Source organism: Eublepharis macularius, chromosome 15 (genome assembly GCF_028583425.1).
Source record: "Eublepharis macularius isolate TG4126 chromosome 15, MPM_Emac_v1.0, whole genome shotgun sequence".
Taxonomy (NCBI): Eukaryota; Metazoa; Chordata; class Lepidosauria; order Squamata; family Eublepharidae; genus Eublepharis; species Eublepharis macularius.
Window position 1 is genome coordinate 23,086,490 of NC_072804.1, and position 121,896 is coordinate 23,208,385.

General features: G+C 43.5%; 1 protein-coding gene across 2 annotated transcripts; it reads right to left on the reverse strand.

Moving 5' to 3' along the window:
* Positions 1-19,320: 19,320 nt before the first annotated feature.
* Positions 19,321-108,041, reverse strand: JAKMIP1 (janus kinase and microtubule interacting protein 1). 2 transcript variants are annotated; one of them, XM_054999276.1, is made up of 20 exons: positions 107,913-108,041; positions 92,480-92,974; positions 89,674-89,883; positions 86,482-86,601; positions 83,923-84,069; positions 81,050-81,190; positions 79,060-79,119; positions 64,489-64,617; positions 60,928-61,056; positions 60,000-60,083; positions 50,533-50,595; positions 47,034-47,132; positions 43,450-43,551; positions 42,434-42,487; positions 41,072-41,137; positions 38,293-38,361; positions 34,036-34,113; positions 30,471-30,674; positions 21,979-22,044; positions 19,321-19,371 (listed from the first exon to the last, which is right to left on the reverse strand). In XM_054999276.1, the coding sequence occupies exons 1-20, from the start codon at positions 108,039-108,041 to the stop codon at positions 19,321-19,323; spliced, it is 2,496 nt and encodes an 831-aa protein (XP_054855251.1). The 2 variants fall into 2 exon arrangements, with proteins under 2 accessions (XP_054855251.1, XP_054855252.1); XM_054999277.1 differs by lacking the exons at positions 19,321-19,371; positions 21,979-22,044; positions 30,471-30,674; ... (4 more) ...; positions 43,450-43,551; positions 92,480-92,974 and having other exon boundaries at positions 46,959-47,132.
* Positions 108,042-121,896: the final 13,855 nt, after the last annotated feature.

Consider the following 121,896-nt stretch of genomic DNA (forward strand, 5'->3'; position numbering starts at 1 on the left):
GACCTTACCCACATTGTTCAAATGGTGGAAGCGACATAAACCTCGCATCCATTTTTACCTTCTCTGTGTCAGCTGGACTCAGTTCGTCAGAGACTGTTACCAGAGTGCTAGAGCTACATTTCAGATATTTTATGAGAAAATCATCTGGTAATTCTTCCTTTCTGAAAGGCCGTCCTGAAGCTTCTGCTGTCAGAATAAACCCATAATGGGTTACTGAGACAATTACATGAAGTGAAGGAACTAGACGAAAGATATTCAAAATACAGGGGATATGGCAAGGGCTCAGGGAAAACATCACCAAGAACTTCAGAGCAACTATGCTGTCACTGAGGTGCACAGGAATCCCACAACAGATGAAGACCTTGTTTTTTTAAAAAAAACACAACCAACCAGGGCTTTTTTTCAGGGGGAACGCGAGGGAACGGAGTTCCGGCACCTCTTGAAAATGGTCACATGGCCGGTGGCCTCGCCTCCTGATCTCCAGACAGAGGGGTTTTGACTGCCCTCTGTGCCACTCCAGCAGCATGGAGGGCAATCTAAACTCCCCTCTGTCTGGAGATCAGGGGGCGGGGCCACCGGCCATGTGACCATTTTCGCCGAGGGCAATTTAAACTTTAAAAAACTCCCCCCTTGTTCCAGCTGACCCAAAGTGACGTCATTGTGCGGTCCTGAGTTCCACCACTGAGTTCCGCCACCTCTTTCCCCAGAAAAAAAGCCCTGCTACCAACCACACTTGTAACAATGGAGAGGGATATCTGTATATGGAAATCATATAGCTGACGTGGGCACATTTGGAACTCTGACACAATGTGGTGAGTGCAGCAAAAAAATGGCTCCCCCTCCCAGTACAGGAAGCCCTATTTTAATAAGCGAAACCCTGCAGGGCATAAAGGATTAAAATCTCCTCTTCCTATCCCACATGGCCACAATCCAACTTTTAAACTGTATGAGCTCTGTCTTGTCCACGTTGGTCACTCTCTGCTACTGCAGGCAACACTGCTTCATGCCAATCCTGGAATAGATCCTGTTGGGTTTCTCTGTCCTGTTGTCACATTTGGATATTTCATTTAAAGGCAGAGATTCCTTTCTACGCTGACTACCTATCCTGTAGACAGGTGCCAAGAAGTGACTAAGCCTGAATTAAGTCATAATCACCAGCGGGGCTTTTTTTCAGCTGGAACGCGGTGGAACGGAGTTCCGGCACCTCTTGAAAATGGTCACATGGCCGGTGGCCCCGCCCCCTGATCTCCAGGCAGAGGGGAGTTTAGATTGCCCTCCACACCATGCGGCGTGGAAGGCAATCTCAACTCCCCTCTGTCTGGAGATCAGGGGGCGGGGCCACCGGCCATGTGGCCATTTTTGCTGAGGGAGATTTAAACTTTAAAAATCTCCCCCCTTGTTCCAGCTGACCCAAAGTGACGTTATTGTGCGGTCCTGAGTTTCACCACCTCTTTTCCCAGGAAAAAAGCCCTGATCACCAGCAAACCTCTTCTCGTTTTGGATTACTACCCAAGACCAGCCCAAGAGCTTCATAACTTTTTAAAACAGATGGTCTTTAATGGGCTCCCCGCCCACCACCCACCCCAAAAAGAGCAAGGACAATAGCATCAAAACTCTGAAATATGTTTTAAAACCTTACTTGCCAAAACATGTGACCCGTTGGCATGTTGCAGCTGGGATGGAGTCTGGCTGGCTGTGCTTCTTGCCAACTCTCTTGCTTCTTTCCATTTTTCTTTGAGTGATGCATTCTAGAAGTAGTAAGAGAAAACAGAAAAAAGAGGGTGAAAACGGGCTAAACACCAGGCATTCCTCCACTGCTGCTGACTGAAGATACAGCAAGCTCTACATACACATCGTCTTCTCATGCCCTGTTTTGTTTGAGCACATTGTAAACCACACGCTCTGCCCATGGAGTCGCACAGCAAACATCACTAAGCAAAAAAAAAAATAGTATAAATAAATATTAAATAACTATTTTGACTCGAGCCTTTTTCTGAGAAGCTCATTAGGTTCCCAGGCAATTTACAGAGGCAAACTGGCTTCATTTCATCATCTAAAGAGCAATATGTGCCTTTGGACCATTTTCTGGGTCTCAAGTAGTAACACCGTCAGCAAGACATAATTAAAAAATCCTAAATTTAGGGCATCTGAGGAATCCAGATACCATATGAATATGGCCCAATATCTAAAAAACTTAGAATTCCTGCCCTCTAGGAGGGCTTTTACTCTAGTGAGATGTGATGCCGCGCCATCCCAGGTAATGGAAGGGAGATAAAAGATGATACCTTATGATCAAAGGATCTGCGGGTGTCCTTTTGGAGAGGTGGAAACACTGGAGCATATGTTTTTTCGCTGTCCCCCCCATAAAAGGATTAGGGATTCGACAATTCTTCCCGTTATCGGGATCGAAGGATAACGCATCCTTGGCAAAGTTACTGGTTGACAAAAATCCAGATGTCACCAGGATGGCAGCTAAGTTTCGCACCCAAGTGATTGCGCAACAAAATAGACCATCAAGCACCAGAAGGGTTATGAGGGATGTCTCTCACCCTGATCAAGTTTTAAAGACCTCTGCCTAACATCGCTTTTATATTAGGGGGATATAATGTCAATAAAATTAATTCAGGACTGTATTAAGCTTACCTTTTATATTAGTATAATGGGACAGGTGCTTGTATATCTTACTTGGGAGTATATGAATTTTAAACAATGTATTTTATCTTGTTTTATGTCCTGATTTTATCTTATCACTGGTCTAATGACCATTACAATAAAATTCATTCAAGTAGTAACACCAAATATCCCCATTTGGAAGAGATTTAGCTCGTTTCACAAGTTGCAATGAGCACACATACAATCTGTGTACAGTGTAAACTTGATTTTTTTCCTTTTTATACGTGCATTGAATAGTTCTCATGTTACATTCAGTGCATATACAGCTGAATATGTGACTTAACCCCCACATTTATCGAGGTACTGATCTTTTGGGCTTTTATAAAGTGAACGCACAATACAGTTGTGTGTGCATACATGCAGGATGTATGTGAGTTCACTGTAATGTGAACAGGACTAATATATTTGGGATAAGTATCTATATTGTAGCGTTATGGTGTTATATTATTATTTTTATGTCTTTATTTTTAAATCTCGGCTTTAAACTGTTTTGATTATGTTTCTGTCAGTTTTAATGGTTTTATAATGTGATTTTAGTATGTATGTTTTAATTTGTTAGCTGCCTTGGTGGCCCATATGAGAGCAGAAAGGCAGAATATAAATATTTCCACCCTGCACCAATCAGCTTCCAGGCCCAATTCCGGGAACTGATTCTTTAAAACCCTAAATGGCCTACCTTCAGGGGTGCTTTTTCCACAAAAACCTCCCCTCCTGAAAAACCAGCCAGCAATGAGAGGATCCAACACCCTACCCACACGTACCTGGGTTATCTCCCCCCCCACTTCAGATATGTTTGAAAAAAAGTGCCTGCTGCCATTTTACATTCACACACCCCCCTTCAGACAATTAAATACACCTTTACTTAAATACTGTGACCATACTGAATAAATCACTGACAGCTTCCAGCCATTTGAGCAATACCGGACTGGTCCCTTGAACAGCAGCATAGACACTTAGGCAGGCCCCGTTCAATCCAGGTTGCTTCCTCTATTCTAGCCCACTCTTCACAAATGCCATGTTGCACCCACTTACCAGGCCATTGTGGGCCTCTGATTCTGCATTTTGTGTCCCAGTTGTTATCAGCTGCCTCTTGGTCACTTTTAGAGCTAAAACACATGAGACAAATGACACAATGTTAGCCAAGAAGCCAAGTTCTAAAGGACAGAGCCAGCAAAAATGGCTCCTCAGAGGGTTGGTTTATTTCAGGCTTTGTGCCCCGTGGCGCAGAGTGGTAAGCGGCAGTACTGCAGCCCGAGCTCTGCTCACGACCTGAGTTCGATCCTGGCAGAAATCAGGTTCAAGTAGCAGGCTCCAGGCTGACTCAGCCTTCCATCCTTCCGAGGTTGGTAAAATGAGTATCCAGTTTCCTGAGGGTAAAGTGTAGATGACTGGGGAAGGCAATGGCAAACCACTGCCAAGAAAACGTAGTGATGCGACGTCCCCCATGGGTCAGTAATGACTCGGTGCTTGCACCGGGGACTACCTTTACCTTTACCCACCAGTTTCACTTCCTCTTCTGGGAGGCAAAAATGAAATAAACCCTCTGAGCAGCAATCTTGGTGGCTCTGTAGAGAGGGGAAATGGACAAAGCCTTCTGATCTGTCTTTTAATACTCAGCTTCCCGGCTAACATTGTCTCCTTTCACTTGAGCGTCCTGGTGCAATTCATCTCATGTGTTTTAACTCTTAAGCAATTCATGTTTGGATGGATTGTCTCCCCCTTCTGGCTTCTTTACCTGTGCTTTATAGTTTATCTCCAGGGTCTTCAGCTCGCAAGGCAGACGGCAAGACTTCTTGTTTGTGGGGGAGCCTTCACCTTGACCACCTTCATGTTCATTTGCTTGGGTCCCCATTTCTGAATCCCCTCCTCCTCCTAATAAAGACTTTAGGTGATGCTTCAGCTTCTCCAAGTATCTTCCAATGCGCCGTTGAGTTTTTCCAACCAGGAGTTTCAGTTCAGCGACATCTATTCTGGATTGCAAAGAACCCTCCACTCGGGAGAAGGCGGCTTCCATTTCACCCTGGAGATACTGAAAGCTTTCTTCCTCCAGCTCCCTGGCCAGGAGAGAGATGGCAGTCTTCAGGTCTCCGACTTCTTTTTCCAGCCTCCCCGTGTGGCTTTGCAGGCAAGATTCCCTGTCCCTCAGCATGGCTATCTGCTGCTTCTGGTTCTGTTTGCAGTGCTCAAAATATTCGGACTGACTCTTCACTTCATCCTCTTTGATCCTCAGACAGTTCTGAAGTCGCTGCAATTTCTCCTTGTGCTTCGCTTCAGCTCTTTCTTGTTCTCGAACCTGCAAGCCAGATCAATTAGCTATTTAAGTCAGATCGTCATAAAAAAAAAACCCTTTGCTGGCCAGTCCTAGAACAAAATGCCACTGCTCAGAGCCTATCTACTAATACTAATTACCTGTTACTAGATGCCCTTCAAGGCCATATGACTCTTTCTCATAAACCATTCCAAGTCCACTCAACCAGCCAGTCATTCAAAAGCCCACTGCATAGCATGAAACAGTTCTACACATACATTTCTCATAGATCTGGAAATGTGTGTTCTCAAGCCTGTGAAGTCCCTTTTAAACTCTGAGGTGTCTTTCCTCAAGTATGTCACATAAGAGCAATCAATGCAGGTCCCAATTGTAAGATCTTTGGAGATCAGCTAAGAGCATTGCCATTCTCACTTGCAAGACATCAAGCCCCCCCTCTGCAGTTCTAGAGGGGCGATACAAAAAGGTTCAGAGGGAAGATAGGTTTTGTCCTTGCTGTGTAGGGGAAATTGAGACCAAAGAACATGTTTTATTACATTGTCTCTATTATCAAGAAATTCGCATTAAATTTGTTTCCCTTATAATCAATAGGCACCCTGGCCACTCAGAATTTGAGTATAGCGGAATGCTGTTAATAGATGAAAACCCAAAGGTTACAGCATGTAGCACAAACTTTTTTGTGGTAGCTTAAAAAATCCACCAGTTAAGCAAGGTATAAAAATATGTGATGAAATGCTTTTACTGTATTTTAATTTTGTGTAACATTTTTAGTAATGTGGGAGTTAATAATTTTTACTTTTGATTTCTTGAGAATAAGAATGCTGTTATATTTTATGCTGGTCTAGGAATGGGGCAAGCAGAGACTCTAAGGAATGTATTGTAAGAATAAAGAGGGCAGAAAGCAAGACAGAGATTTTAAAGGAAGGGGGGAGATCCTGTTGTATCAACAGGCCACTACTAGTTTACTATCCATTAGAACATCCAAATTGTCATTGTGAATTCACAAATGAGTCTGTTTCATGTTTCTGACAACAAGTACACACTGTAGATTTGTCAAAAAGAGTCCAGTAGCACCTTTAAGACTAACCAATTTTATTGGTTAGTCTTAAAGGTGCTACTCGACTCTTTTTGATTTTGCTACTACAGACTAACACGGCTAACTCCTCTGGAACTGTAGATTTGGTCAGTATTAGAGGTCAGACAAAAGGGATGGTGATAGAGTAGAAACATAAATGTGCTGGATTGGATTTAGGGAAGGCACCAACGACTTAATTCACTTTTTTTGGTCTTTATTAAAATATTTATACCCCACCTTTCCCTTCTGGCTCCAAATTAAATCAAAACCATCCATAAAACAATAAAACTCCATTAACCCTACTCCTGCCTGAAGCATTTTAAAGCACAGCACATAAAACCCATTAAAAGTCTTAGCCAAAACATAAAAGAAAACACAGATCTATGGTGCCTCCTAAAAACATCTAAGGATGGTGGTCTTCTTCACCTCCTGAGGAAGTCCATTCCCCAAGATGGGAGACGTTGTTGAAAAGGAGCAAGCTCTGGTAGATGCCTGGCAGGCAATGTTTAGCAGAGAGAGAAAAACAGGTGACAACTAGAGGACATGGGGACATATGGGGAGAGATGAGCCTTCAGGTACATGGGTCCTAGGCATTTAAGGGCTTTTACAAGCCATCGCTGGCACCTTAAATTGAATTTTGAAACAACCTGGTGTCATGTCTGCCACCCATCCATGCCATTATTTTCAGCTGATGTGTTGCTATGAACCATTGTTCTGTGCTGAACCATTGTTCTGTGCTGTGTCTTGATATCATATTGCTGATGCCATAACTTGCCTTGTATTTACAGGCCTGCTGTATCCAGAGTGTCTTATCTTTTGTGCTTTGAAGCTCAGTGTCTCTGACCTTGCAAACCTGCTAGTTCTCAGGGGGAAGAAGAATACCATGTTTCATTTTTAATCTCTTGCCTCTCTCCTGTCTAGACGAAGCATGTAAACTCTTTATGGAGTTCTCAGGACTGATTTGCGCCAAAAGTTATGTTTTCCTATTGGGAGGGGGGATGAGTACTTTGGACCTAGATGAGCCATAGTTTTACAGATTTTGTTATTCCTGTCAACCTTCTGATCAACCTGTGGACATATCTATTAACATGATTTGATTCCTTGAATAAAGCCTTTTCAACCAAGACCATGGAGTGCTTGCTGTGAGGGTACAGGGATCTATCTGCCATAGCCTGTCATCCATAGACTTGACACCTGGTGTCAGACGATGGAATCCCAGTTATCTAGAGTTCGACTCCCCCCTCTTGCAAGAAGCACAAGGTTTCTTGATTCCAAAAGGTTTATTGAAAGACTATGCTCAGGATACAGGTGTCCATAATCCAAAGGCTTTTGAGGCCCTTGGCTGAACGGAAGCTTTGTTGAGAATGGCATGCAAAGCGAAAGTTACAATACTTCAAACACCCATTCCCAGCCTCCCCCCCAGTCCCGTCTGTGAAGGCATGAGAAGACGAGGACATCAAAGTCGTTGGCTGGTCTGGATAGATAAGGACTCTTCGATCCCATGGGTATGAGCGGCCTGGATGACACCTGGGCCTCGAGGGAGGAAAACTATACAACTACTGATTATAACACAAGTTAATATGGCATAACTCTGGCTAGAGAACTGACATCCTGACACCAGGGCCGTCGTCACACGGGCATCTCTTCCGTTAAATTTACAGCATATAGCGTCCTACCTGTTATCGGCACAGTAACGTTTCTTTGGGTCACCTAACAGCTCTTCGCGCCACCAGCTGTCCACACCGAAACACTGTTCTGTTCTCTCTAACCGCGCAGAAGCAGCTCCTCCCCCCCTTTTTTTTATTATTCTGGCGTTTAATTCCGCTATAACGGAATAACAGCATATAAACATTCCATTCGAGCAAAACATTACAACCCTTTTGTTTTTCCAACTTTGAAATTATATAAATAGCCCTTTGCCCGCAGAAAACTCCCTGTCTGACGTGATCCCCATCGCTGAAGACTCTGCCATGGCGATTGAGTCATTTTTACTTCAGCAGAAAGTTTGCATTGTGTTATGTCGTTATGGCGTTATAAGGACATAATAAAATAAAAAAAGGGGAGTTGCAGGAAGAAATGGATTCTGGGATTGAAGGGAGGGCATAGGACATTGCGAGGCGAAATACATCGATGTGAGGCATTCACACTGAGGCACAAAATAGCGCGACTATCAAGCACAAAGCAGAAGAGAGAAAATCGCTTCAGTGTTGGAATAAGGTGGGTGTTTGCCGGGAAATAGCGCCATTTTAGTGCTAAATAAAAGCCCGTGTGACGACGGCCCTGGTGTATCGTGTATATTTTAAATAAAGAAAATTCAAACAGGAAAAAAAAGACCTGACACCTGGCAGCCAATGTAGCTGCTTTAAGGCAAGATTTGTTCCTGTTGGATTGGAACTGTACTGTTAAATAGCATGGGCCTTTACCACACAGCAGCGTTTATAACTTTTTAGGATTTAGACAGGGCTTTTCTTCAGCAAGAACGCAGTGGAATTCAGTTCTAGCACCTCCTTGGACCCTCCCATCTGGACTGGGGAGGTTGTGTCAATTAAACTTTTAGCAACAGGATTTAGAACCCTTTTCACTTACCAAGGTGAATAAAGAAGAGAAAACTGGATATTTACAAATTACACGACAAGGACAAAAGCTAAGCAATCTTATACAAAACAAGATTCAACTCACCAAATCTGTGAATTGTGTCTGGAGGTTTTGAACCCTGCCTTTCACACGTTGGATTGTGTTTTCCACAGAGCATAGACGTATCCTCAGCTGTTTAATTTCTTCAAGGAGATTTTTTTCTGATAACTGTAGCTCTTTTATTCTATTATAATGAAAACGACAAGAGTGCTTTATCTGCATCAACCCAAATACACTTCGGGTGGTAGACTTGATGCGACAGGCTTCATGTTGTTTAATAATTGTAGCCCATTTTCTGTTGTCAAAAATCTCATCCCATCCCACTCTACACTAAATAATTTAAGATGAACAAGGACATTATGTGATTTTTCAAATCTGTAGCTACCATACCCTATTGTATGTTTTCATTAAATGCCCCAACTGTTGATCATGTTGTATTTTTGCTGTGAATGTCATAGCTTTTGATTATATTGTATCCACTTGCAGTATGTAATCCGCCTTGGATCTCAGTAAGAAAGACAGGCAGACTATAAATAAGCAATAATAATAACAACAACAACAATATTTTTTGCCAATTCAGAGTGGCTTGGGTGAGGACTTTTGAGACGGACACACAAAATTTTCCCAGAAGCCTAAGGGAGAGATACGTTTTTCAAAATGTTTGCTCAGGATTTAAGAAGCTGCTGATCTATGCAAACAAAAATTAAGACAAGAGACCATGAAAGCATCAACTGAAAATTACAAGTTACTTTTGAAAGTTGAATGGGTTGTACTTGTTGGATCACATAGACTCTCTGAGGGCATAAACAGGGTTCCACGAGGATTAGAAATTTGGGTTATTAGTTGCGGAGCCAAGCTACAAGTGACGAATGATACTTGCCTGGCAAGTGAACAGACTCACGTGTATTCCTCCCTGTTTACTTCCCATTCACTTGCTCTCCACTTGTGAATGGCAAGTGAATGGCAAGTGAACAGGGAGGAATACACGTGAGTCTGTTCACTTGCCAGGCAAGTGTCATTCGTCACTTGTAGCTTGGCTCCTAGTTTTATAACTGGGAGGCTTTTCTGCCTAAACAGTGTTTCCTGTATTTTGTTTATATCATGAAGCCTCCTAAGTTCCCAAGAGACAGCATGAAGGACAAAAAAAACTTTTTAAGCACAAGTGCTGAACTTACCTATATTTAAGTGCAGACTCTGACTTGAGGTGGGTGTTTACGTTTTCCCGCCACTGTTGCTCAGAATTTTCCAATTCTTTTATTCTCTCTCTCAGGACCTCGCTGTCTGTACTGTTTGCTTTGTCCGAGTCTTCTGAATTTCCCTTTTTCATGTCTTCTAAATCCTGAAAAATCCAAGTATCAATTTTGACATTAAGATTCAGAAAATCAAATCCTTCTTTAATAGGTACTCTGCCATAAAATTCCTGTTTTTTTTCCAAAGGCAGCTCCATGATTTTAAAAACGTTTTTTGCAAAGTTAAAACCAAATAAACATTTTATTTTGCTGAAAATGGGTCTAAATGGGTCTTTGCTTCCCGAGGGCTTGGGTGGATTTCTTCTGCTGCTTCTGAACCCAAGTTTATTTATTTATGGGACTTGCATTCATTATGCATGACAGAGTTTCTGCTTACAATGTTAGCTGTCTCTATTAATAAGCCCTCAGCCAAGCTGATAGGGAAGTTGTGCCGTACACGTAAAGCTTGAAATGGGTGGCGTCTTGTAGATAATGCTAGGAAATTCAGAGACTGGAGGAAAGCTACAGATGGATCAATGCAACAAACCAGATGAGGCTCTTCACCTACCAGGGATGGTTCAAAGTATTTTGTTCCTCCGCCCCAGCAAGTTATGCCCAGCTTTTCCTGGACCTGGCTGGCACAGATCTCGGAGAGGATGTCAGTCCCATGGCACTGATAGCTGGGAACCAGTCACATGCCTGCACTGCCTCATCTTCATATTGTGCCATCCCAGTCACTTGGGTGATGGGCCAGAGAACCAGCCTCATAAGCTAACCTCCAAAAAAATATATTCACAGAGCCACCCATCCACTCTGGTCATCTTCAGAGGCCTTGCCTTCGGGGCCCCGATAGCTGGGGCTAGATAGTTAGCAAACCTGAGAACGGGCCTTCTTGGTTGTGAGGCAGAAACTTTGGAACTCTCTCCTCAGACAGATTTGTCTCTTTCCTTCTCTTGTTGTCTTCTACCAGCAAGGATTTTTTTTGGTTTGGTTTCCCCCCAATAACTGTTATTTGCCCTCTTCCCTGGCTGTGTTGTGTGTTCTATTAAATTTTTAAAATATTTTATATACAGGGCTTTTTTTCTGGGAAAAGAGGTGGTGGAACTCAGTGATGGAACTCAAGACCGCACAATGACGTCACTTCGAGTCAGCTGGAACAAGGGGAGAGTTTTTAAAAGTTTAAATTGCCCTCGGCAAAAATGGTCACACGGCCAGTGGCCCCGCTCAGCGGTGCAGAGGGCAATCTAAACTCCCCTCTGTCTGGAGATCAGGGGGCGGGGCCACCGGCCATGTGACCATTTTCAAGAGGCGCCGGAACTCCGTTCCTCCACGTTCCCGCTGAACAAAAGCCCTGTTTATATACATTTACATTTTAAATGCTGTTTCAAAGTCTTGATGTTTAGTGTTGAAATGCTTTAATGTTTGAATGTTCACTGATTTGAGGACCCTATTTAGATCGAAAAGTGGCACAGAAATGTTTTAAATAATATATAATTCCCCAACAGTCTGCCAGGGCAGAGTATTGGGAAAACCGTCCATGTAACAAACGCAAGCCTCTCAAGCCCCAAAGTGTCTACTCACAGAGGAAGCAGTCTTCAGAGGGTTCATTTACACATCACAAGTCCTTGTGTTTGTTGAGGAACAATACAAAATACAAAACTGTCAGAGGTGCTATGAGAGTTTGCCGCCTTCCACATACCCACCGGCACTTTTCTGCATGGGACCAAAGCAAGCAGAAAGACGGCAGCTTTAGCCTCCCCCCCCCATTGCACTTTTTGCATTTGCAAACTGCCCAAATGGACCTGCTAGTAGCTCCATAGACACAGATTTTAACAACTGAGATAATAGTGAAATCAAAAAGAGTCCAGTAGCACCTTTAAGACTAACCAATTTTATTGTAGCATAAGCTTTCGAGAATCACAGTTCTCTTCGTCAGATGCATGGAGGGCCAACAGAAACTGGTCAAATATAGAGGAGGAGGGGGGGGAGGAGAGGGGACCACAGTTCTCTTTGTCAGATGCATCTGGCGAGGAGGGCTGTGGTTGTCGAAGGCTTGTGCTGCAGTGGAATTGGTTGGTCTTGGAGGTGCTGCTGGACTCTTTTTGATTTTGCTACTCCAGACTAACAGGGCAAACTCCTTTGAACCTTTACAGAAGCAAACTGATCCCCACATCAAAAGGAGCTGTTTGCATCTCCTCTCCCCTCTCCTCCCCCCTCCTCTATATTTGACCAGTTTCTGTTGGCCCTCCGTGCATCTGACAAAGAGAACTGTGATTCTCGAAAGCTTATGCTACAATAAAATTGGTTAGTCTTAAAGGTGCTACTGGACTCTTTGATTTCGCTACTACAGACTAACACGGCTAACTCCTCTGGATCTATGAGGTAATAGTGGCTCCACTGGAGAATCTACAAATGCAAAACCAACAGGGAGAGCCCAAAGCTGCCTTCTTCCTGCCTGCTTTGGTTGCAAGCCCGAAAAGAGCGGGAGGCCCGAGAGGCAGAAAACTTCCATTGCACATCTGATACAAATGTGCAACGAACACAAGGACTTTGTAATGGCCCTGCTCTGTAGGCAAGCCCTGAATCCATTCTATGTCCTTAAATCAGCCCCTACTAGAAGCTCAGAATTCTGCTGTGTCTGTGGCTGAATCAGTCAGTCACTCCCATTACAAGTTGTGAAATGCATGGGGGACATTACTTGAGTATTGGACTGGGATGAAATGCCGAGAGCACCAGAACGCCAGCTAAAGTAACATCTGCTCAAAACACTTAATAGAATTCAGACTGAGATTTTGGGAGGGTGGGATTTCCAAATCCAACCCCCAGGCCATGCCTTGTAGGCTCCCAGTCTGATACTATTGCCCTTTTCAGTCATTATATATGACCACATATGCAGGGAGAACACATTACAGCGTGGAACAGGATTCTGGTGTACATGTACAGAGGTTGAAAATATGTGCATTTGGCAACTGCGCATATCAACACAGTCGAACATGATGCTTGGAAAGGGTTTATATCTTTAAGGGGCTCCCAACAGGATTCTGGTGTACATGTACAGAGGTTGAAAATATGTGCATTTGGCAACTGCGCATATCAACACAGTCGAACATAATGCTTGGAAAGGGTTTATACCTTTAAGGGGCTCCCAACAGGATTCTGGTGTACATGTACAGAGGTTGAAAATATGTGCATTTGGCAACTGCGCATATCAACACAGTCGAACATAATGCTTGGAAAGGGTTTATACCTTTAAGGGGCTCCCAACAGGATTCTGGTGTACATGTACAGAGGTTGAAAATATGTGCATTTGGCAACTGCGCATATAAACACAATCAAACATAATGCTTGAAAAGAGCTTGTATCTAATAGTTAAGTGGCTCCCATTGTGATAACAAAGAGGGAGCTTCCACATCACATGGGGATGTCCTAGGTCTGCTGAAAAATATTAACTTAAAGAAGCTCCCACCCAAAATATCTGATTAGTATTAAAAATTCTTCAAAGGGGAAGAATGTTGACAGCATCCAATTGTCGCTTAAAAGAAAGGAGGGCAAGAAAACCAGCCTCTATAAGCCCCCAAGAGCTTAATGAATTCTGGAAGGGAAAGTTTTGGGGTACTTCGATTGCCCAGTTGTTTCTTCCCTCCTGTGACTCTTTGTAGGCTCCCAGATTATCCACGTTTAATCTAAAAGTCACTTGGTTCCCATGTCAAATACAAATAGGTTGAAAAGTAAAGAAACCAACCTGCTCCACTGTGTTCCTGCTTTCCAGACATAACAAGACCTTTTCCTGCCGAGCACTGTTTTTTGGATTTTTATGCAAAAAGCCACACTATCCTTGTGCTTTGGGGTACAAAATGCAAATTTGAGGCTTATCCAGTGCTTCATTTGTTGCTAAAGAAGTCTTCCGAGCATTTTATACAGATATACTTATAGACACACACACACAATCATTTCAAGTGTGCACGTTTTTTAAGATTTCTTCTCACAGGTCTTTGGTGGCTAAAACATATTCCTTCATACATCACACTATATACACATTGCCTGTAAAATTATATTTTCTTTTTTAAAAATACAGTTGGCCAATCCTTCATGTGCTATGTCAGTCATGATGAGTACCTGAGTTTCCAAGACTTTGATCCACCAGTTGCACACTGATTCCGCACCAATGTCAGTGTTGTCTCAATTCCTTCCAAATTTCCCCGGCCTGATAGATATTGACATGAAGTTACCAATTTTGGGGTCCCCAAATTAGAGTGACTGTTGAGTATTTATTTGGTAGTCTTGTATTACAAGAACAATATTGTACATGGGCTTTTTTTCTGTTTTTCCGGGATTTCCTGGCAACAGCAATTATGCTTCTTCCATGCATGTTGCCACAATTAAACAGATACTTAGATTTTTAATTCAACCAGCGAATACAATGTCCTGCTATCTCATACTGGCTCCTCTCTGCCCCAACTGATGTTGTCTTTTGTTGAGTAAAAATTCCCAGTAAAAGACACCCATTTTTTTTTTGATATAGCTAAAGCTGCAGAAATTTGGCTTGCAAGTCAGAGCTGTAAAAAAATGTGTGCTTTTCATTTTCTTCTATGTCAAACATTATCCCTCTTCATATTTTAATTTCTATCCTCAGTTTGTAATGATTGGCACCTTTTCCCACAACACTCTAAACAGCCAATATAGACACTTGTGAGTCTATAAATGTAGAGCTAAGACCCTAGAATTTCTCCCCTGTTGTAGCATCAATTTTCTTAATGTTAGAACCACAACATGTTTTGTAGAATGTTTCCTTCAATCATTGTCTGAATTCTCATCTTTTCTATACCTAAACTACTCTATGTGCTAAAACTTTTTTTAACCAATTCCTTTTCAATGTGGCACTTCGTAGTTTCAATAATCAACACTGTCAAATAAATGTCTTCCTAGATACAGTTTTATTTCCGAGATCAAGAGTTTCATGCCTCATGTTTCATTTTCCCCATGGCTGCCAGTTCTCTTCTTTACGTGCAAGAGGTCAAGCATGAAGTCAGAGTTGTTACATCATCCACCGATAATTCTCTCCTTACACTTACATCATTCTTCCCTTTCTGCACAGATCCTCAGAGGTTGGTGAGCTTTTCATCAAGCAGGGTTTAAATTCTTTCTTTGATTCCAATGTTGACTTGACTGTCCCTCTACAACAGCATTCCTCATCTGCATTGAAAGTTCCACATCCAAGGATTTTTTTTACATTAAATTGGGCATTAAAAGGCCATTGATTTTATAGTCACACACGCAAAGGTAGACAGAATTCAAACTGTTGTCAATAATTGTCCCTAGGGTTTCCCCCCTTAATTTTAGTGTCTTTAAAAGTCATCTTTTGTTTTGTTTTTAGTATTTACGGATTGCTGGTTTGCACCAGATTATCAAATGATTCCGGTTTATAGTTGTAGCTTTATAAAATTGCTATGGTGTTCCCAACATCTCAGGGTCTGATGTATGAATGCAAACTGCATCCATTGGGTGACAAAGGCTGACTTAAAGCTGCTCAAAGAGTTTTGGAATTTTCAAACGAATCCATCAAGTCACTCCAAAGGTTCTTTTTGCATCCTACAAAACAAAGAGAATATTAAAAGTAGTAAAAGTGCACATCTATGCATTCAGTCGTTTGCGTTTAAGTGCTTTCTTTCTAAGGAGTAGTTCCTACTGAAGTAAGAGTGATTCACGGAGTAAACATAAATACAACTTCTGTTGCCCTCCTAATTTAAACGAAAGATAAAAATAGAATGTATCATTATCTAATAATGATGCTATCTAAACTTTGATAGTTAACTATATCTAACATGCTGTGGGACTGAAGGAAGGCATAAAACTGGGTCATTCACAGACAAGGTACAGATCTTAATACACTGGACTTCCTAAGTAAATAGAAGAATATTGCTTTGTAAATTAACCAAAAGAAAAAAAAATTAACTTCAAAATAGCTTGGTAAGGATTAAATAGGCTCCAGAAGGGGAGGAATGTTGAGTGCAGTTGAGTGTCAGATCAAGGAAGAAATGGCAGGGGTAGATTTCAGCCCACTAAAGCAAGCAGGGATCAAATTGGCCTCCCACCATTGCTACAATTCCCTGCGGCACTCAACTTGTTTGTCTATTACTGTAACCATTTTTCAAAGAATTGAGAATACTGTTTCTCCTAAAGTAGAAACTAGATTTTTGAAAGTGTTTTAAAATGGCTACTTGAGAGCATGATCCAATTCGTCACCACACCACAGCTGAACCAAGATTCCACCTTTCACCATTGCTTTCTCTCTCCAAAGGGTACCAGTGGAAGATACTGTATTGTAATGCCCTCTGTGCCCCCATCAAAGTAAGCAAGTTGCAAAATTAAGCTTTCAGTCACGGAAGGATGCTGAACACCCCCAGGATTCTTCAAGAGCAGTGCAAATTTGTTTCCATTCAAATCCAATGCAAGTCCTCAAAATGTATTGCTGATTAATTGTTACATAATAATTATGTTGTGTGTGCCTGCTAGGGTTGCCAACTTCAGTTTGGGAAGCTCTTGGAGATTTGGAGGGTAATGCCTCGGGATGGCAAAGTTTGGGATGAGCAGGGCGCTCGGCAGGGATGTAACGCCATAGAGTCTGCTCTTCAAAGCTGCCATTTCCTCCAAGGGAACCAATCTTTGTTGTCGGGAGATCAGCTGGCATTCCAGGAGGACTCCAGGCTCCACCTGATGATGGGGGAACTGGCATGAACACATGGGTAAGCAAAGCCAATGCAAATATAATCCCTCTTACTTGCCACTTGGCAAGTAATCTCGTCCCTGTGAAAACTCAGAGAGCCCAACCACATTTCTAAAATGTAAGTCCAAACAGCTGCCCAAGCTGAGCTCCCTCCATCAGACAACATTTGGCCAGCCACAAGCACAGCAAGTGAAAATGGCCTCAAAGGCAAAGCACAGCAGGAATGAGGAAGGAGTGGGTGCAGACACAGCAACTGGGACTCAACAACTGGCACTTGATTGCTCCCTGGTAAAATCTGCTGAACATTTAAGGGAAGATGGAACAGATGGGCAGAAGTCAGAAAAATGCCACAGTCAGGTGCTGAAGGCATGGCTTACCATGCCTGCGGGATATTATTCCTACTTTTTTCAGTGTTAGCCCCAACTCCTCCCTATGCCATATTATCCAAAGGTTCCCTTTGGAAATACCCCTCCTCTTTCCAGAGTAGCTTGCTGCGTGGTATGGGAGGGGGTTGCAGTTAGAGGCATACAAGCCCAGATTCCACCCCCCCCCCGCCGCCCTTTGGGTCCATAGCACAGCTCTCTGGATCCAGACTCTGTCCTTTAATTTTCAATCTGGTTTCAGGCAGGGCTATAGGACAGAGACAGCTGTATGGGCTTTAGTGGATGACCTTCATCTGAATGTAGACAAAGGCCATGCTTCATTGTTGCTCCTTCTGGATCAACTTGCAGCCTTTGACACAGTAGATTGTGCCATCTTGTTGAGGCTTTTAGAGGCAGAAGGAAGTATCAGAGGATGTGTCTTGGACTGGTTTAAATTATTCCTTGTGGAATGGACTCAAAGGGTTGCTGTTGCAGACCAGCTATCCTCAGTGTGCGATTTGTCCTGTGGGGTTCCAGAGGGCATAGTCCTATCCTCCATGTCCTCCTGCATTGGACAGGGGGTTGGACTAGATGATCTGTCAGGCCCCTTCCAACTCTATGATTCTATGATTCTATGTTATTCAATCACTATATAAAACCTTTAGGAGGAATCATTTGTAGCTATGGAATTGGATGTCATCAATAAGCAGATGACACCTAGCTCTCGCTCTCTCTATCCAAATCCCCTGATGATGTAGCAAAGATTTTAAGTCACTGCTTGACAGCTGTGGCCAAATGGCTGAAAGCAAACAAAACGAAACTGAACCCAGACAAGTCGGAAATGATGCTGTTTGGGAGGGACATTGCGCTTTCCACTTTCGATTGGATTCTGTTGACCCTTGCAGACTTGGTTAAGAGCCTGGATCAGCACTGCTGCTAGAGAAACAAGTTAATGCAGCTGCAAAAAATGCCTTCTACAAACTCAGTCTAGCCCTGAAAATGGCCTCTACCTTAACATGGTCCACCTGGCCACCTGGATCCATGGTATAGTTACATTAAGACTTGGCTACTGTAATGCAGTCTACATAGGTCTCCCCTCAAAGTCAACTCAGAGACTCCACTTGGTTCAGAACACTGCAGCTGGGCTGTAAGGAAATGGTTCAAAGAAATGCTTTGATAAAGGGATAGAGACTGTAGACTATACAACTGTGCACGGTCCGTTACTGTAAATATGTTTCTGCTGGGTTGTTTCTACATCATTTAATATGTCACGTCAAATTGCTTATGTTTGTTTCGACTCTGCATCAAATTTCGGCTTGTTTTCAAATTTCTGAAATCTATATCCTGTTTTATTGTTTACTGAATATCCTCGCTGTTGATTGTATTGAATTACAATCTCTAATCTTCCTTGGACTCAGTAAGAAAGGTGGACTATAAATAATGTAAATAAATTGAAAATTAAATAAATGGCAGAACAGAGGGAAGGCCTAAGGAGTGGGGAGTTAAGCAAGTTGGTGAAACTTTTAAGAGAAGCAGGAATACAGCGAGGAGAGATCTTTGGGCATAAAGGGGGCCATTCCTATCTTTCCTGGTCCAGCAGAGAATCTTGAGCAAACGAACCACCTAAGATGTCTCTAGGGCTCCCCAATCTACACCTCTTCACTCCTACACATTTTCCCAGCCAACTACTTCACCGTGTGTCCATCTTCCAGTCTGCAGGCTTGCAAAATCCACAGTGACCCAGCTTGGTGTAGTGGTTAAGAGCAGTGAGACTCCAATCTCTGAAGAACTGGGTTTGATTGCCCACTTGGGTCAGTCACAGCTCTTTCAGAGCCCTCTCAGCCCCACCCACCTCACAGGGTGATCATCGTGGGGATAATAATAATGCACTTTGTAAACCACTCTGAGTGGGCATTAAGTTGTCCTGAAGCGTGGTATATAAATCAAATATTATTATTATAAATACACAGCACCGCCATCAAACCCTTCAGTTAAAATACTGACAGTCAACAAAACTGTGTTAGTTATAATTTGTTTTTTCTACTCCAGAGACTGCCCAAAGCCGCTCACCTTATAATGATAAACACTAAAATATTGGTACGAGGAACTAAAAGGGTTCAAACTAAACGTGCAGGTCACTGTAAACCATCCACATATTCATTTCAGTAGGAGTTTATAAGCTCCTGATTAGAAGGTTATAAGTAAGGATAGAAATCCAGAACTGAACCACTTTGATTTTTCATTATTATTCAGAAAAATTTGCAATGAAGATCCCCGCCAAATGCACAAAACCTAAGAATAAATTCTCATAAAATGAAAAAGGAATACCAACCACAGTTCTTTGCGCATGAGTTTCATCAAGGCCACAGGATGAATGCTAGTGAGAAAAACAGAAAAAGGAACAAAAACTATAAAATAAGATCAAAAAATAAGAAAGAAAAGAAAAGAAAAAAGGTGTAAGATCTGTAACGTGGAATTCAACGGCATCAGTTAGACCTCAAGTTGCTAGAACTCTTGTTATTAACACTGGTATCAAAGAGTTACTGGATGAATGTAACAACCCATCATTCATTACCTCCCATAATATTATCCAAGCTGTGTTAAAAGATCTACAGAAACAATCAAATCTTTAAAAATTCCCATTAACACCCTCATGCCTGAATGTTCGTGCCAGATTACCAGCTGCAGGGCCATCACAACATTAATCCTAGCAAACTTTGAATGGGTGCAGCAGCTGCCTGCTGGAGTTTATTTATTACCGTGGTAGTTTTAGGATGAGGCTGTCAGCTTCCTCTTGCTAATACTTGGAAAAACCATCACCCACAAGCCTGTTAGCCCAGATGAGTGTCTGGTTACTACAGCCGTTTACTGACACAGTTCTTGACTTCTTGAAAACTCAACAGACTGTATTGGCTAACCGAATACAGCTATTTGCTCTCCTTCTCCAAGTGCAGTGTGGTATAGCAGTTAGAGTGTCAGGGAAGGCTCAGGTCCAAGTCTGCCCTCAGCCACGGAGGTCAGAAGCTGATCTTGGATCAGTTAACTATCTCTTAGACTAACCTACCTCACAGGGTTGTTAATAAAATGGAGAAGGGCAGAACCATGAATGCCACCCTCCGCTTCTTGGAAGAAGGGTGGGATAAAAATGAACTAGATAATGAAAAAAAATTGAATTGCATTTAGTTTAACCCTGAAAATGTGACACACAGGCTGTTTTCACGCTGCTTACCAGCCACAGAACATCGTGCCAAGCTCCCGGAACAACAGCGTCTTCCTGGCTCAATTTCGCACGAGAACGGCAGTTCTTGCACGAAATCGTGCCAGGAAGACGCTGTCATTCTGGGAGCTTGGCGTGATGTTCCGTGGCCGATAAGCAGTGTGAAAATGGCCACAAGCTGCATTAAACCAACTGTTCTGTCACACAGTGACAGCAAAATATCAAGGGACAATGAAAAACGCCAAGAACACCATTACAAAATGGAAGGACTGCTGCTCTCTCAGGCTTTAATATAGTGCTGGGACAGAAAGCAGCTGAAGAAGTGGAAGCTTCTTATTTCTTCATTTATATTAATTTAACACATTCACATCCTACCTCTTTACCAATTTGTAACTGAGACCACGTACTATATATTAAAACAATAAACCAAACAAAATCTGCACTAATCTCTAAGAGCAAGCACAACATAACAACACAGATTACAATAAAAAACAAGAACCACCAAGAATTAACACACAGCAAACTAAAAAGAGGAAAACGGGGGGGGGGGGGCTAAAAAAAGCCTAAAATATTTAATTTAATTTATACTTAATCATAAGACCAAAGGAGGGTCAAGATTATGTTCAAGGGCACAACCACTGCTTTTACTGAACTGGGCGTCTGTGATTATATGAATCCAAACAATTTTTAAACTGTCGAAGGCTTTTACGGCCGGAGAACGATGGTTGTTGTGGGTTTTCCGGGCTGTATTGCCGTGGTCTTGGCATTGTAGTTCCTGACGTTTCGCCAGCAGCTGTGGCTGGCATCTTCAGAGGTGTAGCACCACCTCGCCACAGCTGCTGGCGAAACGTCAGGAACTACAATGCCAAGACCACGGCAATACAGCCCGGAAAACCCACAACAACCAATTTTTAAACTGATCAATTAAAGAAGGACAGATGAAACGATCTACTCCAACCAAAAAAACAAGCAAATAAAAAAATCATGCATCTTATTGAAAACGTTTTGCTTTTCCTTCAGAATTCCCCAGACCTCTGCCTCCGGAAGGGTCTCTGAATTCTCTCTGAATTTTTGTTTTATGCAAAAGCAGCAGCTGTACTAAACATAAGAAGCTTGTATCCAGCCACATGTGCACAGATCATATGTGGAGAGCTTTCCTGTGTTCTGCCCCATTCTGGCATCACCTTCCAGCCCCTCGAAAGATTGTTCCAGGGGTCATGGGATCCATGCAGATCAATAGCCATGAGTGGGGTGTGTGTGTGTGTGCAGTGAGCAAGGAAAGGGGGTGAAAGCAGCTTCATTTCCCTTTTCTATCAATGGAGCTTTGCTTGTGGAAGACACAAAGGGACCAATTTCACCCTTTCCCTCTCCCTCCTCACTGTGCCTTGACCTCAGGAGCGATTCCTTTGCTAGGGTCCCACAACCCCAGAAATGATCTTTCCAGGGGTTGGAGGGGTCTGCAGGAATGAGAAGAGACACAGGCGACATCTCTGTTCTGTGCACACACCAGGATACAGGCCAGTGGGCTTCAAATTTTAAAATTATGCCGAATTATTAACAACACAGTCACCCTAACTGATCAAGATGGGTAGTCGTAGTCTGTCTGTAGCAGTAGAAAAGAACAGGAGTCCACTAGCACCTATAAGTACCCTACCACAAATTTTGTTAGTCTTATAGGTGCTAGTGGATCCTAATTGATGATAGCATGTACTTCTCCGAAGCCGATCTTGAAAATACCGAGGAAACGAGAACAACATTTCAAAGCCTGGAATTGGTCCGGTACACGAGAATATGTTACCTTTTCTTCTATTTCTTTGAGCTGTCGCTTCTGAAGTTCAATTTTATCTTCTAACTCCCGAATTCTCTGGAACAGACAAGAACGCAAGAAGAAAGGAAGCATGAAGTTCTGTGTGGTGTTAAACAATACTTCCTTCCCCCTTTCTTTTTTAAAAAAAGAAAGATTGGCAGCCATAATACATGTTACCTGAGTTAGGTCCTGGGTGCCCGATCCAACTCCCAGTAAGATGTTCAAGGCGGAGGACAGGGACTAACATTTAAAAACCACTCGCTTGCTCTGAACTGCTTAAAACACTGCAAGGGCATACAAGAGTCTTCAGGCTTTCCTCCCATGCTGATTTTGCCCCTTTGTCAGCCAGTGCGTGTGTGTGGGTGGGGGGGTGCTGTTTGCCCCATCCTCAGGCTCCTCAGTTAGTCCCCACATGAATGTGTGACTAGGAATTGGGTTGAACACCCATGACCCCACACAAGTCACAGGTAACATGTATTTTGGCTCTGTGTTAGATACCGTTCACCTGCTCATGGACATGAAGCAATTCAGACCCCAAGATGTTTGACATCAGTGCATTCTACACCTTTAAGCACAATCTCTGGCCATTTTCACACTACTTACTTTGCCTCGGAATGACCCGAAACATTGCACAAAAAACGTGGAAGATCGTGTTTTCTCGCGTGAGATTTGCGTGACATGGCACAAAAAACCACGAACTTCCGTATTTTTTGCGCGATGTTTCCGGTAGTTCCGAGGCAAGGTTAAGTAGTGTGAAAACGGCCTCTGTGTCGTTCCCTGATGGCAATCCATATTCTCCACTGATCACATCTTGAATTTACTTTCTTATTTCCTTTCTTTACAACCGGGGCTCATGTTCACGGTGATTTGGAAATGGGGGTGGGGGACTCGTCTCAAGATTCTGCCTTCCCCATCCCAGAACATGGTCACATGATGTGAGGAGGCCAATGAAAACGCCATTTTGTTCGGGCAGCAGCATTTTCATATTTTGCTCTGGCAGTTGAGCTGTTTTGTGCCAAGCAGACAATTCAAATCAGAGTAATCTGTTAACAGCTAGTGGAACAAGCACGGAAAGTAATTTGTAGGTTTCCCCCCAGAACTCCACTGCCAATTGCCTCTCCAGATTTTTTTTTAAACGGTACTGCCCAATCAGCAAATACAGAGACAGGGAAAAGGACGGGGATGGTGGACACACTGGGTTTCAACACTGCAATGTTATGATGCATGTGCTAAAAAATTTAGTTTAAGTGGTGGCTCCAGCCACCACAAAAGGCAGCTTCAAACAGACACATTAGGTATAAATATTTTAACGGTAAGTTTACTTTTAAAATACAGTGCCTAAGCAATGTCTGTGATGTGATATACTACAAAACCTTTCATGAGCACACCACAAATTTAAGTTTGCTCTTGTCATTTCAAAAGCATCTTTGCTGAAGACATTATTACAACTTTATAACAACAACAACATTTGATTCATATACCGCCCTTCAGGACCCACTCAGAGTGGTTTGCAAAGTATGTTATTATCCCCACAACAAAATACCCTGTGAGGTGGGTGGGGCTGAGAGAGCTCTGAGAGAGTTGTGACTAGCCCAAGGTCACCCAGCTGGCTTCAAGCAGGAGTGGGGAATCAAACCGGGCTCTCCAGATTAGAGTCCTGCACTCTTAACCACTACACCAAACTGGCTCTTATAAAATCAACCCTCCATAAAGGAGAGTAGATTTTTTCACCAGTCTTGTACAATTATTTTCACATATTTTTATCGTATCAAAATTATGTTAAAACAACAACAAATTGCCCAGGATGTGCACATACCTCTTACAAGTAAAGACAGATTCACACACTTTAAAGACTACATGACCAAAATGAATCCCTATGATATGAAAAAGTTACCTGAGCAATGCGCTTGTGAAAACATAATACTAATTTAGGGGTCCAGAAAGCATCTTAATAGCTCCTGTAACTCAGTATTATCGGATTTACATTCATCAGCAAGTCAACGAAAACAATTTGGTAATTTTAGCACAAAGCAGGTAGAGGAGGATTTGCTAAGCTGCTTATAGACTCAGCTTGAAAATGTTTGGAAGGTTTGCTTTGATTTTCAAGATATGCCTTACAGAAGAACTCTTTCAAACGGCAACATCAGCCAGCAACGGAATACCTGATCTAGAATACCAACAAATGAAACAGCTGCCAGAATCCGAAGTTATCTTGCAACTCTCTACGGTAAGGAGCAGCACTCTTAATACCTTGATGCCATTTGTCAGCTTGAATTAATATGATTAGCTGCCTAGGCAAAGATTCTTTTTTGGTAAGGTTGCATATTACAGAAAGAGATTGCATGTGGCATATAAAGAAACTGTGGATTAAGTCTGAGGCTGCTAGAGAATAAACTGCCTGAAACTAAAACTGTGGTTTGTATAAAATAAGAGTTCCGACAGTACATTTAGCTGTTAAAGAGTGCCCCTTTGTATATAAACATCAAGATTGGTTTTCTTGGAAAAGCAGTCCCTCCCTTAGTTCACACTGGAACGTCCAGGAGGTATAGGGTTCAACAAGATGGCTCTGCCTCCTATCTCTGGCTTGTTCATGACTGAAGCAGGGTGAAGGATCAGTTGTTAGGAGGAGGAGGAAGTAATGGAGTACCCGATGTGAGAGGGAGGGGAAATTCTCCTCACCACGAACCACTTTTGTTGAGAAAATTAGACCCCCCCCTACACTTTAGATACAGATGGAAGAAGACCCACAACAAAAGAACAGAAGTTGTTCCTCAGTCATGTCATGTTTCTTCTGGTAGCCCTTGGCATGTACAGCCCAGGGGACTGCTCATAATCGGGGGTGAGCAGAAATGTTTAAATCTCAGAGTTGCTACCGATACATTGGTTGACATTCAATTTTTATTTTAAAAGGACACATCTAACCCCACCACAATATAATATTGTTTCAGGAGTGTCGGCAGGCAGGCAAATATGCTTAGGAAGGGCGACAGGCAGCAGGTCTCAGAGCAAAGATCGAAGCCACCTCTGACTTGCTTGTTAAGGGAAGCAAATAAAACTCAAGAAGCAAATCCCAAGCGAAGACCTTTAACAATGAAGATGGTCTATCCAGTCATATAATAAAGAAGTCAGTTTTGACTGATTTAAGTGAAATCCTAATCAATCTTGCTACAGCAGTCAATTAATACTTTTTAAGAAATGGTCTATTAAAAGTCAATTTATCAATGTAATTAAAAACAACCCATTAAGGTCAAAAATGCATCTCAGACCCAGATAGTTTATGAAATTATTATCTCTGTTGCCAGTTATCAAAACCTTTCAAAATGCAAGCCATAAGAAAGTGGTTGTGCATTGCTGGGCGGGGACTCACATTGGTGTCAGTCAGTCATAGATCCAGAGGAGTTAGCTTTGTTAGTCTGTAGCAGCAAAATAGTAAAGCGTCCAGTAGCACCTTTAAGACTAACCAACTTTATTGTAGCACAAGCTTTTGAGAACCACAGTCAAGCTTTTGAGAACCACAGTTCTCTTTGTCAGATGCATCTGATGAAGAGAACTGTGGCTCTCGAAAGCTTATGCTACAATAAAGTTAGTACTAAAGGTGCTAATGGACTCTCTACTATTTTGCTTCATCAGTGATATTTAATCACTGGGAGCAATCTGGGAGCAGTATTTGATGGGTAGGATTATGCACAATCCGTTTTTTGGGAACTTGCATATGGCAGTCCCTTTATTTGAATATGATGAAATATGGAAACCAATTTTAGATGTTTTAAATGCCAAAGAAGTAATTCCCCCAATGCAACAAAGTTTAAATGCTGGTTTATTGTAATTCTTGGGTTTTTAACAATTTGCCAAGAGTGGTTTTGATAATGTCTTTTATGGTTTAGTTTTAATCCCTTTCTTGTTTGTATGCTACAGTTTTATCATTTCTTGTATTAAATTTGGGAAAAAAATCTTCCCCCAGTGGGTGAAGACATTTTTGTATCATTTGGCATTTCATCAGTGATCTCTCCTTCCTGCCAAAAGTTTTAATTATTGTTTTTATGTATTTGTATGTATTTTAGTTATGGTTTTAATTGTTTTAATGATGTGTTGTTCCTTTTAATTGATTTTAGTAGTTTTAAAATGTGATTTTATTTTCTATATTTTAATTTTTTAGCTACCTTAATGGCCCTTGTGAGGACAGAAACACAAGATACAAGTTTTGTAAAATAAACTAAAATTAAAATCTTTTAAAATGTGTATAGTGTCAGCATCAGATCAGAACACAATTCTCTGCCTTCCATTAGAATATATGGATTGACTACAAAGAGCCAAACTCCATCTATCAACCCTCAAGGTTTTCTTTGATACTTGAAAACAGCTGTGGTGTGAGGGTGTCTAGATTGCATTGGGTTCACAGTGCTGAGATAAGAGATTTTCCCTGAGTGAAATGCCACTTCAAAAATTCCTACTAGCTCCGTTGGGAAAAAACACAACACCGGCCTGTGCTTAACCTCTGCTATACTAATTGCTTTGTGTGGCATGGGAGAGAGACTTTCTGTCTTGGAAATAATATGTGGGGGAAACTGGCAAACTACCCGTTTTCAACTGCTGCAGCCCCACTCGTTTGTTCCCTTCCTCCAGATGAATTTTAGCCTTATAAAATGAAAAGGGGTCCAATCATAGGCTCCCACATAATGTGTATTTTGGTCCTAAGTTTTGAGTAATAAGTACAGTTAGAAACTCAACTACACTTGTTTTAGACATATTAATACAAGTAAGAATCTTTATTGATGGAATTCTGATAACTGATGTTATTAGAAAAAATCGCCAGGCTATTTGCAGAATTTCTCTTCATTTTGATAGTCACAGTTTAGTCACAGTCTCATATGCTTAAAACAGTTGTACAGAAAATGTGTTTAAATGGAACACAGTGGGAATGAAATAAAGTGTATGAATGTAATAAAGCTGTATTCATTTACAATGTGTCATCAACTGAAGTAGAATTAAAAGTAATTTTTTAAAAAAATCAGTGATATTTAAATCTGGTATACTGATGATATACTGGCTTTTAGAATGGTCACTGGAGGACATCCTGTGAAAGACAGCAGCACTTCCGGCTCATGGCATGTTGAGGAAGCCATCTTTAGCATCGTAGTAAATATGTTTTTACTTCTCCTGTTATTTCTTCACATACATCCCACATCACAGTGCAATCTTTTTACATTTTTAATTAAAAGTTTTATATAATAAAAAACAAAGATACAATTACACAAAAAAAACTAACAGACAAACCAAAATAACACATACAAACAAAAAAAAAACCCATAAAGGATAAAGAAAAATTGTATAAACTAAAAGGAAGCTTCCAATTTTCTCTGTGACAAGTATTAGTATTTTCCAATTTTCTCTTACTCTGTGTTAAAAATAAAGGCTCTCTTTTTTCTAATGTCCAAATTCCTTAGTCCATAAATCCACAAATCATTATTGTGCATTTCATGTAAAAAGTCTATAAGGGGTTTCCATTCAACAATAAATGAGCTTATTGTCTTCTCTCTAATCAATGAAGTTTTGCCATCATTGCAAGTTCCAACACCTTTATCGACCGTTCCTCTATTCCAGGTAGTGTTGGACTCGTCGTCGCAGTGCAATCTTAAGCAGAGTTTCACTCTTCCAAACCCTCTGACCTCAGTGGGTTTAGAAAGGTGAGACTGCTTAAGACCGAACTGTCGCACACCCAAGTGCCAGAGCAAACACACAATGCAGAGCAATTTTCACGTAAAGTCTGGGCTTTGTATCACTCACTCTTTTCAAGCATACACCTTTATGAAGGCAAAGAACTCCACAACGGAACACCCATTCTAATGCTATTTTGTTTTGCTTAAAAACCCAAGCCATGGCACAGCTAAAATCTGAATGACATCACAGAAGTCACCCCTACATACTCTTCTGTAGCTGAATTAACTGCTCTTCCTTTACCCATTTACCGGGACAAGCCTTTCATCTGCTATTAAAATAAGAGCATTAGTCTAATCCGCAGGATAAATGGGAAGCACTGTCTTCTCCTCTTGCACAGGAGGAGGCAATAAACTGTTCAGCCAGAAGTCTAAGCCCCAGAGTCTCCCCTAGACAGAGGAGGGCCAGGATGGAGGCAGGGTCTCAGCAAAGGGACAGATGACGGGCAGCTGTTCCAGCTGTTCTTAGGAGAAAGGTGTTGTAAATCTTGGCAGGAGACAGGATCTTAACCAGGCTACCAGGAAGGGCAGGGATCCCAGCCTCCGATATAAACCTCCAGATGGATAGGCAAACTAGCTTTCACTAGTCCCTTGTGCTCTAGAAAATGGCCTCCTGAGAGCGGAGCCTTCCTGCTGGAGGGCCACAGTGGACCTTCGCGGGCCTCCGGAGGGCTGCACCAGGGCTTCCCACCACTGCAATGGTCTCCTTGGGGCCTCTGGAGGGCCACACCACTGTGCCACCACTTGGGGCTTCCCACACCACTTGGGGCTTCCAGAGGCCCCAAGGAGGCTGCTGAGCTGGCAGGAAGGCACGTTGTGTTGCCGAGGAAGGCAAACTGTGTTGCAGCAGCAGCGGGGACGGCTGCACGGGAGGGCTGGGAGGCTGCCCACACCGCCTTGGCTGTCTGCGCACCGATGAGGCAGCCAGCTTGCTGGGCACCGAGCTGGCCCTCCTGCTGTAGCTCCTGGCTGGGAGAGCACGGAGCTGGTGGCGGCGGTGTGGGCGGATGCGCAGGAGGGCTGGGAGGCTGCCCACACCACCCTGGTTGCCTGGCGCACTGACGAGGTGGCTGGCTTGCTGGGTGCCGAACTGGCCCTCCTGCAGTGGCTCCTGGCCAGGAGCGGTGGAGCTGGCAGTGGCAGCACAGGTGGCTGCATGGGAGGGCTGGGAGGTGGCCCACGCCGCCCTGGCCACCTGCCACGCTGACAGGGTGGCCGGCTCGCTGGGCGCTGAGCTGGCCCTCCTGCAGTGGCTGTTGGCCAGGAGTGAGCAGCCCAAATCGTGGGAGCACTCCCGGGCGGCGGCCCGCCCTGCACAATGACACCACAAGTGACTTCATCGTGTGGTCCTGGGAGTGCATGCACGCACGCACGCACATTTTGCGCTCATGCATGTGTGGTGACAGGGCACCACCTGCCAGGAGATGCCCTGGATGCTGGCAACCCTGGCTATGCCACTGGGTTTAACTCCAAGATGGAATCTTGGCCTTCCTTTGCCTCTACCTGCAAAAGTTTGCTAAGGGACACTAAATTAACGTTCACAAATCCCAGTTTCAAATCTTATATTTAGAGCAAGCCATGCGTGGTCTTAGCCATTGTGTTAGCAGGTGCTGACATCACTAAATTCTAATAGTGTGGGGAAATTTGAGAGAAAAATGAGAGAGGAAGGCATATCTCATGATCAGGTTTTCGCAAGATATCCTCCCACCACACTCCTCATTGTAGGAAAGGCATAGAGTCCTCACATTACAATCTTCCAGTTTCAAATTTAGCAATAGAAACCACAAAGAAAACACAATTTGACATTTAATAGAATTACCATTGAAAGAGACGTTCCCCCAATGACCAGGTCCTGCAAGTATGCTACAGGATGAACACACCTACCACAGATCCAGAGGACTTAGCTGTGTTAGTCTGTAGTAGCAAAATCGAAAAGAGTCCAGTAGCACCTTTAAGACTAACCAACTTTACTGTAGCATAAGCTTTCGAGAACCACAGTTTTCAGAGCCAAGCTACAAGTGACGCCTGACACAGGTTGGACACTTGTCAGCTTCCCTCAAGTTTTGATGGGAAATGTAGGCATCCTGGTTTTACAGCTTGGCCCTCCATTACAGCTGCAAGACCAGGATGCCTACATTTCCCATCAAAACTTGAGGGAAGCTGACAAGTGTCCAACCTGTGTCAGGCGTCACTTGTAGCTTGGCTCTCAGATGCAGCTGACGAAGGGAACTGTGATTCTCGAAAGCTTATGCTACAGTAAAGTTGGTTAGTCTTAAAGGTGCTACTGGACTCTTTTCGAATTTGACACCTACCACAGCTTCTGGTTTCTTCTTGTTTTTACCAGCAGTCATTTTTTTAATTAAACATCCTAGCTACTGGTTTCCACTAATTTTGTTTTGGAAATTATGGTAAATTATGCCCATTCCCCCATATATTAAAACATGCTTTGGACTGAGCACGCTTTAACCAATCAGCAAGCGCTTCTCGTTTGCCCTCCTGTTTCATCAGCAGATTGAGTATCCCCTGCTCCTATTCCAGATTTGTTGCAGGTTATGAAAGCGAAACTTTGCACTTACGTAACAGTTAGATTTATGGGACAGGCACATATTAAACTGGAACATGAGACCCATTGTTTGACTCAGACGCAGTTTAAAGGACTTCAAGACTTGCCAGAGGGAAGTGAAAGTTGTGGAGCTGCCCCCAAATGGAGGAAATCAAAGTGAAGGCAGCAACAAAGCCAGTGCCTCGACATGCAACGGGCAGAGTTACCTGCTGGGCTTGCTGCAGTAGCTCCATGCGCTCGTGCAGGATCTGGCTATCAAATTCCCGGCTTTGCCGCAGGATCTGCCTCCGCACCTTCTCCACAGCAGCTCGCAAGTCTTCCCTCTGTGCCTCGTTCAAAGATTCGCTGGCTCTCTTCGCTGGCTCCTGCTGCAGAGCATTATAAAGTGTGGCTTCCAGCTCCTGGATTTTCTAATGCAACCCAAATCACATACAAAACAGTCTCCCATTTGAATACAGAAAGCCAACACAACACAACTAGAGCAACAGTAATGCAAGTGAAAGGAAGCCTGGAAGGCAGGAGGAGAACACAATTCAACAGCAGGGAAGCAGCCATCAGATGTCAACAACAAGCGAAGAGCATTTCATGTGAAGAGCACACAGAACTCCGTACAGTACAGGCACTGCAATGTGGGTCATGGAGTGATCTGTCCAGTTAACCAGACCTCACACCATGTTGTGCAAGAGAAGGCAATGGAAAACGGCCATAGCTCAGTGGCAGAACACATGCGTGGCATGCAGGAAGTGCTCGGTTTGATCCCTGGAGCATCCACTTCAAATAGGCAGCAGGACTGGGAAAAAGCTATACCGCAGACCTTAAGACCAGGGCTTTTTTTCAGCAGGAACACCGTGGAACGGAATTCCGGAACCTCTTGAAAATGGTCACATGGCTGGTGGCCCCGCCCCCTGATCTCCAGACAGAGGGGAGTTTAGATTGCCCTTCGCGCCACTCGGCGCCGCTCATTGGCACGGAGGGCAATCTAAACTCCCCTCTGTCTGGAGATCAGGGGGTGGGGCCACCGGCCATGTGACCATTTCCTCCGAGGGTAACCCACTGAGTTCCACCACCTCTTTTCCCAGAAAAAAAGCCCTGCTTGAGACTGTCACTGCCACTGGGAGTATATGGCGCTGGTCTTGATGACCCATGATTGGACAATATGAGGCAACTGCCTGTGTCCACAGCAAATTGAATTGGCAAGAAAGTCCCATTAAAATGAAGGGCTACTGACAACCAAGGGCCTATCGGATGGATTGTTAAGACATTGCTAAAACAATAGACTATTGCAAGCAACAGGAATCTGCTCAAAGCTGCAAACTCCCCCGGCCCCCCGGCCCCAACGTAGGCTTCAGCACTTTAGTTACTGCTCCCAGGAGGATAACCGTGGCTACATACCATCACTAAAGTAATGATGGATGATGGATTAGCCACCCAATGATGGATTAGCCACCTCACAGTGAAATGCACCCGATGCTATTGCCTTTCATTCCAAAGAACAGTTGACCTGAGAGATTTGTGACATGTAATTAGAGTTGTCTGTTCCCTGTTGGGGGTTGTGGATCCCCCACTCCCACTCTCTGCCTCCCTCCCCCACTTACCTGGCTGGTGGGAGATAAGGGGAGGGAATGTGCCTCCCGGGGTGTGCTCCTGGGCGGTGCAGCACACTCCCGCACTCTGCAGTGGGCTGATTTGGGCCCCAAATGGGGTGAACCAGGCCTCTTCGGGGCCTAAGATGGCCCACTGTGAAGCACAGGAGCTCAGCAGGGCCCTCCCAGCAGTGCTCCTCCGCAACAGGCCAAATCGGCCCATTTGGGCCTGAAATTGGCCCGCTGTGAAGTACAGGAGCACTCCAGGGCCCATTGTGTGACCCCAGCAGTGCTCCCTTGCTCCATAGCAGGCCAATTTCAGCCCCAAACAGGCTGAAATAGACCTACTATGGAGCACGGGAGCGCTCTCATGGGCGGCACAAGGCCTGTGCGATGATGTCACTTCTGGGAAGTGACATTATCACACAGCCCGGGAGCATGTGCATGAAAACATCTAAAAAGGTGAGTGCCATGTCCCTCACCTCCCACCTGGAGGGTAAGGGGACCTGGCAACCGTACGTGTAATGGATAGAAAATTGTTCTTGGAAATTCTGTTGTATCATTAGAACAGAGCAGCATGTTTGAGATCAGGTCTCCCGACAGCTCCCCTTCCTGTTTTTCACCAGGGAAACAGCACCAGCCTTAACCAGTACAGGTGGAAGGGAAAGTAGTTCTTGACCCAACCACACTAATAACCATCTAAAAAAATTGGATCTTGCTTGTTATATATACACTGCATTTTATTTATTAAAATATTTATACCTCCACCCATACCCATGGCTCCAGGTGGCTACAAACTAAAATTTAAAACATACAAAATACAATAACCCCCCAATTAACCACCCCTCACCACGAAAATCCTGCGTTAACCCCATTAACAGTCCTACTGAAGGAAACAGCCTTGCAGTGCCTCCTAAAATTTTCTGCGGCCCTCTCACCTCTCTAGTAAGATGGAAGCAACAATGGAAAAAATGGGGTCTAGTAATTTTTGAAATAGACTGTTAGCCAGTGCAGCTGTTCTGGTAATAGTTAAGATGTGTTCCTGGCAGCTAGTACCTGACCAGAAACAGGGCTGTATCCATATGATCCAACTACAGCACTACAACTTTCATTGTCTTACTCAACAGTCGTGGGGACATAGGCAAGATTCATCAGTTGATATCCTGAGGTAAAAATGACAGAATATGTGATCAAAGTCCCCCAGGGTATGCAGGGTGTCACCTGAAGACCCTTTGGGAGTGAAGGGTGACACACATCCTTGTTAATCATCTTTTCTCAATTACTTTGGTCACACATTTCTTTGTGGTGGTGGTAGAAAGTGCCATCAAGTTGTAGCTGGCTTAGGGTGATCCCTTGCTGGAGTTTTCAAAGCAAGAGGCTAACAGAAGTGGTTTGCCATTGCCTTCCTCTGTACAGCAACCGTCATCTTCTTTGGAGGTTTCCCCATCCCATTACTGACCACGGCCAACCTTGCTTAGTTTCTGAGATCTGATGAGATCAGTCTTGGACCACAAACTAGTAATCTGCTTGAAGTGGCTGCCTGAAGCAAAAACTGAAGGTAAAAAATGCTGGCAGAAATCAGGGCGATATGGGATCAGAACCAACAGGGGGAAAAATGTGGAAAACCCCACAGTTTCCTCGATGGAGCATCTAGTCACATGAGTTCCATCTCAAACTCTGGTATTCACAAGTTCAGTACTTTCATGAGAACTAGCACAAAGCTGCCTTTCCCTCTATTTCCAGAGAAAGCCAGACTGGTCCTTCATCTCTAGACTTTACAAATAATTACAAAAAAAGGATTTCTTAGTAATGTGAAAATTAAAAAGATACAATACCATTGTTATATCATTCGTTGAGCCCAAGTCTTGCAACTGTATCTTTAAAATACCAAAAGTTCATAGTTCTGAAGGCTCTCTTTCAAAGCCGAGGACAAGGCAGTGTGTCTGCATAAGCTCTCAGGGGCAGGGTGGGGTGGGGCCCTGCAGACTATGGCAACCTCAGGCACACAGTTTAGTAAACCCATTTTAAAAACTGAAATAAAATTCTCCCTTTTTTATGTTTGGCTATTATACGGCCTTTAGTAGGCAGTTTCTAGTTTCTTTATTTGGCAGAACAGATAGTCATGTATGCTTTTATTTCCAAAAAAATTTAAGTAGCTGTATTTCAGTCCAACACACACATTTCCTACCATATAAGCCTGGTCCAGAGCTTGCTTCCTGTAGTCGAGTTCTTCCTCCAAATAACCCTTCTGCTTACTGAACAGGTCCTGAGTGATAATGAAGACAAAGGCAGGGTTTGTCTTTAGCCCGACTCAAACAGAATCGCAAGGAGTTACACACTTTGGCAAATCAGGTGTTCCTCATGAGTTTATGAAAACCAAAAAATGAACAAAGACGTACAATTGAGGCTAAAAAAGTAGTACTCCCCTCAGTGATAAAATATTTTCTGTTATACACCTTCTCATAAACGTGTGTGAAGGCAGCAACTTCTGGTTGTCAAGAACTCAAAGGGTTCACAGAGTCGGGGGGCGGGGATTAGCAAAAGACCTCCTGCCCCTAACTTTGGTAGCTGCCACAGTTCCCCTACTAAGTCCAGCCAGAAGCTGTGGACTAAAAGCCTCTCTAAATGAGATGAAGTACACGCAGAGGCTCGAGTGAAGGAAAGCGCAAGGTTACCTGGGAAGACGAGTTCTAAAAAGACAGATCAGAAGGCTTTGTCAATTTCTGTCTCTATAGAGCCTGTGAATATCATTCTTGGTGGGTTTGTTTATTTCCTCTTCGGTTCCCAGAAGCAGAGGTGAAAGTGACAGAGCCTTCGGGGAGGCGGAGAGGAAATAAACCCCCTGAACAGCGATATTTGCAGACTCTTGTAGAGACGGAAATTGACAAAGCCTTCCGATCTGTCTTTTCAGAACTCGTCTTCCCAGGTAACATTGCGCTTCTCTTCACTTGAGCCTCCACGTGTATTTTGTCTTGTTTAGCGAGGCTCTAAAACTCCAAACCTTACTGGACTGTACCTGGGGTCAGCTGTGCTGAGTCCGGGCAAAAAGATACAAAAGGCAGCAAAATTGGTCTCAGCCCTATTTTCAGGCTGAAGCCACATGCCAATGAAACACCACACAGGTGTAAAATACATTATATTTATTAAGAAGGTGAATAAAATACTAATTTTAGAGAGTGTGCAGAAAGAAACGGTAAAATAACGAAGAACTGATTAACCTAAAACCTAAACATTCCTGACATGATCTTATGCCAGTCTAACACAGAGTTCAGCATCAAAGTTTGCAGGTCTCAAAGCACAGTTATAAATCCAGAAGGCTGAGGGATCCAGGCCAGTATGGGGATTCTCCTTAGCCTGCCTCATCCTCACCGCTGCTACATTTCAGAACAGTTATCGAATGAAGACAAAACCCCCCACTGGTACAGAAATATTCCAGATCTTATGTGGGACTCTTCTTTTTTTAAAAAACAGGACAAAGAGCTCAAAATGAAGAGTTCCGTCCAGTTAAAAAGATTTAATGTTCTCCCACCTCAAATAAATATTATTTATTTTAACACTTAAATTCTACCTTTCCCAATGCTTTGAGGTGGCTCAATTTAAAAACATCCAAGTAACAATAAAATCCCATTTCAGCCCCAACCTGAAACTCGCACTCCATCAGAAGCTCTAGTGCCAAAAACAGCCTTATAGCTCCTCCTAAAGGTTTCCAAGGACAGCATCCCTCGGGGAGCTTGCTCCGTCAAGTGGGAGCAGCCCTAGAGAAAGCACGGGCCCTCGGCAATGCCAGGTGGGCCACCTTTAATGAGGGATCACCAGGAGGCAGCATGCTGAAGACTAGCTGGCGCACAGGCACAATCTACCTTTTTGTCTTCCATTCCCTGGCCTCTCACAGCAGCCAGAAAGGTACCTACATATCAGCCGCTAACTGCTGCCTTTGATGCAAATTCCAGGAAAATCCCCCGCATTCAGTTTTGCACTGTGCTATGCCCTTCTCATTGACTGTTGTTATGCCTACGGATAACTAAAGCACCAGCCCTCCTACACTCTTTGCTTGACCATTAATGAAATCATCCTTGTTCAATTCTGATACGGCTTCAATCCTCCTCCAAAGTGTAGTTTTTCTGGAATCTGGGTGTGTGGTACAATCTAAGTTTTAGTAGAAATCAACGTGAAAAAAGTAAAATGGTACTGCCCGGGTAGGCCTTCGGCTGTAATCTATTTCAGGTCTCACCTGGGAAATCTACAACCTAATTTGGATTTGCTCTATTCTTGCTGTTCCCCCAACTGCACTCCAAATGCAGGAAAGAAAGCCAGAAGAAGAGCACAGTAATATATGCAATGAACACAGTTCCATATTATACATATGGGTATCTGAACCTGTTTCTTTTTGGTTTATTTTGTTACTCCATAAAAGTAATTCAATATGCAACACTTGAATCTATTGCTTTTATGGTATTTCTATTTATTTCCTTTATTATTTTTTCTCCAAGGGTGACCTAAAGCGGCTCACATTGTTCTCTCCCCCATTTTATCCTGACGACAGCCCTGTGAAGTAGGTTAGGCTGGGAGTGTGTGACTGTCTCCAGGTTACCCAGCGAGCTTCTACAGCAGAATGGGGAATCAAACCGGGGTTTCCAAATCTGTCACAACTTGTCTAGCTGTTGTTGAAAAATACAGACTGGGCCATTTTTTCTGAAATGCAACTGGAAGACTCAAAGATGGAATAGGAATTTTTAAACTTTAATTTTTTTGTTAACAGCTTTATGGGGTTTCCAGAGGCGCTGAGCAGGACGGAAGAAATGGCAGCCACAGTCAGGAGTGATGCTGATGGTGGACGAGTCAGACATAGGAGTGTCTATGAGCTGCTTTCATTGCTCTAATAATATCGGTGATGCTAATAAGGAAACCAGCTACTAACTGGTTGGAAACCAGCAGAAGTAGGTATGAAACTGTTCCGTTTTGGAATTTCACAAACAGCTCAGGCATGACACGAATCCGTGGTTTATTTTAACTGGCTCATTTGCAAAATCTGAATTTGGCTGGCAGACTCTGACCTTGACAAAGGTTTGTTTAAGCACCTTTGCGTCTTCCCCAGCTGCCCCCTCTCCCAAGCTTGCATTCCAGTGGGGGTGGGAACTGGTGAACACACCGCACGGTCAATCCAGCACAACCACATCTCTACATCACACACAGCCACAGGTAAGACTGTGTTTCATCAGCCAACTTCAACCCTGATTTCAGACCATGGTATGGTGTACCCTAGCTAGCCAAAGGTAGGGGAATGGCCTGTATTCATATAAGCGCATTAACCATAGCTAGTTTAAAGAAATCTTGGTTTCATGGGATATCTGATGGGAGCCACAGGTATAGTAATGGCATCTTTACTATGCTGCAAGGGGGTAGAGGGAAGCCTCAGCATTAGGCAGGAGTGTGTATTGGCGTGCACATGTCCTGGAGGCTTTGCAATCTTAATTGGCAGTGACTGGGGAAAACTGCAGAATCACAGGGAGCTAACGGAAAGGGGAAGGCATTCCTTACACCCTACAGAGATCAAAAGCAATCACTGGAGAGCTTTACAGCAATCTTCTCACACAGGCAATTGTAGCTCCAGTTGATATTGTGCATAGTTACGAATCAGGGAAGATCCTGAGACTTGACTGCCTCTTAATAGAGAACAGATACGGAATGAGGCAGCGAAGGTCATTGGACTGAAAGGACCTCTCAGCTTTTGGGGGTAGGTGGGAGAGACAGCGACACATCAGCCAAGAACAAATGAACTAAACCCTCGACCTGGGATTCTGCTGTGACTGGCCCAAAAGTGCTGCGCAAAGAGGATACGGGCAGGAGTCTTGGGCAAAATAAGACCCTCTTTGACTTGTTCCTGGAGTCACAGCTAACATCATTCTTTTCAGTACTACAAAGCCAGGTTTAAAGGGAAAGAACCACATTCACTGAGGTCTGCAGGAGGCCATTCCTATTAAAGTGGGGGGAAACACCATGCATCCCAATTAGAGATGGGCACGAACTGGAAAAAACCCGAACTATGCAGTTTGTGGTTTGTCAAATTTCACGAACCATGAACTTTCACGAACCTGCCCCTGGTTCGCGAACCGGCTTGTTTGGGTCGTGAAAACATCACATCCGGGTCAGAAAATCATCACTTCCAGGTCAGCAGAAGGTCACTTCTGGGTCAACAGAAGGTCTGCAGGAAGTCCATCCCTGGTTGCCTAGGAAACTGATTGATTGGCACCAGGCTGTCTGCAGTCACGAACCAAACGAACCAGCCTGAGTTCATGGCGATTCGTCAGAAATGGGATCTGATGAACCGCGGTTCGCAAACCACAAACTGACCTGGTTCGTGCTTAATTTTGGTTTGTGCCCATCGCTAATCCCAATCTCATCTACTTGTGAAAAACGAAAGGCTGGTCATTTCTTTCCTTCTTACCTTTTCATTTTCCAGGTCCACCATCTTCTGAGTGAGCGCGGCTTCTGTCTCCTCTATTTGTTTTAGCCACTGTAGGAAAGTAAATTGAAACTGCAAAAAAACTGAAACTGCAGTCTTCAACAGAGACTCAAGCCAAATTTGGGGTAAGTAAATATTCACTGGATCCTCTAGAGAACAAATGCAACAATTGGACTGGGACATCTGGAAACAAAAGGTTGGAGCCAGACTAACATTTCAGCTAGAAGGTGGCCTTTGCCTCCATGGACAGGAACTTTTCTACCTCCCACATCCCAACGCTGCCCACTGATCTCCCCCATGCTGCCCCTGAGGGGCATTTGGGGGCTTAGTGAGTTGCTGTGGAGGTGGGGAGGCAAAAGTATTGTTTCCGTTGATGAAAGTGACTTCCATTAATAAAAAACAAACTTGGGATACAATCCAAAGAGGGGAGGGATGTCGCTTTTTATATTGAAATGGACCGATCGTATCTCCCTTGATCAGAAACTTCGTGTAACGCATTTTGAGCGGGTGCCCATAATATATTTTCTACATAAATCAGGATCGTTTGTTTTCTCACATAGGTGCATGTCATAAATGGTATTAGAATGTTACGTGTGGGGACCCATGAGACTTGCAGAGAGGGGAATCCTATTGTTTTTATCTCCCGCCGCATGGGCCCTCCACTTGCTGACCCTCCCGACCATCCGCAGAGCTGCTGCCAGTGTCTACCTGGCTCACATTGCAGGGGAGGATACTTCAGACTCCCTCTCCTCCACTCTCCTACAGCCCACTGCCTCTGCCTCCCTGGCTTATGCAAAGGAAGCTTTGGCTTTCCCCTCTTACCTCCCACCTATCTAGCACTTGCAGCAACAGCTATGGTGTTCTCTCTCTCTTGCCTGTCTGGCCTAGGTGGTGGTTCCTGCTCCTCCACCCATCCTATGGCCAATCCAAAGGGGATGCTCCATACACAGACTGTGCAAAGATAGACAAAGTTCCTGCCTTGGGGAGGGGGTATGTGGATTAACTGCCCCCCTTGTTTCTGGGGTTTTCACTTTTTTCTAAAAAAACCCAAAGTCTGCAGAAAAATCCCTGGCTCCATTTTCTGGGTCTATTGAACTGCATGGGAGTCCAATTCAGCATTCGATACAGGACACCTTTACCATGTACCGAAAAACTAACCTGAGAGGCACTTTTCAGATGAGAGCGCAGCATTAGACTGAGTTAGGAAACACCCAGGAGAGACCAAAGTCCTAGCAACAGCCATCTCTAAGCCATAATTACACAATAATCTCCCCCCACATGAGTTCAGAAGATAGCTCAGGGGGAAACAGCGTTTCCAAGAGTTCTTAGAACTGTGTGATCAAAACAGAGAGTCTCCTAGAGATCCCCAGAGCCCTAATCATGACTTAATGTGTGGGCGGAACATAAATCAATGAGTGGCAAATTGCAGGTTTGCATCCGTACAGTTCTGAGCATGGCAGGATGCGTGCTCTTCCTCCCTTCATAATTAATGCGTTATTTTGTTTACCCCAAAGCGGGGAAGAGCCTTTCATTTTAGGGTAAGCCACTAAACGGCACCACATTTGTAGGCAGCCACGTGTGGACTCCTTTCCTGGCTATTCACTATGCAACAGTTGCCACGCTAAAGCGACTTTTAATGGCTTGCCACAGGAGGCTGCTCCCCTCGAGGCACAGAGTCGATTTGCAGAAATTCAACGTGGAAATTTGTTTCATTTATCACATTTATATTCCACCTTCCTTCCGTTATGGAACTCAGAGCAGCTCAGATGACCTAGGTTTCCAAGACCTAGACTTAGCTTCAGATACATTGCTGGATCATTTCCCTTCCAACAACACCCTGGACCCTTTGTAAAGACAGAGGGCAGGCTCATCTAAGTCCTAAGTAGTTAATTTGAAAATGGGGCTCTCTCGGTTTTCTAGGAGTGGGAGCAAGTTCTCTCCTCTTCAGGAGAAGGGGACAGAACCTGTCCCCCCCCCTTTTAGAGAGGGAGGGAGCTTATAGAACATTGCCAGTAGCCAGAAAAGGCACTGATTGGATGCCAGGATCCAATAGCTCCACCCCTAGAACTTTAATTGGCTGAGGGCATAACTAGACGGTACATTTTCCAGATGCACATCAGCAGGTACACACAGGTGTCATGCAACTCTGGTTAGAACTAGGCCTGCTTCTGTCATTGGAGTTGAACACCATCAGTTAACAATCAGGATGACAAAACATCACCTTTGCCACTTTCATGAAGTAAATCCTCCTCTTCTGCTGCCACTGCCATCTTCTCCCACAACTTTCACCCGCCCCCCCCCCCAACTGTGCTATGAAATGGAGGAGCACATGTGCCATCCATCCTTCCCTCCCCACCCCATCCCCTCTCCTTCCCCTCCACCTCACCCAGTGATTTAGGCTACTTTGTGAAGGAAGAGGGGAAGCCAGCAACAGCATTTCTGCTCTCAGCTGTTAACAGATGGTGTTCAACTTCAACAGAGGCAATGGGTCTGAAATCAAATTGGTTGCTAAAGTCTGGGAATGGTGCTATTTAATTCCTATAAACAAGCAATTTTTTTTATGAAGAGCTTTTAAACGGAGGTTATGCTTAAAGCCTTTCACCAACGGATTCCCAATAAAATCAGGATTTAAAGTGATTTAAACAAAACTGGGCAGAGAGGTTTTAAAAACAAACAAACATGGCACATAAAGAAGAGGAATACAGCTTTAGTGGGATGGAAAGTTCATGCCTTTGATAAGCAAGTATCTGCTGAATTATACCTTTTCACAGAGGGAAAGTACAGTTCCAGCTTGGATTATTGCAACCTGTTCTTCATTCCTCAGATTCTAAAACAGAAAGTGACACTTTAGTTTACAACTCCTTACAGGCTCTATGGGGCACGTTTTTAGAAGTCACAAGGAAATCACCATCTGTTTGTGATGTGCACATACTGATTTATCCTACCGCCTCCATTTGCACAGCAGTTGAAGACAGAAGACTTCAAACAAGCCATGTGTGTTGTGATAACTAAATGGATGGACTAACTGTGGCTAGTTTCCTTCCCACTTACAGGGATTCTTAACCATGGTTAAATCCTGGTTAAGAAAGAATCCCAATCACCAGGAATGAAACCATCTCCAGTTAATCCAGGCATTTGCATGCAGAAATTACAATTAACTGCTGTTAGTCTTCTGACTTCAGTTGCCATGTGCTGTGCAAAGAAGAGGATGGAAGAAGCACACAAACACAATGACTAGCTAGGTCTGTACGTACATGAACAAAAAGGTTTATTCATAATGCCTGAATGCAGCCCAACCGTGATTTCATTTAGATGAAGCTTTGCAAAGACAAACAATTGCCTGGAGCTATAGTTATAATAACTCTCTCTGGTTTAGGGGTATATCCTGGAGGCTCACACTCTGATACTCTAGGGGCAGAGCTTGGGAACTAAGGGGAAGTGCCTGACCCATCAGAGATGGAACGTGCAGTCTGAATTGAGCAATGCCTGGTGGGAGTGAATGATGGCATTTGACTTCAGGTCAAATCCTAAAAAGTGGCACCTGTACAAGAAGAATTTCTGTTGAAGGCTCCAGATCACTAGAGAATTATGATGGTGCAATATTGCAGTTGCAGTTCCCCTAACCTGGATAGCCCAGGAGAGCCTGATCTCAGATCTCAGAAGCAGGGTTGGCCTTGGTTAGTACTTGAATGGGAGACCTCCAATGAAGACCAGGGTTGCAGAAGCAGGAAATGGTGAACCACCTCTGATAGTCTTTTGCCATGAACACCCCACCAGGGGTCACCATAAGTCAGCTCTGACTTGAGGGCACTCTCCACCACCAATATTGCAGTTGATGGGCTCTGTACAATTAGTTCACATATCAAGCATTAAATCAATTTAAACCATTAAAGCTGACCACAAATCAGAGGAGAATTTGAGCATTTTATAGTTTTGATTATTTTGCATGTTTTACGGTTTTAATTATTTTGTGTTTGGCCATATCACTGGGCATTCACCTTTAGCTGACATACAATGTCCTCTCTTGCCACTACAGAATTCATGCTGACATGCCATAACAACAACAACAAAATCCCGTTTAAAAATACATAATTGGAACTATATAAATAAATAGATTAACTACCCCATTATCACCAAGGATATCTAGCTTCTTCATAAGTTCAGAAATATTCACATCCTGGAAGAGAAAATGTCAATATTTATTTTTCACTTGGCAATCAAATCACACACATTTGTATAAACTTTGACTGTTACAAACTTTTTTTTTACACCATTTAAGCTAGAAATAACTGCTACAAAGGAAATTCTCACGTCCATAGTAACAATTCCCATCATATGCCTGAAAAGGTGAATCTCTGATTTTAGCCTAATTCGTAACAGGAAAGTCAGGTAAGAACAGTTCTAAAAAGTTATCTATGACGAATGCAATTTCATCCTAGTTACTAATTGTATCATATATTTATATCAATTTTTGTTCAGTAACTTAAATCACCATTAAAATCACATCCAACTTTAAAAAAAAAGTTTCCCCAAGCTGCCAGCATGACCCTGGAACGGCATTAAAGTATTTGCTACCAAATCACGCTGCATGAAGTCAGCAAAGGCAACCTGACACTCATTGCGCAAAGGAAAATAATTTCACATTATGTTTAAACATGAAATATTGTAGGTATAACCAAATACTCAGTGAACACTATTAGGAACCTGCATGCAATGTGTGGGAAAGTACTTTGGAGGGCCACGTGGACTTCACAGCGCCCTGAACCCTGCAACAAACAGCTGAAAAGGTGGAAGTTGAATCACTTCACAAGGCAGCTGGAGTCTGAAGCTGAAGGTGGGGTCTGATGTTTAATATCAAAACGGGACCCTGCAATGAGGGGAGCTAAACGCTCCCCAGCCTTACCTCCCAGCTATTCCCCAAATTCTTTTCTCGCTCAGCCTGGTTCTAATTCCAGATGTGAGCCAGTGCAGAGCACAGGGAGAGGCCGTTTCCCTCACTCACACCACTCAAGTTTGGATGTTACAGTCAGATCCACCGCTCACACATAAAGAGAACAAAAGCCGGCTGCCGCCATCACATCTGGCGCAACCCGCAAACTGTTCCAGCTATTCCACAAGAATGGACAAATCCACATCTACCTTTATTCCCTCTTGCTGACAGAACAGCTGAAGGGCGCTGCTGTTGTTCTCAGGGAAGGCAGATATTTGAAGGTTAAAAGCTGGTGACCTTCGTTCTCTCTCCTGAAGAAAGATTTTGTTCAAAACAAGAACATACAGAGTTATCAGAAGAACCCCACCCTCTCCAAGTGATTCAAGCCAAGCAAAAACGACGTATGTGGATGTGTGAAGGACTGATATGGGACACCTTGTCAAACCAGGCCACACCAACAGGTCCAAAATAGGATAATTTCATTTCAGAAAGGTTTCCAAGATGGCAGATAGAAGAGCCAGAAGGACAGTTAACAATAAAATGCATCGTGAGGTGAATGTCTGACGCATGACATGCAACCCTGATTGGATCACAGCAGCCAGCATGTTTTGGGGAGCGCTCCAACAGGAACTTCTGCATGCAATGGGGAGTTCATGGAGACTCAAGCTCAAGATCCAGCCTGGAGGGAAGAGGAGATCAGAAAAGCAGGTTCATAGAAACAGAGTTGGAAGGGACCCCACAAGTCATATAATCCAACCCCCTGCACAATGCAGGAAATTCACAGCTACCCCCCTACACTCCCCCAGTGACCTCTGCTCAACGCTCAGAGGAAGACAAAAAGGACCCCCCAGCCAATCTAGCCGGGAGAAAAAATCCTACCTGATCCCAAAGTGGTGATTGGCATTATACTGGGGACATACCCTGGCTCATCCCTTCCTGCCCTCCCTCTTGCTATCTGCCCAAATTCAGACTTCCCTCTAGAGTAGCAGACAGCCGGAGCAGCCTGGCATGCTGAGACTGGACACAGCCTTAGGTAGTCCATGCCTATCCCTAGCTTGCCCTAGTCACTCTCAACAGAGGCCCTTCGATTTTATATTGACACAGGAAACTACTAGGAGGGTATCTACTAGGAGGTTGAATCGGAGGCCTTCCTCAGGCACAGAAATAATTGGTTGCAGTACTGAGGGGTACCCAAGTTTCTTTAAAGGTAAAAGAGCTCAAACTTTCTTCAATGTTATTTAAATCATGTACACATAACCAGAAAATCCTTCACAGGGCAGGATTCACAGAATGCACAGAATTCATTCAAGGACTGGTCAGTCCACTCTGGTGTTTCAAAAGCATGGGAATCTCATCTTACGTTTCAGGAATGAGAGAATATGAATTGTGAAAAGGCTGCCAAAACACGCCAGCTGAGGCAAACTATTGCACAAGTACGTGAAGCATCTCTTAGCAGGGGTTATTTTGTAGAAAAAGAGCTCCAGGAACTTATTAGCATAACTCATCAGCACAACTCATTAGCATATGCCACACCCCTTGACATTGCTGGAAGTGTGCCATTAGCATAACTGATTTGCATATGCTGTACCCCCTGATATCACCTATCCTGGCTGTTTTGGACCCACTCCTGGCCATTCAGGGCCGAAACTGGGCCCAAAATAGCAAAAAGGAGCTGAAAATGGCCGAAAAGGGGCCCAAAATGATCAGGACTGAGCCGCTGCTGAGCGGGAGAGTGATCCACCACCCGTCAGAGGCCTGATCCTGGCCGTTTTGGGACCAATCCTGGCTGTTTTAGGCCTGATCCTGGATATTTTGGGCCAAATCCAGGCCAAAATGGGCCCAAAATGGCCATAAATCAGGTGGGCGGGACCACCTGACATATGAACTCTTTGGAGAATTACCGGAACTGCATTCCTGCGCGTTCCCCCTCAAAATGAGCCCTGTCTCTTAGAAACAACATCAAATATCACTCCGATTATTCTCAATAGCTTTCACATCCCATTTTTTTTCCAACCATGAGTCACAAAAGCTATTGACAACAGAGCTTTTTCCGAGTCCTCCCACCCATGGAGTGCCCTCCCCCTTAAGGCTCACCTGGCTCTTCCTCTTCTCTCTCTTTTTAGGCATCGGGCCAAAACATTGCTTCTTACTCAGGCTTTCCATTAAGAGGTCAATCTTTTAAAAAATGTGTTTACAGTCTGCTTCCAGCATGAGAACTTGCTTTTGAGATGCTTTTAAAATTACTGTTTTTGAGCTGTGTTTTTAATAATACGTTAACTATTTCATGCCGTTTTATGTTTTTATCATGTCTTATTTTGTAAGCCTCTGTGGCTGGAGGCAACAAACACATTCCCTAAATAAATAAATAATGATAAAGCACTGGCACCTATCAAATGATTTATTGCACAGAGCTTATTTTGCACAGCTGCCAAAGCCCACCTTTGATGGAGATCACATAAGATGCCTGAAAAGGGATGTGTAAGGTTTTGTCCTGTTAAGTAACATAAGCCAGTACAGTGTAAAATACACATCAGTGCTTTCCCACAATATTATACTAACAGTCCAGCATTAAATTTAAACTTTGAAGGGTCGTAAAATAAATTTAAGCCACATGAAACAGCAACTGGGGTGGAGCAGGGCTTTTTTTCAGCGGGAACGCGGTGGAACGGAGTTCCGGAACCTCTTGAAAATAGTCACATGGCTGGTGGCCCCGCCCCCTGATCTCCAGGCAGAGGGGAGTTTAGATTGCTCTCCGTGCTGCTGAGCAGCGCGGAGGGCAATCTAAACCCCCCTCTGTCTGGAGATCAGGGGGCGGGGCCACCCGCCATGTGACCATTTTCGCCAAAGGCAACCATCTGAATTCCACCACCCCTTTTCCCAGAAAAAAAGCCCTGGGGTGGAGGGAGTGTTTCAATAAGACAAAGTGCCAGGGAAGATCCACACTGAGGCACACATGAAGGTGGATGATATAAAGGAGGTGAAAACAAAACATGAGGAAGATGCTCCCTCATCTTTCGGCAGCAGCTTTTCACCCCCTTTCCTTTGACGGGGGGAATGTAAGAACAAGCCTGATACAAATCCTGCGTGAATCCTGCGTGATACAAATCCTGTGTGAAAGGAATAAATCACACCATGGAGCCATGCTGAATAGACAAAGGTCTGCTGAAAAGAAGAGGCACACTTTCCCGGGAAACAAACTTCCTCCTATTTAAACATTATTCCGTTTTTAAACCGTATTGTTGTTTCACCAAGAAGAAGAGATTCACGTCATTTAAAAAAATATTAAATAAAAGTATTTGCCCTTACATAAAATGACTGAAAGTAAACTTTTTTTTAAAAAAAAGAAAAAAGGATTGACATGATGGATGTATCAAGCTTTTCATGCCGAAGTGTGTTAATTGAGAATGTCGGGGAGGGGGGGATGCATTATCAGAAACGTTGCATGCGGGGAGGGAACAGTCATGGAAGTGGAAGAAACAAAAGTCACAAACACTGATAAAGAAAATATTTTATTGGATGCAAAACAATGATATGCGATATATATACACACACACACACATATATAAATTAGCTATGTTAAAACATCATAAAATTAGTGAGCATTCCCTCCCAAAGTGCATTAATGCAGTGGCATTATATTCATCGCTCATATATCACAACAGATTTTCAGAAAATCTGGTTAGTTTCCCTTTACACATGCACTCGGTGCTAGTAAACGTCACAGGAATTTCAACTTGGGTTCAAAGACCAACTCAGCTCCGTTTGAGAGTTTACAACCGAGAGAGTCTCTTACTTCCAGTTCTAGGACACGGAATTCCAGGAGCTCATTCTGATCTCTGGCATCTTGCATCTCACTCTTCAGCTGCCTTTCTTCCTGCTCCATTTTATAAACCTGAGAGAGAGCAAAGTATCACATAACTGTGGACCGAGAGAAAAGCCAACATAGTTACGTGGCAAAGCATCAGCTGCAGAAATAAAAGCAAGAGGAACTTCTATCACAGACAGAGATTTGTGCCGCTCTTGGATTGCCCAGGTAGCCACCCAGCTTGAGCTGCAGACAGAGACAGGTTTTTAAAAGAGTTAAAGTAGTACACACACACACAATTGTGAAACATTGCAAAAAACGGGAACACAACTTATTCTCCCATCTCTAGCACTTCACTGGTACTGCTGAAGCCAATCCACTGGCTTCTCAGTGATTTCGCACACGTTGGATAATGCACTTCCAATCCTCTTTATAGATAATTTGGAACGGATTTTTTCGTGTGCGGAACAAAAAACCCACCTCAAACGATTGATAAAGTGCATTGAAAGTGCATTATCCAACGTGTGCGGAATCAGCCAAAAAGAACAAGTGACAAACAATGTATGCTCTAAGTTTTGTATAGCCTGACAATTTAAAAGAACCCTTTTTGAAAAGTTTAAAAAAACAATTTATTTCTAAGTTTTGTGCTTCTAGGACATAGAACTTATGGCGGACGCGAATGCATGGTGGCCATTAGAATGCATTCGCTTCGTTTAAGTCAGGAATATCTTTATTACAGGCAAAAAGGTTTTTTTCAGCCGTAAGGTATCTCTCAAGCACAACCTCTGTCAATGCTCTCATCATCAGAGAACAGGTGCCTAAAACAGCCACTTCAATGCAGCTCTTAGCCACCATTTCTTTCCATCTTTCCAATACGCCTCTGAACTTTGAAAAGAGCGGCTGCCAAGTGCAGGGCAAACCTCACTCGGAAAAGTCAGGGATGGAACTGCAGTGACCAGTCAACCCGACGTCCCCTAGAGTTCCATCACTGATCATAGAATCATAGAATCACAGAGTTGGAAGGGGCCCTACAGACCATCTAGTCCAACCCCCTGCCCAGTGCAGGATCAGCCTAAAGCATCTCTGACAAGTAATCATCCAGCCTCTTCTTGAAAACTGCCAGTGAAGGGGAGCTCACCACCTCCCTAGGCAGCTGATTCCACCGCTGAACTACTCTGACCGTGAAAAAGTTTTTCCTAATATCCAGCCGGTACATTTGTGCATGTAATTTAAGCCCATTGCTTCAGGTCCTTCCCTCTGCTGCCAACTGGAACAGCTCTTTGCCCTCCTCCAAATGACAGCCTTTCGAATATTTATAGAGAGCAATCATGTCCCCCCTCAATCTCCTCTTCTCCAAACTAAACATTCCCAAGGCCCTCAGCCTTTCCTCGTAGGGCTCAGTCTCCAGACCCCTGATCATCCTCGTTGCTCTCTTCTGCACCCTCTCAAGTCTGTCCACATCCTTTTTGAAGTGAGGCCTCCAGAACTGCACACAATACTCCAGGTGCAACCTGACCAAGGCAGTATAGAGAGGGGCTATGACCTCCTGCGATTTCGACGCTATGACCCCTTTGATACAACCCAGGATTGAACTGGCCTTTTTTTGCCACCGCATCACACTGACTGCTCGTATTTAGTTTACAGTCCACTCTTACCCCAAGATCCCTTTCACATATACTACTGCCCAAAAGTGTATCCCCCATCCAGTATTTGTGCTTCCCATTTTTGTGGCCCAGATGTAATACTGTGCACTTGTCTTTGTTGAATTGCATCCTATTCACAGCTGCCCACTTCTCCACAGTATTCAGGTCTTGTTGAATTTTCTATCTTCTTGGGTGTTTGCTACTCCTCCCAATTTGGTATCATCAGCAAATTGAATGAGCAGTCCTTCTACTCCTTCATCCAGATAGTTGATAAAAATATTGAAAAGTACCGGGCCCAAAAACGAGCCCTGCGGCACCCGACTGGACACCTCACTCCAATCTGACGAAACGCCGTTGACCACCACTCTTTGGGTGCGGTCCTCTAACCAGTTCCCTATCCACCGAACTGTCCTATAGTCCAGTCCACAGTCTTCCAGTTTGCCCATCAGAATGTCATGGGGGACCTTATCAAAAGTTCATCATTGCTGCTATCTCTGATCCAAGCGTGATAGCCCCAGGACCTTCAAGGCCAGCCCCCCTTGCTTATAGTCATCCTAGAAACCAATCTTGCCTCTATACTGAAACATCCTTAGCATGCCTGTAGAACGATTGGTCTCAAGAGCTCCTGCATAGAGTAGGACAAGGAAGAGCCAACGAGAGCCCTGCATGTGCTGCCATCAACTGTCCCAACTGGCCTGTTGAAACCACTGAACCAGCGTGCTGCATATTGGGTGCATGTGGTTTGTATCTAATTATGAATTGTTTTAGGATGGTAAAATATGTGGACTCTACCCCCTGAATCTCCTAAGTTCAATAGAAGCTTGCTGGTTATGCGATGGCTAAGAGCACAGGTCCATGGAAAACTGCTCCAGGGAGTTCCATTCTGGATACAAGATTTTCCTGTATTTTTAAAAAAACACTAAAACAGAGTGGCTGTTGAGAGACAGTGTTGAGCAGAGGTTAGAGTCTCAGATGAGGTTCTGGCTGACCCAGATTCGGATCCCTACTCTGTCACAGAAGCTCATTGAGAGATCTTGGGCTAGTCACACACTCAGCCTAAGCTACCTCACAGGACTGTTGTGAGGATACAATGGGGGGCAATGATGTACACTGCTTTGGGTTCCTATTGGGAAGAAAGGTAGGTATACATGAAACAAACAGAAACAGGGACTAAAACAACAGGGATGGATCATTGTTAAAAAGAATTCAGCTATCCTCTACCACTGTTTACCCTACAGCAGGGGTCATTTCGTAGAAAAAGAGCTGGAGGAACTCATTAGCATAACCCATAAGCATAACTCATAGCATATGCCACGCTCCCCTGACATTGCCAGAAGTGTGCCATTAGCGTAACCGATTTGCATATGCCACACCCCTTGACATCCTATTCTGGCTGTTTTGGACCCAATCCTGGCCATTCAGGGCTGAAATTAGGCCCAAAACGGCAAAAAGGGGCTGAAAATGGCTGAAAAGGGGCCCAAAATGGTCAGGATCGGGCTGCTGCTGAGCAGGAGAGTGATCCACCACCCTTCAGAGGCCCGATCTGGGCCGTTTTGGCCCCAATCCAGGCCGAAACGGGCCAAAATGGCTGAGAGTCAGGTGGGCAGGGCTACCTGTCATGTGACCTCTTTGGGGAACTGCCGGAACTGCGTTCCTGCGCGTTCCCCCTCAAAATGAGCCCTGCCCTACAGTATGTACTAATTTTTCTGAAAGCTCCTCTTTATCATGCTTTTTACTGGCCTTATCAAGCCCTCCTCTCTACTCCCCTCCCATCAAGACATAGTGCATTTGTTTTCATGACAATTAGGGCAGATAACACTGAAGTTGTCATTCTCTTCACATACCTTTTCTAACAATTCCTGGTTAGTCCTGATCAGTACTTGCTTTTCTTCTATCCATTTGGAATCCTACAAGACAGAACATGCAGAAATAGGGTAAGACTGTCTATCCCAAGAAGAACCAGTGAAACAGTGGAAGACATCAACTTGCAGACGAGCATAACACAGTGCAACAGAGAAGTTTCTTCCTATAACCATTTGCTTTCAGGCTAAGTAGAGTTGGCCAATATTCTTACAGCCTGCAGAATAGAAATGCAGTGAATGGCCTGTTCTTGTCTGTTATCCTCCTTTAAAGTTTTACTTTAAGACACATGGAAACGAGGAGGAAAATACATCATGCATGGTGCAAATGAGTTCCAGAATCCTTATCCAGTAGATAAAAGGACAAAATGGAAATGATGGGACATCAAATAGAAAATGGCTCCTTTGACGCAATGGGGAACGTATCTTAAAACTCAAGAGCTTTGTATTTCACAAGACTTCTTGGGGCTTAAGAGCCACAACTTCCACCTAGTTGTCATCACTATAAGAAGCTGCAGTTGGAGGCTCACAAGGTTCATTTCAATGCCCCCGGCATATTGCAGCCATGTTTCTCTTAGAATCACTGCAAGCACCACAACAGTCACTCTACACAATCACATCACCACTCCAAGACTGAAACAGTTTTGTTACTGCTGCAGTAGCCACCAGCCCCAGGAAAACTCCTCTGAATAACTTCACTAGCTAAATTTCATCTCTTGTATAAGGCTGCAGGGCAAAACTGACATTCCCATCTCTCTCTCTCTCTCTCTCTCTCTCACACACACACACACACACACACACACACACACTAAACTCTACAAAAAAAAGAATTCATAGGAATTCATTCACTTTGAACAATGATTATCGCTAAGAATATAGTAAAATGTGCCACTGAGTCGCAGCCGACACATGGCAACCCCAGGAAGCTCCACCTTGTGTGGTTTTCAAGCCATTGCCTTCCTCTGTGTAACAACCCTTGTTTTACTTGACAGCCTCCCATCCAAGTACTAGTTGGTGTGTACCCTACTTAGATTCCAAGCTCTCATGAGGGTGGGCTAGCCTGGGCTATCAGGGATGCTATTACTAAGATTGGTGGTGGAGAGTGCCCTGAAGTCATAGCTGACTTATGGCGACCCCTGGTGGGGCTTTCATGGCAAGAGACTATCAGAGGTGGTTTGCCATTGCCTGCTTCTGCAACCCTGGTCTTCCTTGGAGGTCTACCTTCCATTTACTAACCAAGGCAGACCTTGTTTAGCTTCTAAGATCTGATGAGATCAGGCTCTCCTGGCCTATCTATTACTTATACAGTGTTGAACTAAACTGCAAAAGCAATTATTTGGATATGGTGATACTCCACATTCAGGAGCAGCAGAATTACCCAAACTGCTTACATGTTCGGAACTTCTGAAGGAACACACTTTCCTAATCAAATCTCATCAGCTCAGCCATGGCATTGGATAGCCTTAGGCAAGGCACTGCCTTACTGTAGGAATAAAACACTGTGGTCTAATTTGAATGTACAGAGTGTTTGCAGAGTAAAAGGCTTGATATTTTGTATAGTTTATCTGTAGCTGCTGAAGTAGCCCCTCCCTGCTGTGAGTGAAGATCCTGTTCTGTTCTGCGTCAGTTGTAAAATGTCTGTTAGTGAAACTACCTCTCTCCCCTGTACAAGACATGAATGTTTCTCTCAGTTTGTTGTTTATCTTACTGTAAATAGTTTTTAAATGAAGTTCTTCTTTAACTAAACAAACTTATCTTAAATTATATTTCTTCTCACTGGACTTCACTGTGTACTCTGCTTCACACATCTATATGTGTGGAAAGGAGGTATATCCTGCACCAGGTGAGTGATGGGATATGCCCCATGCTGAGGATTCACAGAGATATTCATATATATATCTCCCCCCTCACACTTACAGTCTCTGTTCCCCATTTGGAACATGGAAGTGATCACATCAGCCTGCTTTAAAGAGATGCTGTGCAAATTATTGATATAAAAGATGAACAGTATATTTTCCTACACTCAGGAAAAGCACAAAGTGCAGTTATGGTGATGATAACCGTTCCAAATCATAAGAACTTAAAAAAAAAAACTTAATATCTGAACCCTGGATCAATTAAGGTAAATGAGTAGATCCAGCTGTATGGCCCAAAACAATCTTTAAAAAAGTAAGATGACCACATCATGCACAGGAAGCTTTTCATTTGCAAAATCAAATTTATTTTGAAGAACAATAATGACCATTCTTATCTCAGCACTCTATAGTTACACAGTCAGAACGGCCTAAGAAGCCAATATGGCTTTTCCTAAGGCAGAGTCATTCATGACCCCAGCAGCGATTCTGCAGCTAGATACAGTAGCAGAAGGAGGTGAAAATGAGTTCAGAACAGATCCCAGAGCCCGGGGCTAAGCTCAGCACCTCCCAGCTTGGAAACTGAAGCATACAGATACACTACAGGGTCACAGGCTGGCTCAGCTGTCTCTCTTGCATCTCCCGCAATGCTTCAAGCATTTAGTTTTTAAAGTGCTACATCTCTTTTATCTTGTCAAGTACTACATCTGTTTATCCATTCATTCTTCCCTTTTTTGAAAATGTTCCTTTCTAAAATAAAAGTGCTAGAGAGCCAGCAGGTGTAGTGGTTAGAGTGTGCCAGTCTAGGATCTGGAAGGCCAGGTACGAATCCCCACTCTGCCATGGATGTACACTGGGTGACCTTGGGCCAGCCACACACACTCAGCCTAACCTTCCTCACAGGGTTGTTGTAAGGATAAAATGGAGGCGAGAGGAATGAGGTGAGCCACTTTGGATCCCCACTGGAGAGAAATCAGGGTATAAAGAAAGTAAATAAAAATAAATAACTAAAATAAAGTACAAGTCTGCTGAAAGTATCTTGGTGATACCCCAAACACCTTTTAATCAGTGCTGGCTGGATTGGTTATAAACTTGGGAGACCCCTCAACCCTACCCCCAGCCCTGGAAAGAAATGGCATGCTTGGACAATGAGGGTGCTTCCAAAGCGGCCAAACTGCTCAAAAAACAAAAGTTATGTCAGTTTTCAAGTAAACAGCAGATCTCAAATAGGGGTGTGCACTTTAAAAAAAATCTATATTATTTAGATCCAGGTATCTGGAATACCATATATATTCAGTATTCTGGATATTAGGGACCCAAAATGATGATTTAGTATTCAAATCTAGGTTTTATTCAGCAATCCAGATACATTTGGCTCCATTATTCCCTATGAGGGAAACTATCATGGTGTCGGTGGGGGGGGGGGGCGTGTTTTGTGCAAATTCCACCAAAATGGCAGGGAACCTAGTCCTTCTTGTCCTCTGAACAAGCTGCCCCCACCACTCTCCATTGTTCCCTATGCGTGCATGCATATGTGCCATCAAATCGCAACCGACTTATGGTGACCCTAGCAAGCTTTCAAGGTAAGTGAGAAGCAGAAGTGGCTTGCCATTGCCTTCCTCTGCAGAGTCTTCCTTGGTGGTCACCCATCTACGTACTGACCCTGCTTAGCTTCTAAGATCTGACGAGGTCGGGCTATACCCTGCTGCCTTCCCTCTCTGCTCCCAACCAGTTGTGGGGTGGGGAGAGGAGGGAATCCAAGTTGGCTTTACAGCAAAACAAAATCTTGCAATGCCGCTGCCCACATGTTTGCGCCCCTATCAGTCACCATGTATCCAGTATCCATGTCCTTGCCTACGCACTCCGCTGATTGCCTCTCACGGGTGGCAGAGCTGTTTTCCATCATGTGCACTTCATCAAGAACCTTGGTGTGGCCAGCCAAGTAACCCCCCTCATCGCACCCTGCCTGACACTGATTGTCTGACTCTCGCCCAGCAGAAGGTTGTCAGGTTGCCACCAGAGCGCAGTCAGCAAGAGGTATTCATAGTGTGACTGAGAGCAGGTCCAGATTTTTGATGTGAAGTGCACACTTCTCTCCCTAGCATGGGATAACAGCCCCTGGCAGCCCTGCGAAGGGAAGACACCATGGTCCAGCTCAGCACGGTGTGAGCAGGGAGTGTGGACCAAAGACAGACTTCTTGGAGCAGCCTGTGGAAGCCCAAATCCTCAACAATGGAAAAGGAATACCAGTCTACAGCGACCATCTTGCCAATGAGGTGACTAACCCTCTTCCCTGCCCTCTGGACCACTCCCCTTGGGACAATAGTGCCACCCCCACCAAACATCATCAGAGATGCTCGGTGTCCCTTCCCTACAGGAGACCTGGGGTGGGGAGCACCAGAAGTGGTCGCGGGACAACCCCCATGGCTTGCTGGCAGCCATGCAGCAACAGCCTTTTCTCCCCCTGCAGAAGCGCCACCTGGTGGTGCTTCTTCAACCGGCTCCTCAGTCCAGCAGTCAAGAGATGAGCCAGGTCTTCCTCTCGACTGAACCGGGCCCTACACAGCTGGCACTGCTGGCACTTCTGCTACCTCCATTCTCTCTTCCTGCCTCTTCCTGAAAGGCCTACTACTGACCTCAAAAAACCAGGGAAGGGTTGCCACTGTCGATCTTCTCTTCCAGTTCCTCTAGCATCCTCTGGGACCTTGGGGTGAGCTCGAGGACCAAAAAAACCCTCACATCCCTGAAGTCCACCCCAAAGGACACTGCATGCTGCTCCTCTTCCCACTGCACAACAGCTGGAGGAGGTGTGTCTCAGCACCAAGCCCCTGCCCAGTGCCAGCTCCTGCCTCATGCATGTGTGAAGGTAGTGCTCCTGCATCCGCCTCAGCAAGGAGACCCTTGTGAGGCCTCTTGCTGTCACTAACCAAGCCAGAGGCCAGGGTGGTGGAAGGTGGCTGCTGGGCAGGCCTCTGCACAGGGGGTGGGAAAGCCACAGCCTTCCCCCTCCCCTCCACCCTGCTACTCTTCTGCTTTGCCTTTCCGCCAGGGCCCTGCTGGACTCCCCTCCTATCACTCATTCTGTCCCTACTAGTACTTTCAGAGTAATCCTAGCTGAACTGTGCTACACTCACTAACACAGCACTAACCCACAACCCCCCCCCAAGTTTTTTTGAATTTTAGACACCTAGACAAATATCAGAAGTTTAAAACAAAATACTGACTACCAACTCTAAAAGCTGGCTAATTGTTGTGGGTCTAACCTGGAGATGGAAATATGTTCTCTTCTTTTAAAAGCCTTATTTAGGTTATGTTATTCCAATTACACTAGCAAGAAGCTTAATTCCTCTTCGAGAATCAAGCAACTCCCTTCTTGAAATCCAGGGACTAGTACAGATTAACCTATGGCTACAAACACTACTTTTCTAAACCACCTGGCCTGACTCCACTGAAGCCAAGAGACCAAGAGCAAAGTGAACAACCTAGTTCACTTTTTTTTTACTAGTTTTCTATTTGACAAAACATCTGAACCCTTTTTAATGTCTACAGAAGCCTCTTTGTTGTCCCTAAATTGAAAATTAATTTGTGTTTTTTAACAAGGGTTATATCTAACCTACGTTAAAACCTTATTAAAACCTAGCAAGCAGGGCTTTTTTTCTGGGAAAAGAGGTGGTGGAACTCAGTGTGTTGCCCTCGGAAAAAATGGTCACATGGCCGGTGGCCCTCCCCCCCTGGTCTCCAGACAGAGGGGAGTTTAGATTGCCCTCCGCGCTGCTCAGCGGCGCAGAGGGTAATCTCAACTCCCCTCTGTCTGGAGATCAGGGGGCGGGGGCACTGGCCATGTGACCATTTTCAAGCGGTTCGGGAACTCCGTTCCCCCGCGGTCCAGCTGAAAAAAAGCCCTGCTAGCAAGTATGCCAACAACTCTCATCAAAGAATCCCTGAGATTGGCCAGAAAGTAGAGCTCCTCCACCCATTCATCACACTCTCACGCCCCCTTTTTCTGCATCACTCCCCCATCCCATCAGCTGCCTGGAGAAAAAAGACCAGAAAGGACAGAAGGGAGGAGGCAGCGAGTTTTAAAATGGCTGATGCCATGATTTCTGGTGTGATGAAATCCTGGTATATTTGGGAATCCAGTATACACGAATAAATCTGGATTTATCCAGGTATGCTAAATATACCTAAATAATACCAATAAGGTATTATTTGGATATATATTCAGAGCAGGAACACCAAATCACACCCCCATACTCTCCACATTCCTTCTGGTGCCTATTTAGTTAGGAAGCCTGCCAAGTAGGTCAAGAGCCCTGTCTATTCTTCATCCACGCATGGGCTAGCACATTATTACATACAGTGACATCACATATTCCATTTGGCTGCAAATAAGATCGCTCTGTATTTATCAGCGAAGAGAATGGCAAGGGGGCCACAACCAAAGCCAGCTTTCAACTGGAGAATGTTTTGCCACACCAAATACACCGGATACCTATTTGTTCTTGAGGATGGATGTCAGAAGACGGCTGTCTTGGATGCAGGCATGTGCATACTGGCTGGGTATCAAGCAATACTAGCCCCATAAAGGCGACCTATGCTCAGCAGTGTCCAAGGCCTCCATAGGCCCACTGCTATTCTCAGTACGTACAGGATCCTCTCCACCACCCCTGCTTTTGGTAAGTAATACAGCACATGGGTCACCTAACTGGGAGGAATTCCAGGTTTTGTTAGATTTTTTTTTTGGCTCAGTTTTGGAGCCCACAGCCTAGTCACTGTCTCTAAAATGGGGCCAATTAAAATGTGCCTCACAAATCCAGTGAGCGGGTCCAAGTGCAGTCTGGATCTGCCCCTTCACTAAATAAAAGATCGCTCATTCTACATTTCGGGTTTTATATGGTTACCAAAAGGAATATTCCGGTGACACCAAGCTTTCCAAGTCATCTGTTGCTGTAAGTAACCATTCCTTATGACTACGCAATTCTGTCTTAAATCTGAAGAGCCTTCACATGTGATCCAGGACTCTTCTCTTGCAGTGCCTTCCTATTTCCTTTGATGATGGAAAACAGTGTGCCATCAAAAGTACCTGCACTGCACACGTGGGACATTTGCCTGCTCGAAATAAGGAACACGAAAACCTCCAATCACATGGAGCTTCATACAAGAGGTGGAACTATTGGATCATGAAAAGCAGCTTGCTGAAAACATCATCAATGCCCTTGTTCCCTCACCCCAGAGCAGGGAGACAAGAGGAGAAATAGATGACTTCTGCACGAGTTATCTGCCCTGAGTTCAATGCTTTTGAGAAGCAGGGTTTTTTCCCCTACTTCACCCACAGCCTCGTGGTACGTTCATGCATCTCCAAGGGGTTCCCTGTCTTTTCTCTTATCTTCCTCAAGTATGGATGGTTGGGGTGTAGGTGGGAAAATTTGGATGTTTGTGGTGTGGGTGGGAAAATTTGGATTTTTCTGGTATACATGTTCCCCTCTGTAAAGAAATTCGAGTTAAGACAATTCTTTCCCTATGGACAGAGGGAATATAGAGACGGATAGAGTATGCCTAGATAAACAGATGAAATCTCAACTATTACCAAGGTAACAGCTAAATTCTGAGCTCAGGCGATTAAACTGCGCAATAAATTTCAGTCCTGTTCACTTGATTCCTGATTCAGATCACATTAGGAGGTTATGATATTGTTGTTTTTAGGTCTCTAGATCCTAATTTTAAAATGTTTATCTAGGATATATTTTTAATACTCTATTTTAATTCTATGATGTAATTAATCTAGGTATTGTGATATTTGTATATTTTTAACCAAAGTTTCTTTGTATGCCAGATAATGTTTTGTTTTATAAACTTGAATCTGGTCGTGGACTGTAATAAAATTTACTGTTACTGGTATACATGGCAGCCATTTTCCCTAGCTCTATCCCCATGGCACCATTTCCCCACAGGGGTGCTTTTAAAAAAAAATCATTCTAGAATAATTACATTGATATACCATTGTGACAACAGGCGTAGCAGGTTCTCTGAATTCTCAGCATTTGTTTTTTAAAAAGAGTAAGTCTCTAACCCCTTCCCTTACAGAGACATAAAGGGCATATCTTTGGGCCGTTGGCCATTGCTGCGAGACTGGGGCAGGGAAACTGCAGGGAGGCCTCATTGCTGCTGTGCTTTATCTGCAGCCACACCAGCAACGGGGAAACCACACAATCTCTTCCCCACTGAAAGACACCATAGTTTCACCATTCAAGAAGCTGTTCAGTGGTGTTAAGGTAGAGTTCGATAGGGGTTCAGAGGTTGTATGCGGTACTGATTTTCAAAGTTTGAATCTCAAAGAATTTACCTCAGCTAAGGACAGATTAACATGTGTCACTAGAGGAAGATTCAGCCTCCATTCCTGACTGACATCTTCATAGTGAAACAATTCTCTGCTATCTGCTATCATGGACAGAACTTACAGAGAAACTGAATACGCTGCTTAGATATAAAGTACGGGATGGACTACTATAGCAAAGCTTACGTGCTATTTTTAATGTCTCTTCCAGCTTATTTTTTACATGTATTATATTCATCCTGGCTGGTATAGACTTTTCTCTAAAAACAATAAACTTGACAACAAGATACTTCTCTGATCCTGATTTCTTAATTAGTTTCTGGAGAAGTTACACGGATAGTCTCTGCTGCACTAAGATTTGCATAAGTATATGGTATATGTAAGTAATGGTATCACTTCAGAAAAAGACATCACGAGTACCAATCTGAACTGGCTCTCGGGGCCAAGCTCCAAGTGACAAATGACATTTGAACGACAAGTGAACAGACTCATCTGTATTCCTCCCTGTTCACTTGCGCTCCACTTGCACTCCACTTGATCATGTAGTGGAGCGCAAGTGAACAGGGAGGAATACAGATGAGTCTGTTCACTTGTCGTTCAAATGTCATTTGTCACTTGGAGCTTGGCCCCGAGAGCCAGTTCAGATTGGTACTCGTGATGTCTTTTTCTGAAGTGATACCATGTGTCACTGTGTCTCTGTGTTTTGGATTTACTTGCACTCCACTTGATCATGTAGTGGAGCGCAAGTGAACAGGGAGGAATACACGTGAGTCTGTTCACTTGCCGTTAAAGTGTCATTCGTCACTTGTAGCTTGGGTCTCAGTCCCTCATAATACTAGATCCCTTGGAATAACCATAAAAGAAATCTTGCCGCACAACCACGCTTCTCTCCTCATGGGACTTTGAGCACAATGTGGTCCGGCAGACAAAGAAAGAAACAAAGATGCTGGGGCCAAGCAACAAGCCAGGAATGGGGCTTCACACCTGAAGCAAGACATAACCTGACCCTGTTTGTGGTCGCTCTTTGACCCAACTTTGGTCACTGAATTGAACAGGGTTTGCTCCCAAGTGAGAACATGACCACAGTTTACACCATTCAACATTCATGGCACGTAGCAGATTTTCTCGCTGAGTCCTTGTTAAGTTTTTTTCATTGGTAGGCTCGCAGACACACAAATTCACCAGGAAGCAAAGAAGATGACAAGAGCTGCACTGCAGGCAAGAGACAGAAAGAACCGGCAGGCAGTGGCAAAGGAGCCTTGTACCTGTCCTCTCTCCATCAGCGCTCTCTCCAGGTCTTCTATTTTTGCTTGGCACCTGAGAAGATCCGCTTGCAGTTGCTCACGAGTCTGAAAAGTCAGTTTGGAGAACACTTAAAATTATCACAGAGATCATCTGGATACAAGGAGCATTTCCTGTATTCTGCTTTGGGGCACAATCCATGGCTTCGTAACTCAGCACTGACCCATCCTCTACCCACCATGCCAAACTATCTATACAAATCAGTAACGCTGCAAGCAGCATCAGGACTCTACTATTCTTCATTCAAAGTGCCGGCACCCCAAGAGGAGTTACACTTTAATAAGCCTACTGAAGTCAAGAGGCTTAGAAGGGAGTAACTCTGGTTAAGAGGGAATCGTGAATTGTCAACTGGCCACAGAGAAAAATGCTCCAGCGGGTTTCACATTAAGAAAATAACAAGGATAGGAAGAGACAAAGGGTTATGAGGAATAATACAGGATCACATGAACGTAAATTGGTCCAGTCTACTTTAATGGGAAGGAAGCAGGACATAAACTTCAGGAAGGTCTTTTGTTTGAGCAGGGCATGTTTTCAAGGAGCTAACTGAGAGGTAAATACAGTTGCATTTCAGAGTCTAGAATGGCCCAGACCATAATCCCAAATTAAGGCTGACGTTGCAACAGACTTTAGACATGGAAATCTAGATCCACCCAAAAGTTATCCCAAAACTCCAAGTGTTTATGCCCTCTTCGCAGAGTCTATTTATAAGAAGTACTGAAGGAGAATTCTTTCATAGCAGAATTCAACCATGGACACAACAGAAGATTTAAGCAGGTCAGTTCTTTAAATATGTCAATCAGTGCAACTCTCCTAATTCAATACATGTCAAGACATCTAGAGAGTTGTACATCTGTAAAAGCGAAAACGTAATGTCTTAAAAAATACACTTACCCTAGCTTCTCTTTCTGCATCCAGGGTCCCTCCGACCTGCTCCTGCAGCAACGCGTATGCCCTCTGCAATGCTTGATATTCTCTTGTTAGCTGACAGAACCGCAAATCGGCTTCTTCTCTCGGTGTGTTCTTTAAATAAATTTTTTAAAAAATGTTTTCTGCTAGTGTTGCAAATATATTTCATATTTTAATATGACCATCTATTTAAGAAAAAGGATAATTAAGAAGCAAATAATTTTATAAATAAATTTTGTAAAATAAAATTCGAGTGATATTCTTTGCAATGTGCATTTCAGTACTTAACTAAAAGGCTTCCCTACCAAATTTTGGAGTTGATAATACTACGATATTTGTATCAATGACCACAAAATTAGATTTGTTAAAGTTTCAGGAATTTATAGTAGCTGCTGAATCAGTGTCAACACCATACAGAATTAGCTAAACAATTAAAGCTCTGTAGCTTGAAATCTTTTTTTAGGAATCTGATTTAGAAAGGTGCCAAGATCTCCCCACCAGCGGGAGAAAGTTTCCACTTGCAATGCGCTCCTGCGCACAGCTACTCCAGCCTAAACCCACTGACCTCAATGGAATTAGACTGGAGCAATTCTGCACAGGAATCACATTTATTTAATTCCAGTGGGTGGCCCCCACCATGCAGATGAAAAAACCTAAACAATGGGGCCACCAAGGTCTATAATAACCTAAAAGCTAAAAATAAGTAAAAATTGGAGTAAAAGGAAACACTGAAAAGTACAGAGTGACGCTTTCACATGCAGGGAAGGGCAAAGAAGAGGGATGGGATGAATGAGCCAACATGTATGGAAACAGATAAAGAAACAGCAGGAAGGGGGGAAAACAGCCGAAAGGCAACAGGAGAAGAGAAAATGGATCCAGTGGGGAGGACAAAAGAGAGCCAAGCAGTAGGAGGAAGATAGGAAGGGACTCGAAAATGGAAATAATGGGAAGATTATGGCCACCAGGAAGGGAAAATGAGATTTGCCATCTCCTGCTTGTCCTTCCCAACACTATGTTAATAAAATGCAACTTCCTTCTACGGGCCACGCTACAAGTGACGAATGACACTTGAACAGCAAGTGAACAGACTCACCTGAATTCCTCCCTGTTCACTTGCACTCCACTCGATCATGTAGTGATCACGTGAGTCTTTTCACTTGCCATTCAAGTGTCATCCGTCACTTGTAGCTTGGCTCTACAGCAGCTATTCTCAAACTTTTTCAACCTCAGAGACCCCCATTTTGATTGTATTTTTTTTTTGCAGGCCTCCAAGCTCTGTCGTTCTCCCTCACTAGCACCCACCACGCACCAAACAGCAAGTTATGTTTTCCATATGTGGCCTTCTGTCCTCAAAACAAAACAGGGACTACATCAGCTACACTTTAAAAGCAAGTTTAAATAAAACATTTGGTTGTCTGGTCTGGCACGTGGCTTACAAGCTCAGGTCTCAGGGCAGATGTCTCTATGGGGCCACAACTCCAAAGGCCACAACTCAAGAATCTCAGGCCCGACATTTGTATTATGATTTGTAACATGTAGGCCAGTGTTTCCTATCCATTTTTTCCATGGAGGAGCCCCTACATTAATTATTTAAATCCTAACAAACCCCTACATATGAAAACACAGGCCAGAAAAGTTGATGTTGGGAGGCGCAATTCAATTACTGCTAAATTAGTATCAAGAAAATTTATTTGTAAGGAGATAATACATATATATGTGCTAACTCTTATGTCATAAGAAAAAAGTGAACTATTAATAACTATATTTCGAGGGATTTTTGAGGTATTTTTAAAAATATATTTATTCTACGATTTCTTGTGGAACTCCTGATAATGACCTATAGAAACACTGATACGGGGTCTGGGTTCCCCCGACCTGACTGATTCTGACAGTCAAATGTGAGGAGCCAGAAAATTTGTTTTCCAAGCACACAGGACTCCAATTCAGATCAGGGCCTCAGTGCAAGAGGGAAGGGGTCTTTAGTCTCCCCTTCACATATACACCATTTTCCCACACTGAAATAGCCTGGGGGGTATTGTTTGCCCTGTTAGGGTTGAGGCTACATGTACACACACAGGGCCAGCAAATAATAATAATATCATTTTGATTTATATAGCACCCTTCAGGACAACTTAACACCCACTCACAGCAGTTTACGAAGTATGTTATTATTATCCCCACAACAATCACCCTGTGAGGTGGGTGGGACTGAGAGAGCTCCTAGAAGCTGTGACTGACCCAAGGTCACTCAGCTGGCTTCAAGTGGAGGAGTGGGGAATCAAATCTGGCTCTCCAGATTAGAGTCCTGCCGCTCTTAACCACTACTCCAAACTGGCTCTCTTCCCTCATTATTCCTCTCTTCCCTTGCCTTTTAACTATCTCCTCCCTGCCTCTTTCATCCGTTCCTGGGTTGGCCTTTTGTCCTCAGCAGGCTTGTGGTCCCAAGAAGGCCCTTCCTGCCCTCTGGTGACGATCATGGGCCTGCTTTAACCCACCCGTATCTCTGCAATCAAGATGCTCCCCCTCCTAGGGCTATTTCTTTGGTCCTCTTTCTCTTCATTGGACTTGGGGCATGGTAGTATGTGACCCTGCTATTTGCCAAGTGTGGAGGCAATGTGGTGAATCCAGTGGGGCATTTCCATAGCTGCAAAGACTTCTGTCCACAAACATGATTTCTGTGGCACCTCCCTCCCACAGAAGCCCACCCCTGAAATCCTGCTCTTAGGAGCAATATTTTGGGGGACATTCTGGGCTGCTGTGGAAGGGGGAAGCTGCAAAAGCTGTGCTCTGTTGAAGGAAGTCCTTGCGTCTGTGGAACTGTGTCACTGAATCCACGCCAAAAACTGGCTGCCAGCAAGTCTGGTTACAGCACTGATTGCCAACCTACAAGCTTGGAAAGCAAAGGACCCCTCGAAATCCAAACATGATGGGCAGAAATAATAAATTTAGTTTCTAAGGAATGGCTCTCTTAGAAAAGAGAAGCTTTACAAACATTTTTTTAAAATCTGGAGCCCATTTTGAGAATGCTTTGATGGACACACCTGTTTGTCCTCTGGGACTCACTACGGTACTGGCTGGGTCCCCTTTTTCCTTGGCCAGGAAGGTTTCTCACCCCTTTTCCTTTGAAATATACAAGAAGTGATACAAAAGGTGCTAACCAGCACTGTGGTCAGGACATCAGACTAGGGTCTGGTTGACCCCCATCAGTCAGGAAGCTTATTGGGTGATCTTTTTGGGTGACACTCTCTCCCCTTCCCCATGATCTACCTTGTAAGACTGTTGGAAGGAGGAAACGGAGGGACAGGAAACCATGTATACCACCTGAGCTCCTTGGAAGATGACTAGATAGACTGACACACATACAGAGGGAGAGAGAGAGGGAGAGGGAGAGAGAGGTGCTATACACAGTTTTTATTTGCTGGAAGGTGCGGGGGAGTAATTTCTCTAATGAGGGACATTATTATTGCTCATTTAAATGTTTTATATAAATCTAATAAAATAAATATTAGGAAAAAAAAACCTTTGTATATAAGCAAATCTACTTACATCTTCCAAGTCCTCTTCTGGTGTAGCTGGAGTCCTGTCTGTCTTATCTGTGTTATATGAGGTGATCGATGAGGTTTCTGAATCAATTGATTCTTCATCAAATCCAAAAAATGTCTCCACAACATGCCTCTGAAAAAGGTCAATGTTCTGAGTTTCCAATAAGCACATTGGTAGGGCAACATATTAAAATGCCAACGTTCTTTGTTACCAATAAGCACATTAGTAAGGCAATATATTAAAATACCTTACCCACATTGCTCTGCAGTAGAACAGCAGGGTTTGAGTCCCTTAACACCTTAAAAACCAGCAGAATTTTCAGGATATAAGCTTTTGGGACTTTTGAAAACTTACACTCTGAAAATGTTTTTCTTTAAGATGTCACTGGACTCAAATCCCTTTTGGTTTCTGCCTTTAAGAAATAAATGACTGGAGGCCCGGTGGCAAATTCAGTCCCCAAAGCTTTTCATAGCATTTGCCCACAAAGATCCCCCCGATACACAAACACACACACACCAAAAGCTTTCTCTCAAGCTGAGATAAAGGACTGTTAAGCTTCCTCTTCACAAATGTACATAATAAAAGATATCCTTATTCTCTTAGGCATCACAATGGCTCACTCCTGTGTGTCAGTGAAGACTGAGGCAAATGTGAGCGAGCAGGTGAGGTCTGTGAACAGCAAGCCACGGCACAGGCAATCTTTTCCTGCTCCTTCAGTGTTTTCCTGAAAGGAACTCCAATACAGTATTCAAGGAGTCAAGTTTAACAGCAATTTATTTTTACATTTTGCAGACAAAAAGATGGCTGCTGTCAGGGCTTTTTTTCTAGGAAAAGGGGTGGTGGAACTCAGTGGGTTGCCCTCGGAGAAAATGGTCACATGGCTGGTGGCCCCGCCCCCTGATCTCCAGACAGAGGGGAGTTGAGATTGCCCTCCACGCCACTCGGCAATGCAGAGGGCAATCTAAACTCCCCTCTGTCTGGAGATCAGGGGGCGGGGCCACCAGCCATGTGACCATTTTCAAGACGTTCCGGAACTCCATTCCACCACGTTCCTGCTGAAAAAAAGCCCTGGCTGCTGTTATACTTTTCCACAACTCCCAACTGCAGGTATTACTCTGGGTACAAAGGCCCACCATTTGCATTCAGAAGGACTTAAAGGACTTTTAATGTCAGAACCATTTCTCAAAGGAACTCTGTTGCTTTCCATATTATTTATTTCAATATTAAACATAATCTTCCCACCCTGAACCTATCCATTTCTTCCTAGGGTCATTCCAAGCGTCATTAATTTCAACATGTAACTAAACTATTATGAAAATTTCAACGGATCAAGATCCCAAGATCAATGCTTTCCCTAACCTGCAGAGCAAGAGGGTTGGGGCTGAAGATCAAGGCAAAGGGTGGGAGCAAGAGCCTAAAACATATGGAAGAACCATGTGTGAAACTGTAATCCATCTTTACAGCTTACACAGCACACAAGCCTTAACTTACAATTTCTTTTTAAAGCACGGGTATACATTAACTTCTCTTAAAGCAAAGGTTTTTTTAAATCTTAATTTTTTCCCCAAAAATTATTTCAAAGAAACTTTGCAAAAAAGGTTTTTTTCACATGGTTTTAAAGCATTTAAATTGAGGACATATTAGAAGTATGTTTTGCATGGACAAAAGTGGGTGATAAACTTCCTATAACTTCAAGCTCAACGTAATTTTTAAAAACTTCCCTAACTCAGTATTTATACAATGGTTTTTTTCTTTCTTTCTGAAACTGGGTCAAAGTAATCTGCTCACCTGGTAATCCTTTATGCCAAATTTCAAACTGATCAGATCAACTGTTTGAGTTTTATGAGGAATAAGTGAGGACCCACAAGACTTGTGGAGAGGGGGAGAATCCTATCCTTCCACTCTCCCTGCTGGGCTTACCACTTCTCAGGGCCAAGCTACAAGTGACACTTGGAGCGCAAGTGGAGTGCAAGTGAACAGGGAGGAATACATGTGAGTCTGTTCACTTGCCGTTCAAGTGTCATTCGTCACTTGCAGCTTGGCCCTCAGACAGCTCACCACTTTCCCTTCCCTTCCCCTCCCCTCACCCACCAAGAGAATCACAGGGGAATTTTGCTTGGCTTCCCCCCCTCCCCGTCCAAAAGTGGAGGACAGATGGTGAGGAAAGTGGCAGAAGCTCCTCCTCCTCCTTGCCCACCCACCACCTTCAGGGTTGCCACCTTACTGGCAGTTTTAGCAGCAACAGGGGTCATCGGCGGCTCCCCCTCCTCACCTGGCCACTTGCTGACCTCCAGCAAGGCCACCTCAGTTGCAAGCGGAGGAGGTGGATCCCATGAAACTACAAAGGTCTGGGGAGTCTGGAGGGGGAGGGAGAGACAGATTTTTTAAGGTTTCAGATTTTTCTGAAAGAGATCCCACAGGTTTGGGAAAAAACTGGAGAAAGTCTGATGAAAAATCTCACTTCTGTCAATGTGGCCTTGATTGATAGATTTAAGTATCCGCAGATGGGGCCCTGTTGACAATCAAGATAGCCTGACAGAACTTCCAGACATTACATGGAAAGAAATGAGCTTTACTCCTGGTGCTCCAGAATACACACCATTTCTCCCTATAACGGATCCTATGATCGCTTGAGCTCTCGTGGTACAAAGTAGTAAAAAAGTCAATTCAAAGACAGCATACAATATGACATACTGTAAGAACAGAACTCATGTTTAATTAATAACATAATGCACATAATAGCCTTGTGCATGAGTTACACAACATTTGCAACTCATCTTCAGTGCCCAAGATCCGACCATTCTGTGTGGGCAAGGAATAATTTCCCCAAGTTCTTCTTCTTTGCTGCAGGTCTTTGTCTCCCTTGGAAACGCCAGTCTCAGGATTGTGGGACTCACACGGAGGAACTGCACAAATGGGGGGGATTGAGGAAGGCTAAGTAGCTGAAAGGCACTCCCCTTCCTCATCCACAAGTGCAGATCCACTGAGAAGTGGGTTCAATTTCATCCTCTTGCCCCTCCTCACTCTATCCCAATGACTCCAAGAATGTTCTGTTAAAGGCTTTTTTCGAGACTTCTTTTCAAAAATCCAGTTATGAGCATTCTTTCAAGCTAAAAGCACACAGACATGTAAGGTAACCTTGCTCTGATGGCAAATTCTTTCTCCCTCACTTCTGAGATTAACTGTGGGTCAGCCTGATCTCAGGGTAGGTGAGAAAGGTCCCTGAGCAAAATGTAAACATCCTCTGGTTTTCATTTTTATGACTAGGAGTTTACCCCTAGACAAGCTTTTTCCCAGAAGTGTTTCACACTTATAACAAAAATATGGCTCTGGCTTTTGAAATGTTTGTATGAGTCACCTGTCACTCAAGCTTGTCGGGTGTCATGCATTCTGGGTAAATGTAATTTTGAAAGGATGTTTGTATTAACTTTTTTGATCTTTTATTCTGTAAATAGTTAGTGCTAAGGTATATAAAGTTCTCTGATGTAACTGTTCTTTATGCATATGACCCAGAAAGGGGCAGTATGCATCTGAGTTTTATTTGAAACAATAAAACTCATTTTTCTTTATAGATCACTGTTCGGTGTCTTATTTGAGGTTAATGGCTGAAATGGGATTTAAATTGGCACGCAAAGTACTCTGAAATAAATCCCCCTTCATGTTCCTCTGCAGGGATCCTGTGACCCCAGGAACGATCTTTGCGGAGGTCAGAAAGAACTGCAGCAACGCAGAGGAATAGGGAAATCTCTGTCTCTCTTCTGCACATGGATGGGACAATACTGCACAACAGAAACACAAGTTTCCACACAATACTGCTCCTAGAAACACAAGTTGCACCAAAAGATCATAAAGAAACAAACAAAAAGGACGATCTTCAGAGTGTACCGCCTGAACCATACAATTTTTCACAGAACAGCCACGACAATGCCTGCCTGGGTCTGAAAGGGAGGGGGTGGTTGCCCCAGACTTGGAACAGGCTGTGGTGTGCCCACTTCTAAAGATGCCTACGCTGGAAACAAGAAATCTTAATAACTGTCAACCAATCTCAAATGTCCCATTGTTGAGCAAGGGGATGGAAAGGGAGGTGGCTGGACAACTTCAAGCTTTCCTGGATGAGGCAAATTGTTTAGAGCCAAAACACACGAGAAGAAATACCTAGATTCAGCACGTGTTCTCTTACCTCAAGGTTTGCCGGGATCTGTAGGCGTCCTGGAAGCTTAAAGTTTAGCATTTACAGAGCAGCAGGAAGGGAAATACAGGCGCCTGAATTTCCCTTCCCCTTCCTGCTGCTCTGTAAATGCTAAACTTGTTCTCTTACCTCAAGGTTTGTTGTGAAGTGTAGGTGTCTTGGCAGCTTAAAGTTTAGCATTTACAGAGCAGCAGGAAGGGGAAGGGAAATACAGGCGCCTGTATTTCCCTTCCTGCTGCTCTGTAAATGCTAAACTTTAAGCTTCCAGGACGCCTACAGATCCCGGCAAACCTTGAGGTAAGAGAACACGTGCTGAACCTGGGTATTTCTTCTCGTGTGTTTTGGCTCTTAGACTCTTTCCAATCTGGTATTAGGCCTGGGTATGGGACTGAAACAGCATTGGTCACTCTGGTGGATGACCTGAGCTGGGAGATGGACAGAGGGAGTGTGAGTCTGTTGATTCTCCTAGACCTCTCAGCAGCTTTTGATGCCATCGATCATGGTGTCCTTCTGGACCAGCTTTCTGGGCTGGGATTGGGAGGCACCATTCTGTGATGGTTCCAGTCCCACCTAGAGGGTAGGTTTCAGAAGGTGATGCTGGGGGACTCCTGCTCAGCCCCTTGGCCTGTGGGCTTCTGCAAGGTTCAATCTTGTCTCCTATGCTTTTTAACAGCTACATGAAATCGCTGGGAGAGGTCATCCAGAAATTTGAGCTGGGTTGTCACCAATATGCAGATGACACTCAGCTCTATTTTGCACTTCCAGCTGATCAGAGGAGGCTGCAGAAACCCTGAACCAGCGCCTGGAAGCAGTTTTGGAATGGATGCGGGCTAATAAACTGAAGCTTAATCCCAACAAGACAGAAGTGTGACTAGTGAGCGGAAGGTATGGCTCAAGATTTAAGGTGTCACCTGTTCTGGATGATGTTGAAGGAACAGGTCCATAGTTCAAAGGTGCTCTTGGACACAGGGCTACTGCTGGATAAGCAAGGTAGCACATTGACCAGGGGTGCCTTTCACCAGCTTCCACGGGTTAGCCAGAAGCGGGCTTTCTTGGGTAGAAAAGATCTGACCACTATAGCACATGCCCTGGTTACATCTAGATTAGATTGCTGCAATGCGCTTTATGGGGGCTACCCTTGAAAAGTGTTTGGAAACATCAACTGGTGCAGAATGCTGCAGCCAAGATGTTGAACTGGAATGGATCACAAGGAAAACATCATTTCAGTCTGGGCTCATCTACACGGGCTCCCAATCTATTTCTGGGAACAATTCAAGGTGCTAGTACTGACTTTTAAAGCACAATATGATCTAGGACCAACATACCTGAAAGACAGCCTGTTCCCTTATGAACCAACCTGACCACTGAGTTCATCTGTGGAGGCCCTGCTTCATGTGTCTCCACCTACTGAGATGAGGTGGGTGGCAATCTGGGATAGGGCCTTCTTAGTAATGGCACCAAACTCGGGAGCTGTCTCCTCAGGGAGATTTGACTGTCCCCTTCTGTTGCCCTCTTCTGCCAGTTTGTGAAGACTTCTTTGGCATTCCCTCAGTGATCCCTCTTCCTTCCCCAATATTTTAACTGTTGTTTTTATCCTTCCTATATATTTAAGTTTGGGTTTTACATTGTTTTATTGATGTTTTTATGTGTTGATTTTACTGGCTTTTAAGATGAAATTCTAATTAGTATGTTTTAATTCGTTAGGCACCTTGGTGGCCCTGTAAGGGCAGAAAGGTGAGGGAAAAGTCTGGTAAATAAGTAAAATAAATAAATAGAATGAGCCATACGTAAATCCATCTATACATAGTCAAGGGTATCTGTGTTTACTCCCTTTTTAGTTTCTTCTCCGAGTTGCCCTAGTGGACTATCATCTTCCTAACTTTTCTTTCTGGTCATGACAGTTTGGTGTAGTGGTTAAGAGCACGGGACTCTAATCTGGAGAGCCGGGTTTGATTCCCCACTCCTCCACAAAGCCAGCTGGGTGACCTTGGGCGAGTCACAGTTCTCTTGAGCTCTCTTAGCCCCACCCACCTCACAGGGTGATTGTTGTGGGGTAATAATAACACTTTGTAAACCGCTCTGAGTGGGCATTAAGTTGTCCTGAAGGGCGGTATATAAATCGAATGTTATTATTATTATTATATATATCTGCAGCTCTGAGACTCTGTAATACTTACTTAAATAAAGGTTGATCACCAACCTGGATTTAATCTAAGGTAATTTTCTTTGATTACTCTCTTTTTAACTCATTCCAGTTTCTTTTAATCATTTGATTTTGCCATTGATTCTATTAGTTTTAAATTGTTTAGACTGATTCTATTGCACTTTATTTTAAAACTTTGTACAAAATTTTGTCTTGCCTAAAAGCTTATGAGCTGTACAGACAAACCTGTTAACAAATGTAATGGTCACAGAGCCTTAACCTCAAGAAGTGAGACGGGACCTGATTCCTTAGCAGACACTGCTTTCCAGAGAGGTGGTGTTGAAAACAGCACTGGCAGTTGAGAGAAATGCGAGGGGAAAGAAGAAAGGGCAAAGAAAAGAAAAGTAGAGAACCCCCTCCGTCTCTCTCTCTCTCTCTCACACACACAGAGGCATGCTCTGTATTTTCTGGACCTCACTACATCACTAATTACTTGCCCGTGATTCTTGTGGTTTTTAATGAATTTCCTCAAAGCATGGAAAATAACATGTCTCATAACAGTTGTTCTGGTACAAGCATCCACTCAATAAGAGAAATCCTTAAAGGAAAATTAGCAATTATTACAAGGAAGGGGTACCATGGGATTTACACAACACCTGCTATGTACTTCCAACGCATCTGCTCAGTATTTATCATAAGCAGAAAAGCAGCAAAGGATGCACATTTTTTGAATTCTGGTACTTTAGGGCATTTGTGCATGCACATACACCTATTTTTGCTTATGTGGATAGCCGCTCATTATCAGTAATGATTCAGTGGTATTCATCTTACTCTAAATCTACATTTTCACTACAGATTGGAAAAAATATGTGCAATATATATGCACTTCTAAATGCCACCATTTCAACTATTTAAAGTGACTGATTGCCTTTTCTGCTTTAACAATGGATCCTTGGAACCCCCCACTAGCACCAGAACCTGGCATGGGCTACAAACCACTTTGTTGGAATCAAGACATGGGCACCTGATCGCATCAGGATTATACCTCATCCATGAAGACATAAGCAAGAACTGAAGAGAGGAATCTTACCGAATGGTTTTTATTTTTTTTTTTAAGCTTGTTTCTTTTAGGCTATTCTTTTGTTTCTTGAGTCAGAAGTGATCATCTATATTTATTTATTTGATTTGATTTATACCCCACTCTCCCCATGAATGGGCTCAGGGCGGCTGACAACATCCATAAAATACAATAAATAAATCATAAAAACTATAAAATCAGTAAGTCATTAGAATAGTCCAGGCGCCTTATACACTACTTAAATAAACAGTCGGGAGTCCGTATATAGGCATACATATGGGCACAGCACATGGCTGAGGGCAGTCCCTGAAAAAGTGGTGGTCTTAGGTGGAAGAGGGGGGATACCCACTGGTCCTCAGCCAAAAGCTCAGCAGAACATCTCCATTTTACAGGCCCCAATATTTTGATATCAGCAACTGACGTTTTATTTTATTGGTTATTTTATAACCAAACAATGATAGACTTACAAATTTCAGCCTACGATGAATATATTCCAGCAAAGGGCCACGTCCTTTCTAGGGCTTCACAAACAATTTAGAACAGGATGCCATTTTCACCATAACTTGAAAACAAGGAACTGAAGTGGATAGAAAACCATCTCTTCTTTACATTCCATTAACCAGCACAAGGAAAGAAAGACAGACCAATCCACAAAGCAGAACTGAACATCACAAGAACATGTACCAATAGCTAGAGCTCTTACCTTCATGCTTATAAGTCATTTCTTGACAGCCAGAAAAATATAGGCATACCAGAGCACATAGACAGATGAAAAAAGAGAAATATACGACAAGAATGAAATATTCCATGCTAATAATGCCAAGGCTGACCACTTTCTATTCTCATCAGAAACACTGTAAAAGCTCTTCCGATCACTGAGCAGAAAGGAGTCCCCAAAGCTCACCAAGTTCCAAAGAAACCTTAGCGAGAGTTCTCAGCCACGTCATCTGCCAGAATTCACAAGGCTGCTAAGTATTATTTTGTCTCAAAAACATCTAGGAACACAGGAAGCAAAATGGTCCTCAAAAGAAAGACACGACTTTTAACCATCTGCCCACAACTGCATGCCTTCCATAGCTACACTGTATATTGAGTCCCTCCATCCTCAGCACTGCTCCTGGAAATGAGAGTTAATTGGAAGCAGCACACGACTCTCCTCAAAACCCCATGGCAATTAATGGTGCTCCTAAGGAAAGTCAGGGTAGCAACAGTTACCTGGCACCATGGAAACCCATCTAGTTCCCCCACTGACCCCGCACCGTAACAATCCAGAGTATGCTATGTACTAAGCAGAGAACAGTGGCGCCACAAAAGGGACCCAGAGCATGTATGTGCAGGATAACTCAACTGAAAAAGCCAAGTCACACACAAGGCAAAACAAACACCACACACCTCAGGATTTCTGGCTAACACGACCTGTGGTGAAAATTCCTTCTTGCTTCGAAAAGAGTAATGTTTTCAAAACTTTTCTTCCAAACCAGAATTTTTATTGAGCGCGACTCCCTGCTGCCAAATACCCTGTCCTTAGCAGTGGCAAATTCCAAAGCAAGCTTTCTGTTGACATGATCTGATGCCGTGTTTCTACACTGCGCTAAGACTCTTTCAAATCAGTTCTATCATCTCAGGAGGAAGCACTGCTGTACTGAAGTCAGGCTAGGCATCCTGGCTGTAGTTCTTCTTTCCAACTGCAGTGTGGCCGGGGCCTGCTCACCAACACCACAGAGAAAAGATGCATTGCAGAGAAAATGCTTTACTGACCGAGGAACAGGCAGCAGAGTTCATCTTCCCCTCCAGACTCTTGCTGTGGGCATTCGAGCATGCACCCTAACTTGAGCATTGAGGCTCTTGCTTGATGCTTCCCCCCTGCACTGTGATCCTCCTTCTACTTCTGAAGCTGATCCTAAACCATCATTCAGCACTGTCCCCCACTGGCAAACCAGGACCTTCCAGCCTGCTCTTCAACTGGTGAGCCAGTGGAGCAACCACACACCCATGGGGAACCTCATTTCTAAGAGTTTCTAAGCTGCTTATGGCCAAACCCAGAAGGTCCCCTGGTGACACTGAGGGCCAAACTATAAGTGATGCCTGACACAAGTTGGACACTTGTCAGCTTCCCTCAAGTTTTGATGGGAAATGTAGGCAGCTTGGCGGAATGTTGGACAAGTGACAGTTGAAAAGTCCATTGGACAGCAGTCAGAGGGCCAAGCTGCAAGACCAGGACGCCTACATTTCCCATCAAAACTTGAGGGAAGCTGACAAGTGTCCAAACTGTGCCTTTTGTCACTTGTAGTTCCGCTCATAGCCTCTGGCCAAACCCACAGTTCTGTCTGTGCTTGCTACAAGGTGGATTGTGAGTGCTCTGGAGTCACTGGTTGGTGAGCCAGTGTTGATAACTTTGGGAACGTTTTCATAGTTGTGTTCTGTTGTATTTAAATAAATTGGATTTGTATTTTGAATATGTGAACATTGCTCTGGGGGTTGAAACCCGGCCCTCGGGACTCTGAGGGTTACGCTTAGCTATCACAAGAGTCATTTTCTAAAGAAAACAGCCACAACATTGATGAAAGAGAGTGGAATCAAAGAATGAAGATGTTTAGAAAGTCAAGGGGACTGAACAGGTGAGGTGACCACAAAAAAGCTGTAAGAGACAAAATTAATCCTGGATCCCAAGCAGTGTGTGCTTCATGAAGCTGGGCCCAACTCCTTCAGTGTCCAAGCTGCCCCCAAACCCTGAGGCTAGCCTACTCCGAAAAGAAAGGCTGTGGGCTATTACTCTCTGGGGATATGGAGCAAATCAATGTGCAAGCAGGCTGCAGTCTGATTCAATGTGCATCTCTTCGGAAGCAGGTCCTACCATGTTCAGAAGAATTTTGTCTCAAGTAAGCGGGCAGAGGAGGGAAGCGTTAAGTTTCCTCCAACTTCATACATCCAGAGGAGTTAGCCGTGTTAGTCTGTAGTTGCAAAATAGTAGAGTTCAGTAGCACCTTTAAGATTAACCAACTTTATTGTAGCATAAGCTTTCGAGAACCACAGCTCTCTTCATCAGATGCTACTGGACTCTTTACTATTCTCCAACTTCATGTGTCCCTACAACAATGGGCAAAATCCACACCATCTCACTGGATTATAGTTTTTTGAGGTTTCTTGAAATTTTTTTTTTAAACTTGCTTTTTTATTAAGAGTGCTCTTCAGGTTTCTAGGACCACCAGCACTCCCAGTAGTTACCCTCCCCCCTTCCCAAGGCAGTTAGAGGTACTACCGGACTCAAATGTTGCTGTTCTACCCTTCCCAAATCTCATTCTTGGAAAGAGGTGGGGGCTGGCTTATCTTTAAGGTGTTGATGGATATTTCATGCAAGGATCCAGGAAACTAGGTAATTCGACTAATGTGCAAGAGTTGCAAGCCTGCTCCCTATTACTTGGAGATGGAGAGCATTCATTTACCTATGCTGACTTCTGTCTTGGGTTCCTTTCTTCCTAGTCAACTGCCATCAGCTGGAATGGTATTAATATACTGGGGTCTTACAAACCTTACAGCTCGTACAAACCTTATGTGTGTGTGGTGCCCTCAAGTCATAGTTGACTTATGGCGACCCCTGGTGGGGTTTTCATGGCAAGCGACTAACAGAGGTGGTTTGCTATTGCCTGCCTCAGCAACCCTGGTCTTCACTGGATATCTCCCATCCAAGTACTAACCAAGCCCGACCCTGCTTAGCTTCTGAGATCTTCAGGCTCACTTGAGCTATCCAGGTCTGAGCTTACAAACCTTTTAAGTACTTGAAAAGTTGCAGCTATCTGTATCCCAGGCCAACATGTTTGCTTCTCTTTCCTTCTCACTTCTGCTCTGGGTAGTATTTGATTTGGGCAATCAATGTTTCACATACAGAATGTACCTTAAATGAATATGGTCATTCTGTGATAGTAAAATAAATAGATGTTTTAAAATCTGATATTACTCACTCGAACCCCTCTATCAGTCACAGACAATCACATCCAAACCTTTACCTCCCCAGCATCATTCACATTCTTCACGGCACAAGAAACATTTTCATGCATCCTTTTAAGGGAGAGAACTGCATTCGACAGATGAAAAGCTCCTGAGATCGTCACCTCCATCAGGCAAGATTTCTTGCATCAGCTTCTCTGCTCCTTGTTTAGTTGGATACATATTGCTGCCTTTCAACCCCCACAATTCTCACCCTTCCTTTTTTTCCCTCTTTAAATCTCTACTCTCAGCTACCTGTGTGGGCGGCTCTTTCTTTTTCCTTCACTTTTCCTTTCTCTTACTTTCTTGTGTGCACTTCTAGTCACCAGATCTCAAACAGGATGCTGTAGAGCTGGGAAAAGGCATGGAAAAGGCAAGCAAGATAAGAGGTTGGAGCACAGTTCCCGTGAGGAACAGCTTGAAGAGCCTGGGACTTTTCAGTTTTGAAAAGAGACAACTAAGGGGGGACGTGGCAGAGGTTTATAAAATTATGCACAGCGTAGTGAGAGTAGACAGAGAACTTTTTGTCTCTCTCCCAAAATACTAGAGGGCATCCAATGAAGCTGATGAGTAATACATTCAGGACAGACAAAAGGAAATACCTCTTTATACAATGAGTGATTGAGATGTGGGATTCACTGCCAGAGGATGTAGTGATGGCCACAGGCAGAGACAGCTTTAAAAGGGGGTTAGACAGATTCACAGAGGAAAGGTCTATCAGCAGCCACTAGCTGTGACTAAAGGGAACCTCCAAACCCAGTGGCAGTAAACCTCTGAACACCAGTGCCAAGGGGCAACTTCAAGGGAAGGCCTCGGCCTCAAAGCTCTGTTGCTGGCTCTCTAGGGCAACTCGCTGGCTACTGAAAGAGAGAGAGCCAAGCTACAAGTAATGAATGACACTTGAACGGCAAGTGTATTTCTCCCTGTTCACTTGCCCTCCACTTGCGCTCCACTTGCCATTCAAGTGTCATTCGCCACTTGTAGCTTGTCCCTAAGTTATATTCCTCCCTGTTCACTTGTGCTCCACTTGTGAACAGGGAGGAATACACGTGAGTCTGTTCACTTGCTGTTCAAGTGTCATTTGTCACTTATAGCTTGGCTCTCTGTCTAGTCTGTCACTCTGGGCCAAGCTACAAGTGACGAATCACACTTGCCTGGCAAGTGAACAGACTCACGTGTATTTCTCCCTGTTCACTTTCCATGCACTTGAGCTCCACTTGTGCATGTGAATGGCAAGTGAACAGGGAGGAATACACGTGAGTCTGTTCAAGTGGAGAGCAAGTGAAGAGGGAGGAATACACGTGAGTCTGTTCACTTGCCAGGCAAGTGTCATTCGTCACTTGTAGCTTGGCTCAGAGTGCTGGTCTGAAGCAGCAGGGTTCTTCTAACGTTCTTGTTTTCTTCTCTTGCTGATGGGCTGTGATGGTGGGAGGACGGACGGTAGGGTTACATGGGGTTTGTTTGTTGTTACATTTATTATCCTAAGCAGGAAACAATAAAATTCTTATTGGGAAAAATAAAAAGTACATGCATTCCTGGCTCTAAAGTTCTTCTTTAGCCAATTTAATCAAACAAAACAGAATGTGATAGAAAAGCGCCACCGTGACGGCATCCAGTGTGATAATGCAAACAAATGGCCCAAACGTCCGCACATCTGAAGCCGCCACAAAAAAATCAGTCCAACAGCTAAACTTTTAAACTATAATGCCTACATTTACTTTACAAGATTGTATCTTAATAAGGAAAAGCCGATACTGTCATGACCCCCTCCAATCAACTCATTCACTCTGACGATGTCCTTAGGGGAGAAGCTTGTAAAGAAGTGGTCAGCCCAAAGCTGAGGTCTTGGTCAAAATGGCTGAACTCAGGTTGAGTTTTAAGTGCTGCTGGGATTCTGGACTAGGGCAGATATGTGCTGGATGGGCTGATTACTAACACCTGCAGAGCAGTCTCTGCATTCCCCAGTGTTTGACCTCGGGAGGCTGTTCTCAGAGAAGCTCCACGTTCACTAGATTTTCACACACTTAAATGCTAATCAACAGCTTGGCCCTGATTGGCTCTTGAGTTGCCAGGTGATGGACTGAGTCCTAGAAAAGATGGCTTCTCAGCTCACCCAGCTCCCTTCTCTATTCTGTTCTCCTCAGCATGTCCCTATGCCAGACCAACCAGGCATGGGAGGAGGCACACATTTTAACAGATGGGTAAGATGAGTAACGGATGGATGTCAAGCAGAGATATTTAGGTAGCAAGCTCTTTAAGTTCTAGATAGGCATATTTTATGTAGCAACAGTAAGGCTTCTTTGTTTTATGTCTGTTGTCTGCATGAGAGTGCTTTATGCTTCTGCAAACACTCATTAAGCTAATAAATATAATTTTAATTAAGCTGAGTCTGGAATTCATGTCTTGGGCATGGATACACCACAGAACGAATCCAGAGACTGGAAATTCAAGGCCTTAGGACAAGGTAAAGCTTTCAGCCTCATAAACAAAAAGGTTGTTGGTGTGATTGTGATCAGCACTCAGAATTAAGGGGACCAGGGTGGCTATCCCTTCACAGCTCCAGGAGACCCAGGGTAGTGGCTGAGGAGGTCCAGAGGGACTAGGGAGAACCCAGCACTGCAGAGGCACCCACTGGCACTGTGCCACGTATGCCAGTGGCTGCAAATGAAACATTGCCCACAGTTCCTGAGCCTCCAAGCCTCTGCCAGGCAGGATTCAAACCTGAACCTGTAGTCCGCCCCCCCGACCATTTCCCACTCTGCAGGAATGGCGTCAGCAAAAGACCCAGGCCAAGGTAGCACAGAGGAGGTGATGTGCCAGATTTGCTGTATGTAACCCCACTACAGAGCTACAGCAGAGCACTGAGGACGGTACTTCCTTGCAGGATCCTGGCCAGATCACAGTGCAACCTCAGGAGCTCCAGCACCTGCTGGCAGTGCAGCTGGGCCGAATTACCTCCCAGTCAATTCAGGCTGATGCTGGAAGGACAGCCTTGTGGACTGACTGGTCCACCCGGTGCAAGCCCTGTGTCCCAGGTGCCAGCTCCGTGCCCCTGCTCTAGTCTATGTCCCAAGATGTACCAGCCCAGGACCAAGGGCACTACTTTGGAAGAAACCTGACAGAGCCTGATTGAAGAGCACAGGACAAACATTATTCAAGATGGAGAGAAACTTTACTCACTTTGGGAAGCTTCAGACTTTTCCTTTTTGGTTTCTTAGACCGTAACAACTGCTCCCGTTCCTAGACAAAGAGATTTCATATTAAAATCTGCTCACAATTTTCAGAATGACATGCACAGGTGAAGGATCTTAAGCTAGGGAAACTAAGGGCCAAGCTACAAGTGAGGAATGACACTTGCCTGGCAAGTGAACAGACTCAGGGCCAAGCTACAAGTGACGAATGACACTTGAACGGCAAGTGGATTGAGTGGAGGGCAAGTGAACAGGGAGAAATACACTTGCCGTTCAAGTGTCATTCATCACTTGTAGCTTGGCCCTCACATGTATTTCTCCCTGTTCACTTGCTCTCCACTCGATCACTGGAATGCAAGTGGAGTGCAAGTGAACAGGGAGGAATACATGTGAGTCTGTTCACTTGCCAGGCAAGTGTCATTCCTCACTTGTAGCTTGGCTCAAAGAAACCTTTTCTTCCTTAATTTTTGAAAGGTAAGCTTTTCGGCTTTGTCCCTGAACCCACTACAACCTCCCTGTTGTTCTTTCTACAAACCAGCCTGCATCTCAATTTGTAGCTCACTCCCTCCTTTAGCATCTCCTTTTGTTCAGTTTCTGGTCCTTTACTCTCTATTCCTTAATGAGTTTGGTGGTATAAAGCAGACAAGACTGATGTGTACCAGTGCTGGGGGTGTGAACGTGTCCCTACACTGCACACACACATGCATAAAGGGCAGACTGTGCCGCAAGGCTGGCTGCAACAGCTTGGAAAAAGTGAGGCCAACCCACCATACATCTTTCTATCCTAGGAGGCAAGGAGCAGAGCAAAAAAAGGGCTACAGGCAGCTTCATACTCAAGCACATTTCTAATGGGATTGAGCAGGCCTTCAATGGTCTCACAAACATGCCAGAATATGAGGGAGACACTATTTGTTTCAGAAATCCAACCCAAAGGGTGGTGGTTTTTAAAAAGTAAAATTTAGTGTGGAGTAGCAGTTAAGGCATTGGACTAGGATCTAGGACCATGGAAGCTTGCTGGATGATCTCAGGCCAGTTACAAACTCTCAGCCTGAACTCCCTCACAGGGTTGTTGTGAGGATAAAATGGAAGAGAGAAGAATGTGGTAAGCCAATCGGTGTCCCCTTTGGGGCAAAAAGTAGGGTAGAAATGAAGTCCATTAATACATAAACAAATAAAGAGGTTGGAAAGGCTGTCGGTGTTTGGAATTTCCCCTGGGGAAGGGTCACATCTGGCCGCGTGAGCTATATGCTTTGCAGGTTCATCCCAGATTTTAAAGGTTGTACCTAGTAACTGCTCAGCTGTGTTACCTTGCAATTAAACAGGATGCAGACACAAGTCCTCAAAGCAATCCTTCCATTATGGGGAAACTTTCTTTTCTCAGCACTAAGAATCAACATGTTGTCCCTTGTCCTTCCATTCATCCGGCCTCGCCCTACACAGCTAGCAGTTCAAATTAATAATTTCCTCCCTTCCTTATGCCAGTGACCTTTTCTAAGAACTTGATTTCTTTTTGTAATTCTTTTGAGCACTTCGTTACTCTAACCCATAAATAGCGAAGCATTCTCCCGACCTTAAAAAAAAAAGTGATGTTCAAGCCAACACACCCACAAACAATACTCCCCATTTTGTATTATACTACTATTCCTTTTCTTAAAAAAAATTCTGTGAACTCTCTGTACCAGCACTTTAGGACACGAAGATGCATAAAGGAAAAAGAGAGACAGCAGCACATGTGAGTGGCAAGGTGGCCACTCCTGTTCCATCCACTGCTGCAGCTCACGGGTGAAGGGGTTATGCTTTCCCTGACCAACATCATCTCTTTGGCAGCAGGAGGACAAAGCCTTCGGCTGCCTGGCTAACATTCATCCGTAAGAGAACTCAGGAGCATCAAAATGCGTGTATTTGGATCCAGTGACCATGTCTGGCTAATGAAGGAAAGAGGGCAAAGACTACATGCTCAAGAAACACAGTTGTATTACCACTGCGAGATCATCAATAACACGTCGTTGCTCCAGAACTTGTAGTTTAAGGAATTCAACTTCTTGTTCTTCTTGTGAGCTGCTGAGATCATTCAACGAAGTGTGTCTTCTCAGAGTGGGCTGGGCAGACAACTTCTCTTTCTACAAAAAAAAAGGCATTTCATTAACACATTCAGATATTACATATCTTCTTATTGCAAACATTCATTATTCCCAAGGCTGGTCCTACTATGAGGCCAAGGGCTATGACAGCCATTTTGGTATAATGCTTACGAGTGCGGGACTCTAATCCGGAGAGCTGGGTTTGATTCCCCACTCGTCCATTTGAAGCCAGCTGGGTGACCTTCGGCTAGTCATGGCTCTCTGGAGCTCTCTCAGCCCCACCCACCTCACAGGGTGTTTTGTTGTGGGGATAATAATGACATACTTTGTAAACTGCTCTGAGTGGGCATTAAGTTGTCCTGAAGGGTGGTATATAAATCAAAAGTTGTTGTTATGATTAATTATTATTATTATTATTTATTAATGGTGGTAGTTACCTCAGGGCAAGAGATTTGGAAGGCTAGACACCACCTGTCCTACTTACCTGCCTGTTCCCTCCAACACTGCCTTCTCTCTGTTGCACCCAGCTGGCAGCTGAAGCACCTCATTCTGTTTATAAACACTGAGGCAACCCCTACATGCCCTATAGGGCTTCCCCTACACACAGAAGCTTCATTCCTCTCACAACAGTTTGGCTGACATTTTGGTTGCCTAAGCAACTGCAGCCATTGTTTTTGGTTTTTAAAGAGCATAGGAGGAGGGAGAGAAAACAGACAAAAAGGATTAGTTGAGCCAACACTCTGGCAGCAGAAGGTGGCCTCAAGCGGCAAAATGTATCAAGAGAGAGAAGACTGTTCCGGCCTAGAAAAAATGGGATAGCAAGGCAGCTGAGGAACAGCCTTCACTTTTTTTCTATCCAGCTGAAATTCACCCCTGAGCTACAACAGAGAAAAACCAAACACACACAGAGCGCCATCCCAAGCAGTGCCGCTCAGACGTTCAACCATATTCGTGTTACTGGGCCTGCCCCCCTCCTTTTCTTGTCACCTTTTGGCACAGATATCAACATGATGACAACTTTGGAGCTATGGGATTTGCATCTCAAAAGTTGTTATAATTGATCTCTTCTTTTAAGTTGTATTTTCTTTCTGATTGATCTGTATGCTAGTCTTAGAACTGTAATAAACAAACAAATAGACAAATGGACAATGACTCCAGTCATTGTGGTCTAGCGGACCAAGTGTTGGGACCAGGAGATTTTCAAGTCAGCCAATCAACTACTTGTGGCTTACCTAGCTTGTACATGTGTATTCTAAGGCCCTTGAACCAAGGTTTCCAGATGAAGGACCATGGGAGAAGACCCAGTTGTACAAATAGCTTTGGAGCAGGTAAGGATGTGCAGAGTCAGCAGCCTACAGCAGGGGTGGGCAGGAGGTCATTTGCGGATGACCAGTCAGTCCCCAAGCAGTTAAAAGTGTTGGAATAGGTGACTCAGCATGCCTTGGACATTGGGGGGCGCTGCATGTCTCTCTGAACATATACGTAGCTCTAGCAATCTGCCACTCTTTTGTCTAAGGTGGGGACGCCTCCTGACCCCTCCTCCTTGTCTCTATGCCTCTTGGGAGAATCTCTCTCTTGCCTTGTGGCTTTCCAAGGAGAAGGATGTAATCCTCCATGCTCCGCCATGAAGGCCTCATCCACAGATCCACATTTTCAACCTCACTGCCTAGTTGTCAGGGTGTGGCTTAGAATTAGGGAATGTAACTCTTTAGATTAGGCTCTTTCCCTTTTACTACAAAATATTGATATGGAAGGAATCTACTTCAATAAAACTTTAAGTTGTATCTTTCTATGATTTTGCCTGAGGACTAATTAATGCACGTTTTAAGGGTTTAAACGCTTCTGCCTAAATAACTCTGCTGTGTTACTATAAAGGTTTCACATAACTATAGTTTCAAACCAAGAAACCTAAATATAAAATTTTCCAATACAGAGTAGTTCTCTGCCCCTCCTCCAGTGTCTGTAATGACTTTCTTCTCCTTTCCTTTAAAGCGCAACTGTTGCTCTGAGAGAGGAGCCTCGGTCTTTACCCTTCGACCAAGACCCCCCCCCCTCTCTCTCTCTCTGGGGACACTATATGATCACCACAAACTCCAAGGACGGGTTCCAAATCTGGAATACTCGAAGGAGGACACATTAAGTATAACTGGGACAGAGTCCACTAGGAATCTTCTGATTTACTTGTTTTTGCTTGCGCTGCAAAGGCCTGTGTGTTACAGGACATCTAGTTACTCAAAGCTCAGTATTACCCAAATTTAGCACATTTTATTAATCTTTCAATCTACCTTCATTTTCCGGCTTTTCCTTCTGTTACTTTTATGTTCAGTAAAACTCAGCTACTGTCTTCCTCACTGCCTATTTCAAATCTACCCAGGGTATCGCCCAGGTTTATGCCCATTCTGGCACAGACTAAAGACCCCCCTGACCCAGGAGTTTGGATTGTGAAAGAGCATTCACACGTATTCCCAAACATTGTAGGTAAAACAGGGGACAAATGCTAATCCCTTTCCATGGGATGATGAAAAAAATATGGCCAAAATATGCTGTGTGCTATTCTAAAATCAGACAGGCCAACTACGTTTGGTATGCATCAGGTTTTGAAATGCCACTGCTTCAAATCTGGACATTAACTTTCATCACTGAGAGCTAGTTCCCACTTCAAAACGAGGGAGATTCAACTGTTTGAGTCCAGTGTCTGGTGAACAACTGAAAGCTCTAAAACTTCAAGAGCAGCTTCTAACAATGTCTGTGATGCAAGGATAGCAGCTTACCATTTCTACATTTTCCCTAGAAAGGTTCTTAATTTTGTCTTCCATTCTCTGTATAGTCTGCAACATGTCCTCGTTCTTCTTGTTCAGCCGTTTGTTCTTTTCTACAAGTGGTTTAAGCTGCACTTCCGTCTCCCGAGACCGTTTCAGCTGCAAATGATTTTAAAAAATGAAGTAAAACAAATCTGCAACTTTCAGCTGGGCTTTAATTACACAACAGAATTCAGTAAATGATGGGTGGCGGAACAGCATGGCACACCTCCATGTCGTCAGATATCAGAAACTAAGCAAGGCTGGATGGGAGACCAGCAAGGAAGACTATGCAGAGGAAGGCAATGGCAAACCACCTCTGCTTCTCACTTGCCTTGAAAGCTCCTTGTAGGAGCCTCCGTAAGTTGGTGACCTGATGGCACTCAATACATATTCAGTAAATGCAGCGATCATTTCAGCCTCTCTTTCTGCAACTCTGATATAGGAGATAGTTGCTGGAAGAATTGTGTTGCAGGACCACTCAATACCAACTAGGAATATTCGAACACCTAGCTTATAGCCTGTCGGCCAGTTGTCAACAGGAAGCCAGTTTTTTTGTTGTTCTCTTCAGCTATCTGAGAGCAGTATGAGCCTGTTCATTGGGTCCCCCTTCATGTATAATCGGCAGTGTTTTACCATATACCTTCTCACACAGCCCGATGGAAGTTCTACCTTCTTTCCCTCCTGCACAAGCCTGGTGCCTGCAGCTTGACAGCCAATCATACAAACAATGAGCAAATCAACCAGTCCACCAGCAGTGACCGACAAACACTGCTATGTTTTTAGTGTCTTACAGTTTGGTGATCATTTTAAGTCAGCGTTATTCATGTTGTTTCACACATGCACATTTTCTCACAGCCACATGGCAGGCATAGTTGTCCCCTCACTTCAATTAATTATCTGATCTGACCTGCTACCCTTGCAGCCCTTTGAACAGAAATCACCCGTCTAAGATGCCGGTCTGCTCTGATTCAGTTCCGTTTGTGGTCAGAGGCCAGGCCAATTTCTCAAGGCCATCTGACTGGTAGCAAAACCAATCTGAAAGTCACACTTATGCAGTAGGAGGTTTTCCTTTCACAGACCCTCTCTGCCAAGGCCTTTACAGATTTCACACATGCTGGATAACTGTGGGTAGGATCTCTGAATGGAAGACACTTCCAGAAGTGAGTCTTTCGCACCCACCCACCCAGCATCCACCTGTGCCATCGAAAAGCCTTAAGGATCAATGAATCCTCCTGAGCAAAACACCACATGGTACGGAAGGCGGGCTCAGCAAAGACCTCCACACCATGTATGCTTCACTTGAGTAAGAGCCAAGCTACAAGTGACGAATTACACTTGCCTGGCCAAGTGAACAGACTCACATGTATTCCTCCCTGTTCATCTGCCATTCACTTGCTCTCCACTTGATCAAGTGGAGCGCAAGTGAACAGGGAGGAATACACGTGAGTCTGTTCACTTGCCAGGCAAGTGTAATTCGTCACTTGTAGCTTGGCTCTAAGAGTTGGAGGGCATTCCACTGAGCTCTCACTCCTTATTACAATCCCTGACATTTTCTAGAGGGTCCCCAACAGAAGGGACATATGGGGGCTGCTAGGGAAAGGAAGCAGGGAGGGCCCGCTTCCAAGAATACTTTTTGTTTACTTTTTATTTACTGAACTTAGGATTCTATTATCTTGATTATTTCACCTATATCTCCTTTAAATAGTATGACTTTGTTTTCCTAGAACTGAAAATCTAAGAGTCCAGTGGCACCTATAAGACTAACAAAATTTGTGGTAGTCTTATAGGTACTGCTGGACTCCTGCTCTTTTCTACTGCTACAGACAGATTAACATGGCTACCCATCTTGAAAATGTGATTTTTTTTTTTTACCATTTGCACAGTCTTCATTTGTGATATTACAATAATCCCCAAATTGTGGAAAAATACAATCAGGGGATCTGGGAATCTAATGTGCTAGAAACAAAATTTAGCCAGTTAATTTTTCGAAAACTCTCTGGTTGAACCATAATGAACAGAATTTTTATCCCAGCTGTCCCCTTATCCTTTCCCACAAGAATACCTTTCTGTGCCTCAACAGAGAAAAAAGAAATCAACCTGTCACTGTTGCCATATTAAGTAAAGAGCAATTGAGAGCATTAGAAGTTCTAGTTTTCCTAACATTTAAACCAGAAGTAAATACAGCAATCCAAGGAAATGAGTTATTACAAAGTCAGAACACAGAGTAACAGAAAGAAGGCAAGACAAAACTCGGAGCCAAGCTGCCAGTGATGAATTACACTTGCCTGGCAAGTGAACAGACTCACGTGTATTCCTCCCTGTTCACTTGCCATTCACTTGCTCTCCACTTGATCAAGTGGAGCGCATGTGAACAGGGAGGGATACACGTGAGTCTGTTCACTTGCCAGGCAAGTGTAATTCATCACTTGTAGCTTGGCCCTCAGTCTTTAAAATTTTGAAGGTTACAGAGATGCAAAAGCATGGTGCATTCAGAACAAGCATTAAGCACCGTTGGCTTGGGATTATTACCAGTTCGTTCCTTTCGTCTGCTAAAAGTGTATTCCTGTCTTCCAGTTTCCGTATTACAGCATTCAGTTCAGCTATTTTTAGCTGAAACCTCCTCATGTCTCGCTCATCCATATGTTGCTCCTTTAACATAAAAAGATGCATTAAAGCACAAGCCCATCAGCCAAAAGAGAGATCACAGAAAAATAATCTTGGGGCACTGTAAAGAAGGCATGCCACAAATATGTGAAACAGGTAACTGCTGGGGACACTTGCACATCAGAAGGCTCGTGTGAATACATGAAATGCAGCTTCTGCAATTACCCACCAAATCATTTTACACTTTTTCCTTAAGTACAGTACAATATATTTATCATAGAGTTATACTATACAGATGAACTGCTGCTTGGAGGGGAAAAATCACGTTCTAATTGGTTTGAATTTTCAACAAATCAAATATACTGAAAAGGTAAACATACATTGTCTCCTCTTTGTAGAATTATATTTGACTTGAGAGAAAGCAATATTTTTATTCCTGATGTAAATGTTTTGAATTTGTGTTAATTATCAACATTTTCTAGAAAATCAAAAGAATGACCTGCTGAAGACTGGGGAAAGATTTCTGAAGTTTTAAACTTGAAGTTTTTAAACATGTACTTGACAACACAGGTACACTTTACAGTGTTGGAACTTAAAGACAGGATGGCACTTCATAGCATTTGCCTTGGGCAAGTAGACTGGCACCTCCAAAGAGACCTCCAGACACCACCAGACTCCACAGTCACAAACCTGGAGCACTTTCAGCTGTGGCACGTGCAGCACCACCCTAAGCAGCGTTGAATTGTTATACAGCCATTGATTTCCGTGGACTTAACGGGAAAAGGTGCATGAAGCCATAGAGACATGCCTCTCTGACAGTACCCTCCGAGACAGAGATATGCCCTTCTAAATCTAAGCTATACTTGAACCCAGCCAGTGTCCAGTCCTATTGGCCTGCTCCAGGGCCATTTTCACACTGCTTACCTTCTCTTGGAACGACCTGGAACATCGCACAAAAACTGCGAAAGATCGCATTTTCTCGTGCGAGATTTGCACGACATCGCTCAAATCTCACACGAGAAAACACGATCTTCCGCGTTTTTGCACGATGTTCTGGCTCGTTCCGAGGGAAGGTAAGCAGTGTGAAAATGGCCCAGCTGAATCCAGTTATGAGTTAGGACCAAACTGGACGTAATTGCAGGAAATCCATAAACAGATTTTTTGAGTTTGTAAGTTGTAACAACTCTTTGTTTGGACTGAAGTCATGGCCCAGGGAGAGGTGGCATTTTAAGCCTTTCCCCCTACGCTGCTTTCATAATCTCAGTGCCCCCCAATGCCACCATTTCCTCCTCAGCTACTATACATGTCTTTCCCCTGCAGATCTGTAGGTGCAACTAAGACTACCGAAACAGCATGGCAGAGAAATTAAAAGGCTGGTCCCCTCTCCCTTCCTGCAATGCTGAGGCTTCAACCCAAATTGGATCCCCCCATGTGTGCTATTTTTACCTTTTAAAATGCTAGAGATCTGCTCATACACACACACACCCTGCTCCAAAATGTCAGGTTTGTCCCTGAGTGATTGTCACATTCATATTTCACCCTTTCCCCAAAGAACTCAAAGGCTACCTTGTTTCATCTTCATAGCAATCTGCCGCGAGACAGCCTGAGGGCCAAGCTAGATATGACACTGGAAGTTTAAAAAATCAGTCTCTCTATACGAGACATCTTACACAGGGACGCTCAAGTGTAGGGAGACACAACGTTAGCCAGGAATGTTCGCCACTGAAATTGACAGAGCCTTCGGGAAGGTGAAGATTAAATTAACAAACCCTCTAAGGAGCAATCTCCACGGGCTGTCTTTTTAAACTCGCATAGAGAGGTGAAATTGAACTACACTTCAGGAGCCCTGTGGCGCAGAGTGGTAAGCGGCAGTACTGCAGCCCAAGCTCTGCTCACGACCTGAGTTCGATCCTGGCGGAAGCTGGGTTCAGGTAGCCGGCTCAAGGTTGACTCAGCCTTCCATCCTTCCGAGGTCGGTAAAATGAGTACCCAGTTTTCTGGGGGTAAAGTGTAGATGACTGGGGAAGGCAATGGCAAACCACCCCATAACAAAAGTCTGCCAAGAAAACGTCGTGATGTGACGTCCCCCCGTGGGTCAGCAATGATTCCGTGCTTGCACAGGGGACTACCTTTACCTTCCTGGCTGACATTACCTCTCCCTACACTTGAGCATCCCCGTGTACCATGCCTCATGGAGGGAGATTGACAGTCATCAGGTGCACGGGGGCTGGGATCCTGAGGGGAATCCATTCACACCACTTCTGCAGCCTGAAACAGCTGCTATTTGCTCTGTTGATGCAAACATACAGGAAGGGGTGCAGGGACTGGCTCTCAGGGCTGCTTCACATCAGAAAAATGACAAAACTTAACTCCCCCTCCCAGCTTGACCGTGATCAGAATTAGTCTCCTGTGTGCCTGATAATGAAATTAAAACACATTCGTGGAATTCCCAGCATCACATCTGGTTCGGTTCAGAGACAAAGTTACACAGGCTGACTCATAGCTTGGCAGGGCTTTGAACCTCGGTGTCCCCAATTTAAATCCAACACTCTAGTCAATATTCCCTCCCCTATGACTTTTGTTGCACTGAAGCTATTTAACAAAAGTCTCCAGAATCTTTTAAAATTAAGTATTTCTCCTTACTCCTCAATGGTTGTATTCAGAACACACGCACGCAAACACACACACACACCCTCTTGTATGCATAGAGTGCAGACTTGAAAGTCATAAATGGATTGTACCAAAATTTGAGGCAACTTTGATGCTTGAAAAATCCAACTGGCATTCCAAAATAACTACCATTGTTTTTATGACTGCTTTAATTTAGAGTACTGTTTGAGTAAATGTTTTACTAATAAAGTTTAAAACAATTTGTATCTGCAATTTTATGCTGGAAAACCTAGAGGGTTTTTTAAAATTAGTAAATAAAGTCCTTTGAAGGATGAAAGCAAGTCTTAGTGTTGCATTTTTACACAATGTACTTTTAAATTCATTTCTGCTTTTCTATTATAGCTTCTAGCCTGTCTTGTGTCTCTGGCTGGAATACAGCTACAGTTTTGCAGCTGGGATTATTTGGGTGTCATGGGAGTCAAGGACGGGTGAAGGTTCTCTTACCACTGGGCTTCCTGCGAGTTCCGTGCCCTCGCCCACTCCAGGTGGAAGTTCTCTCTTGGGACTGCCATGGTACCGTTCCGCCTCTTTCGCCTGAACAAGCTGTTCGTCCAGGGCTTCTTTCTGGAGCAGCAGCTTTTGTGTATGGCCTGCCTGGACACCAAGGTCTTTCTCCAACGCCAAAATCACTCGGTCTTTGCCTTTTATCTCATCCATCTTAAAGAACAGTTTGGGAGCAAAAAAAAACCCCAGCAACGTTAACAACCGCCAGAAGCACTTGCACTGGACACAAAATGTTCTGTTTCCTTAGCAGCTCTTTCACAGTAGCCAAGCCATGCAAAGGAAGACGCTGTGTGGGAATTAAAGTCAGCATTGCTTCTTCAGCACAATACAACAGTGCTACCTTTGTTCCTTCGAGTCGCTTTGTAATATCAAACCTGAATCCATTTGAGAGAGGTTGATTCCCTCCATAAAAGTTGGGAACTGACAAGATACAACCGCTATGAGCTGCAGCTTCAACACCCAAAGATATTTGGCTTTAGTGACAGTAATTGGGGCGGGGGGAGAGAATCTCTTCCAATGGTAAAAATTCCTTCCTTTTCAAAGCAAAACCAGACAGAGTACTGAAGGCAGGTTCGGCCATGGGCATTCCTGAAGCATCCCAATAAGACAATGCTTAATGACAGCCCTTCTCGAAATAAGAAGTTCTACTCCTAGATCATTTAGCTAGTAACTAATACAGCACTATATACGTCTTCAGAAAACATTAGAGGACTTCCCAAACTCAGAAACTTCACTAATGCATGAATATCAAAATTGCTATGCGACTTTATGTAGGATGAAAATGGAAGAGTTGTATGAGGAGCCATCAAAATCCTTAAAAATAAGGTAATACAAACTCAGTTTGCCATACAAAGCCAGACAGACTAGGATGCCACAGCAGCTCCCGCCTGATGACCTCATTAATGACAATAAATAACATGAGATCTTTTACAATAGGCAGAAGCAACTATTTATCATTAAGTACATAAAAAGATATCACAGCTAATATACGTTTTTGAGATGCTTGGTTGATGGGGTTTCATGCCCTTCCCTTCTGCCTTTTATCCTGCCACTACTTTACTTAAATGGGAATCCATATATATTCCAGGCAACGCATCACAGCTGGAAGATACACAGGCCTGAAGGAGTTCTCTGAGCCTCAAACCTCAACAGCATTTCCTGAATTCCAGATCTGGTTCAAGGTGTTGGTTTTGACCTATAAAGCCCTAAACGGACTGGGCCCAGCATACCTAAGGGACCGTCTCTCCCTGTATGTGCCCCAGAGAGCACTTTGTTCATCAGGAAAACATATACTGGTAGTCCCTGCCCCTGGGGAGGCTTGGCTGGCCTCTACCAGGGCCAGGGCCTTTTCGGTCCTGGCCCCAACCTGGTGGAACTCTCTGTCTGAGGACACTCGGGCCTGCCAGGATCTTGTATCATTTAGGTGGGCCTGTAAGACAGAGATGTTCCGCCAGGCATATGGTGGAGGCTAATTTTGGCCCATCATTGCTGAGCCTTCCACCAGTCTCCCTCTACAAGGGGTATGGAGAGTCCACTCCCTCTGGTTGCCCTGAAAGGGGCACAGTATTTTATCTGTTTTTATAATTGATTTTAAGCTGTATTTTAATCAGTGTTGTACCTCGCCCTGAGTCCGCTTGTGGGGAGGACAGGTTAAAAATAAAATAAATAAATACTAATAAATAAACAGGCACGCCCTCATTTGACCCATTAATGTTATCAACAAATAGGTTCACATAGTAGGGATGCCTGCCAAATCACAAATCCCTTTGTTTAAAAAAAGGGGGGGCAGACTTTCCTATGTTGATAACGTCCACCAAAAGATTCACTGCACATGTATGACTAGCTGAATCTTATCACTCCCTTTCTAAAATTTCTCCTCCATAGCTGATGAACCAGAATGTTAAGAACAGAATGTTAAGAACTTTTTTTTTTAATTGAGGAGGTGGGTAAAAAATTCTAGGACCAGCAACACCTGTGCAGTTCCGTGCAAGGAGGTTTCATGGGAGCACAGCCTCCTTTTAGATCTGCAAAGCCATCCCAACAAAGAACTCCAACAGGAAGAGGTGAGGGGGAAACGGAAGTAAAAAAGAAAGAGATGAATGGCATGGAATGTAGTGGCAGACCAAAGAGGCTGCAAGAAGGAGGGGAGAGGAAGCAGAGACTGAGAGCCAAGCTACAAGTGACGCCTGACACAGGTTGGCCACTTGTCAGCTTCCCTCAAGTTTTGATGGGAAATGTAGGTGTCCTGGTCTTGCAGCTGTAACGGAGAGCCAAGCTGTAAGACCAGGACGCCTACATTTCCCATCAAAACTTGAGGGAAGCTGACAAGTGGCCAACCTGTGTAAGGCGTCTCTTGTAGCTTGGCTCTGATGGGATGGGAAGGAAGCACAGCTGAACTGCAGTGGAAACAAAGGCACGGGAAGCCACCAAGGGTACGGGGAGGTGAAGTAAGCCTGGAGATAGAAATGGGGGGCAGCATAGGAAAAGCCAGAATAGGGGTGGGGATAGACACAGCACTGGAGGAAGGCAGAAGAGGATCTCTACCCCACTCCTGTCCCCACAAGTCTCCCTCTTGTAAAAAAACACTAACACACCTGCGATCTATAAAAGTAGATCATATGGGGGGAATCAAGGAATTGTGTTACAGATTAACAGTATTATGGATTCAATTGTGTATTACTACAACAATAGTCTTCTAACACAGGAACGCTTAGAGCGTATTCTACCCTCTAGTGTGCAGTGTACCTACCAGCCTGCGGATGTCTCTCTCACACTCGCGCTTTATCCTGTGTATCTCGTCCTGATGGGACTGGTAGGCCATGCGTAGGTCAGCCGCCTTCATCTTATCTGCCTGCATGACATTGCTCAAAGTTTCTTCTAGCTGTTTTTTACCGGATTTCAGTTCTAGGATCTCCTGTTGCATCTTCATCCGCTCACCATCAAACGATTTCCGGGCTTCTTCCCGGGCTTCATTTAGTAATGCCGTTTTCACTTTGTCAGCTGCTCCGTCTCGCAGAACATTTACTGTGGACTGCAGTCGTTGAATCTCGCTGTCTTTTATTTTTGCCACACGAGCCACGTCTTGTTCATGCTGCCGGATAAGTATCTCCCGGAGAGCCTGGAGTTCCTTCATCTTCTCTTCGTGGAGCTTCGCCTTCAGCTCCGATATGTAAGCCGTGTGTTTGTGCTGTTCTTGTTCTCGTTCTTGCTTTACTTCCTGGAGCTTCTCTCTCAGTTTGCCCACCTAGGATATTATATTGAAAAAGTCAACTGGTTACTGCAGGAATTCCTGATTTATGATAAAAACACTATACATTACATTTTCCAATTTTTAAATACCATTCTTCCTCTAAGAAGCTCAGAGAAAATTGTACTAGATGTGACCCCCACGGAGCAATTCTATAGCAAGGCTGGATTCCAGAATTAGAGATAGGGACTGCCCCTGCTGAACTGAAATTATAACTCAGTTGCCAATTATGAACACTATTACAGAATTACCAGAAAAAAGCTTTTAATCTAGAGCATTTGCCTTGCCTAATTTTGTGTGTCTCTCTCTCAAGGTGTGTAAAATCTCATTTTCTATTACAAGCAGATTTTGAACACCTTCAGGAAATGATGTTTATCGCGTAATAGACATGAGTATTACAAGCTATGCAATTTGTATTTTTAGCCAGTATCACTATTCAGAACATTTCCTTTGCATAGTCATACTGAATTTTAAGATTCAACCTGTCCACTTGGGGAAATCAAAACTGTATTTTATTAGTCTGGCATGCACATTCTTTTCTATAAGCCTTTGGTTCTTTTAAATGGTTGATTTGCTTCGTATGCTGATAGTTAAATTCTAGCCTATTCCGGTTTAGATGACACTGGTACCCCCTTACGGATAAGTTATCTGGTCTCTTCTCAGCTTTCCCTCAGAAGTTAGTTTAAAATCTGCACCTTTTGATATTAAGCCTGGTTCCATTTTGGTTAGTAAAAGACCACAGAATAGATGATCTTAAAGTGAGCAAAAAAAGAGGACTGGCTTGACACTGATAAGCTCTGCCTTTCTATCTGGCCTTGTATACATGACAGGCAGAACTTCTGAAAATGCTAAACTGCACATGATAGACTTCAAGATCCAGCCCAGCAACATATATTGTACTTTCAGGATCTTGTCAAAACATTTCCCGCTACAAGTTCAACTCTACCCTCTGCCGTTCTGGAAGGAAAGTTTAAAGCAGTCCCTTACTCTCTTAGGCTTTGCTCCTGTCCCCTAAGAGAAATTGACTCAATGGAGCACATCTTGTTTAACTGCCCAAGTCACAGTAAAATTAGAGCAGAAACTATCACTAGAAAGATTCCCTGGAAGTTGAAATAAAATCAAACTTGATTATCTTTTGTCTGGTCGGAATCACCAGACAACACGTCAAGTAGCAAGATTCTGTGCCCAGGTCTACAAGCAACGCAAATTGCGTAAGGCAGACTGAACGTATCTTAACCTTTTAAACAACTAATTTATGATTATTTTATTTTTCTTTTACTCTTATATTTATGTATTGCTCTTCTCCTGTATCCAGTCTTAACTGTTTTTAAACTGATTTGCATATGGTTTTATATGTGCTGGTCGCAGACTGTAATAATAAACCTGAACCTGAAACATTTCCTAGTGTTGATGTAATGATATGTACTACGACCAGACTCCTCCCCAGAACTGCCCACTGGCCTAAACTCACAGCAGCTGCGGCGAGCCAGTCAACACTAGTCAAAACAGCCAAACTTACTTCTGAATGACTGAATCATCCCCTATCAGGAGTCCAGAGGAGTAAACTTAGCATGACAGGATATTAGTCTGTCACCTGAGGAACGAATCCCTTATCAATGATGATGCCTCTCTGCCTCAGAATGACCGAACTCCTGTCCGTGACACCAGAGAAACTAACAGCAAAGGGCAAAAACCTTGTAGCCTTCATCTCTGGGTCCCCAGTCATGACACTTGAGAGAACAAACTTGTTCCCGGAGACCCTAGAAGTAAATTTATTTATGTGATAGTCCTCCTTTTCCACTGAGACAGAAGGTGGATTACAAAGTGTAAGTCAATACAATCAACAGCCAGGACATTCAATAAGCAGTACAAGAGGGAATGGGCTGCAGAAATTTGAAAAAACAAGCAGAATTCAATACAGAGATGAAACAATGCTGGAAAAAAACCTATTAAGCTATGCAGAATTACCCATTAGGAGCAAACTTTCAGCAATAGATAGTACACTGTGTTATAGTCTACAGTCCCTGTCCCTTTAACCAAAGTGATTTTCTGAACTATTTCCATACAGTGCAGCCCTATTACTTGTGTAAAAAAGCCCTCCTGAATAATTCAGTTTTGCATAGATTGTGGAAAGCCAAGAGAGTGGGACCTTTCCTGACATTTTCATGCAGGCCGTTCCATAAGGGGGGGGGGCACCACAGAAAATGCATTAAGAATGAACAGGTGCCAATTTTGCCCATTTGCAGGGTGGTATCTCCAGAAGGCCCTGTTCAGATGAGTGAAACTGCCGAGACAGAGCATAGAGAAAGAGGCAATCTCTCAGATATGAGGAACCAAGGCCATGAAGGACTTTGTATGTGATAGTTAATACTTTGAATTGAACCTGTTAACTGATGAGTAGCCAATGGCATGCATCCAGGTGGCTGGATCAGCAATGTTATATAAGGGGCCATATTCCAGGCTAGACTGAGGTGTAAAAAAGATGATCTTTTTTACAGCTGCATTAACTTGCTTCCCTAGCAGCAGTGCTGGATCCAGTATATCCCACAGGCTCTTAGAATCAGCAAGTGTCAACGGAACCTTACTGAAAATGGGAAGCGCAGGGAAGTGTGAGTTCCAACAACATGGAGTGAGGAGCCAGGAGGACACAGAGGCTCATTCTAGTGACAGTGACTGTCAGCGCTCTCCCCAACTCTGTTCTCAAGGGGACCAGTGGAATAGGCAACTCTGCACCCGTCTGGACTAGAGATGGGCAAGAACTGGAAGAAAACCAAACCATGTGGTTCGTGGTTCATCAAATTTCACAAACCACGAACTTTCACGAACCTGTCCCCGGTTCGCAAATCGGTTTGTTTGGTTCATGAAAATGTTACATCCAGGTCAGAAAACCGTCACTTCTGGGTCAGCAGGAGGTCACTTCCGGGCTAGCAGAAGATCTGCAGGAAGTCCATCCCCTATTGCCTAGGAAACTGATTGATCGGCACCAGGCTGTCTGCAGTGACGAACCAAAAAATGAACCAAACCAACCAGCCTAAAGTTTGTGGCAGTTCATCAGAAATGGGATCTGACGAACCGCCTGGTTCGTCATGAATTTTGGTTTGTATTTTGGTTCGTGCCCATCTCTAGTCTGGACACAGCCAGCTGAGACACCACCGCTCAGCTGCAAGGCCCCTTCTGGAGCTTTCCCTGTTTCTGTGGTGTGTGCTGTGGATAGTGCCAGAAGGATGAAGACTGTTCTGTGCAACCCTCTGGCAAGAACCTGGATAAAACCTGGTGCAAAACTCTGCTTGCAAGCATATAAAATATTTCTCTTTGTATTGATATACGTTGTTTGGGCATGGTGGGGTTAAGTATAATTGCACTTTAAGTATATTACAAATTGCCTATGGCTATTAACTGGGCATAGTAACTAGGTTGGCATATTATAGTTGTATTATAACTGCAATATTCTTTTCTTTAGGAAAAATGCCAAAGAAAAAGTATTTGCAGGACGTGCCTGAAACTCAGAGGAGTGCTGATTTGTCTGTCTCTTTTTGTGAACTCAGAGATCCAATAACTAATGAATTTAAAAACTCTGAGGAGAGAATATTCTGCGCTATTGAAAAAAGATTGAATCCTTTGAAAAAAGGGGGACAGAAAGAGAGAATGTGAAAGAGAGTTTGTGTATATGAGACAGTGGACATTGGCAGAGTGTTCTGAGAGAAATTTGTACTGCCAAGTTCCATGTTTCTTAGAGAGTCTGTATTTGTGTGGTATTCAGAGAAATTCTGTCTCAGTCAGGCAAACTGTGTGTGCTCCTGAGAGAGAAAGTCTGTGTATATCTGAGTGAGAGACTGATCTAACTAAATCAGGCAAACTGTGTGGAAAGGCCTGAGTGAATCTAAGTCTCTGTGACATTTATTCTATTAGAGGAAACCTGTGTGGAAAATTAATTTGTGTGACTGAGTCTGTGAAAATACCTAAAGAAGAGATAACTCTGTTTAAATCATCAAGCTTAAGAACTATTCTGATACCAATACGCTTATCAAAACTCTGCAACCGTCAATGTACCTACAAATAAAATCTACTTTCATTTAAGATAGAAAGTTCCTTTATTTTCCTCACAACCACCCTCATGTGCTAACCACCATTCTGTCACACTATCATTTACAACAAAGCCTTCCTATATTACATGTCACAACAAGGAGGTTTAAAGAGAAAGCCTTTTGTGGCAGCGAAAACCCTTTGTGGGAGTCAGGGAGGCCGCAATATAAAGGCCACACAAATACAAAAGGAAAGGTGTTCCTGAGGTAACCATTTGGGGTAAAACGGAGAACACTAAAGCTCTCTGTGAGTAGAAATATAAGGAGTGTTTATAAGGACCAGAGCCCCCCTTGAGTTATAAGTTTAAGGTAAAGTAAGAAGGTGCTGAATTTAAGGTCCAAAGCCAAAGGTACAAGGTTTAACAAAAGAAATGAAGGTGTAAACAGGTTTTAAAAACAAGCAAACCATTACACAGTAGAATCAAGAGATAAGCGAAAACTTTACAAGGAGATACTAGTTTTTCTCTCTAGGTCAGAAATACCAAGACTATCTGAAAGAGACAGCAGCTTCTCTAATAAATTTAAGTGAGATTATTGAAGCTATAAAGAATTTTAAAAAGAAATAAGAGCCGGGATCCAATGACCTTAATGCAGAATTTTATTAGGCTTTTGTGCCAATAACTGCCCAGCCATTGAATCTTGGGCAGAATCCACGATGACAGTAATTTCCAAATCAGGAAAGGACCTCCCTAATATTGTATTGTATCTTCCTATAGCTTTACTTAATTACAATTCTAAGGTCCTTATTACAATCTTGGCAAATAAGAGTATAGCTTCTGGTATTATTTCTGATCAAGTTGGTTTCAATGATGGATGTTTTGCCTGCCACTTCAAACATGAGAAAGATAATTCACCTCATTGACTGGGCAAAGGAAAAAGGAATGAAAACTTTAATGCTATTTCTTGATGCAGATAAGGCTTTTGATAGGGTACAGCATCAATTCCTGTTAAGATCTCTAGAAGCCTTTGGATTTTAAAATTACTTTTTGGATTGGGCTAAAATAACTTACTTTTGTTCTATAGTCAAATCAAGCCTACATAGCAATTTATCTTCACCAGTGTCAGTTAAGAGGGGAGTTAAAGAGGGCTGTCCTCTTTCAGCCCTGCTTTTTAACTTTTACCTTGAATCGTTAGCATCTGCAATTAGGCAGGCTAAAACAGTCAAGGGATTTGAAATTGGCTTATATTATTTCCTTGATGTATGCCAATGATGTGACTCTCTTCTAACCAATGTGTACACTGGATCAAGGATCTGAAAAGAGTAATTGAGGCAATTGCAGGCAATAAGTTGAATGTTATGAAAACTGAGGCTATTATCTTGAATATGAACTATATGCAACTCCCACATTAAAGTTGGTTAGCGAAACTAAATTTAAAGAACATCAACATTATATGCTTTTTCTGTTGGGAATAACGGACAGCCAGTTGGAAAAAAGTTTTAGAACACTGTGTTTATACTCTGTTACAGCAGCAAGAGTACTTTATGCACAAAAGTGGAAAACTACAACATTGCCTACAGTGGAGGAATGGTTGACAAAAGTTTTGGAGTTTGCGTTAATGGCAAAACTTACTGCATTAATTAGAGAAAGGACATTCGTTAACTTCTTGTCTGAATGAAATTGTAAAATTTCACTCATTTCTCTTATTATTTCCCCCCAGTACTGCCTGGCTACCTCACACGACCACCACATATGATAGAGGGAGCCCTCATGCTTCTTACATTTCCAGCATTTATTAGAAGTATTCGAATTCCCTAGCGCAATCTTCTTTGGTGTCATGTACCAACGATAGATCATTTTATAAATGTTCTCTTTGATATTAATACATGTCGTTGTCTTCATTGTAGTTTTCCACAAGTATTCCCATGCCTCCATTGTTATTTCTTTATTAAAGTTTATAGCCCATTTCACCATTTGTGTTTTAACTATCTCATCCTCGGTATACCACTTCAACAGTACTTGGTATACCTTGGATATTCTTTTCTTATCTTCTTTAAGAAGGGTCTGCTCTAGTTCCGAATTCTCTATTCGTATACCTCCCTTTACAGAGTCCGAATTATATAAGTCTCTGATCTGTCTATACTGGAACCAATCGTAGTTAGGTGATAGTTCCTCTTGTGTCTTTATTCTAAGTTTGGATGCTTCAGTTTTAGTTATTTCTTTATACGTTAAACATTGTTGTTCATTATCAACAGCTCTCGGGTCTATCACCTCATATGGAACCACCCACAAAGGGGTTCCTTCTTGTAGATAAATTCTGTACTTCTTCCAGATTATGTATAGACTTCTCCGAACAAAGTGATGCAGGAACATCGAGTTGACCTTTACTTTGTCATGCCATAAATATGCGTGCCATCCAAATATTTTTTTATATCCCTCTAGGGCTAATAGTTTCTTGTTCTTTAATGTCATCCATTCTTTCAACCAAACTAGGCAGATTGCATCATGATAAAGTCTCAGATTGGGCAGTTGCATTCCGCCTCTTTCCTTTGCATCTTGTAAAACTTTCACTTTCACTCGAGGCTTCTTGCCTGCCCAAACAAAATCTGATATTTTCCTCTGCCATTTTTCAAATTGTTTGGAGTCTCTGATGATTGGTATTGTCTGTAGCAAAAACATTACTCTTGGTAACACATTCATCTTAACTGCTGCAATCCTGCCCAACCATGACAAATTCAATCTATTCCATTTAATCAAGTCTCTCTCTATCTGAGTCCATAGTTTTTCATAATTGTTTTTGAATAGATCTATGTTCTTTGCAGTTAATTCGACTCCCAAATATTTCACTTTACTTGTTACTTCACAATCCGTTGTTTCCATTAACAATTGTTGTTTCTGCTTAGTCATATTTTTGCATAATATCTTTGACTTCTTTTTGTTCATGAAGAAACCTGCCAAGTCTCCAAACTCCTTGATCTTATCTATCACTCTTGGCATGTTCTCCAATGGGTCCTCTACAATTAACATTATGTCATCCGCAAATGCTCTGACCTTGTACAATTTTACAATTTCAAATTAATAAGAACCCAGAACTCCTGCTACTGAACTTGGGAATGGAGGGAATTCCAGCCCAACACAGGACGTTGATATTTTATATGACAGCAGCAGCTAGACTTTTGTATGCGCAAAAATGGAAAGTACAAGAAGTGCCAACTATTGAAGATTGGACTTACAAATTGCTGTATATGGCTGAAATGGACAAGATGACAAGAAAATTGAGAGATCTGGACTCAGGGCAGTTCAACACAGACTGGGAGAAGCTGAAACAATACCTGGAGAAGAAATGGGAGGTGGGAGGAAAACTGTGGCAGTTTGAGAACTACTGAAGTATTGAAGTAGAGGGGGGAGACTTTACCGGGGGGAGAAGAGATAAATGTGAATTAATAAGCAGTCAGATTAATAGATTGACATATATATAGATATATATAGGTTAACAAACAGAACATAGAGAAAATAATTAATTATAAGGACTAAATATAAGGAGCGATTAACTAACAATATTTTCTTTTTTTTCTGACAAGTTTTGTACCAAACTGAATGTCTGAAGATATAGATGGGTCAAATTGATTGACTACGTGAGGAGAGATATATAGAACTATTATAAAAAGATAGAATGAGTAATATATATAGAGAATAAGTCAAATTGTTTGATATAAACGAATGTATGATCTATATGGTTTATGATATATAGAAATACCTGAAATTGAAAAATTGGGATAAATTGTTTATCTAAGATGGAAACAAAGGCTTACAGTTTGGGCATATAATGTTAAAAATAGTTAAGGATGTACTGCTTAGAATAATGGAGAATATATATTTGTTTTAGATAGAGGAAGCTAATAAAAGTAAGGGAAAGGGGACAAAGGGTTGGAAAGCTGTTGGAAGTCAACAAAAAGGGGGGGGAAAGGGAGGGGGTTAGAGATGAAAAAATTGGGGAAAATTGAATGTAAATGTGGAAATAATGGATTCTAACCCAATAAAAATTTTTCAAAAAAAAAAAACTTCTTGTCTGAATGGAAACCGCTGATAGACTTTTTACATGAAATGGATAACAAGGATTTGATGACATCTGGATTTATGGATTAAGAAACAGGAACAATAGAAAAAAGAGGGGTTTTGTGACTAACTTAGAATAAGTGGGACTCTAGAAATGATATATACTTGTGGCGGAGAAAATCGGAACTCAACTTGTAGTGTAATCTAAGAGTTTTTTTATTTTCTTTTTTATTTTCCTCTTAATTTTATAAATATATGTATTGTTAGTGTGTTATGTTTAGAAATGTGTTTTTTCTTGTTCTCTATTTTTGTTGTTTATTGTCTTGTGGTGTGTAGTTTATAATTTAACTAAAGAACATTTTAGTCAACATTATATACTTAGGAAAAAAAACAATGATAGATATTAACTTTAAGGCAGTAATAAGAGACATTGTGAGCAAGTGGAATTTATGGAAACCATTCAAATTATTCCTATTAAGAAGAATGAAAGTAATTAAAATGATAATTATCCCTAAGTTAACATTAACTTACCAATATTTTAATTATGAAACCCCCTCCCCACCTGGAGGGCTTGGCAGAAATTCTTGAGTTCCTTTATATTGTTAGCAGTCAGACATACCCTCACAGTAGTAAGACCAAACTAAACCACTATGTACACCAAAAATATGTATTGGATGCTAATAATGAATAAATATCCTATAAATATGCAAAATGTATGACGTAATATCTACAAAAATGTAATACTCAAGAACAATGTAAAATAGTTGTCCTCAAATGACCCACAAGTAGCACAACCAGTAGGTTCCAGTCACTAAAATTAGCAAATCTATATATGTAAAGATATATATGACTGTAAAGACTATATATGACTGACTCTTCAACGCCCAGCCCAAACCCCTGGACCTAGAAACATGAAATTTGGGGAGATGTAAACATCCACTAAGAAGGGATTTTAAGAAATGTGCTGCCTGCTTGTGCCCCCACCCACTGCCAGCTTGGCCACTCTTCCCTGATTGGGCCAGCCTTTCAAGGTCATTTACATATGCGGGCTGATTGGGGCTCACAACATTCCACACCTCATCCCCTCCCCCCCTGACCCGAGACAGTTGGAACACAGAGGTCATTTGCATATGTGGCCTGACTGGTCCTCACCCCCACATTCTAAACAGTATGCAGTTGCTATTGGGAGTCATTGAATGTGTCCTGGGATAAAATGCACCTCCCAGTCTTCCCCTAAAAGTTCACTAGGGTTGCCAGTCTCCCTAACTTGAGGGAGGATTGCTTCTCACATGGGCAGTTTTACATGGCCTGTCCCAGCAGCCTGGATCCTAGCACTTGAGGGAAAACCACCAATGTGGTTTACAAAGAGGTCCTTAAGTAGAAAAAAAACAGTTGTACATATTTTTCACTTTATTTATTGCACTACAATCTTTTCCTTTTAAAGTCTGTTCAATAAATGTTACATTTTGAAATTCACTTCATCTGGTTTTGGCATCAACACGCTTTGCTTTATTCAAACACTTTTGTGAAGCTCAGGTACTATGCTATTATACTACAAAACCAACTAAAAACAAAAACCCACAAACCAAAATATGTTACATACCCATAAGTATTATAACTGTATTTAAAGTAGTTAAATACCATAGTGAAGTACAAGTATCAAGCTAGTACAATATAAACAGTCACTGTAATATACCAGATGGAATGAATATATCAAAATGCGCACTCTTACAAATCATCAAACAAGGCTTCCATAAGGATAAAAGAAAAGAATGACTCTGTCACCCTCTACTGTTAAACAATGTAAACCATCAATTAGGCAGTATGTCTTTACATCAAAAGTGGAGATGACCCATTCAATGTAACTGTTGTTAATGACGGCCTTTGTTGTAAATAACTGACTTAACAAATGTTCCGGTAAGACCTATTTCCGGTCGCCTTCATCAGAAATCGTAAACTTTGGTGTTCAACCCAATCATCCCAAAAGTAATGTCCACAACAGTTTTTGCCATAGCAAATTACACAAAGGTCACAGCAAAGTCATCTCAAACGAAACCTTCACATAGCAATCCCCTGCTCTCCCGCTCCCACCCTCCATCCCCCACCCTCGTTTACCTGCTGGGGGGGGGGAACACACCTCCCAGGGGGACAGAGCAAAACTGCTCTGTCCCCCTTGTCTCCCCCCAGTTATGTTTGTTCTCTTGTGTGTATTTTTGGCACACAGAAGCAAAATTAGCAAGCATGTTGGAAGGGAAGCTTGGTACAAATGGGTGGGAAAAGCTTTCAAGTTATAAGGAACAGAGTAGCTGTTTCCTGTTTCAGCCCACCAGGGTTAGATAGCTCGGCTTGCCTCAAAGAACGAGTTCTCAGAACACTGTCTGATCTTTACCTTAGTAGAGTTATATAACTGTAGTCCTCCCTGCTTAAACTTATCACCGAAGGCTCATTCCAGAAGTAAACACAAGAACTCAGCACCCAGTTAAGCCCCAGCACCCTTTGCTCCTTTTGCTCAGGAAAGAAGAACCATCACAATTCAAGAAACAATTCAAAGATACCATAGCGAAGTAGCTAGACTGTGACACTGAGAGATCTCTGTCTTTTGGTGCTACACCTCTGAAGATGCCAGTCACAGCTGCTGGCGAAACGTCAGGAACTACAATGCCAAGACCATGGCTATACAGCCCGGAAAATCCACAACAACCATAATTCAAAGATCAACCATCAACAAGTATGTAGCGGAGGGATCCCTTGCATTCTATTGGGCATGCATTTTCAAGAGCGGGTGAAATCTGTTTCCATAGCATCACCACTCTGAGGTTTCAGCCAATATAAAAACGACTTTATAGCCGTGGCAGTGCATTGGGTACTGAGCAGATTCTCTTATTCATTCTGACTGGCAAGCCTCAACTGTGTAGATTCTCAGTCAGTCATAATTTATCATAGTTGAACGTTCTGCTGCTATTTGTACAAAAATGATGGAATAGCTGGGAAAGGGTCAGGAATGAAAGGTGAATAAGGTGCAACTGTTCACCCTTTGCCCTCTTCAGTGCACACTTAAATAAGCTTAACTGTGTACATTTAATGTCTGTGGCAAAGGTAAGAAAGTAAAATTAAGAAAGTGGCTGTAAAGCTGAAAAGACAGATGTCTGGCATTAAATCATTGAGTCTTCCACAGTAATAATTTGACATACGTGTTTAAATGGACAAACACAATGTGTAAATGAGGCAATGGCAGATCTCACAAAAGCAATTCACATCGACTATATCTGTGATTGCATTACATTTGACCATCATAAAACAGCGGGAAATCTTCATGGCGACAATGGACATATTGTGCAAACCAGGCATAAGAAGCGGTAATTTCCCCATCTATTGGTACTAAGCTTCCCTTCCAACATGCTTGCTAATTGTGCTTCTGTGTGCCAAAAATGTACACAAGAGAACCAGCATAACGGGGGGGGGGGGGTGACAGAGCAGTTTTGCTGACTAAACCAGCCCTGGGAAATCTCTGGCTGCAGCTCAAAAGTTCAGCCATTTAGAAATGGACAGAAACGTGTAAAAGGATAGAAGCCAATAAAGACAAAAGCAAAAAAATTTTTTTTAAAAAAACAAGTGATATTCATGGGATCCTTTGAAGAGTCATTAACTAGTGACATTGGCTCATTAACCTAGATGGACATCTAATTGCTCCAGTTTTACCAACAGAACCACTATCACATATTAGAAATCTAGAGGTACCACCAGCCATTGGGTTTAAAAGCACGAGGCTCTCCCAGATACAATATGATGGGAGATCCACGGAGATCTCTCCCACTGTCTTAAACTGTAAACAGCCAACACAGCGGAGAGGCCTGGTTCATTCTGGGGCTACAGGACAAGAAAGGGGAGATTAATGCCATATTTTCACAAGCTCAGTTCTTTCCCCCAGAGCTGTTCTTATGGGGAAAACATACAAGCTAATGCATAGGGCTTGTGAGTTGTATCTGCAGTTCCAGGAGAATTAGAGGGACAAGAAAATACAACAGAACAAAAAGATTAAACCCTCACACTACCTTCACACTCAATAAAAATCTCACCCCCAACTCTGGTGGCTTTTATTTACTGTTAAAAATCCATGAGCGTTTCATTGGCTGGTTTCCCCAGATGTCTGGTCTACTTAAGCGCTATGAGAGACAACCCAACAGTGGCCTTGCGTTGCAGTTCTGCCACCTCCAAATCTAAACACTTGTCCATCAAGTGTTTTCAGAAAGTGGGTGGAGTCAGGTCTTGCCTAGTGTGACTTCTGATTGGGCACTGGAGATCCGAGGCTGTGCAGATTAAAATAACATTCTTTTGGTTGCAGCTACTACTTTGGTTTTCTTCTCTTTCACCCTTCTTTCCCAGTTTATTTTTTAAATTACTCTTCTTTCCCCCTGTCTTTGGGCTCCCTGTGTGTTTGGCTGTGTCTCCTACAGCAGCCATTTTGGGGTTGTGCTCATCAGCACCCTGTGTCAGAATTCCCAAGGCACAAAAAGATTGGAGACCCCTGCCCTAAAGGCCTGAGCACAGGACTTCCTCAATAACTCATGAACAGGACCAAGGCATCAACATGGGGTGAAAAGCCGTTAGGCAGAATCTATTCAGTAAAATGCATCAAAGAACACTGCAACCAAGGAATTAAAAAGCAAAATATTGGTTCAACCTCTGAATGCAACAGGAGGAATGTCTTACCATGCATGGCCACAGAAAATCCCTGGCAAAACCCAGCAACTGGATTCAGAAATCAGTGTATCTCCTGACAGAAGCTGCATAAAATCCATGGAGCAGAGCTTTTGCTAACATCAAACAAAGGACCCTTATCCAAAAGGACCCTTAAAATATACTGAGAAAAAAACTCAGGTGTGAAACTGATACAAGAGCAACAACCCTCGTTAACTCAGTTACAAATGCACTTGCAAAAAAGGCATTCTACCAGCTTCGGTTAGACAGAAGATGGCCACCCTACCTTGACTGACCTGCCCGTGTGGATCTGTGCTACGGTTACCTCGAAGCTAGACAACTGTAATGGACTCTACATGGGTTTGCCCTTAAAAGCAACTTGGAAACTCCAGTAGTCAGAATGCTACAGCCAGGTTAATATCGGACACCAGGAAGAATAAAAGCGTCACATCCATTCTACAGACACTTCATTGGTTACCAATCAGTTGGTAGTGGAGAGTGCCCTCAAGTCATAGCTGACTTATGGCAACCCCTGGTGGGGCTTTCATGGCAAGAGACTAACAGAGGTGGTTTGCCATTGCCTGGCTCTGCAACCCTGGTCTTCGTTGGAAGTCTCCCATCCAATTACTAACCGAGGTAGACCCTGCTTCGCTTCTGAAATCTGACAAGATCAGGCTCTCCTGGGCTATCCAGGTCAGGGCTACCAATCTGTTACCAAGTTTAATGAAAGGTTCTAGTTATCACTTAAAAAGCTCAGAATGGCCTGCAACCCAAATACCTGCAGGACCATTTCCCCACTGTTCTCTGCTGTGACAGCTTCTCTCATCTAAAGCCTTTTAAAGGTGCCACCCTGCATATGGCTAAAATCAGCATTTGCATTCCCAGTGGTGGTTCCCATCTTCTGGAACAGCCTGCCTGAGGCGGTCCCGTTTCTATCATTCCACAAAATTTGCAAAACTGTAATGTTCTAGAGGGCGTTTTTGAAGAGATAAGAACTGTAATGGAATGAAATAGCCCATGAGGGCCCCTTTATAACTGAATAGGATTGTAGTCCACTGTAGGAATCCCATACATTGCCCTATACCTTGTAATCCATTTTCTGTACTGTTTATAGCATACCTTGCCTTACACAGTTTTTTATTTACATTGATCTCTAATTCTGTAATTCTAGTCCAATTGCATTATACATGGTTGCCTTATGCTGATGTACTGTTTTATATCCGGTAATCCGTCCTGAATCACGGCAAGAAAGGCAAACTATAAATAAAGTGAATAAAACAGGAATCGTTCCTGGCTTTAGGATACAGGACATGGCAAGTTTGAGAATGTCGCTTATCCCATGTACATTCAAAATGCACATGCAGCCTAGCTGCTTAGAAACAAATTCACATACAGAGGCCCTTTTCACACTACTCACCGGCTTCCGAAACGTCGCAAGATGTAGCACAAAAAACACGGAAGATAGCGTCTTCTCGCGCAACATCACGCAAAACTCGCATGAGAAGACGCTATCTTCCGTGTTTTTTTGCGCTACATCTTGCGACGTTTTGGAAGCCGGTGAGTAGTGTGAAAAGGGCCCTTGTTACAAAACAATGTATGTAATTTCTATACTTTAATGTGTAATTCTCTTAACGTTTGATGTTCCAATCCTAAATGAGATACATTGCAAAGTTACCACAAGGATATTTCTATGACCAGGATTTTCTTTGGTTGCCTTTGGCTTCCCAGAAACCAATGAATGGGGTGGCCCTGGGCAAACAACACCGACATTTGATGTCAGAAGAAGTGAGATTCAAAGCCAGGAATCCGGGAGCCTAGCTGAGCATTGCTTCCAAAGTAGTATCTATGGCCATTAAAACACCGACTTAAAGAATAGGGAAGTTAAATCACAAAGCCAAGTCAGTTGTAACTGACCTTTGTGAAACCCTCAAACACACTTTCCATTAAGAAGTATTGTTAGCTGTGCATACTCCTGAGCAGCTTAGGAAGTTTTCATGCATTATGCATTAGCCTTTTATCAACCTCCTTTCCCAGCTATCTGGAAACAAAGAGAGTCGTGGAAGTGGCAGCCTTACCAGCTGAGTACATGTGCAAGATTTTTTTTAAAGCGATACACAGTGCAGCTCATGTTCAGCTGGACCTAGCATTACATTGACTTACCTTGCCTTTTTCCTGCTGATATTCTATCTGGATGTTGGTCAACTTAGTCCGCAATTCCTCATTTGCAGCTTGGACAGCATCAACCTCCATGTCAGGCTTCTCTCCCTTTGCACGGCTTTTCTTCGACATAGCTTAGAATATTGATTCTTACATCTACTCTGTGACAGCAGCCAAGCGGGTCCGCACATTGGCATTAAGAAGTAAAGCAGCACTCACTGCCACTCCGCAAAGAATCCCGTACCGTCACGGTCATCGTCTTTCATATTCTGAAAGAGACAAGACAGATGCTGAATGTTAACTGATCAAAAAGAGTACTGAATGCATAAAATAGGCAGGATCCAGCCAAACATCTCATTTCCCTGGCATCTCTTCTCTGCTACAGCCAACTGGCCCAACCTTAGGCTGACTACACACACACAAACATACAGCACATGCATTGCAAACAGCTGTTGGGCTTAACATCATATGCAGCCCAATTACAATGCTTTCTTCAGCCCTTAAGACAGGACATTTGTTGCATAGCGTGGTGCTGACCCACTTCTACAAGAGCAAACTTCAGAAATCCAGGGACTTGTGCTGTGCCTCTCCCTCCCTGTTCCATTCAGCTGCAGCTCGGAAACCAAAGACTTCCATGTTCACAATAAGCCACAGTTCCCTGTACATCTGTCTGGAATCCTTATATATAATCAAGAAGCAAACCACGGTTCATAGTTCAGACCTCAAGATCAACACACAAGTTGCAATCAAGGGGAGGTGGACAGAAGCATGCATACCGAATCAAAGCTTCCCAAAGCTTTCCCCGCAGGCCAGATGAACTTTAAAGTGCCTTCCCACCATCCCACTTACCTGGGCTTTCCCACTGGCCGCTGCGGCAGCGGAGGCGACGGCTCTGGGCCTTCCCCACCTCCCAGCTGGCCGCAGCGGCAAAAGCAGTGGTTCCAGGCCTTCCAGCTGCCCAGCTGCCCACCCATCTGACTCTCGGCCATTTTGGGCCTGTTTTGGCCTGGATTGGGGCCGAAACAGCCCGGATCGGGGCTCTGATGGGTGGTGGATCACTCTCCTGCTCAGCAGTGGCCCAATCCTGACCATTTTGGGCCCTTTTTCTGCCATTTTCAGCCACTTTTTGCCATTTTGGGCCCAATTTCGGCCCTGAATGGCCAGGATTGGGTCCAAAACAGCCAGGATAGGTGACATCAGGGGGTGTGGCATATGCAAATCAGTTATGTTAATGACATGCTTCCAGTGATGTCAAGGGGCATGACATATGCTAATGAGTTATGCTAATGAGTTCCTCCAGCTCTTTTTCTACGAAATGACCCCTGCTTAGGCCAAAGATGAACAACTCAGCTGTGTGTGAGTTGGACATATCCAATGCAAAGTGAAGAAGAAGTTACACATTTGCTTGAAGACATGATTGGTTTTGTAGAATAAAGGCAGAAAGAATAGCTATGATATATTAATCTAAACTAGGCATTAAATATTTTATATCTAGGAATGTTGCATGTAAAAGCCCTGTGGCTTTATCTGAGAGCAGCCCTCTGTAGCTCAAGACGCCCGAGGCATTTTCTCCCACAAACCTCGGATGACCTATATTTCCTGCCTCATTTCTCGTTCCTATGTAATAGGAAATGACTGCATGAGTAGCATGGCTGAAGCTTCTAACTCCTGACATCTTCATGAAAAATAATGCAACCTGATTCCTTCCGCTTGATCCAGAGTCGTTTCAGTGCTTACAAGAGAGGAAGACTAACCCAGATAAATATTCTCATCACAAAGTCATTCAACGGCGAATCGGTGACTGTGCAGTCACCAGTTTCACTTTATACCATCACATCTCTTCCTCCTCCTTCATCCACAAATTAAAGGATTCCACTCTTCACATACATACCTACAAGTAGACACAATCTCCAAAAGCCATTTCTATACTTGGCTGCTTTACTTAGATATACTTTCTCTGTGTGTGTGTGTTCCATATTTGCTGCCTATAACTCTTTGGTCTAGTGTTCTTCACAGAGAAACCAAAAACAATGCTTTGTCCAACTCCACTGAGCAGTTCTGAGTTGTGGATGTGCCTCCTACAGAGTTCATTTCTCTGCAATCAGAGTACTTGCGAAAGATTGAGGATGTCATTTTGTAAAATCTGTTAAACAAATATACCACGTGCTCTTGTATGTGTAATGACCAGGGCTTTTTTTTCTGGGAAAAGAGGTGGCGGAACTCAGTGGGTTGCCCTCGGAGAAAATGGTCACATGGCTGGTGGCCCCACCCCCTGATCTCCAGACAGAGGGGAGTTTAGATTGCCCTCTGCACTGCTCAGCGGTGCAGAGGGCAATCTAAACTCCCCTCTGTCTGGAGATCAGGGGGCGGGGCCACCAGCCATGTGACCATTTTCAAGAGGTTCCGGAACTCCGTTCCACTGCGTTCCTGCTGAAAAAAAGCCCTGGTAATGACTCACCCAGCATGCTTTGCTAGCCACCAAAGACACTTCATTAAAGTGCAGCTTTGGAGCCATCAAATAATTTGGACCCATATTTCAAAACAGTTGCAAAAAAAAAAAGATCTTCTTTCTCCTGCTAGTTACTTTGCAAGTGCAAAATTGCATTCTCTTCTGCTGTGCAGATACTCAGGCAAAAGGAGGATTGTGGTCTTCACTTTGCAGTTATACTGTCATTAATGAAAGAAGGAGCCATTAGCTGACACCCAGAAAAGATCAATTGCTCTTCCCGGACAGCTAGCAAGCAAACAGCATAACAAATAGAGTCACTCAACATCCATTACAATATATTCTAGATCTTTGCTTTCCTCCTTCCTGAATAAAGGTCTCCTTCACTTTGATTGGGAGGCAATTACAACAACAAAAAAACCCTGAAGCCAACACTCAGACAGCTACTCAGGAAATACCCTCGCTGCAATCAATCCAAAGTACTCACTCCTTTCCAGGGTCAAATTCTGAAAAATACACTTCTACAGAAACTGAAAGTATATGGTGTTGACTTAGCTGGCTGCCTATGTCATCCAGAAACCTTCCCCAGCAGTCCACACACACTACGGCCTCTGGAAACTACTTTTCCCAGACTTCCTGATGTCTCAGATGCTGTTGAAGTAGTCTATGCACCAGAGGGGCTTCCAGCAAGTCATTTGGGGAGGAGGAAGGGGGCAGCAGGGTAGGAATTTTTCAAGACATGGGAAAGAGATTTAGAAAAGCTACCTTAAGTCATACAGCTCTTCAGAGTCAAACCAAGACCAAAATCAGAAATTATGACTTAAATTTAACAACTGTCCAAATCAGAAAAAAGGCTGCGGAGCAACTGGCTCAAATACCATCCAGATTCTAGAAAACAGGAAATGTGTATTTCCAAAGTGAGAAAGAGTCACTCTGATACAACTATAATATAAATTTGTTTCCACTACATAGAACGCTAACATCAAAAGTACAAAAAAAAAAAAGTCAAGATTCAATATCAGTGAACCCATGAAAACGATCAACTAATCAACGAATAAATCCCACGCTCTTGTTAAAACATTTTGAGCAAGCAGGTCACTCATCGGCCAGATTCCCCAACATATTGACCTCAAAAGCACAGGCAGCCATCACTGTATTTCACAGAGAAGCCCACCCCTGTCAAAAAATCCCACACATTTTCAAAACTTGTTCACTGTGTGAGCCACCTTTCAATGTCTCTGCCAGAGTCCTGCAGAAGTAGGTCACTGAGAGAAAAAAAGAAATTGTCATGTTTCAGCTCAGTCAAAACTTATTCTAACAGCCTCCATGATTTCCCTCAAGTTAAACAAACAAATCCAAGCCAAAAGAAACACCATCTAAACCAAGAGGCTTGTTAGTATATGAAGTCTTAAAAGTTTGACCAAACTGTGTGAGCACACCATGCACTAGAGCACACAATGAGCCAAGCTACAAGTGACACCTGACACAGGTTGGACACTTGTCAGCTTCCCTCAAGTTTTGATGGGAAATGTAGGCATCCTGGTCTTGCAGCTGTAATGGAGGGCCAAGCCGTAAAACCAGGACGCCTACATTTCCCATCAAAACTTGAGGGAAGCTGACAAGTGTCCAACCTGTGTAAGGCATCACTTGTAGCTTGGCTCTAAGTGATTGACAGGAGAAGAAAAGATTGACTCAACTTTAAGCCTGCTGTATTCTAGTGCTCCGTGACTACAGGTAATTACCAAGGTGTTGCTGACATCCATAAGGGACAGAAATGCAAGTTATTAGTACCTAAAGAAAACATGGAATCTCAGGCCCGTATTATCTTGCCTATCCCACCCCTTCCCCCCACCTGCCATTCTGTTGTGAACATTTAAATATTGACCTAATAAATGTTCAGTTGAATACATCTGATGATGTGACTTCAATTTTGACTCCTGAAAACTTAACATGGGAATAAACACTGGTAGTCCTTAAATTGCCCTTTGGACTCCTGTTTTATCAGGAAGGGTTTGTGGATTACACTGAAAGCCTGCAGTCAACAACAGACTTAAACCTACCCTATTTCAATTTTATTTACTATAATCTCTTATTTTCCATTTACTCAACAGACTCTACATGCAAGAAACATAATCCGGAGTTTTCAGTATTTTTTCAGATTTTTCAAACAAACCTGTGATGATGTCTTGAAAGAGACAACAGAAAAAACCTTGAGAAATCTAATTTTTGACCAACCTTGAGAAATCTAATTTTTGAAAATTCACATGTGAAATAGGTGTACACACTGATAACAATGATCATATTACACACTCCACTGGTTATGTTTCAAAGCAATTTATTCCACTCCAGAGGGACCTATTTGCTATTTTGATTTTTAAAATTGTATCTCACAAATTGAAGGATTAAATGAAGTAAAACTGACTCTCACTCAATACAACTATTTGATAATTTCAAAATCACAGTACGTCATCAAATGCCTATTTAAATACAGTGTGCACAAAGGGGGGTGGTTCTGGTGGGGCTGCTTAGGGACAGAATTCCTCAGGTGAGGTCATATTCAAAGACAATACCGCAGATCATCTGGGGTAAAGACATTTAATTTACCACGGGTGGTGAACTCGGGGTGTTATTAAAAGCACCTTGCAGTTCTACAAGATCAGCCACAGACAAGAATAAGAAATTTTAAAAGAAGGACATACCAACTCTCGGACTACGAATTGCCGAAAGAGCTGCACAGCATACATCAGCACAGAACAGCTTAGCCATGTGCTTAGCCATCTAAAAATAAAGAGGCCACTTGGACAAATCCTCTACCTGTGGAGCAGATGATACCATCTGCTCCTGCCCCAGCCGATCAGCATCACTTCTGCTTTGTGGGAAAGTTGGTTGGGTTGCCCTCACACTCCGGACAACCTCATATTCAGTGGCTTTGGTGGGTACACGCAGCACACACCATGTGTGACAAAGACAAAAAAATCACAGGCCAGAGAATGATTGGTGCTCACTGGCACACGTGAGCAGGACCTGTGGAGATCCTTAGGAGTGAATGAAGGACAAGTATGGCCTCTGGCGTGTATTCTGCCTTGGCATTCCTCCAAGGTACGTGGCTCTTCCGTGGGATGACGAGTCACTAAAAAGCTGGCTTCAAAGCTTTGCTTAATGGAGTGGTGGGATACAGACCACTGCTCCGGAAAAGGCACCTTTGGACTCCAAAGAAAAATCTTTTATCTTAGAGACTTTCAACGACTTTAATCACTACACATCCATATATTGCTAAAGTACCTTTAAAAGAGGGCATCCATAGGTGCAAATTAAAAGCCAGGTGGAAGTACTTTGCAGAGAGAGTCAACAGAGTTTGGGACCTTTCAGACTTGAAATCACAGATACAGGGCAGGAAATCCTTTGTGAGCTGCCCTCCTCCCTCGCTGACACACATTCACAGTAGGTGAGAAGAGACACAAATCACATGTCGATCACCACAAGTAAAAAGCAATCCACATCACCGAGGATCAGGGCCTTTTTTCTGGGAAAAGAGGTGGTGGAACTCAGTGGGTTGCCCTTGGAGAAAATGGTCACATGGCTGGTGGCCCCGCCCCCTGATCTCCAGACAGAGGGGAGTTTAGATTGCCCTCCGCGGAGGGCAATCTAAACTCCCCTCTGTCTGGAGATTAGGGGGCGGAGCCACCAGCCATGTGACCATTTTCAAGAGGTTCCGGAACTCCGTTCCAACACGTTCCAGCTGAAAAAAAGCCCTGATGAGGATACATGTTATGCATCTGCACCGGTCAGCAGCACCTGTGCAGGCAGACAAAACATACCAGGACAGGCAAACAACGTATAAGAAGAGCTCATAGTTTGCAAAATTCCTTTCCTCGAGAAAGGGCTGCTACCTATTACACTGCCTTTGGAGGAAACGGTCTTTCGCAGAACAAACGGAAACTGTTTCCAGGGTGTTCTTTGTAGACAGCATATTCTAGCCCCCTGGCTTTTGTACTGTAGCAAATTACACATTTCAAGGAGTGACAGGGGAACACCAATACGCAGCCTTCTTCTTGAACAGCTCCAAATCTTAGAAGAGGCTTCTTTGATCCTCTGCCTGAGGGCACAAATAGTTTGGTTGCAGGAGCTGTGTGTGTGTGCATGTACACAATCAGTCTGCGCACTTTCATGCACAAGGCTCTAAACAAGAAATAATCCATTTTCAAGTCTACTTGTATGCACTATGAAGTATGGTCAGACACAGGAATCTCATTCCAACTTGACCTCGTCATCTTCTCTGTCTGAAGACAATCTCTGCCGCTTCCCTCCAAACTGGCAGCTGGTTACAGGAGAGTTGGCAGCACACAATGATCTAGAGAAGATTCCTATTACATTGAGGACTATGAGCAATGAAGATGCTTGCAATATGCTAAGACATAACATGCTGCCTGCTTCCACACTCAATTCACTGATTATTCCAAGTTCTCCCCCTGCCCAAATCCCATATGCTATGCTGCACCAAATACCCAGGTGAAAACGCCCTACAGCCTCTCCTACATATGAATAACTCCATAAAACAAAATCCACAGAAGAATTCCAGAGCACCAGAAAAGACAAATTAAGATTTTAAAGGGAACACAGTATTGCACCTATTTGATTTTTATCATGCCAACTGGATCCAGTTGTGACTCTCTGCAAAGGGAATGTAATTTTTACCATCTCACCCCATAGCTGTTTCTAGGGTGGGGGGTCCTTCCCCCATATGAGGGGCATTTCAAGGGGAATAAGAAGTTGCGCTTTGTACACAGATATCTCCACACCATCCAAGTCATGCATATTTTCCCCATGTAATGAGAAACATTTTGCTATTTAGATTAACCTAGTTTTAAATGTAGTAAAATATAAAATTGAAGCTTTTGGATTAGTTCACTGTAAAAACAAAGCAGCTACAATGTACACGTAAATATGTACATGGAACACAGCACACACCAATCTTTTCCCAAAAAAGGTATGCTGAAAACACACAGGAATAATATATAATAATGGAGTTACTCATAATAATAATATAAAAATCAATCACAAAGCTTTGCACCAGAGTTCAGCAGCAGCCCATGCAGGAAACATTCAACAACAGCACCTTCTGTGGTTGCCACCAAGACAGAAACAACACTGGTTCATGCTAGCATTGTTCACACTACAACCTTCTGTATAGAAACTGCATCGGCGACAAAGTGCCCACACCGCCTCCCTTCGCTGCTGGTTGGTGATGATGCACGGAAACGGCTTCGCGCCTGGCTGTCAGTCGCTGTTGGCAGAACGATATAGGATCCAGTCTGGAGCATCACCAGATCCCCCCGGCAGCTGTATTAATTCGACACAAGACAGCATTTTCTCCATCATAGCCAACAGAAGGAAAGTCCCAACTGGGCACGAATGGCTACACTGCAGAGTTCTGGTTGCAGTTAAAGAGCACATATTTGCAACGGCAAGTTCTTGGTATTAAAAAAAATGGGAATTCATTGCTAGTCCCAAATCACTGGGCACTGCTCATATGTCAGCAGCTGATTTGTTTATAAGCTTAAGAACACAGAATTTGTCAAATGTAATGCAAAACTGCTGTTTCAAACCAAACACCCGACCCTTTGGCTTGTTCTGAAGAGACGGAGAAAGCCTACGATAGCAGCTTTTGCAAATTGTCTTGCTGGGGGGTGGGGGATGCTCTGGAGAAAGCTGACATGTCAGTGAAGTCCTAGTGTCCTTTCAGTGATCTTTGGGGGCGGGCAGCTGCAACTTTGCTAATTGTCTTGCTGTGGGGGGGAGATGCTCTGGAGAAAGCTGAGAAAGTCGCAGCTGCCCACCCCCAGAGATCATTGAGAGCAGGCTTGTGACTGGAGGAGCGATTTGCAGAAGCGGGCTTTCTCCGTCTCTTCAGGCAGGCATTCTAACAGAGAGGGGAAGGAACAGAAAGGGGTGGGGGAGAGGGACTTCAATTCCCAGAAAGACTTGCGAAAATGATCAAGTGCCGTTCGCGTGTAAGATGTCACTTGTAGCGAGGCTCTGAGGTAGGGTTACCAGCCTCCAGGTAGTCGCTGGAGATTTCCAGGAATTACAACTGGTCTCCAGGCCACAGAGATCAGTTCACCTGGAGAAAATGGCTACTTTGGGGGGTGGATTCTATGGAATTATGCCATGCCAAGGTCTTTTCCCTCCCCAAACCCCACTTTCTCCAGGTTTCACCGCCCAGATCTCCAAGAATATCCCAACTTGGAGCTGACAACCCTAGACTGAGGGGTGCTGCTGACACTTTTTAGCCTTTTCTGATATGTTTCCAGTCATGGCCTCCCCAGCATGGGACTGCAAGTTCTTACTGGGGAATGTATGGGACACCCCCCCCCCCAAGAGAGAGAGTTCACCAGTTCTTGCTCCCTTCACAATTTCCAAGCAGGAACTCCAAAATAGTTATGTCAAACATTCGTTTACATAGATGAAATGCGGGGGCTGTGTCTGTGTGTGTAAGCACACCCTGAAATTGCTAAGAAAAGGATCCTGGACCACTCAGAATTTTCTTCCTCACTTCAGCCTCATATTAGCCCCCTCGTGAGTGCTACATATAGAGAAAAGACAAGGTATGCTCTAAATAAATCAGCAAACACACAACAGTTGCGTTATGCAAATCCTCTTAGTAATCCCATTAGATTTCATGGCTTGTGATCACCTTTGCACCAATGGCTTTTGAGTCTGTGTCCTTCTGTCAGGTCTCGTATCTTGAACAATCTCACCATTCCCTCTGGCTCCCTATTATATCCCACAGAGGGCTAAGCTAGGGTTGCTAACCTCCAGGTGGGGGCTGGAGATCTCCTGGAATTGCAAATCATCTCCAGGACATAGAGATCAGTTCCCCTGAAGAAAACGGCTGCTCTGGAGGGTTGACTCCATGGAATTATATCCTGCTGAAGTCCTCTTCCTCACCAAATCCCACCCTTTCCAGGCTCCACTCACAAAATTTCTAGGAATTTCTGGACTTGGAATTGGCAACCCTAGGGCTAGCTAACCTTTTTTGGCAAGCGTGCCACTTGTCCAGGCCAAAGTACTTGGCAGTGACCCATTCTAACATGCACAACAATGCACAGGCACCTTCCAGAGACAGTGAGCACTTGCCTCTGGTCTACTAAACAGGGGAGCAGGCCGCGGCACAGTACTGGGAAGGAGGCCAGAAGTATAAGCCGGCCTTTCCCTTACCATACGCATGGGCCTTCTGCCTAAAGAGTGCCACGAATCCCTCCATCCAACCCTGAACTCAGTGCACTTATTTTCTACATGTCTGGATCGCCTTTCCTTCTACCTTTAGCTTTCCCACCTTCTAATCCATCCTGAAAACTCAGTTCTGCAGCAACACACCTTCAGTCGCCTTGGCCTGTGTCCTACCGCTCCACTCAGCAGCCTTCCAACAGAGTAATAGCCTGTTAACTGACAGGAAGGCTCCCTAGGCTGGAGGAAGGCTTCAGCATTTGCTGAGCAGAGTGGAAGGACACTGGCCTGTCCTTCCACAATCAACTGACATCCCATCCCTCTCTGACTCACCACCTTTGGCTCTTCTGAGCATGTTCCGCAATATGGCACTTGTCCCCATGTCCCAGGACAGTGCACGGTGGTTCCCACTATGAAATAGCCACTTGCACTGGAACAGGTGAAGCTGCAGGGCTCCCTGAGCTGCAGGCCTCATGCCAGGGATGGAAGTAAATGTGGCTCTTATGGTCGAGATTACTTAGAAAAACAGTCCTCCACAGTCTGCAGACTGAGTACCACTGCTGGAGAAGATGTGTAACAACCACCGCTAGATTCTTGCATCTGTCAATCATTTACATCCTCATTCTGCAAGCCCAACCGGGTCTGTCTAGACATCTGGAGGCATGCCGAGCATCCCAGTTCATTTATTTATTTTGTTTACTTCACTTATACCTTGCCTTTCTCTCTAGCGGAGATCCAAAGCGGCTTATGTTGCTCTCCTCTCCTCAGTCTGATCCTCACAACAACCCTGTGAGGTAGGATGAGCTGGTAAGAGAGTTTGAACGTTCAAGGTAAATTAAGCAACCACCACCTATTTACGAAAGGGGTTACTGAGCACATGCCCAAGGAACGCCGGAGAGGTGCAGCCTGTTTCTCTCTCTCACCCAGAAACATCAATGCATACAGTTCAGATCTTGAACAGCAGATTCGACCACGCGCAGACACACTTCAAAACATTGCCAACTGATGTAATAATAGCGAAGTCACCATGAACATTCCTCTACTGGGGACAGAGAAGGACCAAAGGGAAAAAATGGAGAGGGCTGATTTTGCCTTCTGAGGACCTGTTTCCATTTTTGGAGAGCACTGAAGAAGACTCATAATACATTTTCTCTTTGGGAGTAAGTTTAATGTTTTTAAGACGTTTTATGTGCTCAAAATATGAAGCGTGAAGATTTTCATGCAAGATTCTTTCCAGCATTAGATAATGACAAGAAGGGGACCTGAAAAACTTGCAGTGTGCGTTTGGGGCCGGGGGGGGGGGGATTACATTCTTCCTGCCAGCTCTGCAGTGGTGGCTCTCCCACACCCCTCCCCTGCCTATTTCCACACCAACACCTTTGTCAGCGTGGCTCACACCGTGGCAAGAAGACAGTGGCTCCTGCTGCTCTTTCTCCTCCTGCCCACAGTTCCATCGCCTCTGCAGTAGCAATTGCCACTCCTCCTTCACTGCCCACTTCCCTCAAAACAGCAGCACGAGATTCCAGCCTTTCCCCCAAAAAACTTTTCTTTCTTTTTCTGGAAACCTGGGAGGTCCCACAGGCCCTCAAAAAAAAGACCCGCTCTCTGTGTCCCACTTCTCTGGGGTTTTTGATCCACATGGTGGCAAGGTTCAGAATTTGATACCTGATCATTTTTGTCCAAATAACATACATTCTTCTGTTTACTACAAAAGGTGTATGTTCTGTTTTCACATTTTATTTTTGCCCCTCTCAGAAGTTAAAAACTAAAAATAGATGTGCCAAAGTAACAGGGTGCAGCAGTGTAGAGCTCTCACGCAACTTTGCTGGTAGAAAATGATGCAGCTATCCTATGCGCACTTACTGGGGAGTAAGCATCACTGAATAAAATGAGAACTTACTTCTGAGTAAACATATATACGATTGTGCTTGCAAGGCTCTTCTTATTTACTTCATTTATACCCCACTTTTCTCCAAAATGGGGACCAAAGCAGTTTACAGCATTCTCTCCTCCTCAATTTTATCGTCACAAAAGGTCGATTAGGCCGAGCGCATGACTGATTCAAGATCTCTCAGCAAGCTTCCATGGCACACTGGAGATCTGAATCCAGGGCCGTTTCCACACGGCTTACCTTATTCTGCAAAATAGCGAAATCTCACGTGAAATCTCGCGAGAAGAAGCTGTTATCACGCGAGAAGACTCAATAACAGCGTCTTCTTGCGAGATTTCGCTATTTTGCAGAATAAAGTAAGCGGTGTGGAAACGGCCCAGGTCTCCCTAATCATGTCAAACACTACACTATGCTGTCTCACTATATATTTTAATGTTTCATAAATATTGGCAAATGCTACAATTGTACATGCCAGCTAAGTTCTAAATTACGTATTTTAAATTTAAAGCAGTAAAATAATCAAAGGTCTTTTCTGACCCTTAGTCAACCAGGAGAAAATCTGTCACAATACAATTACTAATGTTGTTCTTAATTTTGCTGTGTATGACTCAAATTGTAAAAACAGTAAGAAGTAAAGTGAAGTGAAGTAAATTTTGGTCTTAAGCATTGCATACATTTCAATTCCTGCCCCCCGCCCCCAACTTTCTGTTTCTTTTTCCAGGGAAAAAATCCTTTCCCCTTGATTTCAAAGTTTAGACAACCATTCAAAGCTGTTTTTTAGAGGTAGGCCCTCTAAACAGAAAACAATGTTAAAACAAGGTATACAATTCACAATTCACTTATTTTATTTACAGAAGACATATGAATGATAATGCAAACAGATTCAGGACACGGTGCTCTCTTTAAGCCTGTTTGATCATTAGAAACCAGATTAAAAGTATTTTTGTCCTTAGGCAACCAGGATAAAATCTGACAATCCAGTTATTAGTCAAGCAGACTGATTTCAGATGGGGTTCAAGCGATAGCTCCTCTGCATATAATTCATTTCCAACCTCAGCTCCGCATTCACCATACTGGAACAACTTAGTAAAACAATTACAAAGCATGAAAAGTGATTAATTTAACAAAGTGATATGGGAATTGCTACATGAACAATAATGAAGGGATGGGGAACGGAACTTTACAAACATCTCATTGTTTTTGCCAATATCAAGTTACTATTTCAGCGTGAGATTGGGGAACAGCTCACCAATATAACTGGCATTCAAGTTTGCACAATTGGGTTCCCTCCAAAAAAAATTTAAGTTGTTACAAGTACAGATATTAAAAGTAGGAATCATTTCTGAACAATTTTTAGAATGTTGGATAAATATTGAAATATTCACATTTCAGGCAAATTCAGGTGAAATTAATGCTAAACCAGTTTAGTGCTGATAAGTTAAAAAGGTAAAGATGTGCAAGCACCGAGTCATTACTGACCCATAGGAGGACGTCACATCATGACGTTTTCTTGGCAGACTTTTTACGGGGTGGTTTGCCATTGCCTTCCCCAGTCATCTACACTTTACCCCCAGGAAGCTGGGTACTCATTTTACCGACCTCAGAAGGATGGAAGGCTGAGTCAACCTTGAGCCGGCTACCTGAACCTGGCTTCCGCCGGGATTGAACTCAGGTCATGAGCAGAGCTTCGATTGCAGTACTGCACCTTACCACTCTGCGCCATGGGGCTAGTTAGCCAATGATGTACAGAAGCCAGGTGGATGCTTAGTGTTCTCAAAAAGATTCTTCTATGCTAACAAATTTTCCAAAGTAATCATGGCTCAACGTAATTATTACTCTCTAAAGCATTATTATCTCTGATAGCTATGCAATACAATACCCAGAAGTGCTGTCCCAACTTATTACTCCACAATTTTAAATGAACTGAAAGGTGCACGCAAGAATTACTAACAAGGTTTAACAAAAGGGGTTTTATGCATGCTTGCTAAACCATGACGATGCCCACAAAACGGCTGCTTTGATGTCAAGTTTCCTCTTATTAGATCATAACCAGTTTAATTACCTGTGCCTGGTCATTAAACTGGTACACTGTATTTCCCTCTACTTAAGCAATGACTTTGGTACTTTCATGCACTGATTATTTAAAGGAATAGCTCCACAGCACATTTCTGTCATCAAAACAAAACATGCCTTTTTCAAAAAGAAATAATGAACAAAGATAGGAAGAAGCAGAAAAAAGGAGACTGAAATAATGCCTTCCAAGGTTTTTTGCATTCAGTTCAGTGAACTGGGGAAAAAGCAATCCGACTAATGCATACATTAGCACAGGTCTTGTAAGTGGATGATGAAGTGAGCAAAAAGAGAACATGGGGACAATGCTACTAAATGCATTAAGACAAACAATAAGAATCATTTTATGTACA

What these genes read in the sequence shown, in the direction of transcription:
- JAKMIP1 (XM_054999276.1), bottom strand. Translation starts at nt 108,041, where the DNA reads ATGTCGAAGAAAAGCCGTGCAAAGGGAGAGAAGCCTGACATGGAGGTT. An exon ending in ATCAGCAGGAAAAAGGCAAG is followed by an intron (nt 92,975 to 107,912) that starts GTAAGTCAATGT and finishes ATAATATCCTAG; the next exon opens with GTGGGCAAACTGAGAGAGAA. An exon ending in TCCGTGTCCTAGAACTGGAA is followed by an intron (nt 43,552 to 47,033) that starts GTAAGAGACTCT and finishes ATCTTTCTTCAG; the next exon opens with GAGAGAGAACGAAGGTCACC.